This window comes from Lipophrys pholis (genome assembly GCF_963383615.2).
Source record: "Lipophrys pholis genome assembly, chromosome: 20".
NCBI classification, from domain to species: Eukaryota; Metazoa; Chordata; class Actinopteri; order Blenniiformes; family Blenniidae; genus Lipophrys; species Lipophrys pholis.
The window spans coordinates 5,503,895-5,648,073 of NC_137648.1; the positions used below are offsets into that span (position 1 = coordinate 5,503,895).

Consider the following 144,179-nt stretch of genomic DNA (forward strand, 5'->3'; position numbering starts at 1 on the left):
ACGGCCTCTCCAGGTGGAGGAACGTTCACCAGGCAGAGGACTTCAAATGAGGTTCTAGTCCCTTGTGATGGAGGAGTGATCGTGAGACTGACCAAGTAACGTGGCGACAACACTGTTCTTTTTTTTTGGCTTTATGTTTACTAGATGGTCTGCCTCCCCACCTTCATCCATGATTGAAAGAACCGTCTGAGAGCAGCTCGAGCAGCTGATGGGGATTCCTCCTCATCACTTTCCATTAGACATCTACCAATTTGAAGAATTCCTCAAGGTTGGCCACAAACACACTGGAGAGATTATTATATTTCATAATGATGGTTTTACAGTGGTTCCACAGCTGCAATCTGTTATCATACAGTGACATTTATTGGTCTCAGATGGTATATAATGGTATGCTTTATACACAAGTTGATACTGAATTTAAGTGCATGACCAGCCAATCAATTGAAAAAGTGTTGATTTACAGTCTCGTATCACTCTCGGTGAATCTATAAGTGGTTTGTGGTCCCAAACAGAAGAGCTGGAGGAAGTTGTGGGGGACATGGATGTCTGTGCTTGTTTGCCCTGAATATTTCCACGGCTATTCAAATAGCTTAAAGAGCAAGACAGATTGAGCTCTGTCTGTCTGACTATGTTTCAAGATTTGTTTTTAATGTAGATATGTATGCAATACAATAGAAACATTTGTTTGTAATAACTTACATTTGACAATTGTTTTCTGATGACCATAATCACAAATGCTAAAAAGAAATAAACTTAAAGGTTTTGCCATAAACCATGTAATGACACTTGTGAGTATCCTGCAGGCTTTTAATCTGTGCAAACAACAGGATTTGAAAAGTTAATGACTTCCAAAAGTTTAAAATATCCGATCAATGTGTTTAATTGACTGTCAACAATGTGTTGAAACAGATCGCGTTGAACAGTATTAATTACTGTTGAATGTTTTCTAGCATACAAATCATTGTTGATTGAAGTCTGAGATTTATAACATATATTTATTTTCATCAATGTAAAACTGCTGTATATAAACTGAAGTGTTGAGCTTTTTAAGCAGTAGTTCTTTGTATTTCTTGGTCGATGATGCCTGGCTTGGATATTTAAACTTACCAAATATAAACGCTTGGATAGAGTTTTCTGGAGTCGAGACCTGATAAAAACTCAGTTCAAGAAGTTTCCCTTCGTGCACTGGACAGTCATTCTCAGGAGGATTCTCCACTCTATCCATGAAGCAGGAGATTAAAGGGTCCCACCTAAACCTTACTGCTTTTGGCTCCACCCGGGGTTTTTTTTAGTTTTGAGGGGCTCCTCTGTGAAGCTGATTTGGGCTCCGCTGGAAGCAGTCAGCATGTCGGCTGCACGATGGTTAAAGCTAAGATGTTAAATAGTAATCTGTGCAATAACAGATCACTGCTGAGGATGGAGCCATGTGTCTGTCTGCACCTCTCCACCGAGGGAGGGGGAAAAAACAGCTTTCCTTCCTCCAGATTCTGATATTGATATTTCTTTTGTGCTGATGAGACAATCTTTAATGGTGAAAAAAAAGTGCTGTTATCGATGTTCTGTGGTTAATGATACAGAACCGAAGCCCACACACAGACAGGACGGCTGAAAGGTGTTTGATTCATTTTTCATGTCGAGAAAACAGAAGCTTCCTGTAGTGGAGGAGACGCGGATCATGTGATATCCCCCCATACGCTGTCGAGTCTGACAACTATCTCTGGTTTTGTCGCTGTCCTTAATGAACAGGACTTTGTAATGTAAGTTAAGCCTGTTCACTGTTGGCTAAGCGGTGCAGGGTGGCCCGTATTGACCTCTGTCTCCCCTCTGCTGTGTTTGGATTGTGTGTGAGGGTGTGAGCAGGACGGTCTTCTGGGAAGAGCCCTTTAAGATGATGTGAGCACCATTAATGTGGCTGCAGGCCGGCTCCATTTCAGAGGCATTGATCTGCTGCTGGAGCTTGTAAAAGGCGGAGAGCCGAGCACGAGCCTGAGAGAAGGTGATGGGGTCTTAAATGATGCGGCGAGGGGTGCTAAGGATAAATGACACAATGTCCTCTTGTCTACTTGTATCACAGAACAGTCTGGGCAAAGGACTTTCTTTTCTTGGTAAAAAACTAAAAATACTAGCAAACTATAAGGTAATACCCTTCCTATATACTCAAAGTCAGTGTAAAACAGCTTTTCGTGTCATTAACACACAATACAATATATTGAAAAGCATTTCACTGAAAAAAAGCAGGACGGTCTTCTTATTTTGCAATTTCTCACTTTAAAGAAATCCCAAAATGGCTATATCTCTCATTTGGTTTATTTCAAATAATGGCCAGATGGTATTAACTACCATAGTCCCGCTATATAATGGAATATTTGCACACACAAAAAGAAGGAAATGTAGGTACAGTGATGGAGTGGAAGAAAATGAGTAATCAGCTGCTGAGAAGGAGAGAGTTGGCTAAAAATAGTAAATGAGATAAATGAGATCTTACATGTGATATGATGTTCAAATGTAAGGTTCCGGCATCACTCCCGGACAACTTGGTCATCTCTCTTTAATGCAGTAGACAACATAAATCCAAAAATTAAGTTCTGGTCCGTTTGGAGGGTGAATTCTAGTTTTTATATATTAAGTTGTGTCTTCGTTCTGATTTGAGTTTTTAAGCTTATGTTTATTTTGCAGGTCATTTTAGAAAGGAAGCCAAATGTGCAGTAATGTCTTGTTGTTGAATAACCTCTATTGAAGCTTAAAACTTAAGGCTTAAAACAAAAAATAGTTTTTTTAGAATACATACATACATAATATGATATTTATTAGGATAGTTCAAGCAGTCCAGCATTCGTGACACGAGCATATTTACCTGTGGATGCTCAGCGAGGCCGGCGTAGACGTACTCATTTCCCCCATAATCCACTTTTACATATGTTTTTCCAATTTATTAAAGATATGAACAGTTACAATGTTAAAAGTCAGGGGTAAAGTTGTACAACTTTAGTTTGATGTATTTGACGTTAGATAGCTGAGTTGTCGTGGATCCTGATGTTGTTGAAAAGCACTTATTGTTTCTGAGATGACGGATTTGCCGTTAAAGAAACAAAGGAGGAGTTTCAGCAGGAAACTCATCGCCATTGGAAAATAAATCCTTATTTGAGGGATATTCTTGCGGAGCTGTGCAGTTTTCTCCTGATGAATGCACATTATCAGAGATATAGACAAACTCCTATAAGCCATTTTCAGCTCCTTCTATTTTCAGTCAATAACAGCGTGGTCAATAATGTAGCCTGGGCTGTATAGTTTGTACAAAGTAAGGGTTCTTTACTGAATATTTAGTTAAAGTAAAACAAACAGTAATTATGGAGTGGCATTATTGAAATGGTAAGAGGTAATGGGTAATGCTTCAGTTAAAAAAAAAGCAGCAATGATTGCCACCACTAATTAATTGGCCTGGTGTTACCAGATGAATCAATGACCATCAGAAGGTTGTCTGTGGCCGAGATGAATCTCATGTGTTGGAGATTGTTAAAAAAGTATAAACAGATCAATGGAGCTCCACTTTATAGGCTCAGATATAGCTTAGGTATCCATGATGACTGATGCTGGAGTGTGTGTGTGGGGCCTCTGGTCTGCCTGGAAACCAGAGCTGTAACACAAGCCCATTTAGCATATGGCATTTTTACCACGGAGAGGTAAACACAGTGGGGAGGCCAGGAGAATAGTAAAACACACTCTTCTCAATCCAGATCTCCCTGTGGACCCACACCGGGTGGACACACACAGAGGACACGGTCCAATGACAAACTGAGGTCATTTTACACTAAGCACTGCACTTTGCTTTGTGTCTGATCTTAAAACTATTTTTTGTCTCTTTCTTTAAACTTTGGTTTAAACTGTCCTGGTTTAAAATGGAAATCAGCTTTCGACGTGCTTTATTAAAAGTTTTCTAACCTACAACTGGTTTCTCTCTTGCTCTCCGGGTCATGGTGCATTTAAACCTTGTCACAACACTGAAGGATGTTGAGATCAACTGTCAAAGCTTAAACCCTAATGGGGCTTTTTAAAAGTGACAATCTTAACAGATCAATGCACCCCTTCGGATTCAGATTACAAAGACTGTCGATGGCCACATGTGAAGGATAGGGAAAACAACACGAGGCAGGGAGCATCCGAGAAACTCAGCCGGGACGGAGACACGGAGGGGAACCATGCTCTGAGGGCTCAGAGGAGGGTGAGGGTTCCTATGAAGACATCCTGGAAAGACACTTCTCCAGCAAACTCCTAAAAGGATGTAGAAGGGCGGTGGTGACGGGGTGTTAAGGACTTAGATGCCGGGAAGCAGCACTAAGGTGGCGCTAGGCTAGAGAGAAGCCATAAAGGCCTGTTAGGGTACATTAGGTGCAGGAGAGGGTCATAAGGCTTCATGAATGTTTCAGCAGGATGGGGGCATTTGTCTTCCAGCTCTACTGTCAAAAAGCCATCATGACTCAGTGCTGAGGGGGATGGGGTGGGCGGCTGTGGCTCCAGGGCCGAGACACTCTCATGCTTGGTGTGGACGAACACAGTCCCCGATATGAACAGACAATGCACACGCAGCACGACGCACCTAACGGGAGTACATGCACTCTGCGCTGTGGTAGTGCGCTGAGTGCCTGCCCGATCCTCCATCTCCATCACTGTCAGAGCAGCTCCTGTTGAATCATTGCCTCCCGTCTCCCGGACGAGCAGGTTTAAGACCTTAAAGCCTCGTGCACGCTGATGTTTTGGCACCATCACGAAGCTTCAGGTGCTTAAACAGTCATCCCAGCCTCCAGATTGCTGCTAACATCCACACCCCGGGGCCTTTTAGCTTCACGTCCCCTTTGACCTCACAGACCTTTGGGAGCGGCCTGGGGTCACGGTCAATCGTCTGATGAACAATGGAATATAGTTGTGATGACAACATGGACTACATAACCTGTTGAAAAAGCAAAGGCGGGAGAGAGGAGATTTCATTTCCTCTGTCACTGTATTTGTCAGGATTGGTGAGAAGCATCAATGACCGATCAGGAGGCGACGGGACCAAGGAGGGGACTAACTAGCTGATCAAGCAGTTGTCTTTCCATGTCTCAATGCTGCGACTGACAGCTATTGATGACTCCGTTTCCTCCGTCCATCATTCTGTACATAGGAGGCATGTCACCTGTGTCAGCAGACACTTTTATAGGCGTGTGTTCACAGAATTTCTGCCGTTGAGTCTACCGGTGCACGTGGTTTGCAGCGATGTAGCGCGCTGTGCAAATCAATCACGAGCTGTCCTGTGTGGCCAGCGACTGTGCGTCCTCCTGGAGGAGGAGAAGGGAGCACAGGAAAACAGAGCTTATTAGCTAATCCACTTCCAGAGGGTGGAGATCGCCCACTTCTTTCACTTTCTCTAAGAATATTGGTGCCAACGTGCAGTAAAAAGCAATGAAGACGTATCAAATAATCTGCGCCTCTCACACAGGAGACACCTGGCACACTGATGTCCCAGTCAGACAGTTAACACTGGGAAAGCAAACAGAACGTCTGCCGTACACCGGTCTTCCCCTCTGTTCATCTGAGTGGACAGATTAGTTGGGATTAACAAGACTAACAGCAAACATCTTTAGAGGCAGGGAGGTCACCTTGCCTGTGCATGGATGTGCATGTGGCAGGAGTACAGTGTCCATATGTTGTAAATCCTTCCCTCGGGAGGAACACATGCACTCCTTTTACTCTGGAAATGGACATATTCTCGGGCTGAGCGTCATAAACTCTTCCCATTGAAGTGGATCAGGAAAACCATTTGTAAGTAGTTGGTTTTAACGCATGTGAGCGGGAACTGGAATAGTTACTAGTTGGGAAGGTTCCCTTTCTCAGGTAACAGCATTCACATGACTCAGAAAAGCAACATTCACATCTACATCAGTTGGCTATGCCAATAACTGAAAACTGCTTTTAATGCATTGTTATTTTCAAGGAAAAAGCTCATATTGAAATGGTATTCAATGTAGAGCTGGATCAAAAAAAATGTATGTTACAATGGGAGTCAAAAATGCAAAACATCTCTTTGGGGTAAATAAACATTAATGCTGTTCCCACAACTTTCTCCTCCAATTTCGACTCCCTCAGTATTTTTATTTGACTTGAGTTGATAGTCACAGCGGCATGTGGCCTCACTGTCCCATACTATGAGTTTAGGACATCACAGGGCCTTTCAGCTCGACCAACACCCCCACAGAGAAGAGCCCTCGCCTGAGAATAGACCCCTGGAACAACAGGCGCATCAGCAGCATGAGGGCCTAACATGCCTAACAACATGTACACCGAGCGCACGTAATTAATCCACGTCGAGGCTGCAGATTCAAACATTTCTTTCACAAGTGATGGAACAGCAGCGTGTCGGACAGCGGCGAAGAAATGTGAGAGGAGGCAGAGATGTGAAATATGTGAGAAAGAAAGTGGGAGGAGTCATGGAGTACTGTAACAGTAGCTCCTCTCCACACTACCCTACTGTCAGGAAGAATACGACTCTCGCACAAAGACACAGAAAACCTTTTGTGAAGCGCTCCGCGTGGGGAGAGAAAACCCAAAACACTTTCTAACACCACGAATGACAAAGACAGATGTCAGCCTACAAGAAAATTTACTCTTTTGGAGCTAATAATGTTTTTTGTTTTTTTTTAACAGAAAAAAATAACTATTTATACTGTTGTTTACTTTTCTATACGGAGAAATCTGCTTGAACGATTGAATGCCTGTTATTGACGATGAAACAGTGAAAAAGTAACTTTGAGTACTTACCTCCACAGTTATTTTACTTGTAATTAAGTCTCTTTTAGGCAACATAACAGTAGTTGTACTCAAGTACAGATATTCTAACTTTTTTATACAGAGTTTATTGGTTTCAATAGAGACTTTGTACAGAAATTTGAAAATTGAAATTAAACTAATTGAAATGAATGTTTCCAAACAGCAATGTAGTTGGCTGATGATGAAATGTAATTTATAATCTGGATAGTTTTGAATTAGCTTTCTATGTAAATTGTACATACTTGTGCAACAACAGTAATCAAGTCCAAATTTTCAGTACTGTGAAAGACTAAATAAATAAATAAATAAATAAAGAGTTTTATACTTAAGCAGCCACTGAGAACACCTAAAGTCTAAATTATTTGAGTTAATTATCTACATTTTAATGTAAGTAAATAAAATCTGAGAGGAAATACTTTACGCTTGAATCGGTTTATCTTAATGTAACTTTTATTTATGGAATATTTTGTTTCAACAGAGATTTGGGGTAAATTTGACTTGCACGTCTGCAGTTAACAATGCAGGTACTTTCACCTTTGTAATATGTTCACAACACAACTTTTACTCTCAACTGACTGCAATTAAAGCAATATAACATTGCAATTTGATATTTTGTGTAGGTGCACCTTTACAAGAATGTGTAAGTATAAAGTACAGTGCAATTGTTGCATTGTAGTTACTGGAGATGTTGTGTGATTAGTGTGTGTGTGTGTGTGTGTGTGTGTGTGTGTGTGTGTGTGTGTGTGTGTGTGTGTGTGTGTGTGTGTGTGTGTGCAAATATGTTACCCCTGGGGGCCTGAGTAGAGCCTCCCAGCAGCCCCCACAGAGCAGGATCAGGCCATCTGCCCACTTCGCGCATCAATCCCAGCCAGAGGACACACACACACACACACACACACACACACACACACACACACACACACACACACACACACACACACACACACACACACACACACACACACACACACACACACACACACACACACACACACACACACACAGGAGCAATATGGAGAGGCTTTGCACACACAAGGTTTGATCTGCCTTTCATCCAGTGAGCAGCAGGCAGGTTCGCTGAGCCTGTGTGTGTGTGTGTGTGTGTGCGTGTGTGTGTGAGAGAGTGTCCTGCTACTGTCCACTGTCCCAGAGGAAATCACAACCTGAGGCATCGTGAGCGACAAGACACGAGAAGCTGATCAGGCTCGTCTCTTCCCCTGGAGGACACCAGAGGCTCACTTCAGTGGCTCCATTCAAACTTAAATGACTTAACTCAAAAGGTTTCTTCAAAGGTGGAAGTCACACTGACAAAATGCCATTGTGATCCCGCTGAAATGAACTACGTGTAGAATGAAGCCCGGAATCAATGCAAGAACCAATCAATTTTAACAAACATCAAACAACTAACTTCAGTCATTCTTAGTGCCTCCAAACTCAAATATTTCCTATTTTCTATATTCAGCAACAAGCTGCAAGACGCTAATTCAATCATTCCAAATATACATCTTCTTTTTGGAATATATGTCGAAAACAAGCCTGAATTGAACAAAAGCAACATCTCTCAGCATCATCTCCTTTATCCTTTCTATTGTTTGTTGTTTCCGTGTGGTTTGGGTCCGACGGAGGCGCAGATGGACGGAGGGTTGGTGTGGTTGTAGTTTATGAGTCCACTCAGCTGAAAGTCTGAGTCCTGTCTGGAGCAAGACTGCATCATAGTTTCAAGCCCTCTGGAGACCGCAGGCTGAGATGGAGTGTGTGTGTCTCCCGACTGATGTGATCACAATGTTCATCTGGCACAACTTTTTCCCTTCCTGCCTTGCTCAGGGACAGTCGATGACATTCTAGCCAGCAGCCAGAATCTCACTTCACTAATAATTGACATTCATTTTTTATCCAAACTTCAGGCCCCAGAATTTTTCCAATGAAAACGCATTGGTTTTTTTTCGTTTCAGAAAAGTTTCGCTTTTACGCAGCAATGTTTTGAAAACGATGTCCGCTCACACAGAAAGGTACAAAAAAAACCTGAAAACAATGTAGTTGTCATGTCGGGCCACTAGTGGGTGCTGTTGATCGTTTTTGTGATGAAGCCACACATACATGCACACAGAGAACAACAGGCTATCCACATTAACAATGGAGAGGACTACTACTACTACTAGTACTACTACTACTACTAGTACTACTACTACTACTACTACTACTACTACTCCGTCTTCTGAGCATGTGCAGAAGAACTATTTACTACGGCCATGGTGTGCATGTGCCGCAGCAGCGTTTCCTCTCGGAGCCTGAGTATTTAAAAATAGTTACATTTTCCTCCGTTTACGCAACAACAGAGTCGGGTTGTTTTCAAAAAGTTTCACTTTGGGAGCCGTTTTCAAATAGTTGCAATTTCGATCGCTCCGAATTGTTGTGTCGGCGGACACCCAAAATGCAACCAAAGTTTTGTGTTATGGTGCAAACGGGGGCTTAGTTTTGGATGAAGTTAATGTCAATCACAAGTGAAGTTGTTTTAAATCTCTGTCCTGTTCAACCTTTTGTCGTTAATCAGAAAATGTTTCAGTCTCGGATGTGTTTACTCTTCATTCTGCCATTTTTCTGAGGACAAACATGTTGGATTTCCTACTTCTTTTAACTCCAACTTTGTCCGTTTACTGCGTGAACTGATTCAGGTCCTCAAAAAGCGATGGTATTTGGACGAGAACACACACACTTGCAGCAAAAGCACACACACACACACACACACACACACACACACACACACACACACACACACACACACACACACACACACACACACACACACACACACACACACACACACACACACACACACACACACACACACACACACACACACACACACACACACAGACAGCTATTAGACGATCAATAGAAGCTAATACATCACTACATTTTACTACTCAGCGAGCTCGGGAAGAGAGGAAGAGAAGAGAAGAGAAGAGAAGAGAAGAGAAGAGAAGGCGTAATAAAACATTATCAATGAATCCCATCATTGAATTGAGTTGTGGCCACACTGATGGGACGTATCAGAGTATCGCTGTATTATCACTGTTTTGCGGAGAGTTATAGTCTCTTGCTTCGACCTCAAGGGGAAATAAATAGAGCAAACCTCAACCATAAACCTCCGCGGCTGCTATCAATAATATCACATTAATATAGAAGTGGATCTGATAGATAGCCCTTTGGAGGCCCTGTTAACTCGCCACGGGGTTAAGTGTGAAATCAATCCATATAAACAACCCCGGATAATAAAAGAAAGGAAAATTCTTTCATGCCGGAGCGTCGAGTCCTAAATCAGCCAATCAGATTGGTGCTAGTAAAACCGGTCTTTTAGCGCGGCGCGCTAACAATCTCAGTATTTCAGCTCTGGCAGCTCATTCTCCTTTTTTCTCCTTCTGTCTTTCTTTTTGTCTTTGTTTTCTCCTCCTCCCCTTTGCTCCCGGACAACCACAAAGGGGAGTATCCTCTCTTTTCACAGCAGGCCCCTTCCCGGCGGCTCGGGGGTTGTATACATGGGAGGGGCAGGCCCACTTTAGGTTGATCTTCACTTGTTCAAGCACCCATAGTTTGACTATTTGAAGGGAGTGGGAGGCTATTAAACATTCAGCACGGCGCTGACCTCTGACCCCGACTGCAGCTCTCCATCCGTTTATTGTGAGTACACAGGGAGGTTTAGTTACTCGCCATCTTTACTGCTCTTCTGCCTGCACCAGGCAAGTTTAACACGGAGCCCTTAACATGAAAACGACTTGTCCTCGTTCCTTTAAATGTGCGTCTATATGCAGCGTTTTAGCGGGGCTGCAGTGGGACGTACAGTGGCCCGGAGGTGAAAGGTGACATTGCAGAGCACGGGGACAAAGAGTGGACATTGTGTCATCTGTCAGACCCCCGGCGGCGGCCACCATCAGAGCGCCAATTGGTACTTTCCTCAAATTAACCCCTTTCTAAAGGTCACACATATCTATCTATCTATCTGTCCATCTATCTATCAGATGTGAACACATGTGGGGCAGTTGGTGACAGGGTGAGGGGCAGATGTCAGTTGTACTGCTGCACTCTATTGTCATTCATTTGGTCCGGCGGGGTTTGTTGTGTGTTTACAGGGAGCGTGCGGCCTGTAATCTATTACCGGCTTTATTAGGGGAGAGAAAAAAAACAGCAGACAGACAGGAGACGGACAACAAAAGACTCTCGTCTGTATTGCGAAGACAAACTCTGCGAGAATTCAACAGATCTGTACATCTTTTGCAGTGTTTGATAGAGAAATGTTAATAACCCAGATTATCTTCCTTCTCAGTCACGTTTACATCTTTTTTTGCATTTAATCACATTCACATCTGCAACAAAATGTAATCTGTTGTGTACTAAATATGCATTTTTAACCAATTTCAGATGTAATTAGAATGAAAAACCTTCTAAATTCCAACATGAAGCAGAAGAATTTTTTTTTTTTTTACCCATGCGCTGATTTATTTATTTATTAATTGTGGAAAGACTGATGTTGAATTACAACAAATGGGAGCAGTTTTGATTTTGGCAGCCTTACATCTCAGTAAAAATATTAACATACATCATAATTTAAAAGAGAGGATAGAACATTTAATTTATACACAAAGGTTTAAACCTATAATGATGAAAAAACACACATTTGTACGCAATATTAAAAGCAATAAAACTAAATAATAAGTGGTATAAAATGTGTTTGTAAAACCATTGAAATCGATGCTTGAAGCCACAGAAAAACACAACACTTTTATATAAATAGTGACACATTTATTTAATAATTTAAATTATGATGCACCTATTTAAATAAGCCTGAACAAATTCCTCTTTTTATAAGCAGCAGTGATGGGAACAACGACACACATGTAAAAAGCAAATGAAATTTAAATTTTTTTCCCCCAATATTTTAATTCAAGATCCAGATATTTAAAGAGTTTTTGAAAATAAACAAACATTTTTGTTTAATTACGTATCGTTTTAGAGTATAAATCATAAGAATGAAAAATACAGTTCTGAATGTTAAAATAAAAGACAGAACATTTAACGTTTTGAACAATATACCAACTTTTTGAGATGCAGTTCCTCCTATAGGAGGGATTATTTACCCCTCAGAGCTCACTGTGATTTCTGCAAAGTCAATCAACCCGAAATACACCACGGGAGTGTTTCAGTTTTAGTGCAGTGAAGCTCAGTTCCAGGGTCGATATTCTGGATTTAAAACCGTGAAGCCAGAGTAGGGAAAGTTTTGTCCCTTCTTCTGTGTGTCCGAGTCCTCCTGCAGGCCCGGAGAGGGAGAAATAACAGTGGTGTCCAAACTCTGTCTTTCTGGAACAATCACAACAAATATGCACCTTTACAATCAGGACAAGGTAACTTTTTGCAAAGAAATTACAATTAAAAAAACTGATCAAAAACATCTGAGCAAATGAATTATAACGGACAGCAAACATTTTCCCTTTTTTTTTTTGAGAAATATTCAAGAAAAACTCATTTTAAACTACAATATAGTTATATATTGCACATAATCATTTTTTTTTAAGCCACTGACTTAAACAAGACTATTGCATTCACGTTGGTATTGTTCAATTCAATTGTCACACTTCTATATTGCAGTATAATTATGACTTCCTAAAATATTAATTTGCATTGGCTTTAAATCTATTACACGTTTTTGTTATACTTACATATGCAAATTCACCATGTTTGACAATTTAATTACTGTAATTTTGAATTTGAATTTTAAGAAAAAATTAAACTAGCGAATTGGGATCTTATAATATGATAAACTAAAAAAAAAAAGACATAAATAATGAACTTTTGCTACTTTTATGATCAATAAATATAATTTACATTATCCTAAAATGTGTCAACCACGATTCAATTTCTATAGCCACATATTTTCAGTGTACTGGGCTGATAATCCGTCTTACTTGTGTGCGTCTTGCTGTGGAATATGAGCTCCTGCTCGTCCTGGAACGACGCCCCGCACAGCCCGCACGCATGCTGCTTGTCCCGCGCGTGAGTCCGCCTGACGTGGCTGTCGTGCGCCGCGTGGGAGGCGAAGGCCTTCCCGCAGTGCTTACACTTGAAGGGCCGCTCGCCCGAGTGCTGCCGGATGTGAGTGCGCAGGATGCTGGAGGCAGTGAAGGCCTGGAGGAGGAAGAGGAAGAGGAAGAGGAAGAGGATTGACACCTGCATGTCAGTTTTTTTGATGGATTTTTTTTTGTATTTATCTCAGTAATTTAGTTTTCTCACCCCATTTCCGTCAAAATTATATATATAATAAATTGGTTCAGCTGAAATCGTCTATTTTTTTGGTGAAATTATCATTTTCATGAGATCATTCATAGAGAAAATGAAGCTGCTTTCTTGGGAGGAGAAAGAATCCTCACCGTCTGCCATAGCTTTTCAGAATTCTTATCAGTAAAAGATCATTTTCCATTGAAAAGGGCTTCTATTTAACATGTTTCTGTTAACGCTGTTTATCAACGTGGCAGCTATGTTGATTTAAAATAAATTGAGAATGTGTATGGAATCAGTTTGATAATTCATTCTAAGAAAATGAATGGCCATTTTCTTTCAGTTATTTAACTATGAGAGAGTTGAGAGTTTATATCTATGAATTTAAAAACGTATTAAAAGGAAAATATTTCATTACTGAGTGATTAATTAAATATTTAAAAGAAACGTGCACGTTCATAATAATCAATTGTGTTGTTGATTTAACATACATTTGATTTAATGTGCTCCGAATAAATAAGGCCTAAATGACTTAAAAATGGAGTTAGAATTTTAAATGACCTTTTTAGTTTTGAACAATATCATCATTTTCAGCATAATTTTGGTAAGACATCACACATCTGTCAAACATGCACTTCCTGCAATGCCTGGGCCTCCAAATCCTCCATTCTATCGCTTGAATAGTCCAAAGCAGGATCATTTAAAAAAAAAAAAAGTCGTTTGGTGCGTAAAAAGGAAAGAGAACATTCCGAGGAAAGGAACAAACCCACTCCTGCTCAGTCCCGGGCCATAAATTAAAGGGATGATCTCGCAGGACAAAAGCCTGGATGTGCATCTGGCGATCATTTACATGGAAGTGTGTTCGAGGCGCGTGCCCCCCGCGAGACACAATAATGAGGGGCTCGTGCCAAATGCGCCATGAAATGAGGAGGTCTGAGAGAGAGATGGAGCTGAAATACCTCCGGATGGGATCCAAGCGGTGAAGCTTATATCCAAAAAGGAATTGGTCTAATCAGATAACCCAAACACACCAGGATGTACCAAATACTCCCAACTAATAATGAGCAAATAGAGAAAAAAAAATCCGAAATACCCATAAAGTGAGCTATGGCGCATGAGAGGAAGGCGTTAAAAAGTGCATGCTACATTTCTTTTTCTTATATAAATCTTCAAGAGATTTGAGTCCACAAAATCCACTAAAACTCTTAATCAATTGAAAGTGTCTCACCTTGTTACAGTAGACACACTTGTACGGCCTCTCTCCAGAGTGCACGCGCATGTGTTTGTTGAGACTGGATGACTGCGAGAAGCTCTTTCCACACACTGAACACTGGAGAGAAAAATAAAACACAGCAAAGCATGCTAATTCCATTCCATTCACGCAGCTGGGAACTCGGACAGATTCCAGGTTAAACCTTATACAGAATTTAAATTTTACATTCCATCTACGTAAAATTAACAAAATGCAGAAGGTCGACAGGTTGTGACGAGTGCGTGCTCATTCCTATTGGTGAAATGCGCAGCACAGATGTATTGTTCCTTACACTCGGAAGTCGAAACTTTTCTGTTTCTCAGTTGCACGTGAACGCAAGATTCCCTTGTTTTTGTTCTTGACATAGTTTTGTAGTTTTAAAAGCAAAATTGGTGAATTTGTTCAAGAGTTAAACCAGTTCAAAGATGAATTTGTTCATTAAAACGCATGACAACGTGGATTAAATGAATGGTTGCTCCTCTTGCGGGTAACAAAGTCCGATATTAGTTGACTAATTGGTGTCGACTTTGTGGAAGGTGTCTGTGTGCGCGCGCGTGCGCACCTTGTGGGGTCGGTGCTTCTCGTGCACGTGCAGGATGTGGATGCGTAACCGGTCCCTCTTCTCGAAGGATCGGTTGCAGAGGTGACAGGGGAATTTCCGGTCCCCCTGATCCACGCAGCGCGTGTACTTCAGGTGCTTGTCTCTGTAGTACTTGTACGCAAACACCTTCCCGCAGCGGTCACACTTGAAGCCTTCGCCCGCATCTGAGGGGGGAGAGACAGAGGGTGAGGAGGCCAGGAGCTCCAGGACGCACGAGGAGGAGGAGGAGGAGGAGGAGGAGGAGGTGGAGGAGGCGGCGACGGTCCGGACCTTCAGTGTTAGTCGCTTCTCTGCTGTCCTCTCGGGAGTCTTTCAGGGTGAGGGGGATTCCCAGGAACTGCAGGTAGCAGTCTCCGTACCACACCAGCAGCTCCTGGCCCGGGCCGACCTCCTTGCAGGCCTCGTAGAAGATCTGACCCTGGACCTGCACCGCCGTCAGGTTCTGCTCCTCCGGGAAGCGCGCGCACTTCACCACCGACATCCAGTTCCCGGAAGCTCTGCCGTCCACGAAGTGGCTCAGGCGACCGTTTTCGAACACCTGCAGGAGCAGAAGGGAAGAGGAAGAGGAGATCCTTCATCAGGACGGGCTTCTGGGTACTGGGTGGAAGTAACGAAGCTCTGATTACTGCGCATTTTGGGGTACTTCTAGTAATTCCTGCAAATATGTAATTTCATTGCTACAAATCACACGACTTTTGAACTATTAAGTCGCTATAATAATCTAACAATTAAAATAATCAAATGTTTTGATAAGTTTCTTGTTTTGGTTTATTTCTATATTTCTGACTGTTTTGATTTGAGTTGAATTCAATGTCCAAAATGTGCTTTATATAATAAAGATTGCGACGAATCAATTGCAGTTTCAATTTAAAATGTTTCTACTGAAAGAAATCGGTGCAAGTATTAGATTACAAAATACTCAGAAATCTATTTTGCTGCGTTTATATCATAAGTAAAATTGTTTTTTCAGGACTAAATCTTCATGTTTATATTTTGTTTATGTCGTGTTTATTTACTTAATTGTCTGTGTAATAAATTATTCGTTTATTCGATTTGAATATTTAACAGAAAAATGTAATTGACAACTAACTCTAATCTTCAGTACTTTTATATAGTATGGTATTATTTAATAACACTGCTTTTGTTCGTAATCCCAATCAATATATTTTTTATTCTTTTACGAGAGAAAACTTCTGCCTTTTAACTAAATTTCAATACCATGTAGTACATTTTAAACAACATCCTTCAGTAAATGTCTTAGAATTATTGTTGACATTTTATATATGTAAATGTAGTAAAGTATGCATTGACTGGTTTTAAATGAACTAAACTAATAGTATTTGAGAGTACTGTTTTTAGGAGTAGCATTACACACATTTAAATCAGCCATTCAAATTGTTCAGCCTCTGTAATTTAAAGTGATGGCAGGAGCAGTTTCCAGTGTTTACCTCCCACATCAGGGTGTTGTCGTCGTAGGTTTTGATCTCGCTGGTGTTGACCAGTTTGCCCTGGAACGGTCCGAAGCGCGCGCCTTTGGGGATGCTGTGTTTGTCCGTGAAGACTCCGCACTGAGCCGCTTTCCCCCAGGCGGCTTGGATGATGGTCAACCCTGCAGGACACACTCGGGTCAACACTGCGTGTATTTTTTAAATTTATATTTATAGGGAAGTTTCTGGCTTAAATACCTTCTGGAAGTTCAAGCGTTTCCTTATCCAGTGGGAAAACGTGGGAATCAGACCCTGGAAAGCAAAACAAAGTATGAAATGATGGGATGCGCAACGGTTTTAATTCGCTCCTATGACAGTTTATTTTTGGGCAATATTTTGTTACATCTAATAGTTTCACGTTTGCACTGATTGCTTTGTATTTCCTCTTAAGGGGTTGCTAAATTGTTGAAATTTGCAAAATGGAAAATAAAGGACACTTCTTCGGATATTGATGTCATTATTTTCAGTTTAAATTTTTCTTTTTAGATTTCCGGAGCTTTATGAATGGCTGCCAAATTAATCTTAAGAGTCCCACCTGGGTTTTCGGGCAAGATGAGTCCAGACAGCGCGTGGCCCACGCTGCGCTCGTGGCCGCTGGAGTATCCGTACAGCACCGTGAACAGATCGTCCTCGCTGAAGTTGTAAGTCGCGCACTTCTTCTCCAGGGACTGTTCCGCTCCTCGGAGCCGAAACAAAGTGTCCTTGGGCGGCGTGTTGGTGGAGGAAGCGGCGGACGGAGGCCTGTCGCTGGACGGACTGCTGAAGTCGGAGGACAGCGGAGCGGCTGCGTGCTCGGTGACCACCGCGGCCAGATCCTCCGGCTTGGCGCACAGAGGGTGTCCCGCCAAGACGTGGCTCACGTACGGGATGCTGCCAGATGCGCTCAACACGTGTTCGTGGAGCACCGAGGCGCCGTGGCCGCCCTGTCCGAAGAAAGGAGGCGCGCCTCCGTGCAGGGGCAGCGTCAGGGACGCCTGGTGCGTCTCCGACACCAGGCGGCCCAGGGACTTGAGCGGGTGCAGGAGGCCGTGCGTCCGCGGGAAGAAGTCCATGTAGGGGTGCGGGCCGGGAAAAGGGGCCGGGTAGAAGCACCGGGAGGGGCTGCCCTTTAGGAGGCTGGATGCGGGGAAGCTCTTCTCCTTCAGCATCACAGGGATGCTGGTGAGGGACAGAGACATGACGGGACGGCCGTGGAGCGAAGGGTCCGACTGGAGATGGAGATGGATCCTTCAGAGGGTGAGGGTGAGGGGGGGTGGGGGTATTAAAGTTTAATGCAAGACATCTAAAAAAAGAAGCATGACATCAAAAAAGAGAGCACACCTGAAGTGATTACCCCTCACGTGTCATAGATTATTAAACAGATCAGAGAATATATTAGATTTTAACCAAATTACACTCATCACTTCACCTCCATGTGTACAGGAAAAAAAAGGTTTAAACAGCACTCAGACTTTACGGCATTTACAGTCAAATACTCTCATTTAGTAAACGCAGACGCGCGCAATCTGACGTTCAGCGCAGCAAATTGACCTTTGATTCAAGCTACAAAATGTGCAAATGGGCTGCAAATTCAACTCTGACTATCAAGGAGAGCTTAAACACATTACAAAATACCACCAATTTGCAAAGCTTTCTTTAAATTTTAAACTTTATCCAGCGGTATTGCAAACCAAACTGTTTGGATGAAGCTGGAAAACCAACCGCAGTGAAATGGGAAAGACAATTTCGCAATATTTCCAGCTGAGAGGTCACACACTCACATAAATCAAAAGTTCATCAGTGGCTGGAACATTATCCCTGCATGTGTGTGTGTGTGTGTGTGTGTGTGTGTGTGTTTTAGAAAGCGTTTACCAATCAGCCAGTAAATAGAGAGACAAATCAGGGTCATGACACTAATTAAAGAACCGTCGGGCAGAGCAGAGGTCAACATTAATGATGCATGTGATGGACTTGTAGAAAAACACATGGAACAAGTTTAAATATCACACTGCAAATGAGAGCGTTGACATTTATTTTTAGAACAAGTTTCACCATTTTCTCTGCACACTGGAGCTTCGTGTGTGGCAACTGGACGCAGCATTTTCTTTATAAAAAAGAAGACAGAAAAAGCTTACCTCTTTAATAAAAAATAAAGCAGGTTCACATTGACTTTGGTCCTTTCGTGCACGTCATGCCCACAGATGGAAGGACGTCCTGCAGCCAAATCTCCAAAAAATGTACAAGAAATTTTGAAGCGCGAGTCCGGAGCTGCAGCAGCTTGAGCCTGTGGTCATCTGTCTATCTGATGCACCTTTGCTGCGCACAGGCAGGTCTTCTGCTGAAGATGTCCCATCCTCCTCCTCCTCCTCCTCCTATTGGCCAGAGATCAGCTTGAACTCATGCATCTCAAAGCCCCCCCCTCTCACCCCAGGAGGAAAAGACAAACCCATTTCTCAGGGACGATCCAACCCCGTCAACTTGGACACAATCAGCCTGTTTATACAGAGGAAGGACGTTCCTGCTGTATTATTCCGTCTTTCTTACAGCTTGTGGGGGTAGAGACGTGTATTTATTCTTGCACTTAAGAGGAAAGTTTCACTAATCTAAATAGTTTGTGTCCTCTCAACGGGCCACAGATCATTTCAGGCATATTTGTAATAAAGCCAAAGTCAAAAATGACACTAAAGCAGGGCCAATACATGGAAAACAAGCTTAATTGGTCAAATATTTGTGGTAATTTAACAGCCAATCACAAAAAATATGCAAAAATGGGCAGACACTAAGATTGTGCTTGTTATAAAAGGCCTAAACATTTAATTCATGTCCCGTCAATCCATTTAAAACTTTGACATTTTAGTAAAAAAAAAAATAAAGTTCTTATTGGTGTATTTCCATCTCTTAAAACCTCTGCTTCCTTTTCAGCAGCTCGAAATAACAGGCTCTGGATTAAATAATGCAATAACAGAATTCTTTATTTACAAGGCAAATAGCATCAGCGAAGCCATATTAGTTCACAACTTGCATAACTGTGAGTTTAACTTCTCTTGTATATCTAATTTTGCATAAAACGCTCACACACACGCACACACACTCACACACACTCTCACACACTAGGGGTACAAAGATGGATGCGGGTATACAGTGTGACTCCTGTGAACAATGCAAACAAAAAAAAAAAAACATCTCAGAGGGGGAAGGAGAAAAATAACACAACAAATAAGCTTTCTTCAGAGAGTCCATATAGTATAATACATATTGCTTCAATATCCCTATGTATCATCTTTTCCATACAAACGGTGAGGAGGCGGAATAACCAGAGTCTTCAACCCAACACAGAACGAAGAGCAATGACGAGGGACACTTGGACCGTGGCCGAGTCTCCAGCAGCTGAGATACAGTCGAAAACAATGACGCACCCATTCAATATTGTACAACAAGTTCATTATACAAATTTATACAGACAGCGGTGTAATGTACAAGAAAGAACGGACAAACTCTAAGGCATTATGCTAGTTTTCTTTTAGCATTTTTCAAGGTTGCATCTTTAGCTCTAAGAAATTGGCAGACAATACAAAAAGGGCATTTAAAGTTCTTTTAAAACCATAAGTTAAAAGAGGAAAACAAAAATAGTTTTGTTTAGTGGGTCCAAAGCCTGTTTATATATTTGTAAAGGGGCAAAGAATCATCTATTTGCACCTGTCCTCAATATAAATGCTTAAAAAAAAAAAAAAAAAAAAAAATGCACTGCTACCACATGGCTTTAAGTCATTTCAAAATCTTGACAATCTTTGGAAATTTGCAAAGGGCTGTGAATCCTTCTTTAAAATGGCTCAAAAGGCTTCGTTTTTTGTTGTTGTCTCTGCACGACTGTATTTTTTAATATATATATATTTTTTTTTTACAATCAAAACAGCATTTATCAAAAAAAAAAACAACCAACAACAACAAGTGTTGTGATCTCCTGTAGGTCCACGACAAAACACCTGCAGGACAACCGAAAGTGTTCATGCAGACTTCCTTTGTCTCAAAAAAGTTGACTTGCTACAGCTTTGAATTTCAAAATAAAAGAAGAGGAGGCGAAGAAACAACAGAAGAAGAAGAAGCGACTTGGGAGAGGAAACACAACGCCGCGTCGATGAGAAAACACCACTGGTCACATCCTTAGGCCTTTAATGACGATACATTCAGAATGATCCTCTTCCTATTTGATGATGAAGACATTTACATCAGACCCTGTTCGCTGACATCATGAGAAGCTTCCTGCTGATTACTTTACGTTTGAAGGGCCTCGGAGCAGGCAAACCAACAGGTGGTCGCTCGTTATGGGAAATAAAGAAAGAAAAATCCAATTGAAATGATTTTTTGTTTTTTGGCTTGCTCAAAGTTTGTCCTGGGTTTAAAATAGTTGCTATAAAAAAGTTTAGCTTCTTTTCTTTTCTTTTCTTTTTTTAATATTTGAGGAAAATCTGCTTTTTGAGGTTAGAGGAGATGACTTGCATCAGTTCTTGTGAAAGTTTAAAAACCCCTCCAAGAAGAGCGCGTCATCAGCGAACACTTTTATAGTCGAACTAACTGCCTGAGGTCATAAAATATGGCTAATAAGTGTCTGTCAGAGCAGGTCTGGTGGACCGTGCAGTCTTAACTCCGACCTCTGCAATACAAGAGTGGCTGGAGGCAGAGAGGGCATTAATAGAGAGAGAGAGAGAGAGGGGGTGGGGTGTGGGGTGGGTGGGGGTATCACAAATGACCTCCCTTTGTAGGTTCTCAGCCAACGCTGCATAATCTAACAGGAACGCTGTGTGTGGATGTTCTTGGTACAAACTGCAATAAAAAACTGTTTTAATACTGCGTCCAAATGTGGAGCAAAAAGGTTTTCGTTTTTTCTGTTGAAATTCAGGAAACTGTACAAAAATTACAAAATAAAATAAAACCCAAGAGATTCTCAAGTAAATTGTTATTGCTTGTTTACATCACACCAGAACAGTTTGCACCTAGCAGCTTGTATGAAGCGTTTTCACTCCAGACAACATAGAAAGCACACTTTTTTTTATACTTTGAGTTACTGTATGGCTGTGTTGGATTGTTTTCTTTCTTTTTTTTTGCCTTTTTTTTTTTTGTCTCTTGTTGTTGTTGTGTTCTATGCTAAAGGCAGAGAAGCAAGCGATAATCTGTACACTGTATACACAGCCCACCCCCCCCCCCCCACACACACACCCCCCACCCACCCCGACCCGCCCACCCCGAACCCGGACCTCCCGCCCCGCGGCTCCATCGTACCACAACGACAGCATGTGAAGGTTTTTCTCGCTCCACCTCCCAAAAAGAAGAAACTGCTCTGCTTCATGAGGCAGCTGTGACCAGGCTGGGAGAGTCAAAACCCAGAAAAGGAATCAAATAAATAGGAAAGAAAACTTTTTTCTTTTCAATTATTGGTATATACAATCTCTTGCAATTCTTTTTTTTTTTTTTTTTTCTTTTTTTCTTTTCTTTAAACCATAATTGATTTTTGACATCTTCTGAAACTACAGGACCGAAAGTAGAATCCATTCCTCGAGTTAATAGAAGAGTCTTCTCAGGATACAACCATCGCTGTTAAAATGACAGAAAAGTGCCTCGTTCGCACTTTTAGAAATCTTTTTTCTTCTTCTTGCTACCAGGATAAAGAATCATCTACAATAATTAAAATGAATCTATACAGAAAAATAAAACTTAATTTAATACACTATATAAACCTCTTGACTAAATTAGTCTAATCATAGATATTCACCATTCCACTCCAACCGTTCTCCTCTGCAGTGTTTTTCTACATCAGTTTTTTTTCCCGCCAGGTCTTCGTTCTACATCTTAACTCTCACGACAGGGAACGGGGGAAAGGAAACAAAACAAAAAAAAAAACAACAAACAAACAAACGACAAAATAAAGAACAGCAAAAAAAAAAGGCAAAACCGGCTGAGTGTCTGAGCTCCGTCCGTACGGGAGAAGAACGTGGTCTGGAGTCTTTGCTGCCACTGTGGAACTGCGAGGAAATGTCACAAACGAGAGAGATCAGTGTACGTCACTTTTTGAGATGAGATTGTAAATGGCCGCTGTCCACTGAGAGGAATACATTCATCAGAACATAAGGACCCCACCCACTGCTGCTGCCGCCCCCCCCCCCACGCCACAGACAGGAGGCCTTACAGTAAGTCACACTACGGTGAATGCAGCTGGACAGGCAGGTCGACCGGCTCCTCCACTGGGGGGGGGGGGGGTTTAAAACGTATAGGGACAGAGATCCACCGACCCCCGGATGGGGGCATGGAGTGGGGGGGGGGAACGCCGTCAGCTGAAGAAGGTGTGGGTGGGTGGGGGGTTGTCAGGGCACGGCGGCTGGTTCAAGAAGCAGTCGGTTGTTGACGTTTTTTTTTTTTTTTTAAAGGGCCGTCGCGCTCCGTGCACCAGCTCATCACTGAGGTTCAGGTTACCGTCTCCATGAGGGTCAACAGTACTTCTGCAAGTAGAAAATAAAAATAATCAACCTTTAGGCCTCATTTACACAACGTTTCAGAAAAGTTTCATATTTACACGGCAACGTTTTGGAAACGACGTACGTTTACACGGAAACGGCAGAAACACCGAAAACAATGGTAGTTGTCATGCAGGGCCACTAGTGGGGGCTGTTAGTTTCCGTGGTAAAACCACACACGTATGCTGCATGTTTCAGAAAAGTGGCGTTTCCTGCCATGCAAGTTGTGACTCCAGTGGCTCGGAGCACCGCCGTCGTGTGAACAGACACCCGCACCCCGAAGGGAAGTTTTTGCGTTTTCACTTGGAAACGTTGCCGAGCAAACTGGGCTTTAAACCTCCCGATGCACAAAAACAATAAACAATTAGAAACCATCAGGCCTGAACCCAGCCGCTAAATCACCGACGGCCGTACTAATGGGCAAACAGTAAATAATTGAAATAATCTAAGTGCCAATATTTTTTTTCTATAATCCTGGAAGGAGAGTAAATCAGGTGACAGATATACTGGAGTGTTACAACAGCCTGAAGTGCACACAATCAAACAGCAGCAGCGCCTTGGTTAAATATTCATGGCTCTTTATTGGCTTAAAAGCATCACGGTCAACATGCCCTCATACCCGGCTAACAATACAAGAGACAAAAAGGAAGGAGGATTAACTCGGCCGACACTGAATGAATCGAGAGCCGTCACTTTTTTCCCCACCAACTGGTTTTTCTCCTCCACGGAGCGCTTCAGGAGTCCCCCCGCTCCAGACGGACCGGCCTCTCCACAGTCTGCACGGTCCGCCTCTCAGGGGGCCGCTGGCTAATTACATCACTGTCCTCTAAGTTCAAGTGGAGCAACACAACTCCGGCTGGTAGGAGTTACGTAAACTATCCCTGGTAAATTATTCACCAGCGCAGTCGTTCAGTAAGTGTACCCAAACACTTAGGGCCTTACGATAAGACAAACGCAGACAGGAGCACTTCGGGAGTGGCGAGAAATAAGAAGAAAAACCTTTTAGTATTTGCGTGGTCCCCCGATTACCGAGTGAAAGTGTAAGAGCTGCACTTTTTTTTTTTTTCCCTTTTCTTTTTAAAGAGTTCTGCAGCTCCGCAGGAGGGCTACTGTAAAGGGACACCCGGAGGATGTGACGGCAGCGCTCCGGCGCGTCAACAATCCCCAAATGTGAAATGTTAAGTCGCGGCGCTGGGAGGTTTACCCTCAAATTGAACGCTGCCCTCACCTGTTCTTGCCCCATGGAGGGCAAACCGGGCGACGGCCCTGAGGCCATGGACGTGACGCTCATCTGCCCGGCGATCTGGCCCATGCTGCTCATGCTGCTGGTGGCCATGTTGCTCGCCATGGAGACGTTGTTGAGGTTCATGCCACTGCCGTTGTACATGTTGCTGTTGCTCTGCTGGGTGAACTGCGGGGACGCCTGCTGCTGCGAGAACATGCTGCAGGGGAGCGAGGACAGCGCCTTAGCACCAGTTCAGACGGAAACACAGCAAAGATTCACTCATCCATATAACAAACTATGACGACGATCCTCTCCACTGGATCGATCGAAAGAAAATGCAAAAAAAAAAAACAAGAAATAAAACCAAACTGTTATTACATTAGCTGCAGTTATTACATTCTGAAAGTTTTTCTTTCTTAATTCCACTTTAATCATTTAATAACCTCTTACACTAGTGGCAAAATGTTGTGATTTAAGACAATGAAAATCCAAAACATTATTCCATTATTAAGAGGTCGCAGACAGTCGACGGGTGCCTTATGGAATGCTGGATGCTGGTTATTTTGAGCACTGAATTCACTCTGATTTACTCTTTTATTGAATTTATTTAAAGGTCAAAATATGAAAACCATGCAAACTCATCAAATTTCAACATAGAATTGGTTCCTTAATTCAATTTCTATATTTTTCATCTTTCCTTGTGGTAGAAGTGTTTTTTTTTGCCACTCTTATAAGGATCAGAGTTTCCCCGAGTTCAGGCCTGGACTTCACAAGACCCGGGGGCCACATGTTGGTCTCTGGGTAGAGGATGTCAAAGGAGTGTGGCGAGCACGCTGCCCTGACATTTATTTCAGGTGGTGACTAAAGACCCACATTCCTCCTTGATACAAAAATCCAAGGAGACTGTAACCCACCTGTTGCCTCCCATGTTGCCCTGCGGCCAGCCATTCAAGTCGGGCGAGCCCTGGAACGCGGCGTTCTGTTGGCCCTGCTGCATCATGGGAGACTGTGTGTGGGCCATGCGGGGGGACAGGAGGGGGCTCTGCGGCGTGCCGGGACCTCCAAAACTTCCGTCTGCCTGCTGGCTCATACCTGCGGTGGATTGTTAAAGACAGGTCAGCTCGGTGCAGCTGCAGCCTCCTCTGGGAACCTACTGAGTGAAGAAGTGACGATAATGGTGACACCTCTCGGATGTAACACGCAAGCGTGACACTTTTAAACCCACAGAAGCAGAGAACGAGCAAAGCGTGACGCTTAATGTGAGGCTGATGCGTTCCGGCGTGCATTTCTGGATTGTCAACAGGCAGTGACTGTTTCCTACATGCGCGTGAGCAATAAACAAGCGAAGGAGGAGGAGGAATATGGAGGAGGTCAAGGACAGGAGAGAAGTAACGTCTAAACAAAGCTACAACTTCAAGCAGACCCACACAAGCCAGAGTAAGATTTAGAAGAGGATGAATTAAATCTCAGATTACCGGTCTATAAATCACATATCAGCAGAGACTGATGGTTATTGCTGCTCTTCCTAATCTGTGGAGCAGATATGTGTACATGATTGTGCTCCTGGTGCCCTCTGCTGGTGCTTACTGGATATTGCTGGACACCATTTTGGTCAGAGTCTAATCGGACTCGCTCAGATCCTCGCAGATTACAAAGTGACGGGCAGAATGATTTGGATCATGAGGAATGCAGTCATCAGTACGTTACAAGCTGGATGATTGCCGCAACTAAAAAAAAAAAAAAAGCATGTGATGCTGAGCAACCGGAGTCACATCGACACAGACACGGTGATCCGCACGCGCGCACACAAACACACACACACACACAGCTTGTGGGGTGAGGTGTGTGACTGGCCGGGGGTGTGGCAGGCAGTACCTGAGTTGGGAAACTGAAAGGCACTGTGCTGCATTTGGGGGCTGAGTACGGCCCCGTACTGTCCGCCCATCATGTTTGTGTTTCCCATCATCATCTGTGAGGAGGAGGAGGGGGTGGAGGAAGAGGAGGAGGTGCCATGCAGGTGGAGCTGGGGATTCGGGGGGAGAGAGGGCAGGCTGGGGGAGAGAGGGGAGGAGAAGGGGCTGGTAGGGGGAGGTGACGAGGCCAGGCCTGTACTGGTACCGTAGCTGGGCGGGTAGGGGAACTGCTGAGGGTTGGCCTGGGGGTTCCGGGGGTTACTCATGCCTCCGGCGGCCATGTTGGGGGGCAGGTTGAGGCCCTGGGCCCTCATGGCCATGCTCCTCTGCTGTTGGACCTGCTGGGCCTGTTGCACCTGCTGCTGCCGCTGCCTCAGGTGGTTACTCAGCAGCTCCCGCTGACGCTGCGCCAACATCTGAGCGTTGATGGTTCCCTGGAAGAGGGAAGTGAGACGATGTGGAAGAAAACAGGCACAGGAAGGCGGATGGAGTGTCAGCGATGTGGAAAACTTTCAATTTACTGCAAGCACTTCGCAAGGAAAACAGTATGAACAGCCTTACTGTGCAGACAAAAGTGGATTTTCAGGGTTTCTGTATTCTAATGGGAGTTTTCTCACTCCCTCGATTTGTAAACGGGTCTATACTTCTCGTATTTATCAAACTGACTCATCACCAATCTTAGCCGCTATGCAGAGGATTCAGAGTTACAGTGAAAAGATCAGAGCAGGTTTAGGACTGAAGTTGCATCCGTAATGGTTGAACGCCAATATTAGTGTTTCAGTTTCAACAAAACTTTTTAAAGGAATTCAAGGTGTTTTCTAGTAAAATTCAGCCAATCTGGACTGTATGCAAGCAAGGAGTGTTGGAGTACCTGGTTTGGAGCACTGGCTCGAAGAGGTAGGTTCACATTTGACACTCCGCTCATCTGAGTCATCATTGGTTGACGGTTCTGCAGAGACGACGGACAGAGGATCAGAGGATCAGAGGAAAAAGATGCACAATCCACAGATTGATTAAAGAACAACTTCACCAGAAAATTGTGGAACATCTTTCCACAGAAAAAGCACAAAAAACAAACAAATACATCAGGTCATTGCAAAGACTTTGGTGAACTTTGCGCATGAATTTAAAATGGAAGCCAACCAGTCCCAGGTCATCCAGCCTTGTAATAAAACAGTACAAATGTAAACGTGGCGACTCAATACAAGATGACATGAACTGGCCAGTTCAACACAGATACATGACTTTAATGTTAGCAGGTTAATTTAGTAATTAAGATCAATTAAAGCTGTTTTATTCTGTCAGTTACAACACAAACAGAAATATTTGTATCATTTATTTAAATCCAAATTTGGATAACTATGGGTTCTGGTTCGAAAATAGAATTAACGTGTGTTTTACAATAATGTGTTTCCTTGCAATAGTTCAATGCGACATCATATTTTTCCAGTAAAGTGCAATAAAAGACCAGCAGGTGGCAGGTAACCATCCAAACTATATCTTGTGAGCACAAGAGGGAAAAATTGCCAAAATGTCAACTCCAAGGATAATTACACAATCAAACCACGTGTTCACTCCAAAAACTGCAAACCAAACAGTGAAGCTGCATCACGGTCCAGAATCGATGAGCACCGTCATGTCCAGCAGAGTCAGGACAGCCTAAATGTATGTGTGTGTGTGTGTGTGTGTGTGTGTGTGTGTGTGTGTGTGTGTGTGTGTGTGTGTACCTGCTGTGATTGGAGCCGGTGCTGGAGCTGCAGTCGTAGTGTGTTGGGCTGGTTGGGGACGACCCCCGCAGGCCTGAGTCCAGGCCGGGCCTGCATTCTCATCATCGGGTAGCCGGGCCGTGGGCCAATCTGGCCTGCCATGGGGTGGAACCCCGGCTCCTGCATGGGGGCTCCAGGGTAGCCTCTCTGTGCCATGTGGGATGGTGGGGGACCAAACTGCTGCGTGTACATGGGGGGCTTCTGGTCCAGCATCATAGAGGGGTCTTGGGGGAACTGGTCTGGCTCGAGTGTCTGATTCTGAAAGAAATCCAGATGATGAGAAAATGTTATTTTAAACATCAAATCAAGGTGCACTAACATGGTGATGCAGGTAAAAATATATAGAGGCGTCACCTGTTCCACCAAAGCGGGGATACCCAGAGCCCGATCGATCTCCTCCAGGCCATCGAAATCTTTGAGTGCAGTGTACAGCTGAGACATCAGGGCCCCCTCATCCACTGCACTGCCTTCACCTGATCCGAGCCCCGTGCTGCACAGCAACTCATCCTGAGGAGCCGACCTGGACAACAAGGACACAGAGTTCATGCTCGCTTACTATTTTACACACGTCAGACTGATAAACACACGTTAAATTGAGATTGCATTCCAACATCCTACCTGCCCTGGTTTACAAAAGCTGTCGGCTCAATTGGCATCATGCTGTCGGGCCACGGGGCCGTCTGATTGGGCGGAGCCTGTTGCTGGGAGAAATGGTGGCCAACGATCCCAATATCCATGTCGGGTTGGCCTGAAACAACAGGGGAGAGGGGAAGAAACGAACAAATGAGACTTCAGATAATAAGCAGGAGAAACGAGCTAGTTTTGCTGAAATACACAAGGAGGGAGAATGAAGGGGATCGATGAGGTGGAGTACTAAAGATAGCCACAAGGTGGCAGCCTTTACAGTTACAACAGAGCATTTGTGGGTGAGCTGAAGGAGTAGCTTTGGACAATGAGTTCTAGACTTACTGTATCCACCGACGAGGGTCTGAGTCATTACATACAAGCTTTTGATTTCAGTAAAACGAATCTGTTGAATTGCTGGAGGTTTTATTGTGTTTGATGAGCCTTGAATTGTTTGTGTGATGCATTTTCTGCTTTATAAAAACCTTTGCTTATGTTCCTGCTGTGGACTGAGCTCTCACCGCTGGCCATCATGGGGGACTGGAGCATTGGTCGAGGTCCCGGCTGGCTGTTTGGCCTCATGGGGGCCCCGTTTGGTCCCATCCGGCCCTGCATGGCATTCTGCTGGCCTGGGCCAGACGCTCCCAGAGGAGGGGCGGACGCCGAGCCCACCCATCCCTCCTGCTGTGGTTGCTGCTGCATGCCGGGCCGCGGACCACCTGGAGCCATCAGACCTGACGGGATCAAACACATAAAGGAGGATTTCAGGCTCTGTGCAACTCTGGGTGGAAGCTATGAAACTCTGCAGGGCAGCGGGGGGCACGTTTGAGGAGGAGGTCTCCTGTGGGAGCGAGAGAAACTTTGTGCCAACGTGGGTGACGATTTCCTGTCACAGGAAGTGAGTCACTGTGATATGCCGCATTATATTATAACACAAAAAGGTGGTCCTTCATCGTCGTCTGAATGCAGCTGTATGTGTCACTCTGCTCCGTGTATTGGTTTCGTCAGAGTGTAACGTACACACTCAGAAACCTGTCAAAGAGTGAAGTTCACATTGGACATAACAATAAACAACCACATACAGCCTCAAATGAATGAGCAACTTGACTGACTGCTGCAGGTTTGGATACAATCAATAACAACATTGAAAATGTTCAAATTTTCCATTTCAACAAGATCAAATATATGTGGGTTTCATTTAAATATTTGTTGAGTGTTTAGATTCCTTTTTATATCTCAGGTATTTATGGAACTATTTACTTCAAAATGTACTCCAAGTGACACATTTCAAATAGACCCCATCACTTTTCACCCTTAAAATTGAGCTAATCTATATATTATTGATCCAAATATATGTTTTTTTTATATGCCTTTTTTCGGTGGAAAGAGATCTCAAAAAAGAGTCTTATCTTCTGGTGTTATGCTTCATAAGAAAAGCATGTGGAAGTCTCAGACACCAGAGCAACATGTTGGACCGATCCGCAGACACTGGATTGATAACAAGCCGTTCAAAGTTTTAATAATGCTGCATCTGAAATTACAGGGGGTCACCTTCTATTCAGACCAATAAAGTAGTTTTTGTCATTTTTCATTTTAGCGCTTTGGAACTCAATGGAAAGACTAAATAAATCACTATCATTGCTCGCTGTGTGTCGAGTTAGAGGCTGCGTCCTACAACATATCAGCCTTTGGAGGACAGGTCCATCGCTAGTCGGCTTGTTTGTAGCTGAAACTAATGAAATGCGATGCTCCACCAGATTTTTGTACGGCGGCACATTGAAGTAATAGCTGCTTCATATGTGGAGTTTGCATGTTCAGTGTGTTTTCTTGCACAGTTCACAGGCTGTGCGGTTGTCTCTCTGAGCGTTTGCTCTGTGATGGACTGGTGACTGTCCAGGATGTAGGATGCTTTCAATGGTCAGCTCAGCCTCCTCTGACCCTGAACTGGATAAACAGTATTGAAGATGGATGGATAGAGGCTGCCAAGGACAGGTTGGGTCCTTTGTCGTCTTGGAAACGGTGGACGCATTTGTCTACTGGGTTTGAAGGCGGGGTGGTAGAAAGGGTTGTCGTGACGCGACTCAGTGAGCTTTTAAACGCAACCTTCACAGGATGCAGCCCCCGAATCGGGACACATTCTCCAGATGTTAATGATGTTAATGAAGTGCATCACTGTTTGATCTTGCCGTCACACCTACCTGCATTGACCATGCCGCCCTGGTTCCCCATCATGCCATGGCTCCCCACCAAGCTCTGCTGTTGCTGCTGCACCAGTGTGTACGGGCTCGTGGCTCGTATGGGGTACTGTAACGACGGCTGCTGCGGGGACACGTTGATGTCCAGAGACACGCTCCTCATGGGGAGACCTCTGCCTGGCTGGCCTGCTCGTACGCCTCCAAAATCTGAAAATGGGAAAATATTTGGTGAAACTATATTCATAAGCACATAATCTGAAGGTGTGAACCAGTAATGACAAGACTGACTGTTGGGGCCCATGGCAGGTCCGAGGCCTCTGTGCTGCTGCTGCTGCTGTTGCTGTTGCTGCTGCTGCTGCTGCTGCTGCTGCTGCTGCTGCTGTTGTTGCGCCGCCATGGCAGGATTGGTCTCGGACATCTGCAGGATGTCATTGATGATGTTTTGTTTGTCCATGGGACTGGGCAGCGAAACAGGCCGCGGCTCACAGAAGAGCTGCGGCTGAGCGCTCTGCAGGTCATTCAGGATGTCGTCCAGCTCCGACGACTGGAGGGAGGAAACAGAAAAGTCAAATGTGAACACGGGGACAGATAAGAAGTGTGTTACTGGTTCACCGGCACACCCACACACACACACCCACAGATGAAGTCCATACACATCACCCAAGTGTCAGTTTGGTTGTATTTAGAATGAAACAGTATAGTAACATCAGGAAAACATCGGTCTACTATGAAATATAGTCCACAAATCGTCCTGACTGAGCTTATCAGCCCGTTGTACGACTCCCTGCTTACTGTCTGCTCCTCACAGACGCAGAACTCCCCTTTCTACATTCAAAGCACATTATCAAGACTGTCATATTATCATAAACAATATTGTAACCCCAGGGTTAGTTGAGGAAACTGCGGAGACAGAAAACATGTGGCCACTGAAGCAGCTTTCTGCCAAAGTAACATGGGAGAGCAGCAACAGGCAGGAGGAGTTTGCCTGATGCCAGAGTTTGAGCTGCTCTCTGCCCCTCCACTGTAAACAGCTGTCCAGAGCCAGCCTCATACAGCCAAAGGCTTTACACATACACAACTGGGATTTGTAGAAAACTTTTGTTTAGTTTTTCACACACCATCTTAAACAAAGAGGAGGCCACGCTGCGATCCGAGTGAACTTTCTGTGCAGAATTTTTCGTTTTTTTTTTTGGGTCATTTGTGCAGCCTCTTCTGCTCCTCTTTCTGCCATTGAAGAAGTGGAAGAAATTACTGGAACAACAAGCAGTTCGACTGCCTGCAGCCAGCTATCGAGCCAGATATCAGCAAACTTTACAACAGCGTTTCCCTGAAGTTTCATTTCACTGGAAAGAAAGTGTAGGTTACATAAACATTGAGGGGAAACATTAAACTCAGGTGATGTTAGTGCGCCCAAGCTTGGCCTGAGGGACTTTAGGTAAATAAGTTGCAGTGGCAGTAAACGGCCACCAGAGTGCAGCACACCTGGAATATCGCCCACATCTCTTAATCGTGACATACTGTACAGCAGAGAAACTGCACATCAGCACTGTTTCGGTGTACTTCAGTGTTCCGGACAATGACATGGATCTGTTAGGTTTATTAAGAAAACACAGTGAGTCTGACTAGACTGTAATCTCTGGAGCTCAAGGACTAGAGCCTCGGCGATTCCTACATTACTTAAAAATAAAAATTGCTACACATTCTGCTTGTATTTGGCTGATGCCTCCATATACAGTGCACAGAATGGATCGGACACCATGCAGATGATAGAAAAGAAGCGGAGAGTGTATGTAGGAGAGCTGGAGAGAGTAACAGTGAGGGGTGGTGGTGGTGGTAGAGAGAAAAGCCCTAATGAGGTCAGGAATGATGTAATGCTTCTGTACACTCTGTTTGCTCTCCTCCTCCTCCTCCTCCTCTCCAATTCTCTCTCCTCCCACTTTCTATTCTCTGACTTCTCTAGTTGCTTTTACCCTTAATGGGTCCCATTTCTATCAATCCTTATTACTCTCTTCTTTCAATGCATGTCAGTGCAGGCAATGTGATCTATGTCCTCCTTTTCTGTAGATCACACCCCTTCACACATTCGGGAAAAAAAGAAACCCTGCAGGGATATTAAAGGCCACACTGCTATTTAGGTGTTGCATATTTTGTTTAAAACCATGCTCCATTTACCGATCTTAGTTTAATTCAACCTGATGCACTGGAAAAAGAGCAAAGGGCACTTGGTCCACGCTCAGATTTTCAAAATAATCGGATCCATTTTTTCCTTTTATTTTAGCCTCATTCGATAAATGAGTGAGCATTAACAATTAATCAGACACTCCATTGAACATTTATCCATTGAAACATTTAACTAAAATTAATTTAACTTCAGGGGCCACAGACCGACCCAACAGTTCTCAAGTGGGCCAGATCAGGCAGATAATAGCATAAAAGTAAGAATAATTCAAACATTTGACCTTTTTTCAGGTGTCGGGAAGTACAGAAACACCTTGATAATGCTCGCATTTAATGCACTTTTTACAAAACAGCAACTAAAACTTTCAGATCATTTCAATCGGCTATTTAGTTACAGATTTCCTCTAAATTTTCTTCCAAATTGATGAAATTTGGACCAAATTATATGGCCTTTTCCATTCATTTTTAGATTAAACATCTTCCTACACGCCGTTTTGAAGCCTCTAACGGGAGGTTTTTAGGCCTCGTGTTCGCACCCAACCCTGAGGCGGCGATGAAGGATATTTCTTTACTTCAACACTTATAAACCAGAGTAAAATTACACAATTTAAAAGCAAATCATACAATAACACCGTTGCAAAATTGACCAAAATAATGCATTTCACCATTTCTCTTAAAAGTGGCTCGAAATGGGCTTTTTATACTTAATGTTGTCTTTGTATTATTAAGTACCACTGTCCTACAATAGGACACACATTATGTTTTGTTTAAAAAAGTCACTGCAAAATAAGTTGCAGTAGTTTTTTCGTACAGTTGAATATTTTCAAGCAGTTTTTTTCATCACTTAAGATCAAGCAGATGCACTAATTGAATAGGAAATACTAAAGCAAACGACAGAAATACTATGAAAATCTATCTTAGTACTTATTTTCTCCAGTTTACATTTGAAGAAAAAAAACCCCATAAATGTACAAGTTATTAAATATGATGACTCAGAGGTAATGGCTTGACAAGCAGCAATGGGGAATGCAAACAAACTCAAAGCTATAAACACAGACTCAAAACAAATGTGTATATAACTCTCAGGTAATGAGCGCCCTGGAATTTAATGGACTTCAGACTGAAAAATTAATTGTCGGCTGATGACGTGTCCCACATTTTAAGCACGTTCGATTGAGAACCGAGAGACATTAGCATGCTGAGCAACAGCAGGCCGACTGGGGTGATGAGGCCTTGCCAATGTGTATTCCTATAACATAACTTGCATCTATTTGCAATTCAACATAAACCCGTCACGTGTGTGTGAATAAGCAGGGTATGACGAATTTGCTGATTTTATCCATAAACGTGCCCCCATGTCCGAGTGGACTTTACGGAGAGAAGAGGGGTGCTTGTTGTGTCGTTCTGCCCCGGCTAATGTCATTTTGAAGGAAAGGGAAGTGAGAGCGGGGTGAGTGAAGCAGAAGTGTCACTGTCAAGGAAGAGAAAAGGGGAAAAGGCAGTTCACGTCAGCCTTTTGTCGGCAAAGAAAAATGAAAGGAATTCAACAGAACAACAACTCCACTCAGCACCTGGAAGGCCTGAACAGAAACCTTTACTTACGTTTACTTTAAAGATTAACTGCAATATTCGGATCAACCCAAACAAATCAAGTCAAACATTGGACTGTTCTAATTTTTAAGCAATATATTTATAAGCAATATACAGCTAATGTAAGCAAATGTAGCTAAAATACAAAGTACCATAGGTAAAAGTTTAATATTTTGTTATTTCTACATTTGTAACATGGAAACTAAAAAGTTTCAAGCATACTTTAAATTTTGATTAAAACAGAAAAGGAGATACTTTAGCTTACATACAAGTTTCACTGTTAGATTTCAACAGAAAAGTCAATGTCTCCATAATTTAATTCAAAGTTTTTGAGACCCGGCTGGTTTTTCCCCACTTTCTTTTTACAGACTGACCACAGTCAATAAAAACACAATAAATATGTAGCAACAATACTTTTGGCTATGAATAACGATTTCTTTCAGTTCTATCTGTAGGGGAGCAAACAAACGACAACACAAATATCTTTCGGCATGTAAAAGTGGACAGAGAGTAAAGATTTATTTTCTTCACCCACTCACTCATATCCACAATCACTGACCGTCCATGCTCATTGCGAGCTCCATCCATCACTTTTTTTCTTTAAAGAACTGACCTGAGCTGCAGTTTTCTATGAGACAAAGTGAAGAATAAATTTTGTTGCCATGGTGCACTTAGTCTTCTCAAAAACAATTAAAATTTTTCTCAGAGTCTCTTTCCTCTGTGATTAGTCATTTATATCATCGGTGAATCCGAGCCCACGTCGCAGCTGCTGTTGTTAACCTCTATTTTGATTCATTTTTGTCAGGTAATTAGTGGCCGTGAAATAAGTGTTTGAACAGCTTGGTCAGGACTGCTGCTGGAGAAACAAAGACGGAGAGCAGAGCGCTATATGCGCACAGTTTAAGTTATCAACATAAATCCGGCTGTGTGGAGGTATGAAAATAAATGTTGTGAAAGAAAACCGTTCCCGTCCTCCTGACTAAACACTTTGTCTTCAGGTGGGGATTTTAAAAGGGTGAGAGGACGAAGTCTCCACAGCCTGAACTGTCTTAGGCCCACAACAGAAAATTCTTCTTGAGTTTTGATGGCGGTCGGAGCCACTGAAAGTGCAAGTTTTTGAAAACGCGTGGGCTCTGTCTCTGTGAAGACGATGAAAACGCTGCTACTGCGCACCACGGGCCGTAGTAACTAGTTCTTCTACCCGTGCGGAAGTAGATGGACGGTGACAACGTTTCCTCCAGAGTGTCATGACTCTCAGTCCATGTTCTCCTGGGGCTTGGCAGTTTTATATTTGACAGTCACCGTATTAACAATCCGTTTATCTTGTCTTCTGTCAATACGAGTGTCTGTGTACTCGTTATTGTTATTGGTGTGTGGGGTCTCGTTACAGAAGTAAACAGCGGCAACTCGTCATGTCATGCAAACCACATTGGTTCCTGCCATTTCTGTGAAAAGGCGAAACTTTTCTGAAACGAAAAAGGAAAACCAATGTTTTCACCTGAAACATTGTGTAAACTCCCTTAAACTCTCTCTGATGATAGAAAAGTGAACACACCTTGTGCGAGTCGGATCCTTTTAATTGGGAGTATATGTTCTCATAGTTTGTAACTGTTGCAACTGACAATTTGTGAATCCAATAGGTCTCAATTACACTTGTAATTATGTTCTAATAGGAAAGTTTTGATTATATATTTAGTTATTTCTTTATATCAAACTTGATTCCAACAGAATAAAAGATTCGTCCTGCTTATGCTCCCCAGGGGTGAGGCCCCACCCCACACTCCGAAAACTGCGGCCTTCCTGACAAACTAAGTCTTTTAAATTTCCATTGCATTTGTTTCCATTCTAGCAGAGGTGAGCCGCTCCTATTCTAAGTAGCACCGATCAACCGCGTCGCCCTGTGTTAGTACTGGCCGGGAAAACAACAGGTGAACGTCTCGTCGGCCGGTCTGGCACAAACCCTGACGATCCCCACAGTCGACCCGTACCTACAGCCTCACGCGAGCCGTGCTCTGATTTCTCATTTAGCTTTGCAGCAGCCATCAATAATTCAGCCCTCAAACAATCATGAGGAGGAGCGAGGCGGAGGGAGGGAGAGTCGGCGAGGAAATAGTGGGTGAGGTTAGCGGAGAGGAGAATGAGTGGACTCTGTAACTAGTACACTCAGCTTTCACACATGGCCAAGCAGCGATTCACCAACAAGGAACAGAAACCCACTCGCACATATAATGGCTCTAATGAAGTCATGGCTTAGCGCATGGCTAATGTCCCTGTTCTAGTTAGTCAGATGTGTTCTGGAATCACCGTTTCAAGCGATGAGTGATTTAATAACCATCTAAATGTGAAACAACAATTGACCAATTTCCTTTGTGCTGCCAATGTAATTAATAAATAAATAAAAAAACAAACAAAACAAATCACTAAGTAGCTGCGTCCTGAAAATAAACCATCACCATTAACACGCGTATTAAATCTGCATTTCACTCAATTTCTATTGCATTTAAAAAAATTTTTTTGGTGTGTGTGTGTGCAATCTACAAACACACCACTCCCTCTCCCCTCTATCTCCATGGTAGCAGAGAGGACATGCAGGAGCATATGGCTCATCATTTTCACTCTGCCTGCCGAGGCTGGGCTCTCCTGGGGGTATCTACACCTCTCTCATCTCCCCTTCTTTGTTCAGTTCAACAACGGCTCTTATTATCCAACCAATCACCTTTTCCTCTTGCTTGTATGTACCCGCACAGCCGAGCACATACTGTACGTATACAGCTAACACACACAGCCAAGTGACATCCTGTGCCACTGCCCATCTGTCTGAATGGGAGGACAACAGCTTCTACTACAATATGCAGCAGAGTGAGAGAGCGAGAAGGAGGAAGGAAAAAAAAGCAGTTCTTCCAGACTGCCTTAAAGACTTTGGTGGAGGTTGCAAATCTAAACAGTTTTTGAGACCCGGGTGCAGTCTGGACAATGCATTGTTTTATTTATAACACAATGAACATGCATTCCCACGGGAAGTGGGACATTTAGACGACATGCATGTACCCTCGCCGATGTGACTGCTCCAAGATGACAAAAGTAAAGAGGAAAATAGAGCCAGCAGCAGAGAGTCGAAGGGCATGCTTGTAATTTTGAGTGATTCCATGTAATTCTGTGGTTTCGCTATGATCTCCGAGACAAAAAGACATTTGCGGATTTCTGTATTGAACGGGCATGTCGGGGCGTATCATACGCAAGTTTCCTGTATAAAAGCTCACGAGTCTCACGCCGACATTACTCGGCTGGTCGATCTAGAAATCCTACCCCGGCTGAAACGTCTGCTACAAAGAAACTCTCGACTTCGACCAGCTACACTTGCAGCTCAAATCTCTCCTGTATTTCAGCGCCAGACCTGACCTGAGCTCCAAGCCAAACCTGAGGGTTCTGGCCAAATGCAACCAGGATCAAATGACTGAGGAACCACAGGGGCGCTTTCCAAATGTCACAGTTGTTTGAAGCTGGCGGACAGATTCCCTCAGCTGGAGCTGCCAACGCATATGCAGTCCAGACCCAGATGTGACATATATAGTATTAAAACCCATGCACAATGAATTAAGTGTATATCATAGGACTATATATCTACATGCATACATACCATAGACACTTGTCTGTCCCCTATACTGCCTGACTATTTGGGCATTAGCTGTAACATCATCCATGGACATGAGACTCAGAGGAACCGACATCTGCTACTTAACCCAGATTAACACTAAAGCAAAGAGAGGAGGCAAGTGGAGCAACACACAGTGAAAACTTTTGGTTTTGCAAAGAGCTAAAGAGGTCATACAGTCAGTTTTGGGGCAGCTTGAGTTCTTTCCTCATTTAAAAGTTGGAAGAGATGCAGTAAGCAAGACATTTAGTAAACAGGAAGATCGCGTAACATGTACAAACTGACCTGCTCAGCCCGGTCGTATCCTGCATCTTGTTTCTCTGCCTTGACCTGCGGGTGTTTGCCTCCTTCCACCTTCACTTCCCCAGCCTCTAGTTTAGGGACCTTGTCTTTTAATACAGTGTCGTCCTTATCCAGTAGGTAGCGTAGCAGGGCATTGTCCTTCTTCTTGGGGCTCAATGGTTCCTGTTTAGGAGTAATTTCTGCCCCTGAAGCTGTACTACCAGTCCCCTGCGTTTGGTCTTGGCCCAGCTCTTTGCCTGTCGCCTCCGCAGTGAGTTTGGCAAGGTCCACAGGAGATGTACTGTTCTGAAGCAGTTGGTGGAGGATTTTGTGTTTTTCTTTGAGGGATGTGGCATGAGTGTTTCCTCCGGCGTGGCCAGCCCGGACCCCCGTCCCAGCCTGGTCCTTGCCCTCGCCCCCTGCACCAGGAGAAAGGGGGCTTTCCAGAGGTTCTGGCTTGGTGGTGAGCAGCTGCAATAACTTGGTGTGGCCCTTGTTGTCGTGCACCCCTTTGAGAGCATCATGGCCCTCGAGAGGACCGTCCCTCTCCTCCTTGGGCTCAGTGAGGTTGCTCTCAGTTTGGCCCTGTGTATGCCCCTGACTCACCTCTGAGTGCGGTCCAAATGAGTCCCCAGTGCCGCCGCTGGCAGTGCTGCCTCCACCAAGTTTTGACATCAGATGAGTATTTACCCCTGAACCTGGTGTGACCCCTACAGGAGACCCTATCTTACGGTCTGGAGACCCGAGTGTATGTGCATGAGGGGGCCCATGTCCATGTCCAACACCATGGCACTCACTGAGGGCCTGCAGAGCAGAGAGAGAACTGCTTGTGTAGCTGCTCGCGTGGGTACTAGCTGCACTACTACTTGCACCTCCCGGCCCACCACCACACATCCCCACTGGGGAGGGCGAGTGCAGGCCTCCTGCTACACGAGGGCTGCCCGCCCCCCCAGGACTACCTCGGTGCCTGGGTGACAGCATAGAGTTCTGTTGAGGTGGATGTGGCCCTCCAGCCGGGCTGGGGCTGGCACGGGAGGGGCTGTTCATTCTCCAGTTGGTGCCTTGCTGCGGTGGCTGCATGCCCCCCGTGTGGTTGTGTGGTGGTGGACAGCCGAAGCGGTAGCCCTGCATATGGCCCCCCATGGCCGCCGGTTCTCTTGGTCCAGCGGGGCCGGGAGGGGAGAAAGGCGTGCTGTTGCTGCTGATGGTAGTGTCTTGGCCCTGAGGCCCCGATCCCGGCAAAGAGCCCGGAGTTGGAGGAGTCATGGAGGGAGTGGAGGAGTTCATTGGTTTTGAAGCCATCCCTGTGGCCTGACCGCCAGGGCCCATGTCCTGGCCCATCCCACATACGGTCTGCTCCCTGCGCCATAGAAAACACACAGAAATAAAACAATTGGGGATTGAGCAATTTTCAATATGGATAATTCTTAATGATAGTCAGAAAATAGATTAGGTTAAAAACTACATCATGATAAAAACTCACTTTTCCTCAAAATTTTGTTTTGATCCAATGTCAAAAACCCTCGAGTCCTGAACCCAAATACTGTAACCACTATTGATTCTTTTTTATTGGTGTAAATCTAGTGTGCCACAATATAAGGAATACAAAACCATAAGAAAGCATAAAACAAATAAGATGTATATTGAACAAACACTTTATTCAACTGAACAACACTTACTATGATTTAAATTTCAGTAGGTACATTTAGTCAAAACTAGCAGCATTTTCCATGAAGAGGGATGCGTGTTTTGTTGTTTCACTTGTGTGTTTTGCTTCTGTCAATTACCCATCATATCCTATTTTAACATTGGTATGAATCCTGACACTTTCCTGTTCACTTAGAATAAACTGCAGCCATCAGGTTGGTGCTGAAGGGCGTCAACAGGTCAAAACACGTAGGAAAAAGGTTCACTGTACAGGTCTGACACTCGTGTAGATAGTGAGGCATACCTCTGCAGAATGTGCAGGGACATGTAGAGCTGAGGTTCGTTCGTGGCAGGTGAGCGCACCAGTTTGCTCTTCGTGTGCGCCGACACGATGGTCCCGTCTGAGAGGGAGAACCGGTAGATGGGGCTGAACGCCTGGCCGTGGCGGAGCACTGTGAGCAGAGAGGATTTCACATCAGTAGATGCTCAGAAAATTTGATTATCTCGCTGTAGTGAAATTGTGATTGGATGAGTGGCTGCACAAACAAAAGGCTGCAATCAGAACCATTAGCTTTGGTCTGGAGGAGCTCATGGTTTGACCCCTGTTCAAATGGCCGTGGCTGGCCATCATAAAAAGAAATCAAAAGGTCACGAGCCGTATAATAAGAAGGGTTATACCTTCCTGCTGGTGTCTCTTTGCGAAAGACATCTCCCCGTCGTTCTGTAGGTGGAACCGCTGGATGCAGCGCCTCACAAGATCTTCCCAGCCCGGCTTCATGGAGGCTCGTAGCAGACTGGTATCCAGAGACGTTATCTTACCTAAACACCAAAGGGAGGGAGGTCATGACACTACCCACACAACCAATTCAAACATAGCTGATAGGGATTTCATGTGGAAAGCTTGGTTAACAAGAAGGTACTCTCCATATTTCTTAATGCTTCTAGTTTGGTTAAGAAAGAGTGAAAGAGTTTTGATTAGTATTCAAATGCAAAAGTGTGAGAATTATTCTGCAATAGAAATGCACCGAAATATACTGAAAGCCTAGCTATGCAAGAGCAGACATGCAAACATAATTATAAGGACCGTCAGTACAAATTAAGTGAGACCACCACGGAGACACTGAATGGAGCAGGTAGAGCGACTCCTTTGAAAAGTCAGCAGGGCAACTCAGACTCCACCACCTTCAGAGCTCAACAAGTAGATCCATGTTATCTATGTGTACACACATGCATACTTAAAGTCAAAAGCTGTCCTTCACTGGCAGCGGTTCATTTAGGGGGCTGACAAACACAGTGCAGCGAGACTGACTGACTGACTAAAGACTCGTGAAATTATAAACATCCATATCGGGAGATATTCACAGCACAACACTGTGTCCAACAAGCTCTCGTAGGCAAGTAAAACAAAGATAATTCCAAATTAAAATAAGTGGTACTCCAAGAGCTGACTGTCAAAAATCATACTTGTCGACCTTGAATGGGACAAAACATTGTCATTATCCAGAGCAGCGCCGTCCTAACAGACATGAGAATGAGGAGGAATATACCTGCCCACCTACAGAAGTCTGGGTGGGAAACTACAGTAAATTACTGCACGTCAGGGACTAACTATGAGTGTGTGAGTGCACATCAAACACAAGGTGAAACAGACGACTGTCTGCACCTAGCGCCAGTGTTCAGACAGGTACTTTACCTCCCAGAGTGCAGACAGAAGCTAGTTCAGCTAACTTATTCAATCCTAAGGGCCTTCACCAAGGATGTAATAATCATTAAATACCAAATTGTAGTGTGAAGTGATTTATAGGCTGGCGACATTGCATAAAGGCAGTGCTGGGGCTGTGCTGCACTGGAGGTGCTACATTATCAGTGCAGGGCAAAGTTTAACTCAGACAGGGTAGAAAGAATGACATCCCCTCCAATCCGTTCAAGGATTTTTGGATAATTTCAGAATATCGGCTAAGTGACAGACAAAATAGCACACTGACGTGTTTTGTTTACGTTTCGTGACTTGTGATGTCTTAATGCAGTCGCCAGAGGTAAAAGGTGATGTTGAACCAGGGGTCTGCAACCCATAGCTTTCACATAGTTACAATTTTTTTTTATACATATCAAAACATGTTCTGTTCCATTGTATTTCTCTGTAGATTATTTTATTTAACACAAGCCCATGATGTCATTGTCACTGATGTGTCTTTGTGCTGACCTCTTCTATAGACTGACCTTAAACACACTAACAACTGACAAACCAACAAGTTGGTCTCTTGCCAATTATTCTAGCTTAAAATGTCCATAAGGGTGTAAAGGCAGATGATTCAGAGTGAAGTACGGGGACGCAACAACCCACAAAGCCTTCTGAGGTACATTTATCCAATTGTAAGCTGCCACCTTTTCTAAGTGATGTAAAAGCTTAAAAAAAATCATGCTTGGGGTATTTCATGACACTGTTTAAGTTGTAAAATCACACTTTAAAAACTAATGGGCCTGTGTTTACCACAGGCCTCATCCCAGACACTGAATCACACACCTATTTAAAAATAAAAGGGTACTGAAAGTGCACAAAAAAACCAAAACGAAAACCTTATTTCCAAGTTTAGGGACTCGATTGAGCAATTGTTTTTTTCCCTTTCTGTTGGATATTTTTAAGATACTAGTGTTTCCTGGTTCTATTAAGTCTTGATCCTGAGCGTAGGGGACTGGCGTTTAAATTCCAGAAGTACATTTGACAATGTTGTAATGACTTGACTTGTTGTGGCGAATCCTGTACAAATGAATAGATTCTTGAAGTAATCCCTGACTCTACAACTGGTTTAAGTACCTTGTAAGTCCTGCCGTGTAGTGAAGCTTTCATGAGTGGGAAGCATGGGTCTTTCCTTGGTGGGCACCCTGCGGGCCACACAGATCAGGCACGACTGGAAGTCTAAAAAAGAAAAAAAAGAACAGCGAAGAGACAGAAGATGTGGGGGGAAAGGAACGAGGTAGAGGATATAACAAAGGGGACCGGGCAGAGACGGGAGAGAGAAAGGGGGAGGGGAGAGGAGAAGATGGGGTGTAAATGATAGAGACAGAGGGAGGGAAAGAAAATGAAATGCATGTTATTCCCAGGCAGCATAATTAATACAGTTATTAATGAGCAGAGGGATCAGGGCTCCTCTGCTTTCATGAGCAGGAGCTGCTATCGCTGGCGAGGGAAATGATGAAGTGTGACCTTTGAAAGTGTGCGAACGCATGTGTGCGCGAGTGGCCGCGTGTGCACGACTCCGGCTGGTCTCACCCAGAGTGCCATCTCACACTGATGACACCTCCCCTGGCCCAACGCTAAAGATTGCCATCGCTCAATTTTGACAGTTGCCTCTAACACACGCAAAAATGACACCGCCAAGTCCAGGACTGGGGTGACCCCAAAAAGTCTGCCATCTAACTTTCCTGTGCCAGGAATACCCACAATTCCACACTTGTCTCTGGCAAAGAAATGCATGCTAATACACACACACACTGCATATTTTGACTTGTGAAAAGAGCCTCTTGGGTGGTCCGGTCCTTAAACCTGTGAATCTCTGTTAATTTTCCTGCTCTCCTGCAATCCCCCGTTTCCGTCTACGGCTGAACAAACTCTTGCAACTATTACCACTGATCGCGCACACACACGCACACGCACACGTACACACACGCACACGCACACGCACACATCTTTGGCTGAAGTCCTACTTACTTTACTTTATTTGCCAGAGTGTGGCTGGCAAGCAGCTGGTGTAATAAAGGCTGCCATCGAGGGGGAAACACAGGCAAAGACCAGACTCGGGGATATAACATTTGGATTCTAACTTATTGTTTTAATTTACTGCTCAGTCATACACTCATTGGCCACCTTATTAAGTACACATGTACTACAATTTAATCTGAGACAGTGAGTGTCTGCTATAGATTTTGCTGTACTGTGGTGTTTTAACTCGAGTTCATGCGTCTCTCTACAAAACTGAGCTTTGTGAAGGCTGAATTTATGGCAAAGCTCTTGCATTGGATCACAGCGAGTTGTGTAACCGTCCCAAATGAAGTGGTGTAGTTTGCAGTGTACTTTGGCCATGAGAAATCATGATTGCTCATCAAATCAACAGAGGAAAATTGACTTAGATGGCAAACATTGACAAGAATCCAACTGTTTTGAGAGTGTCACGTGTTGATGCTTTAACAAAGTCCTGAAAAATTTAAGAATAAAGGGTATTTGGAATGGAAACTTACACAAAGGTCGGTGGCTTATGTTGATGTTTAAAACCAGAAAAACCACTGAAGGAGCCAAGGGACCTCTCTGTGACTCAACACCAAAGGAGAGCAGAGACAACATACAATTTAAATCATTTCCTAGGACGCGACTGCAGATGTTTATACTCGAGGCAGACACAAATGCAGCTGCTATACGATATGCGGCGTGTTTACATTGTTGTCGACTTCAAAGCGAGAGCAAAGGTTATCAAAAGACCGCTTCGTGGTGGCGATGCACGATTAAAGCGCATCCTTCCCGTGCAGACTCGGGGCCCAGGTTTGAGAGGGATGTACATGAATTATAGATAAGCTTTAATGACAGCTGCCCTGCCTCCCCTCTCCCTTGTGTCACTTAACTTTTCATGGATGTAAGTGGAGTGGCACCAGCACTTCTCATCAGTCGCTTTATAAACTGAACACAATGCCAGTTATGACTCTAAATATTGTTTTGCGATTATGAATAAAGTGAGACCATTTTCACTGATCACGGTTTCTGAAGTCAAACATGAGCAATGCACTCGGTTCATAACAACTTTATAACAACTATTTATAAACTGTTTGGCAGGCGTCAGTCACGCTGATGTTACATGGAAGTAACGTCATGATTCTGAATTTGTTGCAACGCTCATCCAAGCGTTTCCCCTTGTTGCTAAATGCCTCTTTATTATGCACTCTTGTGTTCAAGGATAATTTTAGGCTAATTTGTCTTTAGAACAATCTTTCAATCCTCAGTCATAATAGTTTTCAGTAAACTGGCTTTTGCCTCCCACATCTTAAAATTCGTTCACCAGTGACTCATACTTTTGTTTTTCAGGACTTAGACATGTGAAAGATCTGTATTCAGACAGAAAGATGCAGGAATTCACCGTTAACTTTGATGAAATCCAAACATGATCTATGAGAGGGTTTTAAATCGTGACTTGCATTGTATAAAGGCACACGGTTCACAGAGTTTCAACACATTCATACGCTGATCTTTAACCACGGTTATATAGATGGATCTGGGGCTGTCACGATAACAGATTTTCACTTTTTAATTATTAGACAAAAATAGCCCAACAGAAACTTCAACAGAAAAGATACAAATTGCAGAACAGGTTGTATCAAAGCCATTGGCTTTGTGATATTTTGCTCAAGGTTGATGTCTTTTTGTCTCAGTGCACCTATTGGCTACTTATCCTCAGTTAGTATATTGCTAGCGTGGCATAACAAACGGACGTTTATGAGAAATGACAGCCTATGTTGATAAAAGTGCAATACTATGCAGCTATCCGAAACTTTCCTTTTTGTCTGAAATAAAGATTTTAAGGGGAGTTACAAGGTAGGAACTATGACAGCACCCGACTGCAGCTCCCACCACTTCACTGGACTCCGTCCAGCTGGCAGCCATTCAGCCACCAGTGGCTTTCTCCAGCTATCAAGAATCACCATCACAATGGGTTAAGTGGCTAACTGCAGATCACATGATCGGACCAGGGCATGAGTATTCCTTCAACTTTAAAGACAAAATTAAGACTTCACTTTGACCTTAGACGCTGACTTCCTCCGATGCTACTCACTCTCTGTGCTTTGGCAAAATCCTCAGATGTAGGTCACGGTGGGTGAACAAGTTCATGGGTTTCACTTCTTTAGAAATGCATCTGCTTGTCTTTTTCAACAAGCTGGCCTGTTGCCTACTTAAAACATCCAAAATCTCCCACACAGGGATACAGTTTCTCACACTGGATCATTTACATGATATCATCACAGATGATATTAATATTTCATTCTGCAGTGCATCTTCTATGTAAATGATCAGAATGACAATAAAGTAATCTAATTATCTATTAGATGCCATAGTTTTTGTCAGCACTGGTGTATTGCGACAGCCTGAGTAGGGTCACTACTTCAGTGTCCTTCAACTCTCTCTCTTTTCCCCACATGGTCGCCCTCTCTCCTTTCATACCGTCTCCTTCCTCCTTGATGGACTTGGGCTCCGAAACGGCAAAACACTGCATAGTCTCGTATTTCTGCTGCTGTGGCTCGTGCTCGTGCGTCTCATCCTGGCTCTCGCTGTGCGGATTGACCAGCATTCGACAGTTGAATGTGTGACTGTTCCTCCTCGGACCCTCGCTGGACCACGGGACACCATTCACTGTAGGGGGGGGGGGACAAAAAAAAAAAAAAGAGGGGGAGAGGAGATTTTCAGTGAGCCTTTCAGGGGAATCAGTTAGAGTTTTTTTTACTTCAGCCAAAACTGAACAACAGAACAGGGAGATGGGAGCTGTGAAGAAAGAGCCAAGAGAGGCTAACACAATGCAAGTGAAAGACATAATGAGAGCAAGACAAAGAGAATGAAGGCAGAAAAAGTGTAAAAAGAGAAGGAGCTGTTGCTGGGTAGAGATCACTCATAATGAGCAGTTGGAGCCCGGAGCCCTGTGCCATCTATCCACCGCCATGCATTACAGCCAGGCCTCCATATGCATGTCCTCTAAAACATCATTGCCAACCTTTCTTCTGCTCTCCAACACTTACACAGGCGCAAGCGAACACTCACACACGCGCACACACACAAGAGGCAAAAAAAAAAAAAAAAGAAGAGACATGTATAGTCACATGCACACAACTCATTCGACTCTTGCAAACTCCCATCACACTCCATCTGGTTTGTGATCTCATTCAGTGCATTGATAATCTCCCAGTATCTGGGACACAGCCCACTGATCGTTTCCAGGGTACTCTGCTCTGTGCTACTCTCCCACCCAGATGGCTGGGTTCTCAGACCTCAATCCCAAGCACCAGGAGAGAAGGAGTGAAGGACTTGGAGCTCCTGATGGGCTGCCGTGACACAGATCACAATCTTGAGCTCAAGATTTGTCGAGGAATGATGTGGACATGGGCATGAGAGGAGAGGGGGAAAAAGATGAGGAAAGGTGCAAAACGGAAAAGGTAAATTCTGTCTCCACTGAAATAAATGGCCTGTTTTCAGGGGATGAGTAATGCTAGGGAAAAGACAATGATTTTCATTGGAGAACTTGGTGAGGGTGTAGGGCAACGAGAGAGACAGAGAGAAATAACACACAAAAAATGAAGAGAAGGGGAATAAAGGACATGAAATGAGAGTATAGGAAAGGCTCAATGCCGCTGACAGGGGAGAGAAGCCGAAAAAGGAAGTTAATTAGCTGAAAATGGAGGGAGGGCGAAAAGAAGGGAGAGAGCAAATGTCTGGGCTGAGAATCAGCGGCAGAGAAAATGAAGAAGCCATAGGTTTTTTTTCAGCAGGATGCCAAAGCTTCGAATCAGGCAGCTTCTCCGCACACTCCCTGCTGCAGTTTACGCATAAACATTTCAGCATTTTAATTAACTTGACATCACTATCAAACAGAAAACAAGGGGAGGGGAGGTGAGTGTGACGAGAAGAGAGGAAGCACACCTTGTGAAATATTGCAACATGCAGAGTCAGAGAACATGAGGGATGAACAAAAAGGCAACCCAGCGAAGGAGAAATTGGCAGGGTTAACCCTTTAATGGGCAGCTGAGTGCATTTCAAAACGTACGCATTTTTTTTCCAAGTTACTTCTAAATTTGGTTTATGATAATCCACGATGGAATAGTTGTATTAAACAGTTTGTCTGATTGACGCTTTAAATATACTGAGACTTACCTGAATTCCATAACAATTACAAAATCCCAAATTGGTTTAAAAAAATGGTTCAATTTTTACCATCTTAAAAAAGTCACAAGAGTAAATATGTCTTCAAAAAAAATCCACAATATGGTGCTATAGAGGAAACCTTGATTTCCAGGTATTTAATTGACTGTTTTATTGCTTAAAGAAAACAGGAAGCCGATGTTGGTATTAGAAACAAAGTGAAAACTAACCAAGAGACTTAGGCAACAGGTTCTTGATGAACTCGGCATGATCTCCGACATGAAGCACACTGTAGACGCTCGTGTTCATCAGCTCTTCCTGATTGTAGCGCAGGTACTGGGTCACGTTCTCCGACACAAACACAATGTTGCCCTCCATGTTCACCACAAAGAAGAAGCCATCCAGGGCCTGGAAGGGGTGAAAAGCGAAAAGGAAAGGTTAGAGCAGACAAGTTTGTTTACACATTTCTGTTTTTCCCCTACACATGAGGAACAAATCTGACAGGGGATGAAGAATGTGTTAGGCCAACTGTAACCAATACTTGCTGTGAATACAAATGCCATTGCAGCCGAGCAGGTTACAGAAAGTGTGGCCCTTACTATATATACTTTGTCGGGATCATTTTACAGTCACTTGATTGAAGCAGTCACAACAAACAGAAGAAATTGTTTCGATTATAACGTACATATGTAAACTTTAATTCACACCAATTCAAATGTTCAGGGTGTTCAAGGTATTTCCCCTTTCCTCCAATGCTCCTCGGGGCTCTGTCTTGGGTCCCATCCATGTTCTCCCTACTCCACCTCTGGACCACCTCTCCCCCCTCCTTTTAAAGTGCCATCCTGGACAGCAATAGCATTTCAAATCCACCCACACATCTCCACCTGCCTTTGTCTCTCCATCACAGTCAACCACACTCACTGCCTTATTGGTAAACTTCATATAGACCCTGAAGTTCATCCATTAACCTCAACTGCTTCCGATGGCTACGGCCAGGATCATCACCAGAACAACATCCATCCATCACATGACGCCTGTCCTCCAAAAAGTCCACTTCAGAACTCTCTTCACATTCAGGACTGTTCATATCCACACTGGTTACGACCTCACCCTGCCAGACTCTTAGATATGCTCCCTCCATCAGTCTCACTGTCCTTCCGAGCCCCTTGCTTGACCACCCTGAGGTTCAGAGCAGTCATCTGCCCAGCATCCACATGAAGATGTATCTATATAAAAAGGCCTACTTATGTTGGATATTGTTAGTCAGTTTTAAACTCCTGAAATCTTAATTTTTAATTTTGCTGCTATGTTTTTATCATTTTAGCATGCAGCCATTTATGGCTGCATGCTAAAATGCAGCCATAAATGGTTATTATCGAGAGATCAGTTTGTTTGATTCAAACTTTGTTATCACTGGTTTGTTATTTCTAATATTTTGCTATCAGTTGTGGCCGGGTGTGTATGTGGTACAATGTACACACCTCTAAAAATGTTGCTACAAGCTGTATAAAATGCGGCACATCTACACTGTGTCAGACGAGATGTGATTAGTACTCGGTGTGCTGGGTACATGCATCACTCTGGCAGATGCTCCACATCGGTGTGGCTGATAGAAAGCCGGATAAAAGCATGTGCCTGCAGAGATCGGCGGATGTGAAGGAGGAGCAGCACTTAATTGAAAGAATACAGCCTCAGGTCAGCCATTACACACAAGATGGTGTCAATTAGGCCATCAAATCACCCGGAGCCCTTAAAAAGGAATTCTGGTGCTTGTAAAGCTGTAAAAAGCCGGTGTCAAGATGAGACGCACGAGACACTTTTCAAGGTGTCAGCTCCTCACCTCTGCTTAAAGAATCATTACCTCAACACGGCATCTGTCAGTTAGGAAGGTCAAATACATACATGTGCAATTACAGCAACATATCAACTGCTCTGTTGGTATGGGGCATGTTGCCTGGAAGGTCTTGGGCCAAAGTGGGCTTCTGCTTGTATATTTAGTTGTCCACTACACAACAATTATCTACATGCTATTTAAAAGGATTGTGAAACAGGAATCTGAGTGATATTTGATTCCGTGCATTTGTATTCCTGTGGAAAGGCTTTAATGTAAAGAGGGCTCGTTCAAGATTTTGACAGGAATTCAGGAGAAGCATACAAATTCATTTTTATTGGCCGCTTAATCTGCTTTGCTGCTCATCCTACAAATGCATCTCTCATTTAAAAGAGAAATAAAACGGTTCTCCGACAGTTGGAAAACAAAGAGGGGGCAACCTTTCAGGATGTTTAAGATTCATATGTTAACTTGTCACATGCATATCGGCATTGTTGAATCTTCATTCCCTTTAAAGGTGGATCAGGTCTTTTCTAGGTGCATGTGTTGCATAACATCTCTAATCCACCGACCATATGTTTGGAGGAGCATCCTTCCATGCTAATGTTGACAATTTTTTGGCAGAGATCAAGAGAAAGGAAGGACAAGCACACGGACTTGAGATGAAAAACCGCAGTAACATGTTTATCATTTCACTGGGACCTACAAGATGCATTAGAACATTCAAGCAAGTCAGATTTCATCTTATACACTTATGCTGAACCGAAAGACCCCGCCTCTTTGCTCTCCGAACTACCAGCCGGATCTGAAAACAAACCTAAAAGGATCTGATTTATCACTGCGTGAAGCAGAGCTACATGGTTGGGTAAGTCCACACTGTGTGAAGAAAGGCCATGAAATGGACAAGTAGGGCAAAAAAAAAAAAAAAAAGAAGCAGAGCAAATTCTCCCCTTTGCCAGGCTCTCGCCTAGTGCTGCTAGCAAATACCTTAATTTACAATGCCCTCAGTAAATATGCGCTGTAGAGATGACTAAAGGCATTACAAATCAATATACTCTAAATAAATACATTGTCAGCAGTCACACTCTGTCGCTGCTGTATCTGTTCCACTTTGCACCTCATCTTTACACACACACACACACACACACACACACACACACACACACACACACACACACACCCACCCACACACCCACACACCCACCCACCCACACACACACACACACACACACCCACACACCCACACACCCACACACACACACACACACACACACACCCACACCCACACACCCTCTCACTGAAGCTCAGACATACAGGAGGTAGTGAGCTGTAGTAGGATTGCGGAGTGGGAATTTGATCAACATCCCGCTTCTTTCCGCTTCCTGACAGATCCTTGACTTGTCGTGCCACCAAACAGCAACCATATGGAGCGGTCTACCACAAACTATATGCGCAACAGTCACGTGACCGAGCAAGACTGTTTCCAGAAGGTTAAAACAACAGCACACTAATATTTTCCTCGCAGGCTGTCTGCGTTTGCATGAGAGTGGGCAGCAGTGAGGCTGGGAGGAGGGTCACGGTCTTGGGGCGCGTGGGTGCATTTCCTGCCGGCAGCCATTCTCCACAGAGCATCCTGTAATGAGCACGGGCTGGCGGACAGAGACGTGGCTGGAGCGGAGCGGGTGTGAATGGCCGATTGCTGTGTTTTGGGGCCGCTGACAGATGGGAAAGCTTGCAGGCTGCACTGCGCTATATTTAGCCGCAAGTTAGTATGTCGATTCAGTGACGCTGGACCGGGAGAGCTATAAATATTCCATGACAGGACAGATCTTGAGGCGAATGAAGAGAAGATGGGGAGGGAGAGAGAGAAAAGAGGACTGAACTAAGAGAAAGAAAGGGAGGGAGGAAATGAGTGAGAGCACAGGCTCAATAGACTGATTCATTCGCCAGGCTGTTGCTTTCTTTCCCATTATATGTAAGCACTTCAGTGGCCCTCCGCGGTACAACGGGGCCATTGCTCTGCTCAGTGATTTACAGCCAATCAGGGGCAGATACAAGATGCTGGCAGCTTTAACACCACACAGCTACACTCACACACAACCACTGCTAACCCATTTGTGATTGTCCTCTTCATTATATACTGACGCTGATTTAAGGAGGTGAGTGTATCCTATGTGAGGGCGAACATGAGTGTTCAAGTGAGTGGTCCCTCTGTTCGAGCTCGGCAGTCCAGAACATTTTCTTCCCAGACACGACGGAGTGAGTAAGAAGTGGCTCCACTCACCTCCAGCATCATTGGTCCCAAGGCATCTTTGTCAATCACACTTTGGCCTGTTGATGAGACATCAGCTTTCTGTACCTCCTCCTCGTTTGCTGCAGCAGCCTTTTCTGTTAATGAAAGTTAATGACAAAGATTTAGGGCAAAAAAAAAAAAAAAAAAACACCAAACAAAGAAACTCTAAACTCTACACAGGCTTCACCTCTCCAAGTTTCATATCCACAATACTTGTGGTTATCACTGTTATATTGCCCCAACACCATAACGTCACGATACAAAAAAAACAACAACATAGGTGTCAAAAAGATAAGGCAGAAGCTGAAACTGACCCACATACTTGAAAGAGGTCACTTGTTGATAAGTCTTTCAAAACATTTCCCCCCCCCCCTCCTCCATGTAGTTGTGGCTTGAACCAAAGCAAAGAAAAGCAAACAGATTGAAAGGCTGTTGTCACACATGGGTCACGCTGTTGGCAGCCACTGCATAAATTGCATTGTTGTGTAAAAAGAGGGCCATTATCGATGATGTATAAACAGCTGTTCAATTTAGGTAGCAAGGTGAAAAAGCAGACCCTCAAATTTATGTTAAAACCTTTATATAAATTGTCATTCATATGTCTAACAGAAACAATCAGATACACAATCGAAGCTGGATGTCATTCCAGGTTAAAAAAACAACAATATATTTCAATTAAGGTACAAGAACACCAGTCTATAAGGTTAAAATTGCGTGGAGGTCTGATCTTTCCAAATGCAGCAGCTGTAAGTGATAGGGGGCTTAAACTAAGCATCAATACTCATATTTGTTTTCATACTTGGAAATATGAGTTCGACTTGTTGCTCAAAAGGCATGCTGAAAGACGTATAATTTATCAAAACTAAATCACATAATCCAGTTGGGATACTGGTGCCCCAAAAAATTATATACAGTCCATTTATTTATGGACTATTAAAGTAACATTTGTTTTCATAATGCAAGCATGCCAGTTGTTTATCTAAAAGCAAACAGTTGAAGTGTCCTGCTCGTGCCTGTACCTGCACTATGCATTTGTCCGTGTGTGTGGGTTCATACTCATGCAGAGAAGCCGTATGTTCGGAGCGGAGGCTGCCCTACTTTTAGAGATGATGATGAGAGGCGGAATATGAGTGGGCTGCTTGGGGAGGGGACACGTTTCACTGTCACACCACGCCAAAAAGAGGGCTGACCATATGGCGGGAAAAAAAATATAAAAGAAGAAGAAAATGTTCTGGTGAAAAGCAAACTAAACCGTGTCCTTTTTTCGGGGGGTACAGAAGTACGTACACCGACATGAATGCAGGTTCCCCCTGCACAGTGCGGGCTGGTGTAACACCCCTACAGACGCATATTCATCTCTTTCAGCATTAATGATGTGTGCATCAGCAGGACCTCTCCGAGCCCAGCGGGGCCCAGTAGACCAGCACAGCTGCCCCGGGTACAGGCCCATCACTCAATGTCAGAGAGGTCCTCGCTGGCTTTCTGTCCATCTGCAGAAACGGTGGAACTGTGCCACAGTTCCAGAGAGGAACCGATCAATTTAAAAGACTGTACTCCGTAACACGCAACTGGCAAGACGTCTGCCATGTGCTCTTTTCTTCCATCCCCTATGTTAAAACTAGGGATATGTAGTGAATCTTTGTGTTTTTGACACATATATACAAGTTGTTCAGGAATATGAGCGGCAGTTACAAGTGGTTCAAAGTGCTCGGGCTTGCCAACACGAAGTGTAAAGGAAGCTGTAAAACTCTTTAGCCACACCATTATTTTATAGCGCTATAAAGATATTACTCGACATATTGTCTGTTAAAAGAAGAGCCTGTGCTGAGCATTTCCGCCACAATTTCAATTAAGAGAATGCAGCATGAGTACAGGAAGGGATGAGCGGCTTTCAGTCGGAGCGAGCAGTTTCCTGCAATTCTCGGTAGGAAAGCAGCAACACCAGTCACAGAGAGCCATTAAGGCACATTTCATGCATGCAGAATTAAAGAACACCTTTTGAAAAACTTAAAAAAAAAACCACATAATGTTTGTACATTGTATTTAACAGTTCTCCTCAGAGATTCTTGGATTTTGAAATTTGTACTTTCGGGTGTTTCTAAAGGACATTGAAGGACCTGAAATTATACATAAGTCACAATTCATTGCTACAAAATCTAGTAAATGGCAGATATTTCACGCTTAATTTTTGTCGGTAGATATGCAATAATTTTGGCACATCATATACACAAGTGAATAGCGAGTATACTGTCCTGCAAAATATGAATCATTTCCAAAGATTTCACCCTAAATCTGACTTACTAAATGAATCTGGTGTCTGAAACTGGACATTTTGTCTTTTGCGCCAGATTTAGTGTTTATGATGAAAAATCCTGTGTTTCAACATTTTTCATATTTTTAGATTTGAACACATCAATCAAGTGCAGTGACGGAAAGTAAAAATATTTAAAGAGCCAAAACACAACCGTGTTTATCATAAGCATTAAGCTAAAATGGAATGCCTTGCCCTAAATGTATTTTAATGTTCACTATTTAGGCATATATTATTCTGCGAGTGATTGATAACAGGATAACATGTACAGCAACATCTACTTTAAAAATTGCTTTTGTCCTGTCAGCTCTGGTTTGCAAATAAGTGCAACAGGTAAAAATGAATGGCCTTCAGCCGTGCTGCAGCCGCTTTCTATTTTAACTGTGAGAAAGTTTTTCTATGCGGCCACTGATGTATGGAGGACAAATCAAAAGGCCCTTCTGTGTGGAGGATGTCAAACAAGCCCTTGTCCACTCCAGCTCTCATCGTATGAAGCAGAAAGAGACGGAAGGTGTAAAGAAAAAAACAAGAAGAAAAAAAGGACAGCCGAACTGGCCAGGGATGTACAGACAGTAGCTGGGGACTCTGTGTGATTTTTGCATCACATTGCCCCGCCATTACATAACACTTGGCTCCGTGAGTCACATAAAAGACGACGCCATCACGGGCCGCTCTGATTCATGTACTCTAGGAGTGAGCTGTACTACCCAGTCAATCAGCGGCTGTCGTCCTCCCACTGATCCGGGATCAAGTTTGTTTATGCCTTCAAATTTACCTTTAGGAAAGGAGCAAAATATTTAAGCTGCGTCTAGAGGGAAAAAAAAAAAACGACTTCCCTAAATCACAATCTGGTGAATCTGAAATGAAAAATATGAATAAGAGAGCCAAATGCACAAAACTGGGAAAAAGAACGGCGAAGTCTGAGCAAACTCTTCCATTTCCTGACGTTTTGGCTCAGAATGGACGTGAGACAAGATTAGTAGTCAACATAGAACTGCTCTGGTTCATGCACAACGTATGATAAAGCAAAAGAGAACACATTAAATCAACTGTTCTGCTTTTTAACGAAAGCATCAATTATTACGTGGAGCTGATCCCAAACTGTAATGTTTATGCCGTTGGAGTTTGGGTTTATGAGGCAGAGTGCAACCTGTGGCTCTTACAGCTATAGGAGGACCTCACCACAAGAAGACACTCGTATTCATGATAGTATAATATATCTTTAAGGTGAAAGGGATTTCTTGGCGTGTTGAATGCATTTGTGGCTTTTTCTTCAAGGCCTCATACACCCTCAAGATTTATATTATAAAAACCAGGAAGGGGAAAATTACATAACTTCAGTAAAACCAGTTACATCAGATAAAGTTTTTTCCTATTTGCATCGGAGTCTGCGACTCCATGACAGTCGCTTCAGCAGGCAAGTGTGAGGTGTCAAGAAACGCATCAGCTTTCAACTTGTACCTTGCTCCTTTATTTGTCTGATTTGTTTCACAGTTTCCTTCAGGATTGCACATTTGTCAGGTTTGACATTGAAGTTGTCGATGTCGTTGAAGTTGGCGAAGATCAGCTCGGCGAGCTCTTCGATGTATTTGTTCTCGTGCTCGCGGTTGCGTTTCTCGTTGCTCCGCTTGGGACTGCAAGAGGACAGGGGGGGGGGGGGGGGGGGGGGGGGGGGGGGGGGACGGGACACATGGGTGAGAAAATATAGCGAGGCGCAGAACGATAGAGTGAAGGAGGAGTCAAAATGTAGGAGAAACGGTGTGGAACGGAAGTTAAGAAAACCCTCGTTAAACTACTTAAGTGTTGGGCTTCCTTAAACATGTTTAGATATGACGTAGATAGGGATTGAAAACAGGCCCAAATTACAAAGATACAGTTAAGGAGGTAACTGCTGTTGCAAATATGTCGACTGAGGATAATGTTGTTTCAGTGAGATACATAAATAAGAATTTAAAAAAATTATATATATATATATATATATATATGGTTGCAGTAAGACGCTACATATCGACTTATAGTTAATAAAGATCTAAAAGCTGCACCAGTATCAACTATCTTTTCTAAAGAAATTTGCAAGGTGGTCAGGATAGGCTTTGTTAAAGGTGCCTCGTATGCGAGCATTTCGAGTCTGCACTAAAAACAAAGGGAACTGTTTCTTGTTATTTACAGATAATATATCCTTCAATTTTACGGGTCTGAATTAACTGAGATGAAATGGGACCGTGAGGCTCCTGCGCATATTGACTTGGATTGTGCACCAGACGAAGCAGAGGAGGACAAGGAGCCTGCCTATTGTACTTTATATGGCTCGTGATATACGTTAAGGCATTTTCAAGATGCCAACATGACATGGTGCATCAATAAAGAAAAACCTACATTCTGCAGTGCTTGTGTACAGATAAATTATGCAACGGTTTAAACAGTGCTTCAGGGTTACTTGTCACTATGACATAGTAGTGGAGGTAACTACAGTACATGCAATATCCCAGTCATCCATTGTAAGCAGGAATTTTCAGTTTTATAGTATGTAGGACGCGATGCAAGGTGGTTTATGCCCGACTTTAACAGAGGAGAAAGCAAATGTTTGGATCCGACCTTTAGTACTGCACGATAATGTCGGCATGCCGTATTATTTAAACTTGTATGCAATTACTTTGCTTTAAGGTGACTACTTACCTGGGTCCTAGAAGTTCGCCAGAACACTCTTTGCGTTTTCTTGACTCTGCCCTCGCAGGGTCAGATGAGTTTTCACCAACTCCGCTCATCCTCAATGCATATCAGCGTCTGGGGAAAATAACAAGAGGTACTGGAGTTAGGTTTCACGCAATGCCTACAGCATCTGTGATTACAACGGCAAAATGTTGGGTGAAACAGCCATGCAGGTTTGTGCACACGTCTTCCAACATCTGCATACAACACACAATCCCGTGCTGGGGGCACGGGTTGATTCACCCTGGGAGAAATGAGTGAAAATGGAGCGGAGAAAGAGATTCAATCATTTCTCTCTGATGGTGCAGCTCTCCCCAGAGAGGCTGAAATGAGAGCACGGCGCTTTGCCCACAGCACCAGACTGCGCGCTCAACCATGTACCAAGAAAAAACCCTATTCGTTACACAAAACCAAGCACCGTGGAGAAAGGAGTGGGTTTAAGACGACAACATGTGTCCGTGTTTACCGAGCGTCTCCGGGAATGCTTCACCTATATTGGTTTGAGATTCTGCGTTTGAGTACGAGATTGTTTTGTGCAATCTCAGAGCTGCTTCAGTTCAAAAAACGAAACTAAAAAAAAACAACAACACACACACACACTGCTGCTGCCTCCTTCAGTTTTTCTGCAATATACATGACATTTGGTTATGATATGAATTTGTGCCGTCATTAATTCAGAACGGAGAAGAGGATAATTTGTTAGGTCTGTCCCCGGTTCTGCATACCAACATGTCTTTAATTCTGCTCCTTCCCCACCCAGAAAGTCACCACAAGCTGAACTTCATGCCATTAAATGAGACACCATCAATTATTGATCAAAGTAATGTCTTATTAATTACCACCATCAACTAAAAATCTGATGGTGGTTAATGCACTTGGATTTTAATATAGGAGCATATCCTCCTGCATAGTATATGAGAAAGCCATCGTCTTCCAAAACAAATGGCTACATGTACAATGACATGGATGAAAACTTCTCCTTGGTTCATGCTGGATGACATTATTTATACCCTTTTGCTTTCAGGGGGTTATGGCGAGCAGGGGCAGAGAAAGACAACCGTACAGAGAGATCTAGAAAGAGAAAAGCAAAGTCTTCCTCCAGCACAGTGCCTAAGGTTTGGGCCGAGCTGTGTAGTGATACACTCACAGCAGCTCTAACCATGGAAACGGCGATGACACACACCGCTCACTGCTCAGCCATTACATAAGGAGGAGGAGAGCGGAGAGCAACACAGTGTACAGCAGAGTGGAAGAGTATAGCTTGGCTGAGACAGGGTAAACTAAAAACAAGCGATAGCGACCATGCAGCAGGGTTGAGTCTGGCTCCCTCTTGGCCTGGAGCGACCTACTTTGAGCTAATGGTCGAGTCCATGCTCAAAGGGATGAAGTCAAAGCAGTGGAGATTGGCCGGAGAGGCAGAGGAGAGCCTGAAGGGTAAAATACACTCTGTTGACAAGTGACTCAAGTACTGTTGTTGGCCTGTACAGTGAATGGACGGATGATGATACACCAACGGCAGTGTGCACGTGTCCTTGTGTTACGTTCTTTCGAATGCCATGAGGGGTGTCTTCATGCTGTGACACTGTCCTGTTCACTGAAAATATAACAGTCGCAATAGCAGAGGTTATTCGCTTTTATTAATGACAACAGAAACAGGCCATTAAACTCAAATAGCTAAGTGGCACTCTCCGTTCCTATTGGTTGGGCCGGGCTTTCAAGCGCAAGTTACCATGGGGATTCCAGACCTGATTGGTTGTGCCTGTCCCGCTGGGCCAGATATGATTGGTTGCCTCCGTCTCCTTGACATGGCAGTAATGATGGGTCATTCTACACTGAGACAAATAAGAGAGACTGGAAGTACCAGGCACGTCTCAATGACACCAACACAGACAGACGAGACGGCCTGGCAATGAGACTGGTTGGACATTTGTGTTGCTAGGAGGGTCTGATCTTCACATGGGCAGACCAGCGAGAGATTTCTAATCCTAGAGAATGCCTTTAGTCTCCGAGCAGCAATCAACAGCTGGGCATTGGTGTTAGCACTTGCTGTACTGAGGCTGTGTCACCGACTTAATTATCAACGATGGACGCTGGAGGAGATTTGCTCAAGGCTTAAGAGTTTGTGAATACCAATCGTTACTGTAAGTGAACCAAGGTATATTCTTAATGCTCTTCTGGCTGCAACATTTAAAAGAAACTAAAAACCATCTGAATCCCTCGCAGCCTAAACAAAACTTTATGGAAAAACACAGCTATGATAACGCTACGAGAAACTCCTTTAGTGTCGCACTTGAACCACAATTGACCCGCACACGTACTCACTCACAAAACACACCCAAGGGCAGCGATGGTCAAGGAGATGATAATAGAGATGTCAGAAATGACACAAAGTCATGCTTATGGCTTTAAATGCAGGTAGGACGGAGCACAGCTCCATCATGAAGCATACCAATCAACTTACAGCACAGCAAATAAATCATTCACACACACATCTCCAGTCAAAAAGAAAATAATTCAACCATACTGAACATTTAAGGTTATTTTCAAGTTTACAGTTCTGCTCTAAGGTTGCATTTTGCTTGCTTCGACTACATTGACAGTTTGAATATATATATATATTGCTGATATTGTAATAATGACGAAGATGGAGTTAAAGAGAAATTTAATACACACACACACACACACACACACACACACACACACACACACACACACACACACACACACACACACACACACACACACACACACACACACACACACACACACACACACACACACACACACACACACACACACACACACACACACACACACACACACACACACACACACACACACACACACACGCATATAAATGAACAATATAAAAAAAATAAGCACCTTGAATTTAAATGAGCATTGATTAAAATAAATACTCCTAAAATGTGTCTTTATGAGGTTACTAGTCTCGGTCCAAGACCCAATTAAAAGCCCAAATATGCTTGACGCTAAATTAGCAGACGGATACATACGAAGCCTTCAGTTCATCTTATGCGTTCACCACTTGTGGAAATTTGTATTTATCCACGGAGTTTATAATTTCAAAGCTACCCGAGTAATACCACTGATGACCTGTAGGGGAAGTGTTGTGTGCAGCATAGCCCATGTGAGACCAGTGAAAGGAAAAAACTAAACAAAAATGACGATCCCTTCCAGGAAATACTGTACAAATGTGCATGGATACAAACAAATCTATGACATTAGCTTGAAATCAGCCAAAGTAATTCATTGTAGTCGCACATTTAGCACTTCCTTTATGGTTAGTCATTTTCTCGATTCTCATTCAACATCAGTGCATGAAATAAGAGCTTTAGACGTGTGTGTATTTTTCTTTTTTTTTTTTTTACTCATCCAGGAACTCAAAGCAATTAAAGCAACCATGTTGTCACTTCTGTAAGGATTTTCTTCCTACGTGTTTGACAAGTGGATAACTGTACTCAATGCCATCTTTAGAATCAGTCCTTACAGAAAACAAATCTCCGGACTTCTCCGTCTGATGCAATGACTCCATAAGTTGCTAAATAATTGCTCCAGGGATTAATGAAATAAACTTGTTATATCTCTAAAGCTTCAGAATCACTTTGAGATCAAGACGTCACGCAGACCCCCAACACTGGCCTAATTTCAGAAAAATAGTTTGTACTGCTTCCTTGTCTGACCTCATACTAACCTCAAGTTGCCTTTTGAGAGAATACATGCATACAGTCGTACATTTCATACTTGCCTTTAGAGAGGAGTTTATTACAGCCTCATATAAGATCAACAATAATCATAATAATATTAAAGCAAACAGAGCTCTGGTATCGGAATAGTATCAGTATGGGCAGATATCCAAATTCAGGTATCGGGATCAAATCATAAGTGAAAAAATGTGAATCGGTGCTTCCCTAGGTCAGGGTTAGGGTTCCATCTCTGACTACATTCATATTTTATACAATGCATGTTAAAAGCTATGAGAACATGGCTGTTATTGTTGCAAACATAATATTGGGTGCATAGGAAGCCATCATTTACATATCCACCTGCTGTGAGTGCAAATATCACCGACTCAGAACAATGTAGGGTAAGTGGGGGTTGGGCACCTAACCTCATTATGTATAAGAGGCAGTGATTGGCATATTCTGGAAGGCATCTATCAAAATTACAGTTCATCAAGCTGTCAGCTCATTAAGTTCATTAGTCGTGTAAGCTGAGGCATATGGTCCATCAGTCATTACAGGCTACCTTATGTTAGTCATAGCTAAAAGGGGCCTGCCAAGATTCACGCAGGCAAGATGAAAAGGGAAAAAAAAAGAAAAAGCAGTGCCACTTTTATATAACTATTTTTCAACAAACCCAACAGAGGTCAAGAATCGAAGAGTAAAACCTCGGCTGGCTTTGCCATATTTCCACCCGAGACGGAGAGGGTAAACATATACGATTCTTGTTTTAATCAAATGTTCCTGTTGAATATCCACCAACTGCATGGTTCACAAAAAATGTTTCCCCCATCTTTCAAATTGTTTGGAAATATCAAAGGGATGACAAGAGCCAGGCAATACCATAATATAGACAAACATTAGCTGGATCGGGTTTTGAGTCCATGTCACAGCCATTTGTTAAATAGGGGATGTCTTTTATACTCTGAACTGTTATGAACTGTTTGCGGGGCCAGACTCTGGCATAGCAGTAGCAAGCTGACAATCACCGCAAAAAGGTACACACACACAAAAACAATGCTGGGGTCGTCGGGTTTGTTGAAGCACATAACTTTCAGTGGAGTTCTTCTGCTACGTTCAAGCTGGGACGACCTCGGGTCCCATTTCCATAACTGTAGTAAACACCTCCACTCAGACGCTCCTCCACCTCCTCCTGCTTCTCCCCATTCGTCTCATACAAACACACTTGCCGCCACCTAACTGGGTGCTTGTGTGCTGACAGGTCAGCTTTAGACAGGTTTCCATTTGCAACACAAGAGTGTTACTGATAATAAACCACGACTGTAAATAACTGAGGCAACACGGATGATTCTTCCACATACGAGTCTGTGAAATAGGCCAAAACTTGTTGTAGCGATTCAATGGCATATTAAGAAGATAAAGTGTGTAAAGGTTGTATGCAAGAACACCGCAATGAAGCAATAAATAGGCTATTTGAGCAAACACAAGCAGCAGCTTGAGAAATCAATTGACTTTGAAAGTACTGTGTGCTCTTGAGGTGGATGATCATAGGTGTGTCATTGCTTATATCTTAGGTGTCACAAGAGCAGACTCTCCAGGACTGAGCTGGAGCCAACCAGTCTGGCGAGGGAGGAATGCAGAGACAACAAGGGGCTGCTGCTGGAGGCCACCACGTTTCCTACTGTCACACTCAGAGAGTACAGCTGGAGGAGACTTGCTGTATTTGATTGCGATACACACTGGCAAGATTGCAAAATAAACATTTCGCGGCATCTATTGGGTTGGAATGAGACGATGCAAAACTTTTTCTTGCAGAGAGGATACAGTGTCGGGCAAATTTACCCTGCGAGTCCTGAGCTGAAGTCAAACCGCTCCGACATGGTGCTTGAAATGTGTCAACATGGAAACCTGCTCCCTTGAAAATGTTTGAACTCAAATAAATGTGTGAAAGATGCATTAAATGAATGCATGGGGTGTATGCTACTGCTACACTGCAGGTTTGAATCCCACTGCAAGCCAACAGGTTACAGTTGTGTGTCCCTGAGATAGGCGGAAGCCCACTGCTCATAGTATGTGACGGTAAGGTCAACTATAAATGGGATGGGTTAAATGCAGAGATTCAATAAAGCATCTAAAATATAAGACTAAAAAGTTGTATAACCCCTGATTCCATGACGGTATTGTACAGTTCAATGTCTCCTTTCAACGACACTGCACAAAAGTGACCAAAGCCTATGAGTGTTGCTGCTACCACAAGACAGCTCTCAACAAAATCCAGCTGCTCTGACCAACTAAAACAAGTCTCGCCATATGCACATCACAAAAGAGGGGCCTTCAAACACACTGAATCACCCATTCCAGTCGCAGTATAATAGTGGGGGAAAATACATGCAAGGGGGGGAAAAAAGTGCATGTTTGCCAAGGGGAGAGGGCATGTGCCAGTGTGCCATTCCTGTAATCATGTGGGTTAGCAAGGCTTTGATTATGGAGACACACCCTGTGTTTCTGGAGCTGGGAGGGAGCAGGGTATGACTATGCATTAAACTGCATTGCGAGCTATTGGGGGAAGTGTTTGAGGTCTCCTGCACGATAATAACGAGGGCCCTTCCAGAAAGTGCAAAACCTCTGTGGGGCAGTGAACAATGTCTCGCTGGTGTGTAATCTGTCCTCACATGGCTTCTTGGCACAACAGGCCCCGAGGGACAAGCGAGCGAGAGGGAGGGAGGGTGCACCGATGCACACTGCTTCTGGCGGAGGCTTGCAACACGGGCTATTTGTTTCCTGCGAACTGGAGAGGAAACCATGACAGGGGAGGGGCCTGAACCACTTAATCCTCGTAAGGGTCGGAAGAAGTGCTGAAGATGAGAACGCGCACAACACGCTGGGATCATACAGGATGGATATTCAAGCTGTACTCCTTAAAAAACAATACCAATCTGGTCAGAATGCGATGTAGGTGGGGTATGTCGTGAACTCTGACCTTGTTGACAGCTGCTGTTACCCTGAACCAGATGTTGTACTATCAGGTTTGGGCCAAAGGAGAGGTGGGGGTCGGTGACGAGAGGAATGTGATGATGGACTCAAAATTTTTCTTAGGGAATACAACACTGACACCCAAACCTTTAGGTAAATTTATCAACACCTGAGTGATTGACGCCTCATGCTGAACAGACAGCCCCAAATCTGTGAGAAAACTGAGACTAAAGAAACAGTGAAGGAAAACAGGGCACAACCACGAGTGCAGAAATAGGTCACGGGCCTTTTAAAGAGGTTCAGCGAGCAAATCTACTTCATTCAAACAACGCGTGTCCAGAAAGTCTGACACAAACAGACCGTTGATTTAGTCAACAGAGAGGTTTGCTATTTGCCCGCTCCCAAGTCCCACTCAAGAGTTTGTCCACTCTGGAATCACTGCAAGGTAATGGCTCTAAAGTGCCGGAGTGCAACCAAGAGCCAGGCCCCCCATTTACTGAAAGCTGATCATGCTCATCAATCTTTAACGCTGGCAGTCACTTCAGGACGTCACAGGACAGGCGGGCGAGGGCTTTCTGTATAATAAGCACAGTCCACTGGCCTCTGGCTGTCAGAAGAACGCAGAAGAGGAAGAAGATTGGTGGGGTAGGTGAACTGGAGTGTCAGTTACCATGGGGTGGCAAAAATTGATTAACTGGTATAAATAAACAACTCCACACAACAATCTAGTCAACAATTCATCTCTGGCTGAGAGCGCTGCCTGGGGACGATTCGAATATCACAGAGGAAATCATATTATTGTAACAGGGTGAAATATAGGAATACGCGGAGCTCACCAGTTATTTCTTTTCACTGTTCTGAATGCAGGACGACCCTGATTAAAAGACAATGCTACTTTTCGGGAATATTTGGGGGAGAAGGTTTTAACAGACACAATGAAGAATACTTTCAAATGCTCAAAATGGGACATGGGCAAGCATGAAATACAGTACTATATGCCCTATATGTCTGTCTATCGTCTACAATTTACTCAGCTTATTCCCTGCACAACTCACCTGCTCCATCATCACTGATGCAACATTATAAAGCCTTTAAATGACCTGTCATCAAGAACATCAAGCACCTGTAGCTGGTTTATTTATCCCCCAGTGTGACCATTAAGTCATTGTTCACTGCGTTCACATCCAGCGTGTTCCTCTTGTTTCTAAGGCTCCCGTGCTGTTGTGACACATAAAACCAAGAGCTGAATATCAGAGCCTGTATAGAAGACAATCCACTTTTTTTTCAGAGCCATTTCCAAGAAATTAAAAGCCAGTCTTATATTTGGACCAACGTAGTATTTGCTATAGGCCACGTGAAATCTGCAACGCACACACACAGTTGAACTCTTTAAACCACAGCTGCGTGAAAAAGCAGACAAAAGTTCAATTTCCCCGAGAAATGTCTAATATATTTTGGATTTATTACACCTGTAATGAAATCTTTCATACATTTTGCTTATGTCATGAAAATAAAAACTATGATCTCAAAAATACAATATTTCATAAGATCAGCGGTATTCTTCATTTTTATTAGAATTAAAATTAATTATTAAAATTTATGCCAAAATTTAAATTTTAAACATGCATGACACTTTGTTTTACCATGTTTATTATGAGTCAGTTTATACTATATTGCAGGATGCCAATCATGTTCAGAATGTTTCGAAATGACTTTTTTTAATTTTTTATTTTATAATTGGAACATACTAAATTATGATGACATAATCCACTTGCATTTGTTGTAATCTACAAGAAAAAGCAATCCAAAACACCTATGTATATCTCTTTAGTAATCGCCAAAACATTGTCGCCCCATTTAGAGGTTGTTTATTTACAGTGTTGAGGCCATGTATGTGTCATGTAGGGCAGTAAAAGCAAAACATTTGCCAGCTGTGTGTGTGTGTGTGTGTGTGTGTGTGTCTGTGTGTGTGTGTGTGTGTGTGTGTGTGTGTCTGCGTGTGCGTGTGTGTGTGTCTTCAGAAGAAGTGCTCAGGGTTAAACATAGGTTACCTGCAAATTGGCTGTGTTCAGGTCCCGGTGCAGAACGACAGTGATCATACAGAACAAGCTGTGGGTGGCTTTAAACTCAGAGGAACTGCATATTAATTGGTAGATACATGGGCAAAGAAAAAACTCTGAATGAACTCTTAATAAACTATTCTGTATCTCTTGTCATATTCAATGTTTTGAGAAATTAGAAAAATATGCTAAATTTGCCAATTTTAGCTTTACTGCAGACTCACAACATACGTTTTTAAACCAGATAAAAAATGTAAAAAAAAACATATAGTCAATCACAGAATAAAAATTGCTCCAAACCAGGGAAAGGTGCAACATTACCACCGGATGCACACTTTGCTCTGAAACTTGTATGTAATTAGTAGAAAATAGTAGCAGTAAAGGTTTTATTACTTATACACACATGGAGTTTATGGTAAATCCTTTCCCCCCGCCACTATAATTGTTTTGGACACCTGGAGAACTCTGCAAGACATTCATTTTATATCTTCCATGCTAATAAAATATCTTTAATTGCCATTGCTCATTCTTATTCACTTTGATTGGCTGTAAAAGAGAAATCTGCTCATACGATACTTAAAAAAGAAAAAAACAACAGCACACACACAGTAGAGCTCAGGAAACACTGGTTAATTCTGGAATATGAAAACACTCTGCTGACTGTATTGCAAAGGAAAAGTACCATGTACATATTTTTTCTGGCACAAACAGTAAAATTTGGCCTTTATTAACGACCACAGTGGCACATTGTGCAAGTAAAAAGAGAACCAGCTGCTTCTATCAAGGAAAAATAATAAATGTGTTCCTGGTTTCTTTCAGCGCCAGTGAAACAGGAAGTTCATACAGACGATTTGCAAATCAATATACGTTTGCCAAATGTAACATGATATTCGAGTGTTGCCTTTTCGTTAAACCCGCACTACTGTTGTCCAGGAGCACAATGTTCAAACAGCTTCAAGTGATGAGAAACATTTAAGCTTATTTGCACATTTTCTGGCATAAAACAAAATGAATACAAACATTTTTTTTTTTTTTTAACATAACTGCTCTACAAATGCATTGCATCAGTTTTTATGCAGAACACAAACAACACAAGTGCAAACTCATAAAAAGACACAAACCTCACCCGTTATCAGGTCATATTTCTAACTTCCACATCACTTCCTATCAATCAAATTAACTTTATTGACAGTCAGAGAATAACATGTTAGTACATGCCGATGATAAAATACATGCCTTCTGTGGGCACCAAGTCATATTTAAGATAGTTTTTACGACTTAGGCCTCGTTTACATGACAACATTTGTGTTTTCAGCATTTCTGTGTTAACAGACATTGTTTTCTAAACATTTCCGTGTAAACACAAACCTTTCCGAAGCGAAAAACAATGTGTTTTCACTTGAAACGTTATGTCAACCGGGTCTAATACTACATGTAATAGAAGGGCAGTAAGGCTCTGTAATGTATATGTCTATTGTTACAGAAGTCCTGTGAGAATATATTAACATATATCCATATATATAAACACTTAGAAACGTTGAGGAAAGCACAAGAGTTTTGGAATGTGATTATTTGGAGCCATCGTGGGCCAATTTTAATATCCTCACATCCTCCTTTATATTTTCCAATAACATCAAAGTCTGATTGTTTCTAGTTTCCAAGCATTGTCCATTAAAGGGTTAAATGGACGACAATAAGAAAACACAGTTTCACTCACCATTGCCAGCATATACAAACTAACATTATAAGGATAAGCCCACTAAGAAACTGATGGAAACATAATACTCCTATGAGACACACGCAAACCAAAACCATGTGAATTATAAGCTGCTTTGAAACAGATTGCTCCAGAAAAAAAATAGAACTTTCAAAAGTAGTTTTTATCACACTAGATCAACTTCAGACCGAGGGGGCTACTGGTTGAAACCAAAACTTTAGCAAAACAGCTGCATCTGGACGCCACGGAGTGGAAAGGGAAAGGCTGAAGCAACAGTTATGTGGAAATCAGGGTGAAAGGACTGAGCAGCACAACATCGGGGCCAGTCAGATCAATTTCCTGGGCAAAAACTACGTTCGCGTATATAACTGGACGAATAATTTCAGAAACATGGTACCACAGCCAGCATGTACAAGGAGCTCTTCTCCCAGTTAATAGCAGAGATGGAAACTTAAGTCAATAAAACAGATGCTGCAGAAGACAATTGCTCTCACAGAAGCACCAGACCAAATCTAATCTCTTAAAAATGAATTTTAAAGATGAAAAGAAAAAAAGTATTCTCTCCCAGCTTAGATGTTTGCATCACCCGCTGTGTAAGTCATTCTGTGTTTGGACAGGAGCGTCTGTTTGCCATACTGCACAGCAGTTGCGTAAAAGCAGAGCTGGCTGCAGCTACGATTCTCACCTTGGTTTCAGTCCAGAGAGTCCCTCAGGCCATTGCTGCAAGACGATAATGCTTGGAAACCTTTATGCATCATCCACTTCTCCCTGCCGAAAGAGAGAGAAAAAAAAAAAAACCTGTAAATTTTGATGTACAGTACATAGAGTGAGCCAGAACAGCTAGAACAGTGTTCAGAGAGGACATGCTTTTAGATTGTGGATGTAGCTGGAGCCGCAATATAAAATATCTCAGTTCAGGCTAATAGAGAATCATTTCTTTGAATAGTCATGTTTGAAAAAATTAAAAGAAGGCAATCATCAAAAATAAATTTAGTTTATACCCGATTACTTTTTTATGTTTAACAATACTGTCAGCGCCAACAATAAAAGTGACCTTCTTAATGAGTGGGATTTGTGTGCTTGCTATGAATTTTAATAATTTAACATCTGCCTCAAGCGATGCAGGACCTCAAATATGAGTCGGTTAAACCAACTGTCATGCAGCTGCCTACCACTAGTTGAGGCTACAGAGCCATCAGACAGCGGTACCTGCAGCCAAAGAGAACTGAATAACAAACATGCAGGCATGTAGGTTGTGTCACAAAAAAAAGAAACTGGTTTATAATCACTCCGCTAGAGCAATGCACAATCAACTCAAACGTTCGGCTATTATCCAGCACAAAACAAAGCCACAGTCAGGCCAACCTGACATAATTTACCCAGAGACATTGTGATCCTGCCCGGTCCGGCTCTTCAAGACATAAAACCTTGCAAGAGCTGCAAGCAAATTACTCCTCAAAATATGCTTTGGTGTGCCGAAGAATCCTGCTTGCATTCAAATATTTATGGGTGTCATGTTTTCTTGATACCAACTAAACTTAGGATTTATTTACATGATGTTTCAAGTGAAATTGCAGCGTTATTGCAATCGTTTTCATTTCAGAAAAGTTTTCCACTGCAATATTTTGCAAAGGATGTGCATTTACACAGAAATGGCAGAAACGCTGAAAAGGATGTAGTTAGCATGCGGGGTCACTAGAGGGTGCTGTTTGTTTTTATAATGAAACCGCACAGACATGCACATAGAGAACAATACGCCATAAAACATTCACAATGATGAGTACATGGACATTCATATGCGCAGGCAACAAAGTCAGGACACTCAGGAGGCCGGCATTGTTATTGTCCATCTATTTACACATGTGCAGAGGCGCTATTTACCCTGCCTGTGGTGCACAGGCGCGGAAACAGTGTTTTCAAAAGGTTGTGTTTCTCTCCATCTACAAGGAGACGGAGGCTGAGTGTTTTCGAAAAGTTCCTCCTGAGTAGCAGTTTTTGAAAAGTTGCGTTTTCAGTACCCCCGAGCACCGTTGTTGCCTTACTCTTCAAGCGCCATTTTACCTACAATTCAACTCTAAAAATAGAACTCGTCCTTCAGCAATAATTGCACCAAAATCCCAAACGCTTTCATTGCGGTTCGATTAACTGTGAATGTTAACCCTGTTAAATCTTTTTTTCTTTCTGTCAATCCAACATGAACTGTTTGTACAACATTAGTACGGAACTGCAAGTTCAGTGTCTACAGAGTCTTTTCAGGTCTTTGGGGACCTCGAAGCTTATTACACAGTGGTATGCAGTGGGCCTTTTTAATCATAGCATAAAAATTAATCAGACTAGGAGAAAAGTTTCAATTTAAAATTATAATATTCCCATTTGGATAATTACAAAATGCAAGTGGTTACTTTATTAAAAAAGAAAAAAAAGAACTACCTGGCAATTTGATTATGTTGGGGGGGGGGGAAAGAAGTTCTCAATGACGAACTCTTATTAAGCTCACGGAGCTGATTTTCTCTCAAATACAGACCAAGTGATCCAGCTGAGGAATGCACACTCACATGATGTCATGCACTGACATAACATTCGAGTAAACTGATTCCCCTTTTGAACCCAACACAAGTGCAAAGCTCATCACCATGTGGTAATGTTGTTGAATCCTTATTAAAAACTTCTCAGAACAGAATATAAAGACAAAAACAATCTCAAACTCTGCCATGTAATCTCATCTTTAATAAACTTTTTGAGCTGTAGTATTCACTGAAGTTCACCTTCTTATCTTCGACCAGAGATCTTAGTTTTCACCCTCTGAGAAGGAATTTCCTCCGAGCTCTCATGCCGTCACATGCTTGCGCTGAGCTTCAGTCCAGCTCTTGATCTGTGGCCTGAGTGACAGAATAAAGTGTGAAAACACTCCACTGAGCTACTTTTAACACTCATCATTTTTACATGACCAGCTGGATGAGAAAACATCAAAACGGATCCTTTTTTTAGTCCGATTGGGCCTTTTATTGGGTTATAAACGTCTTGTCAGTTGCATGGAAGATCCAATCCTGTGGCGTGGCAGAGAGTTTGAGTAGGAGGGAAAGTCTGGGGGTTCTGGGGATGCCTTTTGCCCGGGATTAGTTTTTAAGAAGAAATCTTGAACAAACATTTGACGGATCTTATTCAAATAAATTTTATGAAAATATACTTTGGGAAGTGAATTCATGGAGACAAGTGAACATCTATCTGACTGCTCCCTTTTAAAAGCGTTGCCACAACAACTCATTACACATTATACGTAAAGAAAGTGTCTAACTAGCCGGAGAACTTCTTCCTTTTTTTTAAAATGACTAGTTTCCAATAGACGTTAACGTTTCAAAAATCAGCAAAACCCCAGGAAGTACAGCATTCAACCAACATTTACTACTTGGCTTGAGACAAAGCATGTGGGGCCTGATAAAAGGAAGGGGTTGATTTTTATTAAAACCTCCCTCAGAGAAAATCAATCAGCAGTACAACAACAAATTAATCACAGGTAGTATTGTCATGGATCGCTAAAAGAAATGTCTTCCAAGCAGCAGTGTCTGGACATTACCTTACATCACTTAGACCACTGGAATAATGCTGTGGCATGTGCAATAGACTCTTACAGTCTGTATGATACATCTTTAAGAATTCGGTCTGGCATGCAACAAAGGCAGGACAAACAAGGTTACACAATGTCTGAACACGCTGGAAAAGACGGGTCTTCTCCTGAAAGGATCCATTCTGTAGAATCAAGAAGCCCTCGGCCTTTGAATAGATATTGTACTTGGCACAGAAGTGTCGAACAGCACATGGTGTAACCTAAACAAAAGCCTGCAACACTGCCAACCCTGCCACTGAGCTTTAACGGCATCATTAATTGAGCATCATGTTACCCCTGAATACAGGCGAGATACAATCAGTAAATCTAATTGTAGGTTAAATTAAAGGGTAATAAAAACAGGGACGGGGGCAGATAAACACACATCGTTACACAGTGACACAGTAAATCTCACACTATCATCAAAACATGTCACTGGATCCTGAGAGTAACTCATTTGCCCGATACACCCGGAGTCAAACCATCTGTCGGTATTTAGAGGAGGTCACAGATCAACAGGGTAAAAGTTCAAGCTCCCTTTAAACAGACCACAGCTAATTAAAGCGTAGCTTGTAATAGACAGTTTCATTGTGGAGTCCGAAACCTTGCATTCTCCCAAATGTGACAAACTAAAAACCCTGATGAAGCAAATTGAAACCAAACAAACAGTGAACTGAAACTGAACCAAAATAAGATGCTTGGGGACTTGGTTACAACAGATTAAACTCTCAAGTTCATAGAGCTTTGAATGAGGCACACTCATCCGGACGATTAAGACATGGGCACATCGACCACAGGAGGCGAGAGGAAACACTGCCTGAAGCCAAAACTTGAGAGTAGTTGTAATCCCCTCATTCTTTCAGAGCTGGCAATGGGCTCCTTCTGAGTGAAAAGCTTCGCCGCTCAGGCTGGGCTAACAATGCTAATGAGCCTGCTAATCAGGGTCACGTAGGACAAAGGGTAGATGGTTCATGTGCTAGAAATTGACCATAATGGCCAGGTCACGGAGGGGCTAAACACCAATGGAGCTCCTGCTGGTTGCCTTTTGAATAGCCCACTAATGGCAGTCAATTCAATAAGAATGGAGGTTGATCTCCACACTAATGAAAACGCCGGGCCTTTTACCTCAAGTTACATCAGGGTTCGGTCAATATTCTCTTCCTAACCCATAATCAATAAATCCTGATACTGAAACGGGTGCGAAAGAAGAAGAAAAAAACTACTAAGTGAAGGAAATTACACAATCAGATTTCTCAGACAAAGAGAGATTTCCTCACAAGTACAATCGGGAAACGGGGTGATGAAAGTACACAGATTTGATCACAAATCGGGTTTTGGAGAGCTTAAAGGTTAAGCAGTAAGTATTGGTAGCTTTGAACCTGCAGAGTGGACATAAGATCAGTTCTAAAAACTAAAAAACACTTTGCCTCAGTTATTCAGTGGACCGATGCAAAACATTTGAATCTGATTTCCTCCGCCGGAGGAATGTCACTGTGCCGCACAGCTCGGCAACGGACATTAAATTGGACCTTCACCAAGCCATGCAATGTGCATGCAAAACAAATGCTAAGTGCTTTCACTTATATCACTAGTAGAATAAACCAAGTCAAAATGTGGATCGTATCCCTCTTTAAGCTTCGAGTTTCCTGAAAATGTAAAGAGGCAGGAGTATAGAGGCTGTTATTTGATCTAGTTTTGAATGAAAATCCAGCAGGCTTGGCAAGACCAGCGTATAAAACACTATCATTTATTAAATAAGCTGATGCAGATGCAACCCCAGTGCCAGGTGCCCCTTACATCTGTTGATCCAATAGCAACAGCTCGCTCCTTACAGCTGTGACCTCAGCAGAACTAAACATAAATGTGTAAGTGGCAGATAGACACTGATAAGACGTGCTGTAAAAGGTGAGTCACAATGACAAGAGAAAGTAAACGTGTGTGCAACTGCATCAGTGACAGGGCTGGGTGGGAAAAAGAAAAAAAAAAAAGAAGGTGTGAGCAGAAAGAGCATTTTATGTTCAGTTAATTGGGCAAAGATGAAGTGGAACTCATCTTGTTGCATGCTCAGCTGCGTTTCCACTGTGCTCGGCCATGTGTGTGTGTGTGTGTCCACCATCTTTTCTTGCCTGTCACAGTTTATGAGGAATTAGTTCCTGTGGGCCCGGAGGCTGTACAGTGGGAGCAGGCTCAGGATAAGGTGCCATGTTTTGCACAGAGGAGAGGAGGAGGGTGGAGGGAGGAGATCAGCTGACACAACTATGTCACTGTATCAGTCAGAGAGTGAGACAATGTGACAAGCCAACAATCGCAGCAAACGCATACACACACCGAGGAAGACCGGCGAATCTGTAGAAACACCAACTCAATGAAAGTACTCCTATTTGGATTGAAATAAGATATGGTGGGAGAAAAAACAAGATATATGCATGTTGTGTCAGAAGAAGAGCTGATATCTAATCATCTCAGTGGAGTGATGCACAACCACATCCAACTCTACTATTTGCATACTGAGCTACAGATATTGGCTGCTGCTGTTTAAGTCAAAGCAACACTTGACATCATTTAGCTGGATCGAGTGTAATTCCATCCTTTCTGAGAAGATATGGCAATGATGATTTTGCAAGAGATGCTAATTTCTAACTTTAATGAAAGGAAAGTCTCAAGGAAGTTAATAGAAAAGGCTGAGCCTGAATACAGCATGCTATGTTTCTTGTGTTTTCCATTTTAAGACTTGTGTACCAGGAGTAATTGAAATTTGTGTCGAGTCAAAAGGGGAATACGTTGTGAGGAACATACTTATTTTGGTTATAACGGTGGGATTGTTTAAACTCGCTTCAAACTATCCAACAGCTCATAAAATGTGAAAAGGAATGCAAGGGAAAAACGGACAATTACATGCCACTTCTAAACTCTATCACATTCTGTAGTCATACACCAAGCATATAGAGACTAACTTTTCCAGGACTTGATCCACGGGCTTGGTGCAGATCAGAGGGCAGTTCTCACTCACACTTATGCGCCGCATTAATGTGGCATTCAGAGTAGCGTCCATTGTAACTGGACGGAAAGGTGACAATTGTGCTGCTGCGCTGACAGTTAAACATGCAATTGGGCAAGACAAACAGAAGCGAAGAGAAGCACTCTTCTTTCCCTTTTGATCAGCTCCAACGGTGCCATTTAACCTTCAACAGCGGGAAAAGTGATTTGCCCCACAGGGCCAGTAACAGGAGATGAAACATGCTTTCTTTCTGAGCAGGGTTTCCGGTAAAATAACCTTCTCACACTATTGTTTGAAGTGAATCCACATCACTGTGTCCAGTGTTCCACTGACAAAACACAAGTCATTGCTTCTTATTTGAAAAATAATTACAGATCTATTACAAATTAACTTGTACCGACAGAAAGCACATACCTGCATTTTCCTCTCAGTTCGTATTCATTGCTTTGACCTGGCCAGATAACCTGCTTATCGATCACACAATGATTTCACAACCCAAACACAAAGCATGTGAAACTATACGAGGTAAAACATACCGACGGCGTGTGATACTAATTTGAAGTTCATTGTTGTGGAAAAATGTGAGTGTTGTAATTAGTGTCACACAACTTCACAAACGGGGGCTTTGAACAGCAGGGTGACACCTGAGATTACTTCATTACTGAACCCCCGCAATCACGATGTCAAAAACAACAAACCTTCACCCCGGCAGGGTTTTTAAATGAGATATTGTCAGTCAGTTGTGGTAGCAGAAGCTGCTCTGCCTCGCCTGTGTAATCTGCTCGGCAATGAGCGCCTTTGTTTTGCACTGCGCAGCCAGAAGAGATGGGAGGCCGCTTTGTTTTGACGGCCCACATCTTCAGGTGCCAAAACCACAAACCTCTGGAGTAAAGGCATGAATGGAAGTACTTTTAACACACAAACACACGCACACTTTCGTGCACAGCGAGGGACGGACGGCAGTGATCTGACAGTCCTGTTGGAGGGAAAACTGTAATTTCTCTAAAGAGCTGGCCTTTAGAAGCATCAAGAAGGGATCTTGTGGCACCACTATTTTTTAAAAACATACACCCTGCGCACAACCACAGGCTCATTGTCTCGTATTACGATGAACCAACATTTAAAAAAACGAAATCCTTGGAGCATGCTGTGTCTGTTTATGCAAGGTCTTAAATTGCTTTTGTCTTTTCCCCAGGTGATAAAACTGCACCGTTATGAAAAATCAAAAACATGATGGAGCCATACTGTTGCATCTGGGTAAAATATGTACTCCTTTATTGCAATCAGCACAGCAGGCGCAAATGTACTCCTCTTATCTTGTCAACCTTGCAAAAAGAAGTAACAATGAACTGAAATGTTTCCATGAGGCGAGTCTGCTGGACATGAGATTGCTTGAAACAGCTTTTCTTACCTTTGCAGATTTTAAGTTCTATACTTGAACTAGATCAGATTATTCCCTTCAGTTTTTTGGCTTATGGCTGAAGTATGACTATGAGATTTATTTTAATAGCCAATAGTAAAAAAAAACAACCAAAAAAACAGAATATGCCGCTGTGCTTTTCGGTCTTGTTATTCTTACATGTTATTTTTATTTATTTATTTATAACAGAAAAGCATATTTTCCATATTAGTTTTGAGATTGCACTTTAGAACATAATATTTAAATAAAGATTATTATTGCCATCAGTATGGAACTCAAACATCGGTGATGAGAATTTTCCAGTGTTTATAATTTCCTTCTGTACACTTGCGTTTCAGGAAATGTTCCTATTTTCTATCATATAGTCATTACTATGAATCTTGTGGGGGGAATAAAAACAAACACCCTTCACCTGCATCAGACTGGAAATGACACTCTGTCAAAGTGGTGAAATTATGCAAAATTGACTTTCTAAAGGTTATCCAACAGTAAGACTTTCTTTACTTCCGGGGCGTCATCCCCATACCGGGAATGACGTCCCAGAAGTAAAGAAAGTCTGTTATCCCTCTCTCTGGTATTGTTTCATCAAGGGTGAGCTCCAATGAGCAAATCAGAAATCAAACCCTATATAGTGTCATAGGGGGTTTAGACAATCCCATTCACAGTAAGCATCTCTTTGACCCTCCCACAATTAGGCAACTCTGCTCTGGCACATGGCACTACGAGAGGAAGTACTTGCTCCTCTTCCCAAGATGGGCATGTGTGGGCGGAGCCAGTCCAGCTCACACAGACACAGTAGATTGTGACTGCAGCTCCTAAGATCCAATATACATATGGATGAAAATCAAGGAAAAGCGAGATTTGGGGCCATAATCTTCGAATAGAACGTTTTTTGACCAACAAGACTGATGTGAAATTGTTGAAAACGTGAAAAGCTGTATAATGTGACCCCTATGAAAAACTACCGCAAACCTTTTCACAACATATTGGTCTGAGCATAAAAATACCGTCCATTTCTCAAGGCTCAAATATGACAAAAACTTTTGAAGACAAAATGTTTTTATGACGAGGTAAACAAATCATACAACTACTGCATAAGGTCGGGTGTTTCCTCGTTACCATTTTAAATAGGGCCCCCTCAGCCTCTTCACTCCAGCTACCGTTGGTCTCATGCTCCGGTTCTGCCTGCTCCTCCCATAGTGCTTCATCCTCGCTGTCATCCAAAGACTTTGAGATTCAGCACTTTAAGACCTTTGAACGCCTTGTTATCATCTTGAGTCTGGAGCTGGTCTCCCCCAACCGCCCCAATCATGCTCACCAAGTCACTGGCCATTGACGTTTGACTGGCTCAGTCAGGTGTCTAGAGATCACATCCAACACGTTTCTCTAAGCTCTGCAAAAACAACAAATCCCTCCAATCCAATGGATATTTGATATAAGATGCATACCATGTTCACTTATTCATACTGGCTGTTTAACTCACCGTTTATTGTGCGAGGTAATGGGGCATTATATGAGGCTCATGAACCTGTGCAACCATTTATGTTCACTGCGATTAATAAAAAAGAAAACAAGTGGAAGAGCAGATTTGTTAGAGCTTAAATTAGTCCAAATATCACCCAACTGCGTACTTAATCTATAGTGTACAGTATAGATGGATAAGACGGGTCAGCTGAGGAGATTCCCTACCCAACTGAAAACAGTCAAGATAAAGCACGCACAACCACATTATAGGTCACTGAAGGAACACCGCTGAGTCAGCGCAGGGAGGGCGAGAGAGAGAGAGGGATAGAGGGAGAGGGATATGGAGGGGGTTGGTGGGAGAAATCACACTGGTCAGAGTTTGACCCTCACAATGTGTACAGAAATGAAAAGCCTGAAACTAAATCCCCTGCATTCCTCCGGCTTTTTGACGAGCGAGTGAGAAATGCTGCTGTGCTGCACATGTCATTCCATGCTACCTTCGCCTGGCCGTGCCGCGGCGGTGAAAGTGTGACGTTTGCCTCCAACCCAGAAGGAGATTTTATATGAGGCTTTCTCAGGGCTGATTCGCACGGCACATTTCTTTTTGGCCCACCCACCCAAGTCCAGCAGGCGGCTTGCTCAATCCAAGTTTTCTCTCCCTCCCTCAGTGCCAAGGATTCTACCCTGGGCAGTGGGAAAGGTGCCAACCACATGCTAGCACCCTCGCTCGCACCCAGTGGCAAAAACACATTGTGGCGGAGGGAAAGGAAATCCAACCACTTGCACAAACTGGGAAGACAGAACTGCTCTTCAGATAACGGTTTTGGAGTCTATCTTTGTTACGATAAGGATTTCTCTTCTATAAGAATGTTGTGTTTTATTATCAGACAGCATGCTTTGTTTTTGCATTCTGTTGATTATGGACAGATTAAAAAGGAAGTCCCACTGCTCTCATGGGAAAATGAGCATGTTCAACGCAGTATCTGACACACTGTACTGCTAAGCAAAAGCAGGCTCGCAGCACAAGGGAAAACAGCTGCAGAGACATTGTCATACAATCATGTGACCTCTGCCGTCTCCTCTGTTCAAGCCAAACTGGCTGAGGGCACCTTCTTAGCAATGAGCAGTAGACACCACAATATCATTTAGCTTGAGAGATCAATATGCACTTTGCTGTGGCTGACCTACATAAGTGGAGGAGCGTGGACTGTTGAAATCATCGGATTGCCTCTAAGCCTCAAGATCCTCGGAGCCCTTGGTGGAGTCTCCATGGGAGGGGGGCATGAGGCAACCTTTGGTGTGATATTACCGATCTTAGATTGGTAAACTTTATAGAATTAAACACTTCTCAGTCATTGTTTAACAAACTGCCACAGGGATTTACCACAGCAAGAGTCAAATCTTACGATCCAACAGAATGTTTACCGAGCTTAACCGTTTGTGAGTATTATTTTTCACAGCCAAACACAGGCTTTGATCATGTACAACAATGGCTCCCAATATTTTTTTTTCCTTCCACCCCCAGGTTGCCTCAAAGTAAGTCTGTCAAACACTGGTGGACACACCAACTCTCACTACCCTACGACAGCCGTGTGTGCCGAGCACGCTTTGGTTTCTCGGAATTGTGCCCTTTTTCTTCAGTATCTGCATTGATGATTCTTACAAACGGTAAAGTTTGGAGTACACACATAGAACTCCGAGGGTCTCGACTCTAGTTTGCAAACCACTGACATACTTGACGACAGAAACAAAGAATAGTAAGCCAAGCGTGAATTTAAGAGGCAATGAGAAAACAAGGTAAATATAAATTAAATTCTCCATCAATTAATCCTGAAGCCATCATGTAAATTACTTAACATCGGACTTGTTATTGTTAGATTAGCCCTTTAAAAGGATAAGACATGTGCTTGGTGAGTTTCTAGAGATTTCCTGAATCGGATACACTGCAAAAGGTCTTGTACAGCCAGGTGTTAACAAGACAGTTCCTGCTTGCAGTGTGGACAGATGGGATGGTCGGTTTAATATCATTATACAACAATGACAACAAGCCTTGGAGCAGAGAGGGAGTAAATACTCCCCACTTCAAGTCTCCCATGTCAAATCCCTCTCAGCTTTCCATCAACCATCTCCTCCTGGCGTTGTGCGCCTCTCCCTCCGCCGCTTCGCCCTCCGCTCTCCCTCCGCCCTCCCTCCGCCGCTTCGCCCTCCGCTCTCCCTCCGCTGTAAAAACCTGGCCATTACCCCACAGCTCATCCCTCACGCCCACCAAGGACCTGTCACATGGCTGTTTCCATGACAACACAAACGCAGAGACAGCAGGGTGAGATGCCCAGCGAGACAAGGCAAACGGATGCCAGGGGGAGGGGTGCATCATGTCAAGAATACACCGTGGACCTCACACCGCATGTGACGGACAGTAAACACAACGTGGTCTGATGTGTTACGGCTCATCTGGAATCGGAGCCACGTGGATTGTTGTTTACTTGTGCACGTCTTCCCCGCAGGTTTTCGTCCAAATGACATCAATAATTCCACAGGAGTTGAGCACAACCGCAAATGCAAAAGGGCGCTGAATCAATGTGCAGATTTGAGCATGTACAGTCTTATTTTAGAGTCATAAAGTTATGAAGGCCCAGTCTCCTGCCAGCGTCTGACTGCTACATGTTGTCATCCGACACTGCGCTTTAAAAAGGGAGCCCGGGAGTGCACGTTGAGGAGCCTGTGTAACACGGAGACGTTTGCTGCTGTTCGGGAGCACTAAGCTGCAGAGACAGGGATGTCATTTTCCAGCCTGGTTCGAATGAGTCAACCTAACGTTAGCGAAGAGAAGCGTGTGGTAACAAGAGGAGCAGTGTAGTTCACTGGTAGAATGCAATGTGTTTTAAAAAAAAAAAAAAAAAAGAGGGGGGGGGGGGGGGGGGGGGAACTGATGTCATCATTTCAAGGCTTTTTAGATCGCTGATGGGTCTTACTGTCATCACAGGCTTCTCACGAAGAGAACTGGGACATACGGTGATATTTTCATAGAAATGTTCAAATAAAGCTGCGATTAACAAGAGAGTCAATCATTTTTAATCTATTAACGACCCCTAATAAATTTAGATTACGTACACAGGCAAAACTAACAGCTGAAAGTCGCAACTGCAAAGATTCACACAATTAAATTAACCACAGGACTGTTTCCCATTTATAGAATAACTGATTAAATAATAAATCATTTTAATTGTAAATGAGATGAGCTCTGATTAGATGACTTTGCTTCTTCTAAGGCTGGATATTATTTGAACTGGACTTACAAGTCACGTACACGTTCGCTTCTAAACATCTTAATAAGGCTAAAAGTCCTGCAGCACCCATGTGACTTGGGAATTCACCTCTACATTGTGGCTACGCTCATTCAGCCTGAACTAGAGTACAAACGATGAAAACAGAGGTGCAAGATCAAAGAAGCAATGCTGCGTTAAATGCGTTCGAGCAGGCGGAAACAGGGATATTTACTAGTTGGGAAGGTCCCATATTTCCATGTTTACAGCATCAACATGACAATAACATCAGGCATCATGTCTGCCTACACCAAACATACATCAACCAAGAGGGGGATGAACTGAGGCTCAGGAGGAATGGTGTATTATCTAACTGCATTTAGGAACATTTGCTGTACTTTGGTGTTAAAATAACTTCTAAAAATAGTGCAATGACGCCAGGTTGATGAACATTACTTATTTGTAAAGTACATTTAGATGTCAGACCTGCTCTTTATAGCCTCCAAATCGCTCAGTGGTGAAGCTCCCAGTTTAAATGCGTTCAGATGTATTTTTCAGATTGAGACGTGGGACTTTTCCCACCTCAGAGTCAGAACAATAAAATGGCCCGTCATCCAATACTTGAAACAAGGTCAGAGTTTATGACATATTGGCATTTGACAATTCCACATTTACAGCCTACCCGAGTTCAGCTGCCCACAAATCTACTCCTTGGGACGAGAAGCTCATTGTTTCTTCTACCTGACAGCAGTTGCAGGCCTTATAACATTTTGATATTGGGATTTGAGCCGGGTCGACGTTGAAAGTGTCTGCTGTTCGTACAGCTGCTGATCAATCTGACCTGCTACCAACTCTGGAAATGAGACGGGTCGGGTGACCCTGCTCTCCATGCCGATTAAACATGTACACACTAATCCTGCACCCACCGAAGGTTTAGTGAGTTACATGTCTGTGAAAAAAAACAACAATCCTACTTATGAACAAACCATGACAACACCAAAATGACCTCAATAATAAACATGACAAAAGGAGTGCACGATGGGACTGGTAATATTTGGCTCTCTCTCTTTGTGTTGTTTTGTGACGTTACTCAACATCAACCAATGTGCACTTCCGATTTGTTTTCTCCCAGAATAACTGAGCAATATTACAAGCAGGGTTGTGAAAACAGATTTTTCTATTCGACTTACTGATGTTCACTGCATGATATGGCATTAGAGGCCTTCCCCAGTTTGAAGTTAAGTTGTCATCTCTACCCATAATTTGTTTAATTTGCAATTATAGAAAAGGACAAAAGAAACCAGTCATTATTAACAACAAGGACGCTAAAAACACAACGGAGCTTTTGCAGGGAATCACTCAATTTCCAAGCTGATTTGTGTGCACAATTAACAAAAGCATAAAACTTAATTTAATATTGGGGTGCAGGCAACACTAAAAAAAAAAAACCCCAATGGGTAACTAATAGTCCCTGAGAGGCTGACAGAACTCCACAAAGTGACAGCGTACGTAGCAGAGCAAGGGTCAAACGACTACCGTATCACTCAGGTGACGCAACAAACCGCCTATCAAAGGGCATAAGTCAGCATCTGCAAGAAAATACCTGCGCTGTGCAACATGTTACTTTGTTTTATCAAGCTGTGAACATACAACAGAACCAATGAGCGAGACAAAATGTGCATGACAACCGTCACAACCTGTAGTTATAGATGAAGTTTATAACGTGCTGAAGCAGAACGCTATACTTTCAGGTCACGCCAATTGCACAAAGCGTGCCAAGTGAGTGTGAGAAAACTTGCAGCCAGTTACCCTTGTATAAACATCCACATATTTGCAAACAAGCTTGTGTGAATTATGTCCTCATTCCAACAATCATTCCTTTGCATTGTGAAGTTGATGCCTTAAAAAAAATAAAAAATTAAAATTAAAATTACATGCCAATAATATCATCTCTATTACATCATCAAATATCTTTACTTTAAAGCAAAACAAACCCAAATAGCTTGCTATTTTGCGACACGTCATACTGTAGGAATGCAGGCTTGTATATGAACAGGACCACATTCTTCGTAGCCAAGAGTGAGCGGTCGCCGGCGTCAAGTGTGTGCGTGAGCCATGTCCTCATATAAGATACAGTCTGGTAATTTAAATGAGGTCGGATCAGGATGACATCTTAACTTCTCTGCAAGGACAAAACAGTAAGATCCTCCTTCCTATCGGACTATCTACAGACATCTGTGCAAGTAAAGAGCGAGTTCTGTTTCGATGCAAACCACAAAGTCAATAACTTCAGGCACTATGCCTTGGAGATGAACTAGCGTTCAGACAGGAAGGAGGAGGAGGAGGAATACTCGAGTTGCTGATACTCCACATATGAATACGAGGGAAATTAGTAATAAACTGCAAATACCTGGACAGTGTTCTCATCCAATTTTATTCATATACAGTCCACCTGTCAGTGATGTGCTGGTAATGCATCAACTGGACACAAATTAGTATTTAAAGACAATTTGCCAACAAAGCAGCATCGGTGCTTCTCACCTCCCTTGCACAAACATCTTGGCGATCTTTTGCGGATGTAAACCCAGATATAATGATCACGACTTTTTTTTCTTTTTTTATTTGCATTCTCATGGGAAAGTACAGTACAGCTCTGATCCAAAACGCACTTAAAATCCTCGAGTTTCCCGTGCACATGACTTCTGGCAGATCTGAGTGAAATCCACTGCATCCCGAGCAATGACGGTGCAGCTGAACAACAACATGTCAAGTGCAATCCGCCGTCTGTGAAGTGACAAGCACCATGCACCATCAGGTGGGCAGAGTGATGCAACAGAAACTGCTCAACTGGTTCCGCGGGATGCGTTCCTCCGGCACGACCGAGAGCAGCGCTGACAAGCCAGTGAAATGGCACAAGCAGTCCGCCTGTATAGTCCCGGACCAGTCAAGCAGGAGGGCCCTTCAGAAGGAGGGCACTTCACTATCAACACACACACACACACACACTAATGTGAGACCGAGAGGCAGGCAGCCCCCCCCCCCCCTACACACACACACACACTGCACTTTCAGACAGCATCCCCCTCCATTCAACTGCAAGTCCAAGCCCCCCGCACTCACGTCTTAATCACTTTCAGCATCATCTCAGCTTCCTTTGGAAAAAAAAAAAAAACACTCGGCGAAACGCGTTCCAGCGTGGGTTTTCTCGCGTGCAAGTTGTGTTCACGGAGATTTCCGAAACGTTAAAAATAATATTTTTTTTTTTATTGTGCTTTGCGCTACTTTAAGTTAGTGATGCTAATCGGCTCATCACAACAACACAGTGGGGGTATAAAAAAAAAAAAAAAAAAAGTAGATCCTGCAGCTACAATCAACTCATAAATGTAGTCAAGTTGCCTAACGTGGCAAATACTTGGTGAAAACTAAGAAACGGGGCCAAACTCTCCCCACTCACTCGACTACGACGAGATTAGCCTGCAGCTAAACAGTTAGCATGCTAACGACGCTGCTGCTACAACAGGCGAACTTCGTCCGGCACAAAAAAACAACAACAATGACACATGAAAGTATTCTGCACGCCACCTCTTCCCCTCCACTTTTAAACTGTACACATGAGCGCTACCGCAGCCGAGTAAAAAGAAAAGTGTGGGGGGGGGTAGGGGGGGGAAACGTTGCAACAACTCGCCGTCTGGTGAAGTTTGCTGCAGAAAACACCATTGACACGGGCGGCGAGCTTAGCCGAGGAGCTAACGCCGTGCTAACGAGCTAACGCCGGAGCGAGCGAGCCCCGTGCCAGACCAGACACACAGCCGAGATTGAACGCCTCGCGCCCGGATTTCGCCCCGAAAACAACGGCGTCGCGTCCACGGAGGAGCGCGGCGTACTTACGGATCCCGAGACTCGTGGCCGTGTCCTCCGCTCGTTAAATTCCGTTCAGCCGACGCGGCTCTGACCTTCGCGGTAGTGAAACAACATTTCTGCTGGCTAACTGTGCCGCCATGTTACTCCTGCGCTGCAAACCAATGCTGAGTGTTTATCTGGCTGGTAGTCGCTATCCTCCCCCACACCAAACCACATCACGGGGCTCCAGCAGTATCAGCTCGGTTACCCGCCGGTGGGGAGGAGGTGGAGGGGCTTCCTGAGCGATCCTCTACCTGTTAGGAATGACACGCTTCTTGCAGTTTGATTGATCTGCAACCAGATTGTCGACATTTAATCTTGACAGTTACTCGGACTCGCCGCTGCGCCGTGTCAATGTCAATACTCTTTAGATTTACACGAAAGGTGAGCGAACTGTAACCCCACACCTTCAGGGTTTTTCTTTTTTGAAACGGTGGTTTGACGATGCGTGTCAATTAAAGCGCCATCATTTATCGCACCCCTCAAAATAATTCTACTGTAAATAGAAATTTGGCAACGCCCTTGTAAATGTTTAGATAGAACTCATATAGCGCGGATTATAACTACAGTTTTCCTGGGAAATGTGCATTAAAACGAGGATATTTCCCCCTCAGACAACTTGTCATTTTGCATGGTGTTTTTGTGAACTATTGAAGCCACAACGTCGAGAAAGCACTCGGAGCTTAAGAAATATTTCAAATAAGCGTGCCCTACTTATTTAGTTACCTTGATTTACTGCCTGGTCAACTATCCGTGGCTTTAACAGGCAGCCAGGCGTTTTCTCTCAGCTAATATCTGGACAACAGCTCCACCTAGTGGCGAACAGCCCAAACACGCGCCTCACTCCCCCCTGAGGACACGTTCAACCTCAGTTATGTCTTCTGAGGCATGGTCACAGAACTGAGCTTTTCTCTGCAGATTTAGTTGCTTTCAGGAAATCTTGCGCTGAGCATGATTCCACTTTCTTCGCCGCTTGGGCCGATCCCAGCTAAAGTGCGTAATAAACCCCGAACAGATCACCTAAAACACAAAAAATAGAATTGAATCCAATGAAAAATGCACAAATGTGTATGATTATGCAATGAAGGTAAAGCATTTCACAGGTGGTGATTTGATGTAGGCTTAAAGTAATATAAGAGGAACTCATGGAATGCATTATTATTCTTACCGTCAATGCATTACATAAGTGACATTTAAAGATCCTCTTTTGATTAGATGCGTATGAAGCGTCATGACAGCCACTCTCTTTTTTCACGGGGTTTGCAACTGCAAGTCATTGCCACTTATTTTTTGCCAGTTTTAGCAGCTCACGAGTCTCCTCACACTTAATATTTAAGCCAATGTGCACAACACAGGGTTAAGACCTAAATAAAATGATCAGTTGTAATAATCATTGTGTGCCGTGACATCTCATTTTCCTTTATAAAATGGCTGTAGTCGAATGAAATACATTTCCTGATTGTGGTCCTTATAAAATAACTGCACTGCAGGGTTTAGACGTCTCCCTGATACACTGCACCTAATTTAAAACCTTTGCCGGATTCAACACTCTTACGAAGCTTGGTGATGAGACAATCAAACCATTCCAGCGCTGGAAAACATGGAACACAGTAGTTTCCTACTTTAGTTTTTTTCTTTTGCAGCTCGCTTATAAGACATTTTAATGGATTTCCCCAAATTTTTAATAAAGTATTTTCTATTCTACTGGTTCCATTTCTGTTCACTGAAATGCCAAGGCGTTACAGGGAAACCAAATACTTCAAAATTAAAGTAATGCTCAGTTTCTTAAGCGTGAGCTGGATTCGAGAATATATATATTGTTTGAAATTTGCTTTTCTGTCTTTGATAAACCAAGACCAAGAATAATCCAGTCCCGAACATTACGAAACTGATCTAGAAAGAGCAGGACAGAGTGATTCTTGTGTGTGTGTGTGTGTGTGTGTGTGTGTGTGTGTGTGTGTGTGTGTGTGTGTGTGTGTGTGAGAGAGAGAGAAATAGCATGGAAGGGATGGAGAGGGAAGAAAAATATTAATAATGAAATAAATAACAATAACGATGGTAATAATGATAATAATAATAATAACATAAGAGGAAAAACAATTAAAATTAAAATAACTACCTTGACCAGAACTCACAGAATGCATGTTTGTTTAAATAGAGCATTTTATTCTTTTGCTGGATAAACCTTTAGGACAAGTTGAGAAAACCAAACACTGCTGGAGGCAACCATGAGTCACGGCTGCGTACCTGAAATTACTTAATAGGCTTATTCTTTAGAAAGGGCCGTTTGTTACCTAGGTGACCGATACAGTCTTACAATACGGTCGACTGCACTCCCATCGCAATGAAAATTCATTTTATGGCATGTACGTTAAAAGCATACATCAGCAGTCAATCAGGCTTATTTGGCACAGTCAGTAGTGTGTAGGCAGGGGAGGGCGGCGGCAATAAAATCAAATGTTTCATTTGCAGTCGGTACTTTTATAACAAATCATTCTTATAGATTTTTATTTATTTTTTTAGAATAATCACAAGGCCAAACAAAAGCAGCGAGTCCCCACTTGAATAACAAACATCCACAACAGTAATTTAGCCAAAACCCTCTAAAAAATATAGTTGGTCTGATTCAAGTCCTCTCTATACATCATATGGCAAGTTAACGCATTAACGTTTGTATAAATTCATGGCAAGAAGATGTCATGTTGTGATTACAAAGCCGTCCTGAATGCTGGCAAGTGAATGCTACATCGGGTTACTACATCCTCCACTGGCAGTTTTGCAGAACAATTAAACGGCGACACATGTTGAGGTTTGGGCGTTCGCAGCTTTTCTGGAGATGTCGGTATGGGCTTGCCAGAGTGACGCAATAGTTATTACATACAGTTTCCTTGCTTGTTTTTATACACTCTTTCTCACCAGAACCATGAGACGTTAAAGATTACTCCATTGTTATACCTAACTGGCCATTTCAATGTGTATGTAGAAGAACGGTGTAATGGAGCAACATAGGTTTGAATCCACGGCGTGGTCAAAGTCCTGTTTTCAGGGTGAAGAATATGAGCTCCACTCGTGGAAAAACCACAAACGTCGAGAGGAAAGTCACAATCTCAGTAGGATGTATTCAAAAAAATTCCCCAGGAGATGGACAGCAAAGCAAAAGACATGAAGCAGCGCAAATGATTATAAATACATAAAAAAAAAAAAAGGAAATGAAAACAGGATGAAAGCATGAAATGATCTGCATCGGGATAAACACTGACATGATCATTCCTGAAATTTCAAAATTACACTCTGTACAAAACAATCTGTATCAATAGGCACTTCTTAAATAAGGTCCTTTTGTTATATTGAGGTTTTTTTTTTTTTTTTTTTTTCTTTCTCCATTTCATTCATGATGGCACAGGAGGGCAAAGATTCGGAGAAGAAGGCGTTGTGGACGACTGGCAGCAAGCAAAGCTAAATGAATTGTGGCCATGGAAGTCCAGCTGTGGAGGTCAGTCCTTGGTGGGGGTGGGGGTGGGGGGGCTGTGTGTGTGTGTTTGTGTGTGTCATGGTCAACAGAGCTGGAAGGCGCAGGGAGAGATGGATCTCTGAGACGGGCCAGGAAGGACTGACGGGAATGTTTTTATGAAGACTTCTCTTTTCTGGCTCTTGGTGAATCTGCTGCATGAGAGTTCACTCCGTTGACTTCATTGGCTAAAAAAATAAAAAAAAGAAAAGAAGAGAAAACATCCAGAGTAAAGAGCAGGCAGGTTTGAACATAGAGCATTCATTATCACTGATCATGAGTCCGAACATGTGACTTCAACCATTATAGCACTACACAATTTTGTATTTTCAAGCACATGATAAATATCTTTACATTTATAACTTAACAATGAATGCACTTCATTTAAAGAGTTTTAGTCCTATTCCACAATATATTGCTTTATTTGCGACAAAGGAGGCCAAATAAGATTCAGTAGATGGTTGAAAATCACTTGCAGGCGACAAGAAGACAACGCAGAGCTCAGCAAGTATGATCACTTGCCTTTTAAAGGGTTAATCATGACTTATCTGGGCACCGTCCTTCCAGAATAAATGTTTTAAATGGAGTGCGTTGAAATCGAGGTTTGGTTTTTGACTCAAAATACGACCGAAGTTGAAGCATGTTCTGTGACATTAGCGAGATAGTTACCTGTACCTCTACTCAAGCTTTTACTGAGCACTCGCTAAACACGTCGAAGATTATTTCAAGGGTTTAATCGTACCTGGGACTTTTTATAGTCATGAAAGTAACACATTATTAACTATTTATAATAGTTTTTCTGGAAAAGTACAAAAAAAAACCCCGACCAAAATAGCACATATTTCATATATTAGAGCTTAAAATATGTATAAATGGGAGATAGTTCTCATTGTGTTTGTGTTATTTGAAAGATTTTTGCGTGTATCAAATATAATCACTTGCCCGATAAAAGGGTTCCCGAAATAATCAAGGTAATTTATCTTATTTTATGAAAGTATAGATGTTTGGTTGGAGAGGTCCTCACAATGAAGTGAGCTGCGCTTGAAGTTCTTTCCTTCACCTTTGTCTTTCTTTGATTTGTTCTTGGCAGGAACTTGTTTCTTTTTCAAGGACTGAGCCTGGCTATGCTCCCTCCATCGGCGCAGCTGAAAGTTGATAAATTTCCACATCATGAAGGCCTGTGTGAGGCAGATGGCGGCCAGGACAGTGACCCTGGTAGGCAGAGAAAAACAGCGGAGTCCATTAAGTAGAAAATAAAAGGTGCATTACACGGCAACATACATATGTAAGAAACTGCTCAATGCTTCACCGGCCTGAGCAGCTTTTATAGACACGATAACTTAACGACTTAAAACCAACAACGACCAAGGCTGAATACCTCAAACACGCATAAGACAGAAAGCCATGTTTCCATTTCTATAACGACTTAATTTATAATGCACGGGAGGGCTGAAATAGAGTAAATAGAAAATAAAATAAGATTTATTTAATCACCAATTCCCTTTTCTTCAGACGTGTCTTAATTTCTAAGAGATCTGGAAGTCGTCTGTTACGGATTATAACAATTTAACAGGAAGACAAAAATGATCAAATAAAAATTAAATATTTGACAAAACAAAATACAGCATGATAATCACTTATTAGTGCATTAATACCAAAAAATAGTGGTGCAGTGGTAAGTATTCTTGCATCGAGGCCAGAATGTCTCCATTTCCATGGGGTCTCTACATCAAGAGTTTGCGTCGGATTCCGACTTCGTCAGAGAGCCGAAACATACGTAATGAACGGAGTCCAAAACAACTCTTATATTCTGATTCCCCCCCCCAGACTACTTTCCATAAGTCCCACAATTCTGGTGGCTGTGACCTCTCTGACTTTGGTCAAAGGACATTATGACCCACAGAGCCACTTCCACAACCCCCCTCCCCCCCAGCAGCACCGCCTTTTCCTCAGGGGGCTTCTCACTTTCCTGTCTCCCGCCTGTCACTCCTCGGACGCACTCACCGAACAAAGAGAACATTAAAGTTTCCCGTCGCCAGATCGAACCCTTGGTTCTCAGCTGTGGAGAGGCCAAAGCCCACGGTGAGGACCGAGAGGGACAGCGTGAGCAGCCTTCCAAGGACGAACAAGACGGCCCACATGGTGAACCTGCGAGACAGAAGGAAGGCCGTCATCAGCGAACCCGTTCACATGCACACAGAGATATCAGGTCGTCATCCGACCTCTGGAGTTAAAGACACTTCTGGGGTGAAGATGACTACAGATTCCATGTCGGGTGAAATATAAAGGAAGACTGTCACTGTAAAGAAATATGATGATGCACAGAAACATTTTCTAAACTGTTGACACTTCCGAAGTACATGTAAACACTTTGTCACTGTATTCGTCTGGTCATGTATATAGTTTCACCACTTCCTAATCTGATGTCTGTCCCGACTATGAGAACTCACCCCATTTGTCTGTTCTCGTTGCTGAAGTAGACGAGGCGGGAGACGTGAAACAGAAACTCCACAAAGTAGTGCAGCACCAGCAGGACCAGGCCCAGACGGTTCAGACTGAAACACACAACAACACCAATCTAACACCTTTTGTGTTTTTTTTTTTTTGTTTTTTTTATCATTTACAAATGTACAACATACAGTCAAAGCACTATGGTACAACTAACCTTCTCATAAAGTACCGTATCCAAACACAAGACCAATAAAATCACACTTCTAACTCTTATGTTCTCTTAAAAGTGGCGGTTCTCACTTCAGAATGTAGGCGCCAGCGATGTGGACCAGGTAGAGGGAGATGTACACAAGCTGACGTGGAATATCCTCCTAAACAGTAAACACAGGAGAATAAAAGCCTGAAATGGTCCAAATATTTACAGCAGTGAGGCTGGAGATGCTGACTTAGGCAGAAGGAGCATGATTCTTTGAAACAATGCTCCCACAGCCAAGGAAATCAAACAGGAAAAGCCTCAGGGTGCAGAGAGAAGTTAGAGTACGTCACCCTATCTCAAAATTGAACCAACAACAGTTGCTCGCTCACACACACACACACACACACACACACCACTTACCTTCTTTGTCTTTTGGAAATACATTTCGGGGAGAGCGTGTAACCAGTAGCCCAGCTGGCAAATGTAATAGAACTTCATTTGGAACCTGAAAGAAAATGAAGATGGGCTCATTAATAAACAGACGCGGCAGGTTTTTAATGCCTATTTTCCTATAAACAATAACATAAAGACTTCAATGCATAAAATCACCACTTACGGCATCAGTGTGTGAGGATACTCCTCCCATAGGGAGACTGGATTGGACAGGAGGTTTTCCTACACGAGGAAAAAAAAAATAAAACTTTTAACGAAGTTTAAAATACACGTGAACAAAAAAGGAGGACGTCCAGCAACTGTACGTACAGACATCAGGATGCTCGCGCCCCAACCGAAGGAGAACAAGTAGAAGGCGCTGAGCTGCCCCGACTCATTGAACTTGCTGTGTTTGGTTTTGGAGAAGTGCTTCTTCCTGTTGATTTTCTGTAAAAGATGAACGACGATAAACTACGCAGGTCTGCTTGCGTACACCCGATCGGGTCTGTTGGGCGTTTGTCTCACTTACGTCAAGCACGTACTCCTGGATAATGGCATGCATGATGATGGCAACCAGCATGTAGAAGAAGATGGTGGCGAGGTCCTTGATGCCGTGGTGGAACATGTTCAGGTTGGACTCCTCAGAGCCTTCTGCACAGAGCATGTAGTTACCACAATGGCCACAATTAAAGCATAAAATTTTATTTTTTGCGTGTTTTATTCAGGTTGAAAAGGTCAGACGGAGCCGCAGCATGAAGAGTTTAGATCCGATCATCTTTAATAAACCTGGAGGGAGGTGTTGGCATTTGTAATGGCAAGTCATGTGCTATTTTAGTACAGATACTGTCGCCAACAAAACAGCTTCCTTTTTCTTTTCTCAAGCTGCATATTTCCTTTTGCAGCGTCTAACTCAGTATCAGTTTCCCCTAAAAGGATGATACAAAATATACCAACTCGCCTGAGTCTTTTGCTCAATATCTATGGAGCTAAGTAAGTTACGTGGGATAGGAAGTGGTAAGGTCTCATAGATAAGAACCCAATCGGCAGATTGCACGAGCACGCCGAGTCCTGTGCTGGTGTATTCTTCAAACATGGTCTGAGGTCGGAAACGAAACTGCCAACCTTGAAACGAGCCGGGCCTGAGTTGTGAGGCCTATATTACACACCTCAGCCCAAATCTTCCCAGCGCAACCTTGCCACAAGAGAACCTTATAAATCAGGTAGACTAAATTTAGCTCCAAAGGGAAGAAGAAGAAGAAGAAGAAGAAAAAAATAAAAGCTCTCAAAAGGGTTGGTGTAAGGCCATGCAAGTACCGCTCTAGAATTCAAATGAGAGGCTCCTCGCATGAAAGCTCAAGGAAACACTGAAAAACCATGTATAATCGACACAAACCTGCATTTAACTTACCGTTTGTTGATATGGTGACGTTGTACTGCACAGTTATGAACGACACGGCAAACTTTGAGGTGACCTGAGGGTAAAGATGACATAATGAGCCATATCTTGGAAAAGAAAAATACAGTTATTACCTGTTGCAGTGGATTCAAACTGGTCAATTTAAATTTCAGTTACCTCATTTATGCACAAAGAATACTGGACAGAAAATCTGCTGTTTGATCAAGAGATTTATTTTCAAATAAATTTTTTTAAGCTCATCAAGATTCCCCAACTGTCACCCCATTTCTTGATGTATAGTTTTAGAAACATCTCTCAATGAACTACCTTGGACATATCAGTGTTTCCTGGAATCACTTGGTGTTTCAAGTCTTAAAAGAGACACCCTCCTCCCAGCGACCCGACCAAGGCTGATCAGACCTCGGCCTGTGTCAAAGTGGCATTTTACTGTCTACTGCATTCATTTAACTCTTAGTCCATGTCTTGATATACAAGTAAAATAAATTATGGCTTTTAGCAGGTGCAGCTGTAGCAAATCCAATAAAATGAGAGTATAACTTCAAAGGAAGTATACCTTTTCTCCAACAATGGCTTTCAATATTTCTAGTCTGATAAACGCAATATAAATGTGATATAAGACAGAAACATTGGAGCAACATAAAAATGATGGGAAAGTACTAATACATTTTTAAAGGGGTTTAAGAAATATAAAAAAAAATCAAAAGTGAATAATATAAGTTGTGCATAGTTAAAATACATTGAAATATTAAAAATATTTAACTGAGCATGTTTGTAAGAACTAAAACAACTCCATCAAGTTAACAATCAAACCGGAAATACGCATTCGTCCGTCAAAATAAAAGGGCAATGTAGACAAAAATAAAATCAACATCAGCGACTGATGCACGGCGCAGTCAATAAGATCATTATTTAAAAGATTTACAAAAATGAATCGACAATATTTTCATACTTTATGTAGGAAAGGCACACGTTTCCCCTGCAAACCTTTGACCAAACTCTTACTCTGAAACGCACTAAGCGGACGTACTTTTAATCATTGTAGACTGCACGCTGGGGGGGGGGGGGGGGGGGGTGATCTTTCTCAGGATGAAATTAAACTACATTTAAGATTAAAAAATTTTTTAAACTGGACTACGTATCTTGTAAGGGTGTGGTTATGTCCTGGCTGTCAAGCCTCAGCATTCAGTCGCGTTTGAAACGTGATTTATTTTGAAGAGTAACTTTCAATATGGTCCAAGCGGGATTCCGCTGACAGCCGCTGTATGATTGCCACGTAACACATTTAAACTAACCGAGTCCAGGAGGTTGCAAAATACCGCAGCCGCCTAAATACGTGCAGTGCTGCAAACTCGCAACGAGCACAGACGCATCCAGTAACACGACTGCACATATTTGAGGTTTTTAAGGGTTTTATCTGATGGAGGTTTGAAACGTGTGGAAGGAGCCAGATGGAAAGTCGTCGCCAGTTCTCACAAACTGCTTTCGATCAACGCAACTTACTCCGGGACATGGAACCGAGCTTGTAATGCAGAGGAAGTAAATACAAAAGAGAGAGAAAAGAAACTTTAGACAGCGGGAGGAAGTGTGGAGGCAGACAGCCATGTCAGGGGAGCAGATGGGAGCACTCGGGGCTTCTTCTCCCCTGCAGGATCACAATACTACCGAACATCACTCATCATGTGGACTCACCTCAAACATCAGCCCGAGGAGGAACACCATAGCAACACAGGAAACTATATCTGCATGGTTCTGGATCACAAACTCATGGCTCATCACCGGCGGGTTCTTGGTGGTCTTCTTTCGGATCCCCATGTCGGAGCGATTGGATCCAACTTTTGTTTTTTATTTTTTATTTTTGCGTTACGCAGCACGGATGTTCCTCCTCTCTTCCTTCCAGAAGGAGCTGTATTCTTTCTAACCGACGGCTGTGGCGGCTCACTCCTGCTTCCTACATGCACAGGGCCAGGCAGGCTGCGATTGAATGGCGTGTCACTCTTTCTTCTGGTGGGAGGGTCCACGGAGAGAGAGCCGCCGCTCAGCCTGACCAACGACACTCTTTTACGCACAGGAGAGGAAACAGCTGGGGCTCTCTGCCGCGGCCTACAGGTCTGGAGTGTAAAGAGTGTAAAAAGTATGACGCGTCACGATCGGTCTTAGCGCCAGACTTTACCACCAGGGTTCTTCCAATCGTGGCACAAAGCATTTCTACATTTATAGAACTCTTTCAGCCATCCATCGTATTCTTTAGAAGAAGATTTTTTTTTTTTTTAACCTTCATAGTTTAAAAGTACTCTTAAGACAAAGGTTTTTCTGAGAGGATTAGTCACGTAGGTTGGTCAAAACATCAGATTCACACAATCACAGCTTTCATTATGGATTAATTTGCTTCATCCTCGCAGTTTATCACATTTCTTAAAGCCCAAGGTGGTGATTCCTGACAGCTGGTCCAAAGCTGTATGTTTTGTCTTTCGTACAGGACAAAGAAAGTGAGCAGACCAACAGGAACATGTGCATTTCTTCAATGAATTTTCTGTCACACCTGAGCCAAAAAGGAATAAATCCTGCGTACAGTGGCAAAGCAGCAGCACATAAGTCTTCCCATAAGTCACGGCGAAGCTGGGCTTTGGCGATGGCCTTCTGGAACACCAGGTCGAGCACACCTGTCCGCCTCTCCTCGGTGTTTATTTCCAGTCCTGTCACCTTCATCATCGGCTGGTCAAATTTCTCTGGCGTCATCTTGTTCAGGATGCTGCAGAATTTCCCGAGGAGCTCCTGTGAGGAAATCAATAAAAACAAAAAAAAGGTTAATAACTGACATGCACATCCAGTCATTATGTGATTTCTGGATGCGTGTGTGACTTCCGTTGGACTGAATCGGTTATTGAGTTGACCCACAGTGGATACAGCTGAGCTAATGCGTCGTAGTCACACTACGACATAAATACTATGTGCACATTAATAACACATAGTGATTGAGAGTAAGGCATGTTTTAATAATCTAAGTCACCAGCCGCCTCTCATTTTCCTTTGCTAGATGATACAGAAACAAGCAATACAGAGCGAGACAGGGATTATGAGATTATGGGTGTGTGGTAAAAATTCTTCTTGGTAATAAATTGTCTATGGGAAAGACAGTTTATGTCATTTTAGCTTGCAAAGAAAAGGGCATTTGTAGGATGAGCAGTACAGCAGTGTATGGGTAGTCATGAAAAATATGCAAAATGTTCTCTGCCAGATCAAACAGCTTTTTCTGTGGACTCTTTTGTAATAACTGTGAGCTGTTACATCACTTTTCAACCGCTCTGTCTCGTTTCCAAAGAAGAGGTCATTTTTCTCTATATTCTTAATACTCACTCCTCTTCTTCTTTTTTGGCTTTGAAGCCTTTCAAAAATACTTAAAATGACTTCAAGTGTTTGCGAGGGAAGTGTCAGCTGTTCTCCATTCACACACGCGCACGCCCACACAGACAAAGGCCGACTACTTATTATGTAAGGACGTTTTTTCCCACTTGACAGTGTTTGTTCAGCGTTTCGGAGGTGGAGCCTGACGCAGAGTTTCAAGGAAAGAAAAAAAGACAGCATGTGCGGAGCCCTGTGATTCTGTGATCGAGCAGGTTCGCTCTGTCATGAGGGAAACTATCAAGTAAGTCCAATTCTTTTCTTTTTCTTTTTTGATGGTGCGAGCGGAAACGACCTCATTCTGCTGTGATCTTAATGGGAGAACACTCACAGATACGTCTGTGTGCTTTAAAAGGAGGATACCATCAAACCGTGCTCATGATGAACATGGGAAGCCTATGCGCAAAGAGTTATACTTTTATGGACTTTTATACGTGGTACTCCCTCAATATTTTCATACCAATATAATTTTCTTTGAGAGTATGAAAACATTTGTCTGTTGATTGACAGGTCACTGAAAAAGTCCAGTGTGAGGAAAACTGACCAGCGCATAGGCAATACTGGAGTTTTCATGTTATGTTCATGATTTCCATTGATAACATAACTGATTATATGTGAGGACGTCACAGTTATCAAAACGTGATAACTGTGGAGTTTGCAACCATAAGTTCGAAGTGCAGGGGAATAAGGAATGCGGCACCTGACATTTCAGACCTTCAGCAATGATTTGTTTCACATTGTGACTCTGAAAGATTTTCTTTTCTTATATAAGACAAGAGTTTTCTATTTGTTTTCTTATCTTTGTCATTTTGTTCTTGCAGCAACCCGGCAGTGGAAATACCTGAACCGGGCTCCAGCAGTTCTTTTCCAACCCTGAGCACAAAGCAACAACTTTCTATAAGAAACACTTTTCAAGGGGCTGACAATGCTCCAGCCAGACAATCAGTATTCCAAGCTGCGATGGTTATTAACCGTCGCAGGACTCTTCCTGTATGTGGTGGACATTTGGACGGACGTTGGTCTGGCTCTGAAATACTTTGAGGAGCAGCATTATGTCTGGTGTGGACTGACTCTCGTGTTCGTCATGGCGGCGCTGGTGGTAACACAGATCTTCAGCTTCGTCTGGTACTGGGACGACAGGAATGATGGTCTGATAAACCCAGAAGGAAAATCCAACATAGCAGGCATGTCGACATGTGAAATAGCTGTCCTGCACGTGTTTGGACTGGGCATCTTCACCAGGTAAGGAATGAAAGGGGGGGGGGGGGGGGGGGGGATCTACATATTATCATTTGGCACAAGTTGTACACTGGACGTCCTCTCCAAGCACCCTGAGCATTTAGGGTTTTAAGAGTGTTGCTCAGGGAACCACCATGGCGACCCGTCCACAGAGGGATTTCAACCAGCGAGTTTTGGTTTTCCAAACCTCTTGGCGGACCGTCAGGAAAATAGTGTGAGGCTTAATGTGAGATTTTGATATAGCTAACAATAGGGAGTGTCAGCACATTGTGAATGGAAACGTGCAGTATGCCAATCGTGCACAAATGGACGGTATGAGAGAATGTCCAAACCGCACTAACAACATTCAAGCTGCAGTCTGGAGGCTGAGGAGTACAGTGACAGTCTGTCCTGTAAAAAAAAACAAAAACAAACAAGTGTATCTGCATGTTGGAACCACGTGTCACTGTGTTTTCAATGTGTTTATCCTGTTGCCAGGTTTTATCAGCTCCTGAAAAAGGGTTTGAAAGAAGTTTGGACAACAAATCAGGACACCTCTGAGGAGGTGAGGGAGGCGCACCACGGCCTCTTCTGCATGGCTACTGATTTGAGCATGTTGAAACTGTTTGAGGCCTTCCTGGAGAGCGCTCCCCAGCTCCTTCTACAGCTTTATATTCTACTCGGACATGACGAGAGCTCATTTTTGCAGTGTAAGTGGAGACAAAACGCCAACACAGTTGTGGCCCAAGAGCTGGACATTATTCATGCGTGTGTGTCTGGTTCTTTCAGATTTATCTTTGACTTTCTCCTGTTTTAACATCGCCTGGGCCTTGGTGGACTATCGCCGCTGCCTGCGGCGATCACTCCCCCACATCACAGAAATGCCCTCCGGCATCCCCACGACAGTCTACCTCCTCTACAAACTGTGCACCATCGGCAGCCTCATTCTCAGCTTCAGCCTCCTCCTCATACTGAGCACCTACAGCACCATCGCCTTCACCATGCTCTGGCTGCTGGGAACAGTATGGACGCATGCGCTTCAAACCAGCTTCTGCTCAACCAGAAGACTGGAGCTTCTCTACCGAGCGGTCGTGGGAGTCATCCTCACGTTCACCTTCTTCAATGTGAAGGGACGGGACACAAAAATAGCCATGATCATCTATTATTTCATTCACTTCCTTATACATTTTACCACTCTCTTGTTGATGTCTTTGCTGAAGCCAGAGATGTGGACGAGCGCAACATTTCTGACTGTGAGTAGTTTGACCATCGGCGGGACGGTGCTGGGACTGGTGTGTCTCGTGTTGTACTACCTCTTCCTGCACCCCGGAGGGAAGGATCCTGTTGGAGATGAGGTGGACGGCCTGAGAAAGGAAACAGAGTCCGCAAGGAGGGAAAGAAACTCTTTGCAACCTTGATAAAAGTTCCTTTAAACTTTTTTTTAAGGCTCGTTAGGATGGGAACATGAAACAAGCACAGGTTGTGTGTATCACACTACTCAAGTATTTTACAGGACCCTTTCTGGGAGGACTGTATCTTTAAATTATTAGTTGATGATATCCCACAGAGACTAACAAACAAGAAGAAGAAGAAGAAGAAGAGGAAGTTATGGTTAGTTATTCCGCAACAAATTGAAAAAAAAGCTGCTTGTGTGTTATTTGTGGAACCCGTGTTAATGACAAAACGTGACATTTCTGCAATAAACGTCCTCGAGATAGACATAAATGTCCCTCATGACTTGGAAAAGCACCTGCTACTCTCCATTAGTGGAAGAGGTCACCTGATAGGATAAGAAAAACATGTGAAATACACAAAAAGACACATTGGGAGGATGTTTAACAGCCTTTTTTCAAATATCACTTTACATTATAGGACAGTACCGACGGAGATATGTCGACAAGATTTTATGTCATTGAAATGTAGTAAGATTTACATCCCACTAAGATAACATTTTTAACCAAACCGTTATTCTTCAAACAAACAAGCCTACATTTCTTTTCTTTATATGCAACTTGTCGGTATGACGTATACACAAAATAAGCATCTTTCACGTGTTTTTTCCTTGATGTTGGTAATTAAACAAATTACAAGTAATCTCACTACTAAAGTCGAAAAAACCTCAATTGTTTGTTCCTGTGTTAATATTTACAGTGTTCCTGAAAACTTATACTTCTAACTTCGGGAAATAAATTATTTTCTCTCAACCTCTGTTGTGATATGTTGAGTGTAACATGCACCACTAATAAATCAATATGATATACTGGAGGAGGAGATATCTAGTTTTCTAAACACGTGCAGACGCTGTCGTGCAAACGCTTGACACCAGATGGCGCCATCATGTAAGTAGATTTTTTTCCCCCTGCGCTAACACGCTTTACAGTTTCCACTTTGAGTCTGGAAACATGCAACAGTATTTTACCACCATCAGTTCTTTAGATTTCCCTTATTTATTATAATTAAACAGTGCTTTCATTTCTGATATTTTTCATTGTATTGCTGCAAACAGATGATTTCTCCTGCCTCTGCTATTATCATGATCATAAATCAAATGACAACCAGCAGCTACTGTTCTGATCTTTGTCATGTTCATACCTAAACTACAAAACGTGGACACCATTCTCCCCTCCTCAGAAATGATAGAGCCAAGGTCATAGATGAGCGAACAAGAAATAACAAATCAGTGCAAATTTTGTTTTGACTACCAGCATAATATTGGGTGAGTCAAGTCCGAGGGGCCGAGGACAGCGTTTCTTCCTGGCCGGAGCCGAAGTGGGGGTGTTGGGGGTGGTCCGGGGTGAGCTCACCTGGGAGGGACGCCGACAAACCACAGGGTCCAGAGAACCCCCCACTTCCTTTCGTCTAATTTAACCAAACTCTGAGCTTTCTGACTTGTTTACTCCTCGAAGCCACTTTAACTTTGGCCTGTCAGTTGGAGTCTGTCACACGCGCTCCATAAAAATGACAAATTTCAGTGAGGAACTTTTGCTGGAGTGGAAATAAATGAATCAATGTTTCTGTGACGCCCCAGTTGTTGAACCTTGACTTCCTATTTACTGCAGCATGCTTTTTCTCCCCTGCTTGAGTGAACGTTATATGCAGTTCGATGGAAAAGCATTTGTAGAGTATTACTAATGGTTGATAATGTTTTCGCTTTGTGGCCGACTTGAGCTATTTGCACCTGAAAGGGGGAACTCTTTTTAAAAAGAGAACCAAAATCAAATCATCCCCTCCATTTAGAATGATGCATGCTCTCCTCTCTGCCCCCCAACTGTATTTTTTTTCCTTGGGTTTAGTGGACTAATGCGACGTAAACCTGCCAAAGGAACTTTTATTGGAAGAAGACGCATGGGTCCTGGGACACAGGCCTAAGAAGTCTCCGTCTCCTCTCTCACTTTGCTTTTGTTGAACCGCACACACTCTTGGCTGTGACTCACCACTGATACCTCTGCCAGGGACCAGTCACAGGCCATCAGGACGAAACATGTTGAGTAAAGCATTACCCCCTTCTCTCTGGGAGGAAACACGCAGAAAGAAGTCTGGCGTTGACAACCTCGTTGTAATTTCCACTTCTGGCACTGAGAGCTTAATACCCGGTAATCTCGTACTCCGATCTCACTGAAATGCACCTCCCGAAAGGCTGGACCTCGGTGAGAACTGGAGACAAAGGGGGAGAATCAAGTATGATGACACTTGACAGTGTAAGATGAATCTCCGGAGCACAACGGGTGTTCAATTATCTCAGTTCAAACCAGATTTTGACCACTGAGTGACTCTTATCGGGCTCTGCCAGCAGGACAAACGCATTAACACCGCACAGACCTGTAATCTTACATTGACACCGCTGTCAGCAGATCAGTTCTGTCTGACTGAATGGCACTCAAAGTCTACGTAAACAACCTTGACCTCTCCGGGTGGATTTTTCACCAAATCTTATCTTTTTGTTTTCCATCACCACATCCTGGAGCAGCCGGTCACGAGGGGGGGACATTCCTGGCTTAGAGACCATCCCCACAATTTGTACAGACACAATAAACCCAGGAAGGCCGGCTGTTTTTCATTAGGGCTTCAAAGTCCATATAAACCATGATTAATGAAGCCCCAAGATGCTGTATGTCTTTAATTATTATGACTTGACTGCTGCACCAGCGCCTCGGATGCATGAGCAGCGTTGGCGATCTGTACGCGTCACTCTGACACGGCCGCTTCGCCTCACTTTTGGAGAAATTCCCCCAAACTGTAGAGAGGGAGGGAGGTCGAGTGATGGAACTCCCCATATTTTGCAGTGGCACAGACATTTCTTTAATCACTGTACATGCGCACTTACAAATAAGTTTGGGCAGTGACAGATTGGGGGGTGCAGCGGGGATAATTACATGCAGTGGGCTGGTGTGTGATCAGAGCGTGGCATTGCATTACCCAGAGGGTTCTGTAAATAAAGTCCTCCTGCAATGAATGAGGAGATTGCATGGTGCATTGTGCTGGGTACAATAGCCCCACCATTGTTGCTATTTGGATTTCTGCTTCAGGCGGGCTGTCGGTATAGTGTGACAAGGAGTGCAACCGGGAAGTCAATCCAGGCTCGAGCAGAAATGACTGCAAATGAGCTCAATAATTACACAGACAAATAGAGTTAAAACTGGGCGGACATGTTTTGCATCATATAAGAGGTATTGTTACACAATCACCAGCTCATCATGAGGGAAACACAGTGAGACACACACTCTCACTCACATCCACAGGAGTGACAGCAAGAGCAATGTTCAGAGCAACACTAAAATCAACTAAAATCCTCAGACAGCTCTTGTGGACTATGAATGCACGTAATCAGCATCATGCTGCGCCTGAAGCCACATAACAGGTAGTTTAGATCAAATGAGCCACGCGAAAGACTAAATAGCAGCTCATTTATACTTTTCCTATTTAGTGGTTGACAGAAATACAAATATAACCTTATGATTTATTTATTTTATAATTTGCCAAAGGCAAAAGTTGTCTCAAGTGACATGAAAAAGACAAAACAGCTAAAATTGCTACAATAATGAAGTTGCTAAAACTCTTAAAACCACAATAAAAAGTATAAAACAAAAAAAAAAGACTAAATGGCTTAAATAGCCAAAACAGCTAAAACAGCTGAGGTGGCCAACACGGCGAAAACTAAGACAAATAGCTGAAAAGGGGTAAAATGTTCATGTGTTAAATAACTACAATTTGCAAAATGGCTCAAAGAAAAGGCCTAAAAAAACCTAAACTTCCACTGGTACGACAACAAAAGACCTTTGAATATCCATCAAAATATTCATTGTTCTAAAGGTGTGGTTATGAAAATTCATGAATGCGACATACAATCACTTTTGCATACACAGCAACACTATATATTCTATTATCTTAATTTGAAATGTTATATCTTCAGACGAAAGTTATTTGGTGGAAAGTAGCAAAAACTGCTTTTTTGGTCATGAAGACGAAAACCCCCGCCCTATTGCGCTTCTTTGAATCATATATATATATATTGCATGTTAATGCTTTATTCATGGACTTCTTTCATTCTTTTATTGGCTGAAATAAATTCAGAAAAAGGTTTTCTACTAGACGCTGAAAAGGGTTCTGAGTTACGGCTTCTTAACTCGTCGACCCTTTCTAAACACGGGTAAGAGTCTTCCTTAAAGGACTTCAAAGGGAAACGGGTCCGCTCCCTCCTCGCCGTCTCACCCGGGCAGTCGGAACAAAAAGAGCAAAATGAAGGAAGCTCATTTGTGTAATTCCCCATTTTGTTGCAGGAGGTTTACGTCTCACAGCCACGGACAATCAGCGCGCGTTTGCATAATGATGCTACCCATCGCCGCCTTTACACGCAGCCCCATACACACAGATAGAAAACGGAAGCCATGTTTGTGTTGGGCGCGCTCCCACCACACACAGGATGATGGATTATAGCATGTTGCTGTTTATTTATGCTGCGCTGGCTTGAGGAATATGGGCATCGAGCTCATGCATACAGCCGACGTATGGCGACTACAATCATCCGTAAAATAGGATTGCATATTATGAATGAGCAATGCGGTTCGCACATGCATACGCACGGGGAAAGTACCCGGCTACAATCAATTACACCCACCCACACACACACACACACACACACACACACACCCACACACACACACACACACACACACACACACACACACACACACACACACACACACACACACACACACACACACACACACACACACACACACACATATACATACAGACACACACGTGCAGGGGAAGCTTGTCTTGATTAACCTGGCAGGGGGAACCTGACATGTTTTTCCTTTTACGTCATGGCCCGTTCCCCGACTGGCTCAGTGGAAGCCATCAATTCTAGTTTGTCTGCAGTTTGTCTGTTTGAATCTTTTGCTAATCTGGATTAGTCACTGATGACCCGCTGGCCTCGTGCAGGAAGTGCCGAGCGATGGCGTTTGCAGAATCTTTTATTCATTTGAGAGTTTTTTTCTTTCGTCAAAATGGCATCAGCCATATTTTTTTTTCCTTCATTCAAATACAAAAAAAAAAAAACGTTTCGAGCCTTCTGGGAAAATGCTGTTATTTTCACAGATTCCCTGCCCATTATAGTTTTATCCCACTGAGAAATACTACCGAAAGTCTTCAAATAAGGAAATGATTATCAGGATGATGCATGAAAACAGCCCAAAGCATCTGCGACTTTATGACCATGAGGGACAAACGTTTTTCTCTCATACAGCTCCTCTCTGAGCCGCGTACACCACAGCTTATCACCCCCTTGACAATTTTCTTCTTCTTTTTTGTTTCCACTCGGTATCGCAAAGTCCATAGATCTTGAGTAGAGGACAAGATGCTATGCCTGATTATAACGCGAGGTCAGGTCTTTGATGCTGGTACGGTGAAATTTGTTATACGTTAAGCCAGTGCTAATGTGATTATGGACATTGATCCACTAAATCTACTGTAAAAACGCAGCCTGCACCAGTTTTGAACTCGATACCAAGAAGAAATGTGAGAGGTGAAACATTAAAGACGCTTTGATGTAATATTTAACCCATCTGCAACGAAACAGGCGGGGGGGAGGGAAATGACCATAAAACGCATTTTGGACCAAAGCGAGAGGGACAGGCCTGTGTGATAAATGGGATGTGTGATTTTCTCTCTGGTTTCTTGTGGTGCCATTGCAGTGCGTGCACGAAAAGGGGCAACTGCCTGTCACGATTACCCTTGAGGGCATTTTATCAGAGCAATAAAATCGAGTTCTCCGTGTGGTTGGAACAAGACTGCAGACCCCAGCACCCCACCATGGGATCAGCCCTTCTGCCTCTGCCGTTACCAATAATGTAAAGTTTACCCCGAGTTTACCCTCCCGATACAAAAAAATAAAAAATAAAAATAAAAAAACAGCTGGAAGAAAACTACCATAAGAGATTGAATCATTCTGATGACTTCAATTTGCCTTCCAAGGTTTGCAATTTTCCTTTCTTTATGTAATGTATGAGACCACCGTCAAGTCTGTAGATTTGTCTGATTTCATGAATCCTTTCAATTCAGCTCAATTCAATTTAGGTTAAATTTCTTCGGGTGCAATTTACAACATGCTCCAGCTCATGGCTCTGTTACAGAGAAAAACCCCAACGTGGGGAGGGGAGAAACCTCCGCAGAACCAGACTCACTGGTGGGTGTTAATGGAGAGTGAGATAGAAAGGAAAACCCCCCCCAAAAAATTTAAAATAAACAAGTTGACATCAGATCCCAAACCTCCAGTTCCACTATCAGCCTGCTTACGGGGGAATGACCGAAATTAGTCTCGTATAAAAGCTGCAACATTTTTCCTTTACAAGCCTACATGGCATCTCCCAGGGATGTCCAGAGCGCAGGGCCTTTCAGTCTGGCCCCATAATGCAACAAAGGTGTGGTGACTGAGTAATCTCCTTAAACAGGCTCCCTGGCAAAGCTGGGGGTTCACTCCTGGGCCTCCACCAAAGGAAACTACAACGCCCCCCACCTTCAGATCCTAACTCAGATAAAACACACTGCTGACATCATCTACCCCCCCCCCCCCCCCTTTTTTTTTCTTCCTTTTTTTTTTCTTTTCCCCCAAAAAGAATAACATCCCCATGGTCTTCCCTTATTAACATGTGCAGCGTAGCGGGCAGCGAGAATAATAATGTGCTCTCTCTCACACACACACACACACACACACACACACACACACACACACACACACACACACACACACACACACACACACACACACACACACACACACACACACACACACACACACACACACACACACACACACACACACACACACACACACACACACTGACTGAACTATTTGGGTTGAGACCACAAAGCCCCGGGCGGCAGCCAAGCTAAATAACAGTCGGAGGGAAGATGGTCAAAGCATCACAATTAGAGGCAGTTTATTTTCTATTCTGCCCATGCCAGGGAGATCACAGACTATAATTTGTGCCAAAGATGTTCGGGGGTTTTGTGTTGTTGTAGAAATCTGTGGAAAAGCCCGTGAATGTTTCGCAGAGAGGAGTGTGGTCAGAGGTGATTCTGGGTGAAAGTTGACCAGTCAAGTGGAAATGATACAAGAGCTGTTTTACTAAGAATGTGTACTGGAGTTGGATAAAATTCAAGAGCGTTGGTGAGAAGTTCAGGGAACATGCGAAAAGAGCGAGCGAGCAAGGGATGAATGAAGTGCCTTGTTCTTAATGGGGCGAGCGAGAACTCAAACAAACGCTCCCCTGTGGCTCAATATCAGCAAGTTATTCTGTGATAGGAGCTGCAACTTTGACATAATTATTATTGATCATTTTATGGAGCAAAAGTATAGTTTATGCCACCCGAGGGCCCTGTTGGGAGTCGACCCCCCCACCCCTCCACACACACACACACACACACACACACACACACACACACACACACACACACACACACACACACACACACACACACACACACACACACAGTTTCAGCGTTATTATAAAAGCCCTGTTGAGGATTTTTGGCTTGTGTACAGGATTTTGCCTGTAAGGCCGTTTGCTGGTTGCATGACCCGCAGGGTGAGGTGAGCCTGTCAGTGCAGATCACACATGCAAGGCATTTTCTTTTTTGTAATCAAATTCTTCAGAATATTTAAAGAGTTTTTCCAACAAAATAAGGAATGTGCACTTGCGTCTATAAATAACCTCTTCCTAAAATGTCTCAGTAGTAAAATATTAATTAATTATATCAGTTTAAAGGGTCATTGCTCAGGACTTTCCATTTATGTATGCTATGTACAGTTGTTTTTTGTTTTTTTTAATTTTATCTGATAAATCTACTGAAACAGATGCATGCACATTAAATGCCATGATCGACTATTTCATTTATTGAACCTCTATCTATATTATAGGCACATATCTAAGACAAGTGTGAAAACTCTGCGATGGCAATTTGCTTTGTAAACAACTGCAGACATTTTCAGTTGTTAAACTTATTTGCCACTGAAATGCAAACCAACGTGGCTGAATATTAATTACATTTAGTGGAAGCCTCTGTGGCTTACGACAAAAGTAAAACCAGATTTCATGGTGTAAACTGTACCATAAAGACACAAGTACCCAACTAATTACAATGACTTTAACAGTATTCTGAATTTATTTTCTCACTTTTCTATTCTATTCTATTCTATTCTATTCTATTCTATTCTATTCTATTCTATGCTGTCACGTTTGAATGCATTAAAGAGGACTGAAAAAGACAAATAAAAGAACACAGATACTATCATTTATAAAGGTATTATAGTACTATTGTTGTGGTCTGGTTTATATCACAAACTTTAACCGTGTGGTAGGAATTCTACTGACTGCACATAAATTACAGATATGTACAAATGTGTACTCCGCGGGGTGTATTTGTGAGTGCACCGTGTCCAGTAGATGGCGGTATGTGTCCGTGAAAGCACCACGTGCATGAGCGCGCCTCACGGCCGCAGTTTAAGCCGCGTGCCGCCTCACACACACACACACACACAAACACACACACAAACCTGATTGGCCTTATTATTTCCTTTTATTGAACCCGACTGCACCCCGCAGTAATGACGACAATAGCCAGCCATTAATTTGGTCTCCAGAAATCCGTCCTTAGTTTTGTTTACAATGTCAAAAATAAATGCGACTCTGTGAAAAATCCGAAATGCGTGTTTTTTCCCCCGATGGTCAATCACTCTCAAAGTCCCCAGAATTAAAAAAAATTGTCCGTATCCGGAGAATATTCATGGTAAAAAAAAAAGAAAAGGTAAAGATTAATAAAGCTAAAAGCCAATATAATAAATAAAAACTGAAATTGTATAATTTAATTCAAACAAATATAATTTATTGGATTATTCCACGAGTCTCTCTGACGTTTTATATTTGTTTTATTCACATACAACGAAACCTGATCAATATACGGTATAACAATTTAAATTATCTACGAGACTGTCGTAATTATTGATATTTTACCATGTACTGATCTATGAACAAAAACACAAATGACTAATATATAGATAAGTACATTTTATATATTATATAAATCATATCATAATAGGTTTAATTTCTAAATGAGTTATTTATGGGCTTGGCAAATTATTATGAAGGTAAATGGATTATATGGACAAACAATAGAAATACTTTTTACCAGGATGACTGAAACGATCCTCAAACATTATTATATATTCTCTCGTGTTTATTTTGTAATTGTAGGCCATCTACTTTACCTACAATATAAAAAGGCTAACAACAGTTATAATAATATGAAAAGTATTATTATGATCATTATTATTAATATAATTATTAATATTAATAATAATAATAATAATGATGATGAATTGCATTGTGTTCCTGCCACAACATCCTCCATTGATTGTCTCTATAAAGTGATGATCTGTCTGCAGCTCTCAGGCTTTGCTGCAGTATGGCCTACAGTAAATCTCTCACTCACAGCAGGCCAGCAATCAATAATCTGGGCAGTTTGGGGGCAGTGGGGGCAAATCACATGACGGCAGATTCCATGAGAGAGGCAACAGGACAGGGCCAACCTTGACACTAAAAGGAATATAGAGTTTCACGACAGGGAGAAGTTCAGGTTTCATATGTTAACATGAAGTGGCCACAATTAATGAAGGAGGAAAAAAATAACAGTTGGAGTGTAAAGACATCTCGTGGAGTATATTTTAAACAAGAAATATATAAAAACAGAAAAATACGAAATAAAGAAACAACCTCTGGTTGTTTAGCAATATTTTAAAAATGAGTTAAAAAATCAAATTAAGGAAAATTGATTTATTACAACAAAGAAAAGAAAGTTAAAAAAAAAAAAAAGGTCATTAATCAGGAGTGAAAAGTGGTTTTCACTTTTGATTTTGCTCTGACTCTAACAGTGTCCTGTCTTCATTATTGAATAATGTTCCCACCTGTCCTGGAAAGTGATAAAGCTCTTCATCTCACTTGCATGCTCTGCCAGGAAGTGACGGCCTAATGCTCCTACTTAATGATTTCCACAGGACAGGCAGTGCATGACAGACGCCAGAGAATTGTCCCGGGTCTCTCTCACACACACACACACACACACACACACACACACACACACACACACACACACACACACACACACACACACACACACACACACACACACACACACACACACACAATAACACTATCTTTTGGGGTGGTGGGGGGGTGGGGGCTGCATTTGGTCCAGTGCATCCCAGTCGTGCCTGTGTTTATATAAGCTTGATTTTCACAACTGGAAAGTAATAGCCATCTGCCCAAGCAGGCTGGAGGGGTATCGTGTGTGAGCAGGTAACCGACAGCTATTAAAATCACACACACCAGGTCCTCTCTCTCTCTCTCTCTCTCTCTCTCTCTCTCTCTCTCTCTCTCTCTCTCTCTCTCTCTCTCTCTCTCTCTCTCTCTCTCTCTCTCTCTCTCTCTCTCGCTCTCTCATACACACACGCAAAGGTACACGGCACTGATGATGGCGGTGATTTATAGGTGGAATATTTGATAAACCTACAGAACAAGACTTTTCGCTGTACAGAGGCAGACATGAAGGAGAAAGTCTTGATGATAAAAAAAAAGTGAGGGAAGTAAAATGTTTCTTTTTTTAGAAATATATCAGATTGCTGAGGCAGGTTTTTTGATACTGCAGTCGGACGGGCAGCTGCACATGGGCAGCAGCCAGACCGGCTGACGTACAGTAGATCCTGGCCATACTTCCCACCAGACTGACAGGTGAATGGAGTCAGTCAGGTCCAGGTTAGCTGGATTCCCAGGCCTCGTCTCCCCAGGTAGTGTGGGAAGACAACCCCGCCCCCGAACCCCCGTCTATCGGCCCCCCCCTCAAAGGGCATGTGCGACCCTGTGATGACATATGACCTCTTCAATGGCCCTTTCCCGGCCACATCTGTCATTTCCCACAATCCCGATCCCATTTTTATCTCGAGGTAAGCTTGAAATTACAGGAAAGGAGCAGTGGACGCTTCCTCTTGCCACCAGACTGTTGTACAATTTGTGTCGAGCCAGTTTCAACACGGTGGATTTACGATAGAAACACGTAGATCAGATTGTGACTCGGTGCAGCAACAAACTTTTTTTTGGGCTACACCGCGGAACATTTCTGAGTATTCCTGGGACAAATAGCGAAAAGAAAATCCAATGCCTTCGGTAGCTACTCGTTTTAACAGTTGTTGAGAGGACGTCGGCAGAGCTCATTTATTCCCCTGGCTATCTGTAATGGTCTAATTACCCTCTAAAAGCTTCTCCATTGGCGTCTGTGTAATGAGGCCCCTGTAGACTACAGGTTGACATAAGACTGCCTTCAGCTCACCCCCACTGCATCTTAACTCCCTCCGGCTCTCACTCCACCTCCGCCATCCATGCCCGAAGGCCCAATGGTGGGGTCGACCAGCAGGGGTCCATCTGCACAGGACAGGGCGAGCACAGACGGAAGCTATTGAGGTGGAACATACAGGAGAGGTCCTGACAAGATAAAGATATCAGGAGCAGACAAGGGCAAAGGAACATATTGATGGAGAGGGCCTCTCTCAGGGCAGGCTGACACCAGATACCTGCTATTTAAAACAGTGGTTTCGCTTGCTCATGGATTTGTCCATGCTGCAGTGCCATAACCTAACTGGGAGGGCCACGAACTCTTTTCTCTTTCTCCCCTCTCCCTCCACTCCGTGTCTTCATCTACCCGGCCTTAACCCTCTTTTACACAGTGTCAAGCAGGCAAACACAGTCACCCCTATAACTGCTAATGCTGCCGACATAAGGCTCCATCTTTGGCCCCTAATGAAATTGGAATATGTGTTACGGAGTTCCAAACTGGATCATATTAAAACAATTTTCCCCTCTCTCCCCCTCTTTCTCTCTCCCAGACTCTTCCTCACGGCTCCGTCCGGTGTTAACCATTACTGTCTCTCCAGTCTTTCAGTGCCGCAGGGGCCCCCGGCTCAGGCCTGTCTGGCCGGGGGCCAATGCCCCTCTGAGGACGGATGCCGGGGTCCGGTCTGCCCATTGGCCATGCATTGTGTGTGCATGGAGCCAAGTGACAGTGATTCTTGGGCAACAGCTGAAAGACGCTGGCAGTTTGAGCCTATGCGGGGGGTGGGGGGGGGGGGTTCAGACTGTCTTTGAGCTCAGTTTAAATCTCACAAAAGTGGAACCAGTAAAAGAGAAGAAAGTTGAAGTAACAATGCTGGAATGCAACAGTTTGTTAGTTGGTTGAGTTGCTTTGTGACTATTTTGATTTATCAAATCTAAAAGTCGTGGACAGAATTATTCTGCCTGGCAAAGGTTTGGAGTCATTTCTTGTCGTTTTGACAGTTTGTCATTTTGAATGGTGATTTTGCAGGATACTGTGGGGAAAGCACTGAATATTTGCTTTCATGGATTAAAACGGTATAAAGACCTAATTGATTCCAAATCATATTGTTATTGTGATTTGTAGGATTCCTATTAATCTACTATAAATTCAGATTAGTATTATACAGTATATGCACAAGTGTTATTTCATCTACAAACATGATATCTCAGCCTATCCAGCCACTCCATCCTTATACAGTACAGCACACTGCCCGGTTCTTTCATTGCATGCCCTCCCCTCCAGTGACTGGCCCCACCTATGTCCCAAAGCCCATTATAGCCCTTCAGCCCCCCCACCCCACAACCGTCACCAGTTCTAGTCTCCACTCCAGCCCCCTCCCTCCCCCCCTGTCACATACCCCTGCCCCTGGCTTGTCACACCCCTGCACTGATGGATGGTTGGGGTCAGTGGTTCAGCTGTGGAGTTCAAGCCTGCGGGCTCCACGGACTTCCCTCCCCACTCCCATCCTTCTGCCACCCCCCCACCATCCACCCCCCCCCCCCCCCCCCCCCCCCCCACCCCCCAACACTCTTTTACTCTTTTACTACCCCTGCTCCTTCTCCCTCCCTCACTCCCGGATGAAAACAATGTCAGAAACCCAAAGCTGGGCACTCAGCTGAGAAAACTCATAACTCTCCCCTCAGCACCCACCTTCCCCAACACCCACTGTTAACACTTTCATTCCTCGCTGGGCCCTCAAATAGACCCGGCTTACTGGGGCCACATAAATCACCGGGAGGGTCAGGCAGGGCCTAGAGTCAGTCCTTGTCTCACTTTGAATGGGTGGAGGTAGGTCAGTCACTGTCACTGTACCGTGAGTTATCTCTTTATAATGACGCCTGTAGGATGTCTGTGAATGCGTGTCTGTGTGTGTGTATGTGAAAACGTGAAGACTCAACTTTGATTTCGCCACTGAGGTAAATCAGAACAATCGTTTTAGTGACTTTTGGCTGCGAGCTGCATGAGCTCATGTGTTCTCTGCGGTGCTGCTCACTGTCTGATTGCCTGGTGTAACATCTGTGGAGCCCGGGCCACGCAGCTCCTGATCAGCTCTGTCCTAACGACTCCACAGCAGAGGTATCTGGAGAGCCTCAGAGTGTTGACCCAAATCAACACTGACACACACTCTGCTCTTATGCTAATCACTATGTTTAGGAATATTGAGCAGACAAGGGGGTCGGGACGGGGCCGGACAGAGTTGGGTGGGAGGCCCCGACGAATTCCAGTAGTTTTGAAACGTGGCAATTATCAGCATTAGCCTGCACCCCCGACCCGAACCGCCAAAGTGAGCGGAAATGGCAGCAATCAGGCCCGATTTCCCTCGGAGATGCTCGACGGGCTGGACACACACATCCAGGAGACACGGGGCTTTCGGTCAGGGAGCGAGAGCAGCGGCAGAGCCCCGCGAGCCCCCTGACAGATGGGAGTGGAGCGGGGCAAGTCCCGGGGCTGACAGCAATGTTGCCAAAATTGCTCTTGGATTGACTAACAATTAAGATATCAAAAGAGATCACGGCAGCTCACTGACAGCTGCTTCAATTGTTTGCACCTGCTCCTCTGGTGTTCTGCTCATGTCTGGCATGGATTAGGCCGACTCGTGCTGGCCACATTTCACCTTTCCACAAGTGATTTACTCCAGAATCATCCTTCTGCCTCACGGGCTTGTTGAACGCACCCTGTAGCTGCAGAATGAGGGGAGATAATGGCGTCATTATCATTGTCATTGTCATTATGGGTATTGTTATATATCTCTCATCTCTCCTTTAACTGGGGTTAACTGCTCCAGTGCAGTAGAATTCAATGCTTGATATGAGGCTCATATCTGTTTGACAAGATGGAGAAAATAAAAATGAAAGTACAAATAGTATAATAATCACTCAGGAGTCCAGGCTCTCTTTAGCTCCATGCTTCCTGACATTTGACATTTGAATTCAGAATTTGTTGATGCTTTGCAGAATCCCTCAAATAGCTCCTGTGCGGCTGGTTGTCACGCAATGTTTTCTAGTGTTATGTTCATGAGATCCTTTGGCGGTTGCGACCAGCCCTGTGACCCTGTCTTATAAGGACACTGTTGCTTCACACACACACTGGGGCCGTTGACATTTGTGAGGTCAAAGATGAGGAACGTGTTTGTGCATCTTCGCAGCGCAGTGGAACAATGTGCACCTCTCCTGTTTCAGCTAAACTCACCCTGCAGCTGCAACTGGGAGTTTGTGTTTTCGGTTTCGGTCTATTTGGTCCATTAAATCCGATACATGAATGTATGAATCTTTAATATGAAACACAAAATATCAATACATTTGCATTTCAGGAAACCTGGATTTGAAGCCTGGATCCGTAAAAAAAAAAGAAATAAAAAAGAAGTGTCTTTGAGTGTGTACAGTTATTCATCAATAAATCATTCAGAGTTTATTCATCGAGTTTTTCAGAAAACAAAACAGAGTACTTCTCATTTAAATAGGTGAAAATGCAATATGTAATTAACAAAATAGAAGAATATGCCACTTGTTAAAATATATATGAAAATAAGCACAATCATCGTTAACCTAAACATAGTATTTAATGAAAAAACATAAGGTCTCAATGTAGGAATAGAATCTGAACGTGTAGTTTTCAAATCACATTTTGACCTTATGAATACTCCATTCAAACCATTTCAAATGTATGTTGCAGGTTTGCAACTGAGCCAGAGGATGAGTTTCTTTCTTTCTTTTCTTTTTTTTGCAAGATCTGTGAAAACTAAAGTCTTTGAATTTGAAGCCCTGATGTGATAATGTCTTTGTGTAGCACTAAAAGGTTGAGGGATGCGAGATTGCTTGATCTTCATTGCATCATTTTGTGTTCACAATTGTGAATCATTTTAAGTTTTATTCTAACAATGTTTTAAGTTGACAGTATTTTCAAATTAGTAAACACATTTTTCAGTTAAATATTAAAGCACAGAAATTATAACTTATAATTAAACAGAAACTAAATACTGCCAAATGAAACAAGGAAAAGTATTTTTTCTCCTCCATTTTAATTCTGTGAAACGTCCAAATATTTAACATTCATTTCACAAAAATGGAAATATGTCATACAGTTTAAAAAAACAAATAAATCTATGTCACGTTAATAAAAAGTACAGTATCTCAAAATGTAAGAATATTTAATAAAATTAGACATGTTATCTATTTGTTTTAACCAGATTTAGAAAAAAATGACAAAACAACCATTAAAACAAAACCCTTTTTTAGTGGTATTATCTTTTTTTTTTTGTAACGGCTCCTATCAGAGTTTAAATCCCACAACAAATTGAAAAAATACCAGCTTCAAAATGGCATCAGCGTCGGGGGATAACCCGAGGGATAATGACACCCCCACCAAACATATTCATCGCTTCAGATGACAGCTTCACATATTTCTCTTAGACATTTAATGTGTTGGTGCTCCATTTCTGCTCTGTCATCAGTGTTATCTGCTTCACTTCCAGCCTTGTCGCTACTAGTTCTCCCTGTCACAGAGATCACATTCAACAGCAGCCTCCCCTCCATGATGACATGTCCCTCTGTTTTCTCAACTGTTTCAGTTACATCTTTAATGTTGTTTTTGTCTTCCCCGAAATAGTCACAGCGTGTACAACTGTCGCTTCAATTCTGAGGTTAACTTAACAACACGGATGGGAACAAATTCAGAGAAAATGTGGGGGAAAGCCGAGGTGTGTGAAGTGACGATTAAAGCAGTTGCATGTCTTCCAATGCCTTTGGTAGACACATAAGAGTTTACAAATGTACCGAGCTTCAAAAACAGGAATCATGTTTGACTTTATCCATGCATAATGTTGAGATCATCTTAAACCTTTAATTTATGGTGGCAGTGGTGTGTTTCATGCACATGTGTAGTACAACATATTAATAATTATCAACTTGTATCCATTTTTAGATAGAAACTATATATATATATATATATATATATATATATATATATATATATATATATATATATATATAAATAAATTAAAGCATATAAGCAGGTAACAAACTACAAAACAAAAATCCTAAAAATTCAATTAAAAGCTTACTTTCAGAATCTGAATCAGAAAACCTTATTTTCATTGCTATTAAAACGACAAAACTTGGTTGGTTACAATCAGCCTTTGTGAGCAGCACCAATATAAAAATACTGTAAAAAAAACAAATCTAAGATGACAAAACGTACATAAAACAAGATTTGGAAGGACATATCCTTTTGAAATGGACACTGAAAGTCTTGACGATATCAGTTTAAACGTCGGATTAATCGTTTTCAGTATTGATCACTGTTACCATCAGCGGTTTTGACCTTTCCACTGTTGCTCTGAATCGTCTCCATTGAGGTTAAAACAAGCAATGATCCAGTTTGAATGAATTAAGTAGTCTTCAAATGTGGAGCGGAAACTTGAATAGTCATCAAAAAATACATGTAAATATTGAGGAAAGAAACTAATACAAAGTGTTAGAAGTCCTTTCTTGGTTGCCACCTCTGTATATATGCAGCAGCATTTTCACGAGGCGTAATCTCCGATGGTGTTCACACTGAAGACGAGAGACACAACATCTTCCCCTGCGTTTATCCCAAACTGCGAGTTCTGAAAGTGCGCGAGTGAAAATGCTGTCTTGTGTGTTTTTGAGTGTGGACAGCTGGTGATCATCCCCGTCTTTTGTCTCTGGACATCTGTTTGGAGAGAGAAGCAGCTGAAGGATGAAGCGACAGGAGCACCTGGAAGAAAGGGCACCGTCCGGCGATAACGCTCTCGCACACGTGTACGTAGGGCGCACGAGCACACAATTGTGTGTTTGTATTTGTGTGCGCATGCTTGATTATAATACATGCAGTTCAAACAGGACAACTCTCTCTCCCATTATCTTCCCATCAGCTTTAGGCTCCATTAAAACCGCCCTCCCCTCAGTGCACAATAACACCAGTATTCTCCTGTCTGTGTGCCGTCATTGTCCCGGCCCATAAGGCATGGTTACATTTTTTTTGCCCCCTCACCCGATGGAAAGCTTCCTCTTTGTGTGCCCTGCATGTGTGTTTGCCAGGATTGCTTATGAACCTGCGGACAAGCTAATTACTAAAGTATGTCCTAAAAAACAAGAGCAGGAAGGAAGGATGTCGAGGTGGTAGTCCATGTACCCCTCCGGCCACCACCTTACACAACTGCATGCAAGCACACACTCACATTTACACACAAACACACGCACACACGCACACACACACACACACACACACACACACACACACACACACACACACACACACACACACACACACACACAAAAGCCCTCCACTCCTCCCCTTGTCTGGCAGGGGGAGACGAGGCAAGTCGAACCCATTGCCAACCCCCTTTGGAGCCGGGCCAGTCCCGCCGGACCCTCTGGATCTTATTCTGGTGTGGGCCGCTGTGGCTGGTTGGTCCCACTGTGTAACTCTAGCTCAGCCTCTGACACAGTACAGGTATGTCCCCTGTGGCCCAGATTACCAGGGGACTGTGTAAACAGTCCTACTAATCTGAGGAAGTATCCTGCTGGCATATTTGTGAAGCCTGCCTTGGAAAGGAAAGCTTGGGTCTTTCATTCAGGAAGCCATTGTGGTCATTGTGCTGCTCATAGATGAGGAGGAGAAATGGATGTACGTTTCTTAACAGACTTGCAGGAAGAAAAACAAGAAAGGTTTTGACTTTATTACTTTGCAAACATCAGATTAGTTAATGCACTGAGCATTAGACACACATTTGACATTAAACCACACATGCCTTTACATGTGCAAAGCTGCCGGTTTCAACTACCACTAAGAATATATTCATCCTTATTCTACACTGCTTTATCCAATTCATCCAATGTACATAAATGCACAGGAAAAACAAACAAAGAAACTCTCCCAACTAGACATGAACTTGAGATGTTCTTCCTGTTGGTCAAGAGCTATATTGTGGTACAATATTGAGAATCCTGAACATTAAACTTTAAAGTTGTCATTGCATATTATTGTCCGCAAGTGTCATATGCATGGTAGATTTAGATATGACCTTGTTTATTTTTATTTTTTTTTATGGTGCTCTAACTTTAAAACACTCAGTTCCAAAACAAACAAACATGGACAACATCATGCTGGGAAATCTTAGAAATAAACTAAGAAACAGACTGAGGCCAGTCGTCTCTCCTCCTGATGTAATTCATGGAATCCACATGCATCTTTAATGGACATTTCTTCACCAGTTGAATCGTATAGCAAGACGTTGCTTTTCCCTCTATCTGGAAAACAATGTAAGCTGAGCCTCACTTTCTTCTAAAATTGCCACTTCCTTCAATACAAATACAAAATAGCCAATATAGCAGGCGTGTGAAACATAAGGATCGGGGGCCAAAACTGGCCTGCGAGAGGCTTCAATCCGTCCCTCCAAAGCAGTGAGCAAATAGTAAAAATTTTAAATAAATGGATTTAAAAAAAATTTAAATTCTTAACACATCACACAACTCTGAGACTGGGCTGTGTTGAATTGAAATTGTGCTGCATGTGGCCCCTGACCTAAAATGTGTTTGACACCCCTGCTATATAGAAATCCAATAAAAAAAACACAGAAATAAATGTAAATATTGGCATTACAATTAGCTGTGTGGGTCTTATATAAATGGTCTTCTACTGAAAGATACATTCCACCTTGTAAATGACCCACACCAAATCTCTGTTTCACCTGCCATAGCTTTTGTCATGGAGAATTTGGGTCGCTGCATCCTTAAGTCACTTTAATCTGCTAACAGCTTGGTCTTGGGCCGCTTGGTCATTTCTTAGTTCCTCTTTCCATTGTCCTATATGTCATCTCCAGGCAGACACTGTTAAGATATTAATGGCTGCATGATGAGATGGCCTCCTTACAAGGCTGTCCTTCCTGGATAATTGATTATGTAGTGAATGACATGATGTGGTTCAGGTTTAGGTCTCGTCGCTCCACCGCAGAGCCATGGTCGGCTCTACGAGCCAGCTTTTCTTCAAAGTCGCATTTTTGCACACATTTTCAGTTGAGAACTTAAAGACAAACACATCAGGCCGAGATCATTATTTGATATGTCGAGGAGAGGTGAGCAATCCATCGATAACTAGAAGAAAAAAAAGACAAAATACAGGAAAACCCCGTGAAGATGTAAATCACATTGTAAATAATAATTCTTAGAGTGGAATACAAACATGTTTGAAAATGTCTGAGAGGTTTTCTTTGATGACTTTTGTTTTTGTTGCAGTAACTAATTCCAGAGCCAAATGAGAGAAGTAATGAGCATTCTTTTCTGACATGAGTGTGTTTATAAGAGCGCAACTCTAGCATGTAAAGAGAGACGCATGGAAGCACTTCTCTTCCTTGGAATAAAGTAATTAAGGATCGCTCTGCCATTTTTTTTTTTTTTTCCTGCTTCGGAGCCCAGTCGGAGCCAAAGGACGTAACTTTCTCTATGCAAGTCGATCATCGCTACAACTTGACATCCTGACCCGGACATTTAATTTATTGATCTTCATTTTATTCGGATGTGAGGACCCTTTGCTCTTTTAAATTAATCCAGGTTAATTTGGCCAAGCCCCTTATCCCACCCAGCATGAATGGGCCCTCTGTTGGGCAGAGCTGGCCTTGGCCACCCAGTTTTATGGGAATCTGCAGTGAATTAGAAAATCTGTCAATGCGAGAGGAGTTGCGCAGCGCGGATATGCCGTGTCACTCCACCTGTAAAAGAACTGCTCTTTGTCCATTATCTCCCGGGCTTACCTGAGGAGAGTTAACCTTGAGGTCAATAACATCTCCATGGTGTTTCATGACTGGCTGGGCCTGGGCCGGGGGGGGGGGGGGTCTGAGGGGAGCCATTGTTAACACGCGGGCTGCAGACCCACACTTCCTCCTGCTTTGGGTCTCCTCATCAAATACCTCTGGGAAACAGATCTGTAAAGAGCAGTGACGGGAGCCATAAAGATGTGATCACTTTCACAGAAAGAGCAGCCACTGTACCAGGACGTCTTCATTGTGGTTAATATAAACAGCCAATTTCTTCAAAATGAAGCTGCAGCATGAGGGGAGGTTAGCCCCCAGGATGTAATTCTTTTGGCATTGTGCAGGCTGTTTACCTGGCAACTGTTTGGATTCACATAAACACACAAAATAATCAACAGTACACTAATATTCCATCTACAAAACACTCTGTAACCCTGAAACCAAGGATGTGGAACTTTTGGCCGCATGTTGTCTTGCTCTTATTTCCCCGCTTCTCTTATGATTCATGCACTTCTTTAGCGTGGCCTTTGTAGTTAAGCATACTGGCATTCGGATTTAAGCATCCCGGATTGGAGTATAATTTGCCCTTGCATATCTATTGCTCTGCCTGTAATCATCCACATGGTAGAAATAACTAAGATTGTAGGAAAGTTCTAGGTGGCATGCCAGGCGAACAACAAGTCCTCTGTCATAGCTGTACAACATTATTTTCCTCAATCCCACTCTTGCTATGAGTAAGAAGACAATTATGTACATTTAGAGTTGCCAGAAACAGATTTCATATGTGTGAGATTTGATATGTAAAGACATTTTTCTCTGCAGTGTCACTTTGGTTATTCTAATTCGTGAGCAGCCGGAGACCTCATTCAAATTGGCGCATGATCACAAGTGAACTCAGGGTGCCTGTTTTGAACTGCTCCCCTGTTTGGATGGAGATATTTGAATAGGATTTGACCTGCATGTAAATGGCGAGTCGGGAGAAGTCTACACTGAAGGTAGGCGGGCAGGTGCGGAGCACAGCAAAGTCCAGGTGTGCTGACAAAGACACGGCGTGTTGCTGTTTGTCCTCTATATAGAGCCGAGCGCAACCTAGAACTGACAGTGCTGCAAAACGATGTGAGTGAATCATTCATTGACCTTGCTAACTATTTTTTTTTTTTTTTATATTGCGAGTGCAACTCTGCTCGCAGCACATCGGCGGAGGAGGAGGGGGGAGGATTTGCCTAATTTGAGTGGATATGTTCAAGTCAGTGAAGCGTTTGTCAACAAAGGCCAACAAAGCGAGACAGACAGCTTTGTGCTACGCTAGCTGAAAGCAAATTAAACAGTGCGAGATTGATTACCACGAGCTGTCCAACGGGGATTTATTTCACTAAACATAATCAGAGACGGATGTCTTTTATTGAGATGCTCATGTGAAATATGTATTCCCCCCCCCCCCCCCCCCCCCATGTTAAATACACAAAACCACAGGTGCCAAGCTGTCCCAGCGTTTAGGCTTTGTAAGTCGCATATCGATCTGTTCGGTAGGAACAGCGGACCCACTCTGCCTCTGCTCCTTTTCTTAGAAAACTATGCTGTCGTTGCATCAGCTAACAGCCCTGGGGGGGGGGGGGGGGGGGGGGGGGGGGGGGGGGGGGGGGGGGGGTGCGGAGGCGAGGGACCATGTTGGGCCAAGCACATCACCTGTTCCCGAATCCAAAATAGGACACGACTTGAGATTCAATTTTAGCAGCAAGTGGAACTGACCAACAGCAGCGACAGGGGTGTAACGGCTGGTGATGAGTGATGATCACAGGCCATCACTCACAATCAGCAGTCCCCCGGTGGCCTCATTTCACTATACCTGGCATTTACATTGGCCTGCCATCAAGCATGCGCGCTATTAATAACCATATGCATTTGGGCAGGGCTTTCTCTTTAGACATGATTTAAAGCCATCTTCAAAGTGAAAAGAAGGAATTAATCGTTTGGTAGGATATTCTTAGACTTTAACTCTTTATGGGACACTGATTGAAATTAAAAAAAAAAAAAATGATTGTGAAGACTTTCTGAAAATGTTCAAACTAATGAAAATGTCTAAAAATTGTGATAAATTCTAGAACTCTTGAGATATGCTGGGATTCTTGAGACATTGTAGGAATCTCAACAGATTCTCCAACTTTTGACAGACACCAGAAGTGTCAATAGGTTTGGCAACTCTTGACAAATTCGAGAACTTTTTTAACAATTTCTAAAACTACCGTCACTTGACAGATTCTACAACCCTTCACAGACTCTGGAACACTCACAAACACTAGAATACCGGAAGCTCCCATCTCAACGTTTAACACACTCGTTACCCTCCTGTGTTCTGTGACCCAGTGTGAGTTTGAAATAAACAAGAAGAAATATGCCACTTGGCAAATATGGTCAGTTGTGCAAAAAAAGGGTTAAACCCTTGCAGTCTTGGCAGAGGTTTATATGTCTTAGATCATCTGACGGGTATCGATAGATCAACTGAAAACAAAGGATGAAGTCAAGCAAGACAATTGGAAAAGAAAAGAAGCTCATATTTCCTATGAAATCGGTATCCGAGTAATCAGGAGATTAAAAGTAAATAATCAAACTGGTCAGTCATCAAAATCCCAAATCTTCCTCAAAGGAGGATTAAGTCATAGCCCATCCCTGATTGTTGGGAGAGACTGATCCTCGACGCTGATTTCAGCAGCTGCATCCTACATTTCCCTGCTTCCAATTTGCGTCTCGTCTTGCTGCCATATTAAAACACAATAAACCACAAAACAAATATTTGTGTTTGTTTTCTCCCTATAACTAGAGGGCTTTGAAATCCAAACCGGCTGCACTGTAGCTCAAACTGGTGCTGTGAAATCTAAAGTGACAAAGCATTTTTCTCTCTCTCTCCCCCCTCCGAGCCTCTGGAGAGACTTCTTTCTTTTTTTTTTTTTCAACCTGCTCAGAACTGCAGATGTTTCACTTTTTCATCATTTGGAAAAATTTATACCCGCCCCTTTTTCTGCTATTGGATATTTAATCCTTTGTGATGGCTTGTGGTTATTTGTGGTTGTAATTAGGCTGTTTCCATTAAGCGATATTACTGCTAAATGGCTCCATTACTCTCAACCGTACTTCGTCGTAGGAAAATGCTGGACCACCACGGTGATTGGAGAGAGACCAAGCCCAGATCTCAAAACCAAAAATACTCACACCTGAGAGAGACAGGATACAAAGGTGGAGCTCCACATTTTAATCAGAATCTATTTTTTTTCTTTCAGCGTCCGAACAAAGATTCTGAAGTGTCCTTTCTAGTTATTCTCTTGTTAAGGAGGCTAAACATGGATTAAAAGTGTCTTCAAAATGAATTTCATTTGGTGGAAAATGGTGGAAAAGAACACTTTCTGTAATTTCTCTTTGTCACAGTCACTTTTCATTCAGTTTGAAAATGTACAAATGGCTCTGCTCAAGCATCAGTCAAGCTCAGTGAAGTACAAAACACTTCCAGAGGAAAAACGAGCTGTTGAGTTTGTTACGGCTTCAAAAACTCCATTTCAAGTGTAAAGTCTCATGTAGAACTTCTATATTAAATGACAGTGGAAAAAAGTTCTGCTTTGAATGATATTCAGTGTCCCTGATGATTATGCTTTAATATCTGAACGTCTCCCCCCTCAGTGTTTGGACACTTTAGTGGCTTCCAGCTTATAAACCCGCTGCAGGGTTCTTTATTTTTGAGGATCTAGAAAATTAAAGAAGCAGAACAACCCAACGTAAGTCTTTGTATTACAATCACCTTATATGGACTGCAGCATTTTTATTACATTTTTAATGTTTGTTGTTTATTTGGGGATTTATTGAAAAGACTGCAATTTTACCAACAGTATTTATTTATCTGGAAAAAAGATCCACGTATTATAAGTAGTAGAACTATGAAATAAAATATGTATTTTCATTAAACGGTTGGTCTGCAATGATTTGCATTTGTCATGAACTCACATTTATTTATATTCAAAACTATTCCATTAACATACTTGTTTGAACCCGTTCCTGAAAATATTTCAATCATCTCAGTCGTTTTACTTTTTATTGGATTGGTGTTAAAACTGCCAAATGCAAGATGTTGTTGAAAACGGTCTGAAATTTCCTCAGATGCAGACAAAAGACTCCTTCATGCTCGCTGAACTTTTTAGAAACTTCTTCTAGGGAGCAACATTTTCACCAACGTCACATTTGTCACCATGGAAACCAGTGGATTACAAGGTTATTGATCCACCACACCGCTGCTTCCATCATCGGTCATGATTGCTTGAATTCCTTCATGTTTCAGTGTTTAGGTTAAATAATGTTCTGTTGGTTGCTGTTCTTTTCTGTTACTGAAACCTCACCGGAAGAGTGAGTGGGCCTGTGATTGGCTGAGAGCGGTGTGTGTGTGTGTGTGTGTATGTGTCTCAAGGATATACCTTACCCATAAGTTCTCAACAACACTTGAGTCACACAAACATTCAGTTTTGGGTCTTTAAGTTCATTTTATTGACACACTTGAAATGAAAAAGCGTCAATATATGAAAAACAGTTAAAAATTACAGATTGTTAATTCTAACATCCATGCTTAAAGAAGCCATGTTTCCCATTTCCACATAAGACTGTGAATGCAGCGCAGTATTGCCGAGTACAATGGCGCCAGCTGGTTGGCTGGCCAGGACGCCACTGTACTCTGCAATACTGCGCTGCATTCACAGTCTTTGTGGAAATGGAAAACATGGCTTCTTTAAATATGGATGTTAAAATTAACATCCATACTTAAAGAAACCATGTTTCCCATTTCCACATAAGCCTATGAAAGCAGCGCAGTATTGCCGAGTACAATGGCGCCAGCTGGTTGGCTGGCCAGGACGCCACTGTACTCTGCAATACTGCGCTGCATTCATAGGCTCATGTGGAAATGGGAAACCTGGATATGGACATGGATCGAGGGTCATATACTGGACTCGAAAACTAAAGTCTCAAAGTATAAGAAATGGGGGGATTTGGTTTTTTTTCCCCATGAGCTCCATCTCTGTCCATATTTCCACTTTGACGCTCTTCCACCTCTTTCTGTGTGTATTACTTTTTCTGTCTCTCCCTCTTTTTCTCCTCCTTTTGGGCTTTCTTCTCCACTTTCTTGATCTTGGCCTTTTCTTTGTCGGTCATGGAGGCGACCCTGCCCAGTGTGTTGATCCTCCCCAGAAGTAGCTGGATGTCCAAGTTTGCCTTGTGCCTGTCCTCCATCCATTCGCCCACATGTGCGATCCAGGCCTCCTCCGACTGTCGGGACTTTGTGAGAAGCTCCTCTGCGGTCTCCTTTGCAATGGTCTCGCTCTCCAGCTGCTTTTTCAGAGCGCTGCATTCTAGCACTGGAAAAGGTAAATAGTAAATGGTCAATGGACTTCACTTATATAGCGCCTTACATGGTTCATCACATTCACCCACACACATTTTCATACACTAATGGAGGCTGCAGCCATGCGAGGCACCATCTCTCCAATGGGAGCAGTTTAGTCGTAGTTGAAAGTCATATTCGAGTAAAACGTACAGATACTTTGCTGGACATGTACTTGGGGGGGAAAAGTGAAAGTCTCACCAAGGACTTTGTTTTCATCAGCAGCCTGGGTCTGGCGTTGTTTGACCTCAGCCTCCCTGGTCTGCAGAGCCTGTTTTAGGGTGGCGATCTCTGAACCCAGCAGGCTGAGGTTCTGCTTGTTCTGTTGTTGCATTGCAGCTTTCTCATGGGATGCCTCCTCCAACACGTTCTCCAGGTCGGCCTTAGAAGTCTGCAGGTGAGTCATGAGGGTTGTTGCCTCTACGCAGACTTCCTGGAGTTCAATCTTGAGACCTGCAGTCTCTGCCTCCTTTAGGCCCAGAGCGTTGGTGAGGTCCCTCACATTGACACGGAGGAGGCTGTTGTTGGCCTCATAGTCGGCAACTCGCTCCTCGAACTCTTCACAACGTTTTCTCCAGACCTGCTGCAGCTCACGGATTTCGTTGGTCGTCTCCTGTGACTTCCTCTCAGCGTCTGCTTGTTGTTCCTGGAGACGTTTTTCAAGCGCCTGGACCTCTACCTCCTTGGCCCTCAGCCGCTGGTCCTTCTGTTGGAGCTCTGAGTTCAGTTGTTCTGTCTGGAGCTCCAGAGCTCTGACCTGGCTCATTAAATCCTCCCTCTCATTCACCAGCATCTTGTTTTTCTCACCCATACTGGTGTGGGGCAGATGGACCTCTGGCATTTTCACAGCTTGCCCTTCACCAATGTCAGGACAAGGATTGTGAGTCTTTCGCCGTCTCCTCACTCTGGTGCGCTTGCGCTGAGTTGGTTCGTTTGTGCTCTCCATAGCTTGTCCAATGTAATTGAAATGGTTTGGTTAAAAGAAACTCCTGTTCAGACCGTGAGACAATCTGGAGCGCTTTAAACCGATGGAGCTCGTTCAAGCAGTTTTATATGCAGACTCTGCTTTGTGACATCGTTGACTATGATGACTGGTTCCTGATATATTAACATCAAAGGAGTGAACAGTGATTATGTAAATAGTGAGCCTAACAGTTGATGTTGCCGTGGTAACGGCTACAGATGGATTTTTTTAAATTGATTTATCCATTTTATTTAAGAATATCATTTAGTTGTGTATATGTACATGTAATATGTGTAACAATTATTACTGTATTGTTTGTGGAACTACAGAAAGGCATTTTGTTTTTCTTCTGTAGTTTTCACATGTTTGATGATCGGTGTTTGATTATTGAGAGAAAAAAAATAAATCGACACAACACCCCTTTTGAAATTCTCTGTATCTTCAAATAACTCCACCGGAGGGGTGAAGAGTAAAGTGTGACCGGGGGTTCGGACCATGCGAGTCTCGCGCACTACGTCATGCATGTGCTCTTGTGTGAATGACAATAACGGAGAAAGAGGCTATGTGGAGATGCGTGAACAGAGCAAAACCAGAACCTTTTTTTTTTTTTTTTTTTAATCTTGACAGCCGCCACGATAGTATGGGAAACAACACTTTACAATCAAAAACGGCACCAAATGCCAACAGCAACGCCAATCCAATCCAGAGACAGAAGGAAAGAAAAAAAACTAGCTCTCACCCATCACTTGTAGATGAAATCCGTCCTGCGATCCTTTTTGATGACTCGCTCTATGAGGCTGCTAAAACCACTGCTATCCCATGTTCCGGAGCTGAACTGAAGAGTCGACATGGCCGGCAGAACAGCTTGTTGTGCTCCCAGCTAGCTGTCAGACAGTCCTACTGTTGGTAGTTTCCCGCTGTAAAATGCTGCACAAAGCTTTTGGATCTTCCTCTACTCACAATTTCAATTTCTTCTGCAAACAGGCGCCTTGAAAAAGGTCTCCGAAGCAGGTCAGCTATCATATCATCCGATTTTGCTGTTAAATTAGCCGCCATCACGTCCAGAATAGCGGATAATGACTGCGTCATCACGCACCTGCTCATGGGCCAATCAGTCAAGCTCATTTCAATGACACGCCAAGAACAGCACGAGAAACTCCGCTTGCCCTCGGGCGTTCCGTCAATAACACATCAAAATGTGATTGGTTGATGATACTGTCACTCAACATTTTAAGCCAATAGCAACGTCCAGCTTCCGTCAGAGGTTCGCAATGCATTTACTGTTGTGATGCGTTTAGAGGGCATAGGAGATTTGAGCTCCACAAAATATAACCATTCGTTGTATGGATAAAGTTGCATACTGAACAAGCAGCCTAATTTATTCCAGACACAAAATTCAGAATCACTTTTATATCATAAAAAAAATAAATAAATTATTTTGGACAGGACAGGACTACACTGATAACAGCGGTACATATTTGGATTAGATCTACATGGAGAGCTACATGACACAGTTTCCCTCAGTCATCAATATACATGTTTCTGAGGTAAAATCACATCCATCACCAAGTGAAAGAGAGCAGTAGTTAACATGTGCAATAAGGGGGACCTTATATAAGATGAACATTGTCTTCTTAAGGTCTGTGTTGAAAACTTTGACTTCTCCTCCCTGTCAGAATCACGCCAACATTGACGGCGCCCCAGAGCCTGCAGGGTTTTTGTCACTGATACAGCCACACCGTGCCCTGAATGGGTGACACCGACACTAGGATGTCACCAGGACTTTGTTTCTTAGCGTGCATCCACCTCTCCACCCTCGCCCCTTGGGGTGATTCCCAGCCTCGACTCATTTCACTCCTCCCTTTTTTGCATTGAGACTCTAAACAATGCAAAGCCTCCAGGCTATTTTTACACCTCAGAGCTTTGTTATCCTCTCTCCTCCCACTTCTTGCGGATTGCGCAAAATGACAGGGCTGATAAACTAAAAAAGGAAGAAGAAAAAAATGGGGGAACTTTGGAATAAGTGCATGTGGCCCATAGGCTTTTTCCACAAAAGATTGAAGACTTTATTGTTGTTGTGTACCATTATGGTGACAACCATAGCGTGACAGCTCTGTGACAACAGCTCCTTTCAGCTTTAATGCAGAGTGACGTAGAGTTGGCAGCCACAAACAGAACAAAATCTTCAATGATCATATTAAAGACATACATTCTATGGGGGAGAATATATGTTGCAGTTTCTTGTACTGGGCTTGTAATGGGAGGCAAAATGAACTTTGACTGTACACCAGAGTGAGCTTGTTTTCAACAACAATAAGGGTCATTGTTGAAGGTCTTTTACACTATTTCAAACCAGTTTATACAAATATAAACAAAGAATCCTCTCTTTGATGGACCATATTTAGCAAATAGTGTATTTGTTGAAATTCTCCACTGACTGCATGCCAATGAAAACTAAGCCAATACACAGTTTGCTACTTATATGCCTGTGAGGCATGCCCGAGGATCCCTACCTTCATTTTTATTAAGTGCCTTGCATCCTATCCCTGCCCTTAACCGATGACAATGTTTTCCAAATCCCAATCATTTAGAGTTCCGTAAACAGACCACTGCTTTCATCAGAGCAAAAACTACACAGCGAATACCCTCTAATAGTGCATATCAATTGCTATTAGAAACAGGGGAAAAAGAAGAGAAAAGGAAAAGAAGGGGGAAAAAATAGGGGGGTCCGTTTATCCCTGAGTCTCTAACAGGCCAAATAAATAGTACCATGTGAGTGATTTGGCCCAGATGGACACCCAAGTCCATAGAAGTTAGAGTTGTCCAAAAACCATCAGAGTTTAGTAAGAAAGTCAGGGTACCTGCCTTACCTCAGCATCTTCTCATCATTAAGGGCTTAGTGTCCCAAATGGATTTTACAGCCGCTGCTCGGAGACACATGGAGTCTACGAGCTGCCCGAGGCTGCTCAGTCCAATGAAAACCACTTGTGGAGTCAGCTTTTGAATGAGAGTTAGCTTTTAAATTCTGGAAATTGCAGGAATAAAAACTGATCATGGATTATCTCATCATTACTATCTGCACTTTTTAAAAGGCACTTCTGTGGTGCAAAGTTTTTCAAATTGTCCCGGTCTCAATCTAACCAGGGAAAATGTGACTTTCCTGAAAGGCACAGTATTTGCACGTGCACATTGCGGTTGCAGTAAATAGTTTTTTGTGTACAACAATAACAATGATGGATTGCACTGTGTTTGTGCTGCCCACTCTTCTAAATTTCACAGCACTCCAACAAAGTGTGCATTTACTACCATTACTACTCCATCATCTTCATCAGTGCAGATGCATTTCTGACATACGCCAGATACAGAGTGTGCCTGTATGAGGGAAAAAGGAAAATTAAAGGGTGCTTGGATATTTCCATAATTCCATTTTCTGTGCGGATGTGCATATGGTTGCAGTACAAAATACGCAGCATTAAGTAGTAGCCTACTAAAGCGTTTCTTGTATATTCTCAAAATGTTGCAATCATATTGTACAAACAGTGCGTTGATAATGTGTACATTTATATGTATAGTCAAACTACAACCAGATTTTCATTCTTCATTGTTTCACTATAGTTTCTTTTCTCTATGTACATTTATGATAGTGTCATCGATTTATTGATCGGTGGCGATATGCAGTCTTTGACCTGGTTAACCTAACATGTCACAGACCACAGCAATAATCTACAGCAGCAAATATCTTTGAAAAATAGCGTATTCCTCGTAAATAATTGACAATTTTTCAACATGTGTTTGAAATCAAAACAATAGAAATGTATCTGCAAGTTTGAATATCACTGAAATGCATGGTGCTGCTTCAAAATGCGAACGGCCAGACTGAAAAGTCTGAGCAGACATGACGTTCAGTCGAGTGATTGTCCTGTCAAATGCTGATCCTGGTAACCTTCCCATCAGGGCAACGTCTGCCTCCACCGTCAGCCTCATTTGTGTGTGTAAATAAGCCTGAGCCTCGACCACAATGGCCTCTGGCTCAGACATCAGCAATGGAAATGAACCGCGGTGTGTCAACAGTCTCACAGCGGTTTATATCAACTTGCTCATCTTGCTTCGTCTAGGATTTGTTGTGCCATGGTGACGATACCTAACACACCACTTCATGGCTGCCATTCATCTGCATGTGAATGCTATTATTCAGGGCCTGACTTATTTTGATTGCTTGTACCTTCGACATGCAGTTTAAAAAAAAAAAAGAAGAAAAAAAAGCAGCCACCATCTGTCCACTTGCCAAACACACTGATTCATTGACATAAGCTTTCAAAATTTTGTCACAGTGTTGCTGGGAGTTTAGCGAAGCCAAGTGAGTCCAGGGAAAGCGTGCCCTGCTTCCTAGTCATGGCGCTGCATGTCTAAATGCAGCAGCACATGGAAATGGTTGCAGTGGAGCTGACCTCTCACAGCCTAGTCAGGCCTGTTTGTGAGAGATGGAGCCTGTCTTTTATCAGTCCCCATTAGAGGGGACAGGAGTTTAACGTGAGTGTGTTATCGAGCGTGTGCGTGTGCGTGTGCGTGTGTGTGTGTGTGTGTGTGTGTGCATGTGTGTGTGTGTGCATGTGTGTGTGTGTGTGTGTGTGTGCGACTTGCTTGAGCAGCCACATTAATCTCCATGAGTGAACGCCAGCAGGTGTTAACCTATGTCAGTCCTAATCGTCATGGCAACTGAGTTGTGGCACCTGGAGGTGTCTGTGAGGCCGTGTCATGTTTTGATCATCACTCCTTATACACACACACACACGCACACGCACACACACGTAAACACACACACGTAAACACACACACGCTCATGTTTATCACAATGAGGATAACTTTGATATATGTGTATGTATGCATGCAAGCAGAGGGACGGAGGCTTTTGTCGCTCAATTTTAGATGTCTGTGCTTTACTTTGTTGTGTTGATTTCCAAAGTTCTTCCCATTTTCACGTCATATCTGAGGTTACTTTGGTTTGATTTTTATACTTCATTACATTTTTTTCTTAAATAATGTCCATATGAATGCGTGGGACATTTATCCAACACTGTACTTCATATATGACAGTAAAAGAAAAGTATTGATATAGAATATGTAAGTAGGTGTAAAACCCAAGACAGCGAAGACAGAGAAAAAAAACTACAGACAAAAGTGACTTGGGGCCATATCTGTCTGGAGTTCATATGTTCCCCCTTATGTCAGCATGTTTTTTTTTCTAGGTATGGTGATTTTCTCCCACAGTCCAAAAACATACATTTTCAGGTGACTGTTGACACCAAATTGCTTGTAAGTATGAACGTGAGTGTGTTACTGTCTCACTGTTTAAGGAGTACCCTGCTTTCACCCACAGTCAGATAAAGCGCTCTAGGACATTTAAGATACTGAAAAGTCAAAATTTAAACAAGTGACCGCAATGAAATTGTGTTTTTATCTCAATTTTGTGTGTTAAAGACATTTCTCGGGACGGCTATATAAGCAAACAATGTGAGTGGTTTACCACTCCTACATATAACAGAGCATAAGATTTTCCATACCTTATAATCAATACAATGTGAATCTCCAGGACCAGTTGTTGTCGCAGCGATTCGTACATTTTTTTTGTGTGAGTTGCAGATTCTCACATATACATGAACATTTCATTACTTTTTTCGGAGAATATTTCACAGTTGTCGAAGATGTCTCAAGCACATCTTTAATTTGAAGCATGTCAGTCTGGTCTTTTTCCAGGTCAGGGTCTTCCAGCTGCTTCTGCACTTCTTGTATGAGGTCGTTTGCTCGATGGCCAATAATATGACTGCTGGACTGAAGAGCGACTCCATATTCTAAGTTGTATCATGACAGTCATGCAAAGGTTGCACGGCAGTTAGAAATTAAAAAAGTGGCAAGTAGCATTTAATGCGTTATGCAAGCTACTGTTTCTGAGTATTACTGTTATTCCTTAGCAAGGACTTGTATTGTTTTTTATGCTTGGTACTGTGTTCATTTCAGAGCTATTTTACAATTAAAGCTTATTTAGCTCTCACCTGGCTCTCGCTTCATGTTGTTAACAGACGGGAGTGACATCAATAGCCTCTGCAAGAAAAGTGGCGCATTATTGGCAAGAGTCTCGAGTTATTCCTTGAACTTTGTCCCCACTGTACCATTCATAATTCGGTGTGTGAGGTTAGAAATGATTCAAACGTCTCCTGCAATAATGACCGTCAAATTACAAGCAGGGCATCATTTTCTTCAAGGGCCACGTCGATTCATCCCCTTTAGGCTTTTAAGCTCAAGATGAGACTATCTTTTGGGATCAAGTTGAAATATCTTCCCGACAGCGTAATCATTTCAGCTGAGGTCAAGTACTGATGGTTTTTGGGAGAGCTCTCCTAATGCGGTCTCAAATCCTCTGGCTCTTTGGCTACGTTCGTCTGGCAGACAGACGTAAGCGATGGTTTTTGGAGGAAATGCTTGGGGAGGACTTCGGTCTGGAATGCGGCGCAGCGTGCTCCCAGAAGGCCGCGCTGCAGAGGCCCCGGTGTGGCTGCCACACGCCGTGATTGCCAGGGGTCAGTGGCTGAGCCCCGGACCCTTCAGCCTCATACTCGCCACGTATGATTTGGGGTTAACGTGTCAGAATATTTCACCACTTGCCGGCCGACCCCCACATTGTTCCTCAGCTCGTCATCCTTGGGGAACGCAAGAAGTCGGACGATGTGTGCACATGAGAGGCCAAGTGTCAGATCAGCACGTTCAGATCAGAGATGGAAAAAAAAGAAAAAGAAATATTAGGCTTTAGATAAAGTATGACACAGAGAACCGTGTTGCTTACTTTCTAAACGGGTCGATGGCGAAGCCAAACGCAGTCAGCTAATGTTGGGTGGCAGCTCTCGAAGGCCGAGCCCCCCGTGGGCTTTCTGTTGGCTGGCCCAGCTGTCATCTTTCTAATGATTTCTTTATTTTGCAGGAAGAGCTTGTCGCCAGGGGAAACGCGCCACTTCCGGCACTGGGAAACCCGACGCTGGGCCAGGCTGACGCTGGGACCCGCTACGTCTGCAGCCACACCACAAGGGACCAACACACCCTTTCATCCTGCCCATGTTTCTTTGCTTTCTTTCTCCCTCTATCCACACAGTCATCAGTATCACCCTTTCTTTTGTCCTCGGGGGGTTTAACTTTACCTCTCAGTAGTAATAGTTTTCTTTTGACTTCTAAATGATTATTTAGCATTCCATTTGCAGCAGATAATAGTGGTGTTGATACTTTGGATAATACGGAATTAATCTCAAGGAACGGCTCCACGTTCTTCAGCCGAGAAAGAATACATGAGATAAGTTTACCCATTAATTGGTAGTACAAGTTATCTTGTTGTTAAATGGTATTACAAGAATACTGTAATAAGTATAGATAAACACTAGAAACATTCACCTAAAAGGATTCATTGCTTGATTCATATGAAAATGTGCTCATATGCTACTGAAGTTTCTTTAATGTAATAAGTTTGTTTTTTTAATACCTTAAGCGTGACTCTTTAGATTACAACATTTCATATATTTCAATGTATTGTCTCTGCAAAATGTGCATCTTTCATTAAAAAAAGTCATTAGATTATCAAAATATCAACACATCTCCTATTGTTTACCAGCAACATTTAATCATGTAATTGGTTTATCATGAAGTTTTCTTTTAACAATATGCAAGAAACAGGAAGAAATGCAGAGGTTATCACATATGGTCACGCTTGTTAATGGGTTGAAAATGAGTTGACCAAATCTGAACTTTTCAATTGATTTTGTTATGTAAATGAAATCTATTACTGGCTTTGTCCTCTGGTCGGGTCCATCACGGGGTTACCGGCCCACAGACTGCTGATGTCACCCTGGTGAGGCTTTTCCCCGAGACCTTGCCTTCTTCCAGCCCTCCTTCCCAAACCTTGAGAGGGCCTTGTAGAGAAGAATATGAACCCCTTGCCTGCCATCCCGCTACCCTCCCCGCCTAAGTCGAGCATAATCAGGCCCAGCCTCCCAATCATGAAACCCAAGTTGAGCGCGACTCGCGGCCCCGTGCTTCTCCGCAGGCCCCTGCGCTGCTGATTGTTCCAGAAACAACAGATGGAAATTGTGAGCGTAAACATGTAAATATTGCAGGAGTCATGGCTGAGAGCAGCGAGGGGCAGAGGTTCTCTCCGCCATCACGGGGAAGCTATTAGAACATGAAACGGGGCAAAGCCTTCACAAAACAACCACTTCTTGTCAGAAGCGATAGCTGTCAGGATCCAACACACAGGAGCATAAACACACACACACACGTAAACACAAGCAAACTGATATAAAACGATCCTTGAAATCGAAGCTATGTGGATTATAAGGGCCAGCTCAGTTTTTAGTCCATCTAATCTGATGGACATTATTTAAAAAAAAAAAAAAAAGAAAAAAAAAGAATGACTCTTTCATTCTTATTTTAAAAGTGAAACACTCGGATTTAATACAATGAAGTGTAATTAATCTAATCTAGTTATTTTTCCCACAAAAACAAAGGGAAATTGAAGATAGTACACACATACTGTATGTGTGTGCGTATGTGCCCAAATATGTGTGTTTTCTCTATGTAAAATAGCTTTGGTTGTGGTAGATCTTAATTCTAGCGGAGGAATCCATACGGGGGCACCTGAGAGTCAAAAGCATGCCGCACAGTTGAAAAATGTAAACATTTTCAGGGACTGATTAGTATCCAAACCACAGGACCGTTACCTGTCAAGTCCAAACAGCACACGCTAACTTGATGAATATGTGTGTCTATGTGTGTACGTGCGTGTGTGCAAATTAGTGTGTATGTATATGATTATGTATGATTGAAACTGAGGCCTACACGGGACACTAAGAAAGCTCTGGTTAGAATCAGAGAGTCTGCTGCTCTCCAGACTGACAACGTCATTATATGAGCTAAATCCTTTGTGATTTGAGTTCTGAAAACACGGGACCAAAATGGTTAATTTGCGGAGAAAACCCAGCCTCAATGGACCAGACAAATGCTTTTTTTTTGGAGGAGGGATATCACATGAAAAACTTGCCATCTAATATGTTAAATCAAAATATGAATACTCGTCTCACTACGTATAGCTGAATAAGAAATTCCGATATATTTACCCAATTAAATACATACATGTGATGATAGAATACAATATATTTTAATGGTTTCATCACTGAAACAATTAAAGAATCCTAATCCAAACTCTCTGTGGGACCATTTATTTGTCATTATAGGAAGACATTTGAGCTACACTGTATCTTACTGGATTTCTCATTTTAAATGAATTTGTGTTGATTTGATAAACCCAAGTTAAAGAGACACAAGTTGTGCCATTTTTGTGTCAAGCTCAATGAATAATCTCCAATAGAGAGATCAGATTCACATGAACACTGAATAAAGTGACTGGATTATATAATTCCTGCGTATAAACCTGAACATAAATCCAGTTAGTTGAGTAATCCCAGGATGTTTTGCACCGTTACCCTTAATGACATGACAAGTTTCATTCAGTGACATTACATAACAGACAACAAAACACAAAGCTCACAACAGTGGGAACCAATTCAATGACTGATCGGATCACAAACAGGATTAAACCACCTCTTTCAATCTGATTGTAACTTTAACCTGATGAGGCCAATCCTATCAGACAGGGGTGTTTATTCGACACAGTTTGGTCCATGCAGTTATTGTTCTCATAAATGCAAATAGAGGACATTTTTGTGGTCCCATTCTTTCTATAAATGATGATAAAATTGGCTCTTTTTTACCGCCAAATACAACTCAATAATATACTTGACTAAAGACTAGTCTTATGTCTAATGTCATCAAAGGCAGATTACATAGTGAATTAGAAATACTGAATTATTGAAAATGTCATTAATAACAGCCAGTTATCACCCTTAACTGAATCCTGCCCTCCATATCCCTTCTGTGTCAATTGCTTATTATACATTTGAAGTTTTACTTCTTGCTTTTTCGCAGTTTCAAATCCTTGAAATTTGACTTCTTGTCAAAAGTAATTAGATTATTTCCTTTACATTCTAAGGCAGACTTGTGACTTCCTGCTTTGCCTGTGCTATAAGTTCCCTCTCCGCAGCTCCACCATTAAAGCCCTGTGATTGACAGCTGGGCCCGGCCTGGAAACGCTGCTGGGGGCTCAACACTATGGGGGAGGCTGCCATCGATATCCGTTGTGTAATTTTCTATTGGCAGGTGGGTGATGGCCGTGATTAAATCTGGGCTTTAGCCTCTGCCATCCGCATTATTGTGTCGGGATTCCCAGAGTCCCCGCTCTGCGGATCCTCTGTCACATTCTGTCATGCCAGCTTTGGGCCCTGCCAGCTGGCCCTCGTGGCATGGCATAAAGCGGACTATGCTTGCCCCACAAGCCCCCCCCCCCCCCCTTCACTGTCTTCCCTCTCCCACTCTCTCTCTCTCTCCCCTCCCCTTCATCACCCTCCATCATGTACAATTTAAAGCCTCTCGCTGTCATCCAGCAACTTATTTATTTTAGTCTTTATGTGTCCATCATGTGGATCAGCTGCACGTTAGAGGCGGGTCACCCCAGGTTTATGGTGTTATTCCCGCGGGGCGAGCGAGCTTCGTGGGCACTGGTGATTGCTGCTAAATGTCTGGGACGTGCAGGTCTCGTCTTGGTGGGCACAGAATGGGACGGCGGCTAAAGGTCAGACGTGCTAAAACAAAGACGCTTCTACTTGATGTCTGACTGGTGTGTTTGTTTAAGAGTAAGGGGGCGAGGGGAGCCACGGCGGCTCACACCGGCTCTCTGTTGAGGCCACTTTACCTCACACGCATAATTGGGGAGGCTTCAGCATGAGTTTGGATCATCTCTGGGCCGTCAACATCATAATTATCCCATTTGCCATCCAAACACTGACAAATTATTCTGAGGTAATCTGACCTTCCTTTGTAAGTGCAAAAAGGACCGAATCAGGCATTTCAAACACTTACCGAGACATAAAATAATAATTTTCCCCCCAAAAAGCTAAGAAGTTTGGCGTTAATCCTGCGAGCAGCTCAAACCTGCCTCCTCTATTTATTGAATTCATTATCAGCTAAGTGCGCCAATTTAAAAATCAGCATAATTGACGTGTTAACTTACTTTGGATGGGAGTATGAGCTTGAATATTTAAACTACACACAAAATATGCCTTCACACTCCCCCCAAAAGAAATAATCAAAAAGAAATCTATAATTATATTTGATTTACCATAAAAACTATGTGGACTATAAATACATTTATAATGATATCATTCTATCATTCTATGTCATTTTCTCTACAAGAGTAAACGTACGTACAGTACAATGTAACTACTGTAAATGCAGCTTAGTAATATATAAAAAAAATCACAAAAATACTGTATTTGGGTGGTATTTTTAGGCACTTTTTAAGAATGTAATTTTAACATAGCACAGTCTACCTCATGACTATTGAGTATTTCTACAATTTTAAAGAATATTTAAATCTTTTGCTCCGCTACGAACAAAAATCTGATCTATATCTACATTTCATTACAAACAAAATTTGATTTAAATTTGTAAATAAATCAAATATCTGCCTTTGACAATGTAAAATAAATGAGGTTAAAAAGTTTTAGTAAGTTTGTAAAAAAGTTTTTTTCATCATCAACACTAAATTGTTCTTGATCAAAAATAATTGTCTTGAGCGACATAATGTGCATTTTAGATTCTTCTTCGGAAGACAACTTGACGTATTTAAAGAATTAGATTAAAGGTGCTGAATGATCAGAGACGAACAACCGGAGACATGTGAGCAAATCTCAAGAAATGAAGAGCTGATTAGTGGAACAATGATCATTTCAAGCAGATTCAGACAAGCTATCAAACGAAATGACTCAATATTATTGTTTTTATTCATTAAATTTCAAATGTAGACCTGTTGATTAAAATGGGTACCTTTCGTTGACTTCTACCACATAATTCCCAGAAATCATTGCAGTAGACCAAAATCTTTTGGCCGTGAAGATGAAGATTTTGCAGCCCCGTCATTGAGCAGCTCATGCTGCGAAGTAATATTTTATATAATGTAGACACAAAATCTGGATGTGATAACATGTTAAAGTGAATCAGTGGCAGTATAATCATCAAAAAAGATCATCAAAAACAAATTCTAAAACTCAACGACTACAAATTTTGAGTACTTTTTTCACCTCTGGTTGTTGAAATCCATCTGGGCTTTTAAGATATACTGAATTTCCTCTACAACACTCAGACATGTATAGTAGCATGTGTGGCCCACGCTTTGCTATAACTATAGATGTACTGAGCTTTAGCCATGTAAACCCCGTGTGTGTGTGTGTGTGTGTGTGTGTGTGTGTGTGTGTGTGTGTGTGTGTGTGTGTGTGTGTGTGTGTGTGTGTGTGTGTGTGTGTGTGTGTGTGTGTGTGTGTGTGTGTGTGTGTGTCCCATTAAAGCCACACCAGATTCTTATGTTTCCATCAGGCTCAACTTTCACTCGTTTTATTTTGTGGCCAAGGAAGTTTACCGATTCAAAATTTAGCCTGTGACATGTCAGGTGTGTACAGTATATCACCGGAGCAGTGAACTCCTGAATAGCACACCTCACGCTGTGAATGTGTCAATATTATGAAGTGCTGTCATCCGATCTAATGGGGTCCATGTCAGTGGACAAGCCGTGACCCATACATGCACACACACGCACACACGCACACACACACACAGAGTGACAGAGCCTATGTCACCCTGCCTATTCCTGGCTATTGTTGTAACAAAATGGTTTACCCATGAGCAATTTGTTCAGTGCTGTATTTGTGAGTAGAGATGGATCTGATTACTTCTTTCCTGCCATAAGACTGTGGCTTACTTGGGCACCGGCGCTCTGTTGACAGGAGCGTTTTCCTGCATGCTTGCAGATTCTGGGACGATGGTGTTCTTATTCTGTCAGCCCCTCACCCCCCCCCCCCCACCACCCCCCCCCCCCCCCCCCCACCCACCACCCCCCCCCCCACACCCCCCACCCCCCTCCCAAAAAAAAAAAAACCTGTGCCAGAGTGTGAGAAAGTGAAATGCTGCACAGTGACAGATTTTTGATACAGTGACTTCAAAATACTCCGTGATGGTGCGTTATTATCGCTTTGAAAAGTGTTGTAAATTCTTTAAGTATGAGAGCGTGTGACGGCTGTGCAAAGGCAACAAATGCCAAAACACACAGGAGAGGCTGGACGTGTGTTCAAAGAGGTCCTGTCTGCCTAATTTCAACACCGCCCGTGTTTACAAAGACATGGAAAAACAGAAAATCATCATTATTACTGCTTGCTGCAGTACAGTATCTGCTATTGATGTTGCCTATTTTTTAGTGTTTACCTTAAGTATCTATGTCTGTTTACCTTGGGCGTGGGTGATTCCTCCGGGTGCTTATGATGATTTAGCCGATGACCTCATGCAGTAACGTGCACTTGTCAAGTGAAGTGAGCGTGGAATTGGTTCATCTTGGTAGAGCTTTTCTTTTTAGAAAATTGGATGTAAACGATATATTTTCGCAAAAAAAGCTGCACAGTCTGGGAGTCTGGAGGGTTTTTCACAGAGGGAGCCAGCACAGCTCGGAGTCGCTGCCCACGTCACAGAAGGTAATATTGAAGGGGAAGAGCTAATCATACCGAAGCTGTGATGCACTCCGCACTCTTCGTCTTCCCATTGACGGACAGCAGTTTGAAGCTCTCGCAGTCAGATTGATGATTTCTGTAATTCTGTGCGATTCCAGATCACTCGCATGCACTCACACGCCGGTTGTGTCTGGGACGCAGTGGATCCCATCGGTGGGAGCCACATTAAAGGTGAGCGTTGTTATTCTGCCTCCAGCCCTGTTAGACTCATCAGTTATCCTCTATGGCCTCCAGGATGTCTGCCATCTCCTCCCCTCCAGCCTGTTTGTTTTAAGAAAAATCTCGCTCTGGAAGCGGGAGTATGGAGTGGGTGCGTCTGACACAAAAGTAAAAACACATCTTTCATGTCTAAATAAATCTGACAAAGAAATGCTTTATGAACTGCCACCTGAAGGTAGCCCTAAGAGCAGCGGTGAGCAAAGTGGCCATAACGTTTAATCCAATTGGCTTCCTAACTCCAAAACCGTCTTAGCAGATGGTCGGCTGTAATATGAAAGTTATTCACCCACTCACTACGGCAGTGTGTCTGTTATATTACCATGTCCTGTTATTCTTTATGGGTTCCATAGGCACTAAAGAGGAGAGAAGTTATTTTCTTTTCATTACTTCTCTCTCTTGGGGGACCAGGAGACTTGGTCCAGCTCTTCCTTCTCAGTCCAGAAATTCTTTTCAATTAAAGGCCTATCCTACCAGATGGTAGAGACATTAGGCCGGCCCTCTGTTGATGTGCCGCCGCAGCAGCCCGATGGACAGCCATTTCATTTACCAGGCAGTAAATCTTAAGTCACCTAATGCCCCCGTGGCACAGGCAGCCAGCATCCAACTTTCACCGCGCAGTCGTCGCCGCTCCCTCAATCACACGTGCATCGTCTTTTTCCGCGGATCAATTAAAAGGATGAGGTCTATAAAAAGGGGCCATTTGTAAAATGGACGTCCTCTAAGAAGTGAAACGGCAGCAGAGAGCATTGGAAGCGTGAATAATTTATCCCGAAACTCTATCACAGTGTTTGTATCAGTTTCCATCATAAAGCCTGGCGAGAGCGGGGTGGGGGCGGGGGTGGGGGTGGGGGCGGGGGTGTGGTGGGTGCAGGGGGAGTACATCAGCCCGGGTGACAGGCTCTGCGGGGAGCGTACAGTAGAGGGTCTTCTGTGCGGCCACATACATATAAATCCACCCGCTGTCACCGGCGGACCAGGATAAGAGGAAGTGGCACAGAGAGAGAGAGTGGCATGAAGACTCGGCCCAGGACACGCACGCTTGAAACATCACACTTCTTTTTCCAGTTAGAATAGTTTTATGAGCGTATACATTTTAGTATAGGTCATTTATGTATTTTACCACTCGTGTCTTTGTGGTTTCTATTGACTGTTTTCAGCCTGCACTCGCGGGTTTGTGTAGGCAGGTGAATGTATGCGCTCACTTGCAGATGTAGACTTTGTTTAAGTATATTTTGACGATTTTTTTTGTCTTTGTCAATCCGTTATAAAACACTTTGAATTACGTTAACTGTCTGGACTATGCTACACAAATAAAGTTTGAGCGAATAATTAGAATAGCAGAGGCCGTAGCTCAAAACTGAATGTGTTTTATCAATTTTTGCAGCCTTTTAATTAATTTTTTTCATAATAAATCAAACAGTTTATGACTTCAAAGCATGGGAAAACACCAGAATAGCTTATATATTCAGCTGTCTTTTGAAATGTGGACCTTTTTTTTCTTCTTTTTTTTTACTGCAGCCAATTCAAAAATTTGAATCTGGAATAACAATTAAGTCTTAATCTAGACTTTGTTTAACATTCAGTGGCTCACAGACATACTTCTCTCAGTCTGAGGAACTGGGATGAACTTCAGTGCAGCAAGAGACATGTATGGCAGGAATAAAGTATCTCTCTCATTCCCGGATCGGCTTTTTCTTTGTCTTCTTACCGACACAATGAAATGATCATTTTGCATTTGTGAGCAAATCTGCTCTGAAGCTATGTCTGATTCCATAATACAAATACCAGACACTGATTGCTTATCAAAGCAAATTGCCCAGAATGTAAAATTTCACATGTGTTTCTCTGTATTTCTTCTTTTTTTATTTTGCTTGCTCCAAATAATGAGTGTGTCATGGGAAACAGAGATGCTCCATGTACATGTTAGACAAATACAGACAAGGAAGGGCAGAGAAGCAGTTGTCCTCTGTGAAAGATTTCTAGATTTAAATGTTGCCCGAGGCCTGTATGCCTTCTTTTATGGTAATACTTGAGTAAGCTCGCTATTGAGTAGCTTCAGTCAGTACATAAAAGCAGACTTATTAATTATTAAACAGCTAATCAGTTTTATGCATCTGTATTTTGAAATAAGCCACCTATGGCATGCAATTTAAGCATGAATATAAAATAAGATATATTTAGAGTTATAATAATGACGAAGGGCATCATTGCTCATTTGCAACCCGTTTCCTGTCACATTTGGAGTCTTGTAAAAACACAGCCACGGTGAGTGGGTGAAAAGTGGCTGGTCTGAGTTGGTGAGTTCGCCTCGGCTCTGCCCTGACCACTATTCCCAACCTGTCGGGGAACGGCGAGGAGCCATGGAGGGGACAACCGGCCTGCCGGCTGCCTGCTCTCTGCCAGCAGCCTCACCGTGAGCTGCGTCTGAAGTGCGGGCCAAACCTCGCCCGTCCCAGTGGAAAGTGGCACTTTCTGCAGGACCCTGTGAAAGTGTGGTCACAGCTGGAGAAGGCAGCTTGTTAGGCAGCGCTCTCTCATTGTTTTTTTTTTTACCAGCTCCTTGTTCGACGGGAGCGCTGGGATACTGGAGGAAGTCCCAAAGACTTGAAATGAGACTCCATTAAAAAAAAATGCTCACATATGTTTTCACACATTGTTCTACCTGGTAAATGTGTTTGCAGTCACTTTTCTCAGGCACGCACGGGTGGAAATGGATGGAAGTTAGTCTCCTGTATTTTCCATCTTGGTAAGGTTTGCACTTTTTTTTACACTTTTGCTGATTGACTCCAGTCTCATTGAAAACAAAAAAAAAAAAAGCTGAGTTCTGCATGAAAATTGAAAAAGTACCAATAATAATCAACACAGTGGTGATTTTCGTGCAGCATCCAGCCTGCCTTCAGCATGACCGAACTCCTTCATGTCCATCTCTTGTCCTCATCTTTCCTGCGTGTAACATATAAAAACTGGTCATTTTCCCCCCTTTCTTTCAGACAGAGGGGTTTTAGGGTGAAGTGTCATTTTACCCTGCATCCATAAATAGAACGAGCAGAGCATATCCCAGTAGAGGTGAGCGCATATCATGTTAGCAGGGCTGAGTAGGTGCTAACCTGCTGCTGGCAACCTCCACACTAAACAATACTTGTTACAGAGAAACACAGAAATTGGATCGCTGTTGTGTGAAAAGTGAACTAATGTTATGTGGAGTAAAACACAAGAAAGTGTAACGCAATCTAACGCTTATTGTTGTCAAACGCCGGTTCCCTGGACAGAATTATGTTACAGGTAATTGAATAACAACAAGGATGTCTTTAGGTTGTAAAGTGTGATACATCTGATTCAAAATCAGAGAAATCATATCTATTCAATAACAGAGAAAGACATTTCAAAAGCTTTTTTTCTTGATTGAATTAAAAACAATCCAGTGAACTAAGAACTATAACGACTGTTTTCATTTTCATGAGAGCTACACACACAGAAAAGTGTAAAACCACGTTCAATCTCAGGCTGTATTAGTTACTGTGGACATGCTGGATGATTTACCAGAGAGGAAAACACACGGAAAACAAAAAATATCAAGTTTTAAAACTGACAATCTTAAAAAAAAAACTGTCAGAAGCTCAATAAGGTGAAAGTTTTAGTTGTAAAAAATTGTTGTATGCTACATTATTTTGGTCCCCCCTCAAAAAAGAAAGGTTTTTAATGTTTTATTTGATTATAAACGATTAACATACCCCTCTGTCTCCGATTGTTGCATTACAGTACATTGTGACGTACGTCTTAAGATGCTGACGTTGACTCAAGGTGAAAATTGTGCGTTTTCATCAAAAGGGCGCGTCTGTGGCATGTGTGGAAGTGCAAGGGCCTGTTCAACGCTGCTTGCAGTGTAATTTGTGTTTCATTCATTTCTAAAAGTGTGTTTTAAACTGTAAAAAATTATCAATTACATACTTCGTCCACATACACAGTGAGTTGGAACCAGACAAACATATTGCAAATTTTTTATTTTTTTTTACTTTGTCGCTCATCATTTTGTGCACAATTTTAACAACAACTTCTATACACACTCTTTCTTCTTCTTTTTTAACTGTTGCACCCATATGCACATTAGTTTGTGCATTTAGACCATGCTCTTGATCGACCTTGTTAGTCGAATAAGACATTTTTTTGTGACTCACTTGAGAACCAATACCATAATTCTTCTAACATGCCTATATAAAATAACGTGTCATGATAAGAAGAGATTCATTCTTTTTTCTGGTTTTAATGTCTTTATGTGTGCAAGATGGCCTGTTGATACATTAGAATTCAATGAATTTAGATATCCCTCCTCCGAATTTAGCCGTGATTAAGGCAGACGAACAATTAGTTATCAAATCTGATAAAGTGAACATGTATTTGTAATGAGTTGAACATGCTAAGAACAGCTTCTTATGGTGCAGAAATGTGAGACCAAACAATGATTGACTGTTGCCTTTTTATTCATAAAGGCAAGAACCCTACACCGGCTTGTTGTAAGGATCAGGGTTTAATTCCAGCTTTTTAAAAATAAATGAAAAAAAAAAAAAAGAAGAGTAGATGTCTCTCTGATATGGGTTTATGCTTTTTTTTCTGAAGTGTTGCCAAGTTTAAATCTGTGACAAATTATCTGATCGTGTCTATCCTTTACAGGCTTAATCATCCCAGACCCCCTAAATACAGTCCCGGCTTTGTGGTTAGGTGCACAACAACGTGTAAAGATTTCACGCAGTAAGATAGCGTCAATTACAGAAACCTCAACACTTCCATTAACATAGAGCCGGCAGGGCGTTTTTTTTTTTTTTTTTTAAATGTGTGACACCTTACACACCCTGATATCTACCTGAGCCGCTAAAAAAAAGTCGCTGGCAAACCAAAAAATATCCCGGGGCATCGAACAAGCCGCCTGAGAAACCACTAACAAGTCTGCTTCCTTCCGAAACACCCTCCTCCACCCAGTAAAAGTCTCCGAGCCATGCCAGAGACATAAAGACGTGATAACTAATATAGTCTTGGCTACCTCGGCGTAGCCTGCAGTCACAGGCCCATTGTTGTCGAGCTCTTTTGAAGCCTGGGAAAAATATCAAAGTGTTGGAGGTTTGACAGAGTTCTGAACAATTAGAGTATGGCTCAGTGACAGGAAAACCTTAGACAACAGGAGGGGGAGACGGAGGGGGGAAAAAAAATTGATTGACAGATTGAGACAGCAGTGTGTGTGTATGTGTGTGTGTGTGTGTGCGTGAGGGCAGAAACCTCAGAAGTTACTTTCCAAAAGCGTGACAGCTTGACAAGGCCGTCAACGTTTGAGGCTTCACTGGAAGGAGCGAGGCCCTCGCACGCCGTGGCACATCGATGAACTGCTGCAGACATTAAAACAGGCAACATGGACACACACTTGTAGAGAGGCTGCAGATTGGGATGCTTTTATCCTCCTGAACACAGATTTCTCTGAC

The 144,179-nt window shown here is 42.8% G+C and overlaps 4 protein-coding genes across 7 annotated transcripts; 1 reads left to right on the plus strand and 3 right to left on the minus strand.

The window, feature by feature from the left end:
- Positions 1–12,016: 12,016 nt before the first annotated feature.
- prdm14 (PR domain containing 14) lies at positions 12,017–17,586 on the minus strand (the record flags this gene model as incomplete). The annotated part of the gene is made up of 8 exons (XM_080488950.1): positions 12,017–12,153; positions 12,759–12,978; positions 14,297–14,398; positions 14,883–15,085; positions 15,192–15,459; positions 16,370–16,530; positions 16,607–16,660; positions 16,944–17,586. 8 exons carry the CDS (start codon positions 17,584–17,586, stop codon positions 12,017–12,019), a joined length of 1,788 nt encoding a protein of 595 aa, XP_080345076.1.
- Positions 17,587–21,503: 3,917 nt separating this feature from the next.
- On the minus strand, positions 21,504–84,434 carry ncoa2 (nuclear receptor coactivator 2). Of its 4 annotated transcripts, none has more exons than XM_080489480.1 (22): positions 84,086–84,434; positions 68,134–68,216; positions 56,965–57,072; positions 55,750–55,922; positions 51,969–52,072; positions 48,084–48,261; positions 46,168–46,356; positions 42,781–42,882; positions 40,644–40,784; positions 40,270–40,417; positions 38,322–39,678; positions 30,905–31,160; positions 30,620–30,823; positions 28,943–29,155; positions 28,416–28,545; positions 28,152–28,317; positions 27,759–28,055; positions 26,903–26,980; positions 26,237–26,465; positions 25,033–25,210; positions 24,122–24,335; positions 21,504–22,878 (listed from the first exon to the last, which is right to left on the minus strand). In XM_080489480.1, exons 3-22 carry the CDS (start codon positions 57,051–57,053, stop codon positions 22,867–22,869), a joined length of 4,458 nt encoding a protein of 1,485 aa, XP_080345606.1. In that variant the 5' UTR covers positions 57,054–57,072; positions 68,134–68,216; positions 84,086–84,434; the 3' UTR covers positions 21,504–22,866. The 4 variants fall into 4 exon arrangements, with proteins under 4 accessions (XP_080345606.1, XP_080345604.1, XP_080345605.1 ...); XM_080489478.1 differs by having other exon boundaries at positions 25,994–26,465; XM_080489479.1 differs by having other exon boundaries at positions 28,907–29,155.
- Positions 84,435–87,448: 3,014 nt separating this feature from the next.
- On the minus strand, positions 87,449–94,167 carry tram1 (translocation associated membrane protein 1). Its single transcript, XM_080489570.1, has 11 exons — positions 93,791–94,167; positions 92,093–92,156; positions 91,214–91,335; positions 91,015–91,131; positions 90,869–90,927; positions 90,673–90,757; positions 90,357–90,427; positions 90,056–90,160; positions 89,610–89,753; positions 88,666–88,817; positions 87,449–87,793 (listed from the first exon to the last, which is right to left on the minus strand). The coding sequence occupies exons 1-11, from the start codon at positions 93,911–93,913 to the stop codon at positions 87,723–87,725; spliced, it is 1,113 nt and encodes a 370-aa protein (XP_080345696.1). The 5' UTR covers positions 93,914–94,167; the 3' UTR covers positions 87,449–87,722.
- Positions 94,168–95,652: 1,485 nt separating this feature from the next.
- Positions 95,653–98,981, plus strand: xkr9 (XK, Kell blood group complex subunit-related family, member 9). Its single transcript, XM_080489121.1, has 4 exons — positions 95,653–95,744; positions 96,322–96,742; positions 97,217–97,428; positions 97,508–98,981. Exons 2-4 carry the CDS (start codon positions 96,426–96,428, stop codon positions 98,134–98,136), a joined length of 1,158 nt encoding a protein of 385 aa, XP_080345247.1. The 5' UTR covers positions 95,653–95,744; positions 96,322–96,425; the 3' UTR covers positions 98,137–98,981.
- The last annotated feature ends 45,198 nt before the right edge of the window (positions 98,982–144,179 follow it).

Bases quoted from the DNA above. Each gene is read 5' to 3' on its own strand.
- tram1 (XM_080489570.1), bottom strand. From the start codon at position 93,913: ATGGGGATCCGAAAGAAGACCACCAAGAACCCGCCGGTGATGAGCCAT. The intron at 90,428-90,672 runs GTAAGTGGTGTG...TTTACTGTTTAG, and splicing joins ATTTCCAAAAGACAAAGAAG to GAGGATATTCCACGTCAGCT. The intron at 90,161-90,356 runs GTGAGAACCGCC...TGTGTGTTTCAG, and splicing joins GCTGGCGCCTACATTCTGAA to TCTGAACCGTCTGGGCCTGG.
- ncoa2 (XM_080489477.1), bottom strand. From the start codon at position 57,053: ATGAGCGGAGTTGGTGAAAACTCATCTGACCCTGCGAGGGCAGAGTCA. The intron at 48,262-51,968 runs GTGAGTGGAGCC...CACCCCTTCCAG, and splicing joins TGGGACCAATGATGCTGGAG to GCCCTGGATGGCTTCTTCTT. The intron at 31,161-38,321 runs GTCAGTTTGTAC...TCCTCCCTCCAG, and splicing joins GATACGACCGGGCTGAGCAG to TCGTCGGAGCTGGACGACAT.
- xkr9 (XM_080489121.1), top strand. From the start codon at position 96,426: ATGCTCCAGCCAGACAATCAGTATTCCAAGCTGCGATGGTTATTAACC. The intron at 96,743-97,216 runs GTAAGGAATGAA...TCCTGTTGCCAG, and splicing joins GGACTGGGCATCTTCACCAG to GTTTTATCAGCTCCTGAAAA. The intron at 97,429-97,507 runs GTAAGTGGAGAC...TGGTTCTTTCAG, and splicing joins CGAGAGCTCATTTTTGCAGT to ATTTATCTTTGACTTTCTCC.